The following is a 105,183-nucleotide window of genomic DNA, read 5'->3' as shown; positions in this document are numbered from 1 at the left end:
TAGGGGGGGGGGGGGGGGGCTTAGCCCCCCACTTTTTTTTGCAAAGTTATACCTAACTATTAGAAACATAGCATGATAGAGGGTTCAGCCCCCACTTTTTCTCGCAGGAAAGATTATTGTTCCTAAATTTACCTTGAACCCCCCCCCCCCCCCCCCATACGGATTAGGAATTTCATGATTTTGGGAATTACTTTTTTCTCAATATTTCTGAGGATTAGTCTAGCCCCCCCCCCCCCCCCCCCCCCACTTTCAATTTGCTTCCGACGCCAGTGTTCACGGTATATAGCGACTATCTAACCTACTGATGCCTGAATTCTTTATACATGTATATGTGTAGGTACTCCCTATCCACAGGCGCGCCTGACGTTAAAAATATTTCTTTTGGTATAATAAGATTATCTCTTGTACTATAATATTATATCAGTTTAGTAGAGGGATCACATGCGCCTGGCGTTTAAACTATTTCTTTAAATAGTAAGATTACCCCCTATACTATAACAACATTAATAGTTCAGGGGGTAATCTATTTATTAAAAGAAATATTTTTTATCCTCAGGCGCCTGTGTCTCTATCTGTAAAGAAAAGTTTAACGGAGCGTATAAAAACATCCCTATTAGGCCTATATTATAAATCAAGTCAAGGAATAAGGATTGAAGTGAGGAGGCCTATTTACAACTCTAAGTTTCAGTGCCCTCACCAAATACATTTATACGCAATTTCAGAAGCAAGCTTTCAGTCATCTGGCTATCTGCTACAAGGCTCACTTTATCTTAAAAGTTTTTAAACGATATTAAATTAACCTTGATTGTTTAGACGAAGCGCTAAAGCAACACACTAAAGTGTTTTAATTACATGGTAGCAAAACTTAGAGTATGATATCAATCCTTTGATGTTAAAAGAAATCAGCTCCAAATTTTATCATATTATCAGTTTCAAAAATATATTTAACATATTAGACACAGAAAGAGTAAATCAATACTTTTCTCATTTGCGAAAGCAAAACAGATACCCGTCTATCACGTATTGCAAGCATTTTGTCGGGGGGGGGGGGGGGTACCAAACCTTATGTTTTTAAAGTAGATTTTAACATAAACTTTCTTGGACGTAGATGTAATAGATATAAATGAAACTTCATTCTACAATAGTTAGTTTTATACAAAGATGAATGAAAAGGTATTTGATGTTAGTTTGTATATAAATATATTCGTCGTGATTTTGAAGTAAACGGCAATTTATTCACATAATTGTTGTCATTTGATTGAATAATGCAGATTTTAAAACACTTCCATAACTACATGTATATATATGTACTTCCTATTTCTCAATTGAATATATAATTCTTTTTGTCGAAGGGTATAGCACGATCCATGAAGCATAAACATGGGTTTCATATGACAAAAATCAGAACCTATATCCTCGTTGTCATACCGGTATCAGTGAAATCGGTAGGTACAGGTATCACGCAACTACTCTAGTTGGTAGACATTATATAGATCACACAAATTTAATTTTAATACAACGTCAGACAATTATAAATAGAATGGATGGAATTTCCCGATCTATTATTAAATTTGCATGACTTAATTGCATTAATAGAATTCAAAGATGTACAGAATACGTAAAAATATTAAATTAAAGCTAAATATCACTTTAAATTGAAGTTACTTATATCTAAAATCAGCCCAAGTTTCATGACTATTAATTCATCAAGTCACTCTTTTCTAAGATAGATAACTCTAATTTCAAATTAAGATGCACTACTCTATAATATGTCCATAGAATTTGATTTCGAACTCTTCCTCATCCATGCAATTAAGTAAAAAGCAGGCACTTCCACTCAAAACGGAACAAGGATGTCGAGTTGGGCTGAATCTAAAAATATTACCAAAAAAAGGAAATTGATTCTAAACTTTCAAGATTAGATCATTGTTTCTTGTATAAATATATATATGTATTTCTAAAAGTAAAGAGGGGGGGGGGGGGTGTGCAAAATATTTTGTATAGTTTTTTTCTATAATGACACCAGAGGAGTTTGGAGTTTTTGATAACATAAAACTCTTCTAATAGCTCTTCTAATTAGTATTAAAAACTCCAGGAAAGAAAAAATGAGATGGAAATATACATAAGACTGATACTTGACAAGGTTTTAAAACACTTACATAGAAATAATAAAAAAAACTTCAGAATTAAAATTTTAAATATGTGGCTTAAATTTGAATGGGACCAATGATTAAGCTCTTACAACCAATGACTTAAATCAAAAGAGAAATTAAAAACAGGTGATTAAACCACTTGTGCTCCTGGGCTTTGAATTCAAAACGTAAATATATCCTTAATATACTCCCGTATATCTTATGTATCGAGTTACACTCAGCAGAGTTTTTTTTTCTTTACGCATCGATTTCTTAAAGAATACGAAAATAAAACCAAGTAAGTATATGAATGTTACATAGGATCTATGAAAATCGTCGTACAAAAATATAACATACTCATTTGTATTTTATTTAAAATCAAAACTTACAAGGAAAACGAATTCCACACATGCCATTTCATGAACAATTGCTGTGCTTTACTTGCGCATGTGTTCGCAATGTAACAGTATAACATACAAGTTCAGACAGGACACAAAACTTAAGTGTTGTGGGTAGACATTAACTGAGCAAAGATAATAATTCAACCCTTAAAAACACGGATTTCAACGGGGAATTGCCTTTGTGGATGAAATTGAATTCTCAAAGACGAGGAAAATACAAGAAAGGAGGAAAAAATCGAATTTTCATCTGACGACGTCATTGTGTAGACGTGGCGTGTTAGCAATCTGGACTTATTTTGAAAAATATATTTGTAACCATGAAAGTTGATGGACTCAACAATAAAGATGTGGACAGCCTCCACCCGACGGTAAGTCTGGTTGTTTTTGACCTGTAAAATCGCTTTTATATCGATAAAAAAAAATGGACAAAAGACGTATGGTTATATTATAATATTGTAATAAGCAGGTGCAAAGTTCATGATTCGTCAGACGAGATCTAGACCCAGCCCCCTTTGCTACCTCTGGGTTTTTTTCTCCTAATTTTATTTTTGACTACAGCTCATACCAGAAACCACTGTATATAAAGGTCTATTTTCTGAAAACGGGTACCTCCACCCTTATGACACGATTTCTAGATATCGCCTGTATTCTATTGCTTGGAAGCGAGCCATACATCGCCATCTTGAATGTAATTTAAAAAAGTACATATTCATTCTTATATGAAAAACAAGGTTACACTCATCATTAATTATCACCGTAGTATGAGTTCAATATAAATGTAATAGTTAATGAAATAAATGTATAAATGATATAGTATATACATGTACTTCCTAAAAAAGATGGACTGTATGCGGTTCATTGATTCAAAAGTTTCGATTTTCCCGTGATCGATATCAAACTATTTGTCCCCTCGTGTATATGAATTAGATAGGGTTTGAGTGGTTTTTTTTGTCTGTTATGTTGACTTCAAAGAAAATTACATTAGATTTTCACTTTGTTGTATTGTTACAAAATGAATAGTACATCTTTTTACAAACAACAATACTGTACTTCTTTTACTGTTATATTATGCTAACCAACTACATAGAGTTTTAAAGCATTTTATCAAATATAGCGACTAACAAGGAAATCATTACAGTTTTGATTGGTGTGTTTTCGACATTTTGTGTATGTTGGTGTTTTAGCACTTTTCCGTCTTCATAATAATGTTAATAATATTATGTATGGTTGTATGTATTTCCTTTTTGCACATGCAGCGTATATCACACTGAATATAACATATATATGCACACCATCCTCGGAACTTATCATTAGACATGTCATTGCCTATATATTTATACTTGTACATGTGTTTTGTGCTAGTTATGTGTCAAATTAATCGTGCCATAATAATTTGTATACTAAACATGACATTTACGACTAGCTATGCTAGTGTATCTACATGCAAATTTTAAATTGAGCGATGAAAATAGCATTGACTTGTGGAAAGCGGGGAGGGGGGATCGGGGATGCAGATAATCATGTTGTACTGAAGATTCGTTTAACGAGATCATTCTCCTATAGTGTAATTGTACCCGACCTGTTAGTGCATTAAGGAATGGATCTTAAGATTCGCAATTGACTACGAAAAAAGAAATGAAATTTTCTACTGCAGAAAATTTTACACTATTTTCGTTAAACCTCAAATCCCAAGATTTCTAAATTACCCCAATAGCAATGCCAATGGCGCATGAAGTCTTTCCATTGACCTATTTTAAATTACGCAAAATGCGTGTATCTACCTGTCTGATAACAAATTGCATACTTGAATAGAACAATAATTTTATTATGGTTGTATGAAACAATATATATATGTATACGCATCTTCGGAATTTTAAATATGTCAGGTAATAGCTTTAGAGGGCATATGCATCTTTGGTATTTTAAACATGTTTTATACCCCTCAAATTTTTGGTTTTCCAAATTCATTGCTGGAAAATAAGGCAGACAAGTCATTTTTATTTTGCCTTTTGTGTTCAGCCTTACAATTCAGCTTGACAACTTTAACTACATGTACAGAGTTTTTTGGGTTTTTTTAATTTTTCCTTATAATGATGTGTAGTTACAATTTCACGGTCAACATGCATTCAGGATATCATTTACAGTGTTTTTATACATTGTATTTATGTATACACGTAAAACTATTAAGCAACGCATTAAGGACACACCGTTTTGTCGAAAGGGTTACACAAAGAATCCTACATGAATTTAAAAACAGCTCGATCGGAATCGTATACAGTAACTGAAACGTCAAAAACAGGCACCATGCAGGCCCCGTACATGAAACATTGGTACCCACCCCCACACAGACACAGACACACACTAATACACAACATTTGGCAAAATAATTTTTAAAGTCTCTGCATGAATACGGAATTGAAAATATCTCTAGACTCGGGGCATGAAAAGTTCGTGACCTCATTACTGGCGGTTACTTATTAAAATCCATCTACATTTTTTGGCACCTTTAACGATCGTCTCAGGAGTCATTTGGTCTACGCCAACAAGCAAAAAGACCAGTCTGTATTTATGAATGAATATTTGTAAATCATTTAATTTAGAAATCAGTAAACTTTTATTTATGTTTCAAATAATTAGTATAATTGATCAACTAAAAATTATTTCATCTAATGGGTAATAGCACACAATTGCATCCGGCTTGTTCAACAAAAAACTTTACGATTCGGTTAATTCTGTAAGTTTAATCAACGGTGATAGCAATTCCTTTCGTTGCGTGAGGAAAGACGTATACAACTTGAGTCATTGCATTATTGCGAGGGACTTAGAAAGCTTTAGTTTTAAAAGGAAAGCGAATCGCTCTAATTTTCTAGAAAAAGAAATTTTCAGGGAATAACTTCATATCACATTAGATTGTATAAAACTTTTTTCATTTTTCGAAAATGGATACTTTTATTTATACGTTCAACGTTGAACTTTTATCGATCATATTTGCGCTGTTCATAATATGTCCGTTTTCAAATTTACATTTCTCGATTTATCGGTGAACACATTGTCAAGTGCCAAAATCAATACGATGAAATTCCAAACTATCTGTCAGTCAATTTCGTCCATTTAATATTACAATTTAAGAGGACCGGAATGCCCTTTTTACAATTATAAAGTAGAAATAAATTCCTCAACATTGAAGATCAGCTATGATTATATAGTCTATATAAGGCTCTTACACATATCGGTTATCCATTTTGTGACGCTATATATATGGCCTTATCGCAAACATTAATCATTTAATCCAGATTTATACGTTCATTTGCTGCTGTGTAAAAATTAACTGCTTCAGAAAATAAAATCGGCAAAATTGAAGTTCATATATACATTGTTAAATATAAGAATATTTCAATTTAAGAGTCAGAGGTTGGAAAACATTTGGTTAATTTATAAATGTTGGTGGCGAGAAAACAAATCATTAGGCTCTGCGCACTTGACTTAGATTTATATCGCGTGGAAATCTCTAAACCTCTACTTATTCCACCTGACGTCCTATATATACCCGGGTCCCCTACTCTGCTACATGTACATACCATGATAACCATTCTTCTGTAAAGTTTACATAACTGTTCAAAACTTTATCATGTCATCCAACTTATCAGTTGACACAATGCATTAATCAAATCAATTTGGACCTTGTCGACGCCTCTCTCTCTCTCTCTGTTCAAAGGGATCTAACTCGTCTTTAAAATACACACTATCAGCAAAGTACAACTAAGTACAATCGTTACTGATCGGCCATGTAGGTGTCCACTAATCGCAAAACCTCGGGCTTTTCCGACAATGCTCGGTTTTTTTTCCGCTTGCGATTGGGTGTCCATGACAACCGCCTCCCCCTAATCTGAACCATTTGAATATGGATTTTTTTCATCTTCTGTCTGATTGAGCCAAAAGTAAATGTTATGATGAGTTTGTTATAAAACTTTGAATATTTTACAAGATGACAACGTCAAATTTAACTGACAATCGCAACCTCTTAGCTCTTGGAGCTCGGAAAAACGTTTTTCAGAGTTCTACGGAAAGACCAGAGAGTTGCGATCGCCGCAATGCAAGATCACATGCATAAAGTTGCGTGGACGCAATGCACATTAATGGTAACTTAACAAAGGTAGCCTGTGTGTAGATCGCGTTCATGCGTTCTTGTATCGCATCTTATGGTACTGTTACTGTCATTAGCAATTCAATTAAATGTTTTATTTTAATATCGTTTGTCATTAGCAGAATCTACATGTCCACAAACATATGTAAGACAAAAAAGCGCGGTGGCGTTATGTGGTATCAATACGCTATTCGCGCAATTAAATTGCGAATAGCATATTGAGCAGTCCAAAGGCACGATATGAAAAAAAATACGATTGCAAATTGTCACATTCATTACAATCGATTTTTGTATAGATTTTTTCTTTTAAGCGCAAAATAAAGCATACCCCGTTTTAAATAAGCGGGTAGTTCTTACTACGATTGATAATTCAATAGCCCATAATTTTATTTTTATCTGTAGCGAACTGTGATAAAATTCTATGCTTCTCAAATATCGCACCCAAGCAATTATTGATCGCGCTGTATTAAAAACTATCTTTTTGATCTTGATTTCTGTGCGAGACGCCCAACCTTTCATACAATGACGTACACATACAAAGGGGCAATCCTGTGTCTTTCAAACCACGTTAAGTTGCTAAGCAAACGACAAAACACTCGCAAAATAGTTAATCGATATGAAGTTTCCGTCAGGAAAAACCAAGTTGTCACGACTGATGTTTTATGGATTTTTGTCATGAAATAAGGTTGCTTGCGAAAAATGTGAAACCGAAACCAAAAAGTAGTACATTGTATCGCTCTCTAATGCGTTGTTCTTTCTTTGATATGATGTTAATTTTTCATAATTCAGAAAAGACACTTAGCATGATAAAATAACATTGGAAGCACCGAAATACTTTAAATCATTTTTAAAGCAATTCCTTGTTATGTAGACGTTAATCAAAAAGCATTTGTTCAAGTTTACGTTGAAGACAACGTTCCTGTAATGGAGGCGAATACATGTATGTTCTGTCGTCAAAAAATAATTGCTTTGTTATAGATTTGGCTAACTACGTAAAAAATTGTTAAACTGAAATAAGACGGAAGTGATGTTATCAAATCAACCATATGTTTATCCAATGCTTTGTTTTAATATTAGATTTTACGTTATCATTCATTCTTAAACAAAACAATTAACGAGTACCCAAGTCCATCATTTTTGGAGCCTTTTTGTCAGTGTTTAACCAATTATTGTCGACTTTAAGTGAGTAAAATAAAGTTTTAAAAAAGTCTAGTTCCTGTTTTTGTCACGTATGTTTAATTAGACATAAGAGTGTGTCTATGTAAAACGTGATACAGGCTAGTATATTCAACCTCTTATTTGTTAAAATTTCCAGTTGAATCAAAATTTTAATTTCAAGTAGTAGAAGTACATGCTGTTCAAATTGCTCAGAGCTATTTTAACAAATTGATGGGTACGCTATACTATAATTATACTTACATGTAGTACATGAACTGTTTTTGTATTGCAATAAAGAAGCGAACGTGTTGATTGAATTATACTGATGCTCTGAATGATGCCAAAGTGTTAAAAATGCCATATTAAAAAGTACGACAAATAAACGCAATATCAGTGACACATGGCACGTCAGGTCCGGTCATGGTTTCGCAATTGGAGATCATGAACCAAGTTCCGTTGGTGTTCACATTTTCTATTTACTGTAAAATTTTAAACATTAAGTTAACACAATGTTAGGGTTTGTTTTAGGGACTATTTCGTAATATTTATCAATTATAGTCTCATTCTATGCATGGAGATTCAAAATTCTGTATATTCAGTAGAAATAAAAAAAAATAAGTCAAGATTATAGCCCTGTCTCATTGAACCATGAGAAAACCAAAGAAACTGTTGTAATTAAAGTACCTTTCCACAAAGTTAGTGTCATAAGTGAATGCACACAAATTATTTTTCAACTTACTTATGATATTATTTAATATAAGAAGTCAGATGATCATAAAAATATCAAACATGTAGTTATGAGAATGCCTAATATACAATTTCTTGTAATTTTAAAGTAATAAAACAAACACTTTCATTAGTACATGTATACTAACGAAGTCTACACAATTTGATTACAATGATATTTCTAGACAAAATGTGTCTATATATATATGGATATGTAAATTTATTGGAAATACTTCGGTTGCGTCTAAAATTTTTTTGTATAATACTAGTATTTTAGTAACAAATTTTATTCTATGATCAAATAATGTTCTATTTCCGATCAGTTCTTACATATTTGTTTAATTTACTATGAAACCTGTTTCATTATATATAGATTGCAATTTCCTTTGAAAAGACGCATTAAAGAATTTTGTTTCTCGTGTATTTCGTCTAAAATTTGATGCCAAAGGGTCTTTAATGTACCTGACGATGAAAATAGGTTTCAACTTCTTACGCATTGTAATATTTCCCCTCCTTTTTCTAGTATACTACTTGTTTTTCTGCAGACAAGGTCAGAATACAATGAAAAATATCTCGACATGTTTGAAAAAGAAACGTAATCGAATACTTAGTTGTATACAAGTGATAATAATGTTTTGCGTAATATATATATATTTAAGGCATGTTAAATTACAAGGTGTCTATGCTATTACGTGCGTTATATATAATGATATGCAATTTGGCGATGGTTTTCTTTGGAATTTTTGTTTGTTTGAATTTTTAAATTAGTGTACGTTGCAAGTGCAAGTTGAAGGTCACATAAATAAAGTACTCTACTTGTAACTGTTAGTAATATAATCATAAATATATAAAATGCCAGCATTTTATATGATTTATATTTTTTTTTTTTAAATTTGGGATAGAAAAAAAAACTATATTCTCAACCTTCTTTTGCTATGTTTGGTAATATTTTCTTAATACTGCGGATGACAATGACATTTTGTTCATGTAATTTTCCCAGGAACCTAATTTGTTCATGATAATGGATTCCAGTATGTGTCAATTAATTCACACTTTATATATGTAGTGCCTGTTTGGGAGGGTAACAGTTGAAATTGACACCCTGAGAAAACCGTTGTAAACCAACGCGAAGCGGAGGTTGACAATGGTTTTCGAGGGGTGTCAATTTCAACTGTTATTCTCCCTAACAGGCACTGTTTATTTTATTATACTGAATGAATACTGAGGGTAATAGAACGGAATATAAACTGCGTCTTAACCAATCAAATTTCAGTATTTGACACGAAAGTATAATAATATACATTGGTGATTGTAATAAAAAACCTAACATATTAAAGCTACCGGTATGTAGATTGATCAGCTCACAGATTGTTCTAACGGTTAGAAATCGTGGTTTGTTTGCTTGTTTGTTTTTAATTTATCACAATTAAAAACAAACAAGCAAACAATCAACATCCTCTGAAAATCGCATTTTTTTTTTACACATGTGGTCGAGTAAAGTAAACAGATATAAACAGCAAATCAGCTAATGCAGTTAACGCTAAGGTTAACGTCCAGTGTACAGTCTAGATAAAGATTTTGCTTCACTTATGTTATCATATAGGCCTCTATGCTTGAGTCGTGTCAAATGTCAATCAACTTCAGCAACCTTATAGAGTTATTATTCTATCTTATTTTTAAGAACAATCACACCTCAAGTACCTCAAACAAATGAGTACAGACGTTTTGATTTAAACTAAATGATTTTAGCCAAACAAAATATCTCTGTTATGTGGATTAGTGTTTATCATTACACATACTGTATTTTTCTAAATATTGGTCAAATGCCAAACAAATAAAAAAAAATGTATTTCAAGGATAAAAAGGTAAAAAAAATAATATATAACAAAATGAGTAGAGCTGTTAATAGCTTGTAATAGAGCCTGTTCCTTGACGTTAAGAATGTCCGTTTTCTGCAAACACTTTACATCCGATGTTTCCCCCTAGTTTTTCATTACACGAATGATGATTGATATGTAATGTTTAGCTTTCTCGCTTTTATTTTTTTTTTATTATCATATTATATCTGAAACTGAAAGGAAAACTTTAATATGAAACTTGATATAGACAAACTAATTACAAAAATGTATAGCCCACCTGCTGTCAGTCGTCCGACCGTCCGTCTGTTTGTCTATAACTACTGGGTTCAAATTAACTAAGCGTAGCACAAAACATTTTTGGGAAAAAGGAATTTGAATTGTAAATCTAAAGGAAAAAAACTTTTTTTTAAAGGAAAATAATTAAGAAATAGGGTAAAAAGGGGGATGTATCTTCTCAATAACAAATGCAACAGAAATGAAACTAATAACATCCAATTTTGCATATATAGTTAAGTATCTAATTCGTTAAATCGTGATCCATGGACTTACTGGGGTCCTAAGATGGCTTCAAAGTTCAAACAAGCATTTTAAGGTAGTGTAGATTATAATTTTTTAAAAACTTGAAACCCAGGTAAAGACTGGGACCTTATGATGGATATAAGGATATAGAAGTATATAAGGATTTTTAAATAGAACTATATATGTACATTATAATTCGTGAGATTTATATGCAACCACCCTACGACAGTGTAGACTCAAAATCAATTATAATTATAACCCTTGACTATTAATGGGGCCTCAAGAGGGATTCAAGGTTTATCATAAAAACCTTTAGAAAAAATATTTTTAAAATCTTCTTCTAAAAAAATACAATGCTACAATTTATGATATTACTATACACTCGTGCACTCATCCTTATCTAGTGTAGATTCTCAATTGCTCAAACTTTGACCTCCAAGCAAATACTGGACATCAGTAGTGTTTCAAAGTTTAACATAAAAACGTCTAAGAAAATATTTTAAAGTCTTCATTTTACGGAACTGCAATGCTACAATTTGTAAAATTACTGTACAATCGTCATCAGAAAGTGAATAATATAATTTTTTTAAACTTGAAACCCGCACTAATACTGGGACCACAGGTGGGATTTATATTTTAAAATTAAAAAAATAATTGGGAGCATTAGAAAATTCAATTATTTATAACTTTTTTTTATTATCATTTTATACATCTTTTTATACATAATTTGTTGAGGCATAATGTGATTAAATAGATAATCTAATGCATCTTAGTTTTAAGGATATGATGCCCAAAAGGTAGGGTTTTTATGGTTTGTTTAATGTATGGTAAAGTCTTTGTATATGCTAGTATCATAGTTTATAATTTTTTTTTCTAAATAGGTTCTTATAATAGAATGATACAAAAACTGTTGTTTGGGTGAGTGATGAACCCTATAGTCCTATTGTGTAATATATACCGGGAAAAATATCTTAAATTAATGAACATCATTTGATATTTCCTTTTGATTTATATGACGAGTTAGATTGTATTACCACTTAGTTGTTGCTCGTAGCAGCAAACCTCAAAAAGCAAATTGACCTACAAAAGAATATATTTTTAAAATTTAAAATATTTTTCATAGTTTTCTTCGAAAGAGAGTATGCCATAATCCCATCTCTTTGATTTTATTTAACATGTAGTTTTTTGTTGTTTGTTAAAAGGGGACAAACCTGTATGAAATTAAACATTGTTGGTTTTTATTTTCGAACAATTGTCAGTATTTAGGCTATTAGTGACTATTATCACATTGGAGTTGCTTTATTTTAATTTGTGATGTTAAAATTGCATACATGCAAACACAAAGTGATAACGTTGCAAGTTCATAGTAATAATTAACGCAAACTTATAATTAATAACATCAAGAAAATAATATTTTTGTAATGAAGATATTATATCTGTTTTACTGCAATATATCCCTTTTTGCAAAATACATAGCATTAGATGTTTAGGAACAAACTGCATCAAATTAAACAAATCTTGACTTGTGGTATGAAAAAATAATGCACACTTTGAAATGACAATATATATCACAGCATTATTAATTTACTATAGCAGGAAAATATTATAGTCGCTGTCATTGGCTTATATAGTAATTAAATGCTAATTTTATGTACTCTTTATAAAGTTTTAATCCTGTGATCATAACTTTTTACAAGAACTTGAATGTTAATTACATTCCAAGAGACCAAAATCTGCAATAAATATATAATAAAACTTTGAAAAAGAAGTAAACATATATATTTCGGGGGAAAGGTATTTGTGGCAAAATAACAAAAGGTCATTATGAAACACTTTTGAAAAATCGGGTTTTGTGAAAAAGGTGTATTTTATGCTTTACGTCTAACACTTGTCAGATCACATCTAAATATTACATGTAGATGATTTAAAATACGGTAAACACATTAAACAAGTAATACTCTTTGATCCACTGCAAGAAGGCAAAAGCCAATCAAAGTACTGAGGTACTGACGGGAGTTGATTTTATCGATTATCATTTATTTTAAAATCAACTTTTCTCTCTTTTTTTTGCATTTTATTATTTTATTTTGAATGGCAATTAGTTTCTAGTCTGTATTTGAATTGCGCACTTTTTCATAATATAAATTTTTAGACTATACAAACAAGAATTTCGAAAAACCCCATATGAATCATGTTGTGTAATATTTAAAGATTGATTTCATACTATGTATTAGTAATCAAAACAATTTTAATCAAAGTACTGACGTACTGAAAGCCGGACTCTTTTGGTGTGTTGTGTAGTAAAGATGAAAATAAATCTCTATCTCTCTCTCATGCTTTTAATGTCGGCAAAGCGTCAGAGAGCGACCAAATTTTGTAAGCGGCTATAAACAAAAATATGTCTGTCTAGTAGAAAGAAGTTTAACATTTGCTGCCTTGAATTTTGCAACAAGCGTTATATATTCAATCCCCATTTCTTCAACGCGCAGTAAAGTAGTTCATGGAAATTCATGCGCATTGTATATGTCCAAAATGCATAATCTTGTTTTTAAAACACGTTATTAATACGAAAACTAAAAAAGATTTACAATTTTCTCGAAATAAAAAAAAAAGAAACAAAATGCCAACACCTTTGACAAAACGTGGCTCTTTGTGTGACTATTTGGTATAGCGGAAGCTTTTACTTTGACGCTGTTTGGTTTTTTGTTTACTTTTGAAGTTGTGCTATTTATAGTAACATTGGCGATTTGCCTGCCTACAGCCAGGACTCTGCTTTCAGCAGAGCCCGGCTAAAAAGTGTATGGATCCAAGCACTATTGATATCGAACTCTAGCCTCGTTAAACAAGACGCTCGGCTGTCTCCGTTAATCTCCGAAAAGTAAGAGAGCCACTCTGCTTGTCGGATATTTACGGAGACAGTCGAGCGTTTGGTTGAACGAGACTATATTTAACTCTCGCGTAGGAATACATGAGACTACAAAAATATGTAAATTGTATTGTATAAAATCTGATTATTTTCAAAGTGTTTATAGATAAGTTTTCTTGAAAAACAATGCTTCAGCATTCATTACATCGAATTTTTCTATTATTTTCGAGAACTAAGTCTTGTCAGCGGTGATGATTTGTGCTTAGGTCCAAACACTGTTTCACTTTCGGTTTGCCAGAGTAACTGCATAGGAGAGTTGACTAAAATCAACCCCCAAAAGTCTGAATGTACTATGAAATTTATTTGTAGCTTTGACATAAGTTGATATTTTGTTGTTTTAAAGTATAAAACTCCATGGTAAAAGCAAAAACAAGGACAATACAAACAATATGAAATTTTACAAATCCACTTGGAGAATACTCATACTTAAAACAAAAAAAATCGTTAGAATTACTTTTTAGAAACGATATTAATTTGTATATCACATAAAACATATGTATTCTTTCAAACAGTCTTTGTTTTTATTTACTGCTAACTAGAAGATAAATAATTAGACATTAAAGAGACAGTTATCTATGCGAGATGAATTACAAGTTCTAATTTGGAAATCCATGATAAAAGTCTTTTTTTGCACGTATTCCATTGATTGCACGAAAACATTAAAAAATACTAACAAATATAGATACACACATTCATTTATCAAATATTGAAAAAGAAAGTTTGAATAAAGGCTTTGACTGATTGAGATTTCCTCCAGAATGGTTGGCCCTTTCTATCTATAACCTACAAAAAAAAAACAAATTGAGCATCAGAAAGAACAAACAAATTATTTTAAAAGAAAAAAACAATAATATGTAATAAACGTACACACACGCGTGCGCGCGTGTGTGTGTGTGTGTGTGTGTGTGTGTGTGTGTGTATTTTTTGATACTGCAGATTATCCTTTGACATTTGCATTGTCACAGTTTTCATAATCAGAAATAATGATTGTTATTCGATATTTGATTTTGTTATGCTCACTGCTAACTATTATTGGTTAACCATGTGAATTAATATTGTTAGCTAAAACGATCCGAAGATTTAGTAAGCTTTGGAATCTCCTTTGTCCGTCATCTGTCCGTAAAACCCTTTACCTCTTCTCTTCTAAAAAGCACTCTGAAAATTTGTTAGTCCGAGATTTGGGTCATCAGTTTCTTGTTTTTGCATGGTTGACTGTTCTTGTTTGTGTTCCTTTACAAGATACAGTATTTCATTTTATTGCCTAATCAAAGTGATTTTGTTTTTTATTACAAATTAAATATTTTCGTCTGTTTTGTATGTGTATTAAGGTTTGAAATCGATCTATTGAACCGCCGGTCAATAGACTGTGATCTATTGGACCGCTCGTCAATAGACTGCGATTTATTGGACCGGCAACGTATTTTAGAAAAAGTGAATTTGCTATGAGATTAAAAGATAACGTTATTATGTTTATTTTGATATTGTTCTTAAAATTTATCTTCAGTTCATCTTGGTTTTGATTAACAATGACCTGGATGCATAATGGTAGAGAACCTTCTGTAATTTATAATTGTGAACACACAATAATGAAAACGAAATTAGATAATAAAACAATTATTTAATGCCCGAACAGTTAATAGACCCGATTTTTCCCTTGGTGCAGGGAACAGATCAGTGTGATCTGTTGCCCTCGGCCGTTGGCAATAGATCATACGTAGCTGTTCCCTGCACCCCGTGAAAAATATTCGGATCTATTTACTGCTCAAGCATCAAATAAATGTATAATAAATATCATAACAATATCCTTTACATGAGGAAGCATTTACATCTTCAAAATTTTCACAACTATTGTTCTAAGAATCAGATTTTTTTGTTTTCTCCATTTGCACAGCCAAATCACGTTAAAACATTGAACCCTGACTGATTAATGTGGTATGAGACACCTGTCATAATAAACTTATATAAAGATATATTATAATCAAAATACTTTTACCCTTTTTTTTTAAAGATAAGTGCTAGCAAAATTCGAACTCATGTAGTAAACGCTCTAACCCATTGCACTACGCTGTTATATAACAACTCGATCTGATAAAACTATATTGATTTTATGTTGATTTCAATATTTAGCATGTCAAAATATAAAAGTTTCTCGCATTATCACCGGTTTGTCCAGTGTGAGACAGCAGTGTGAAATTTTTCTGTCTTACACTGTGTATTACTACGCCGTTTTAAAACGTAAACAAACGTTTTCTGCTGTAAGGAAATGCAAAATGATTGAGATTATTCATTAAGTAATTGTTTTGCTTAGTTAATTACAATTTAGCCTATTTTTATTGATTAAACTGTCGTGTGCTCTCATTATGACTTGCACTATTTGAAGCACGTGGAGGGAAAATTTGAACGTCATAACAGAAAGTTGTCATACATGGTTTTTTAATGTAAAATAATGCGAGAAAAATAATCATTTATTATATACTCGGCACAGCCTCGTCCTAGACCGTGAATCTTGTCCCCTCGGTGGAATTTCACTATCCCAAACTCGTTATAATGAATGATTCTATTAGTCCCATATTACCTTAAAAGCTTTCTGGGTATTCAATGCCTTACTTAGCAGTTTTAAGTTTATTAACCTACAACGATTTTTCTAATATCTAATAATATGCACATGGTTACTTTATACATGCATTGTATGATGGTGAGGGAGATTTAATACAGTCGTATATGTTCATATTGACCTTTTTTATACATACTAATGGAATGAGTTGAATATAATATTTTCCCGCGAGAGACAGTACTATTGCTGACTGGCTAGAGCAATCAAATGATGGCGCGTAACAGAGAATTATTAGGAGGTATAATAGAGAGGTGTCTATGTTAATAATATCGAGGCTAATTGGGAGTGATTTTTTAAAATGATTTTTTAATAATTCGAAACGCAGCTACAATATAAGCTGCATTATAACCACGAACTTCAGAGACTGCCGTAAGACTTCAAAGTCATTGTAGTACATGTACACCATTTAATACCGTACTGTATATGAAAGTTCACATTGTGTGCTAATTTCAATAACGATAATCTACTCCAAATAGATACTTGGAGAGAGATTTAGAGATCGGTGTAAAAATAAACAGTATAATCATTTTCCTACAATGATCGCTACTTTTTGTCTGCATAAAGGTATACATGTACATGTACCTTTATTCAGAATGAAAAAAAAATTCCAATGATAATGACAAACCATCTTTTGTGTGTTAAAAACTGTTCATGGTAGTGTTATATTTCACCTTCTAAAAAGAAGGTCACTGACCTTCTTTTTGAGTTAATGGTCATAGTATATTTTTTGAAAAATTAGGAAAAATCCCTATTATTAAGATTTTCTTAATTGTGAAAATAATACATATCGCTAAACTCTTTTATAAATGAAATACAGTGTATGAACGGCAAATGCACTAAACAGATACAAAGCATTAAATTTTTAATTAAAAAGGAAAAAAGTGTAGAAAACTGAAGTGGGACAGACAGACGGACGAACGGACAGGCGGACGCAGAGGAAAGCTATAGTCCCCGCCGGTGAAACCGGTAGGGGACTAAAAAACGTTAACCGGGATATGACTTTTTGTTACCTGATCAAATCTTGTGAAGCCGAAATTTAGATTTTTACTATACGGAAACTGATGCAAATGAATGAACCCCCGGAAGTATATTCGATGTAAAAAAAAAAAAACAAAAAAAAAACTCCACATTTTTTCTATCACAAATTGATGCTTTGCTTTGACGGCAGCATTTTGTTCGTGGATGCCATTGTTCGTTGTTAGTCAAAACGTTACAGTTTCGTGGGGATATAATTAAGGGGGCTGTGCGGCCATCTTTTACATTTGAGGATAAGAATGTAAACAATTCTTGAACTGGCTTGTTTCTGCCCGAAACTGACCAAAATTGTTGCCAAAAGATATAAAAGCATTGAATATGAGATTCTAAATGTTGTTTTGTATGCAAATTATGAATTCAAGTACGAGACAATGCCTTTTTAATCACTAAAAAGAGCTGTCGAACTGCGCAGCAACAGGGTTATTTTAAAAATTTAAAATCTGTAAAAATATGAAGGGGGTTCATTGGGGTCATTTCTACAACCAATTGTTCAGAAAAACGTTGAATTCTGCACATAAATGTAGAAACTTTGCCTCAAAAAAGGGCACCCTATTTTTATCAGTCGGGATGGGATCTTATTTTAAAAAAAGACAATTCCAGGGTAAACTTCGAACTCCCGTGTCTATGGAGGCACACTGACGTTAAATTTTCATCGGTAAGAATAAATGTCAATTCAAAACAATCAGGCCCCGGGGCCATAAAACTTAGACAAGCTTACTTTTGTTCTAAGTCTCAATTTTACAAAAGAAACATATAGTGGAAAAGTGAGACTGAGATCAAAAGTGAGCTCGTCTAAGTTTTATGGCCCCGGGGCCTGGACTAAATGTGACAGCCATTTCTATTCCAGTTCCAATTGTATTGCTTTAGGTCCATGAGTAAGAATTTTAAAGATAAGTTTAATTACTTTTAGAAGTAGGATAGGGGTCTAAAAAAAATTAATTGCCTTAATGAAAAAATATACATATATTTTTTTGCAATGAAAATATAACTCTGATGTTCCTCCATAGACACTGACAAAAATATCTCGTGCAAATTTATGGCTTTTGAGACTCATTTTAAGAATAGGGTACCCTCTTTTGAGACAAAGTAACAACTTAAATAAGCAAGCATTGATCTTATGGTTGTAGAGTTGACACTGATGACTTCCTTTCATTTTTTTTCATATTTTTAAATATTAAATTACTTCAGTAGCTGTGCAGTTCAAAGTTATCTAAAATGCATTGTTTTGCCCTTTTAAACGTAATTTGCATACAAAACAACATCTTGAACGTGTATATTGAACGTCATGTTTACGTCATCATTGAACGTCATATATATTGCTTTTGTGTCTTTTGACAACAGTTTTAGCAAGGTCTGGACAGAAACAAACCAGTTTTAGAAATGTTTACATTTATCTTCTCAAATGTAAAAGATGGCTGCACATTCCCCTTAAGAGTAGATCTATTTCGTCAAGAAAATTGATTTCTGTGTACGGTAATGTTTAAGCACGTACACACATAAGTCATAGTAAAAATCAGCTAAATCGTGGTTGGACAGTATAGGCATTGAGCCACCACAAATAATACTGTTTCTTGGTAAATGCTTCGGTCCCTGTTGGATACTGCTGCTCAGTTGAGGAATGTGGCCCATTGGCCCCTATTAATCAAACTGTCAACACCTTGTGTCTGAACATTTTTCAAAACATTTAAAGAAATTCTTAAGTATGTCCCAAATTATTCATATTTGCTACATATCATTACTCGCAAAACAGTTACTAGAACCCATATATTACAGAGTGGATGCTGATTTATAAATATTTGATTGTTGGTTTGAAGTATAAAGATGATATTTATAATTGAAGCTTTTGAAAACCATGAGTTTTTTTTATCCAAAACATTTTTGGCTATTTAACATATACTTTTTTATTTTCGTGTCACCTTTTATAATCAAGTAATTTTCTGCTGATTTGAGAAAGCATTTTCAAAGTGTAGAGAGACAACTTTATTAATTATTTATATATGTACGAACACATGTTCCGATTGGCCAAGTGATTTTTCAATTTTATCCAAATGAAAATTTTTTTCTCATAAAGACAAGTTAATATTATGATTAGATTTAGACATATTTTTATAAGCTTAGAATTAAACGCGCCAAATCTTGGTCAATTCAGAAAACACACATTTTAATTTGTAGTTTTCATTCCTATAAAATATTGTTATGTTTAATTTTAAAGAAAGCAGGTTGGGCAAGACTCTTGATTATAAAAATGCTTTTTTTTTCTTACTAGTTTTTCATTAAAAAATCGACAAAAGTGTGCAATAAATATAGTATTTAATGAATACTGACGCTTTCATAAAACATACCTTCTGATTGCTGATCAATGCGAGCAATGGCAAGTTATTTCCAAAACATAAACATTACATCCTTCACCTGGACTCCATTTTTTAACCATTTTATATGAACATTCGGGACGTGAATGTATACGTGTTTTTTCTGGATATTGTTTAGCACATTTACATTTTCGTTTCCATCTATAACCCTCAGGTTTCCTGCGCCTCTTCCATTTACATTTTTTATTAAGATGGATTTCTTCATCTCCCTGATTATCAGGCAATGGCGCGTTGGTAAACATGACCCTCGTTTAACACATATGACAACTCTTGTGATAATTGTTCTTGATGGTTTCTACTGAATTTCAGCAAGTTAAAATTTTATACCACAATCTATGACTGATTGATAGAGCACTCTCCAATCAGAATGAAGAATATTAAAGGGGTTTACCGAATGCAACTCGTATTGTTATATGAGATCTAATGACACGCCAGAGCTATTCGAGGCCTGGTTAACAAAAGGAGTTTTGGCCATAATAGTATTTATCTCTGTTGCATACCTTTTTAGCATTTACGTTGTAAAGGTAGATATATTTTATCCTTACATCTTAATCTCCTACGAGCATGAATTGAATTAAATATCTACTTGCATTTGTTCATATCTAATTATCCTAGAAAAATCTGATATTTGTTTTGTTTATTTATTCATTTTGTAGCCCAATGTCAGGACAAAATTTTCAATAACGAAGATACTCTGTAGTTTTTATTCCCTTTTGCAGTAAACCACTCAATGCCACATGATTGTTATATGTCCATGGATTTGTTAACACTTACATACATTCTTTTAATTTTAAATGGAGCTATTATGCTATAATGCACTATAAACAAAACGTTCTTTCTCTATTTGATGTGTCGAATAATGTATCTTATTGGAATTTTTTTTTTCAATTTGGTGTTTATGAGTATGCAGTTTTAATACAACCATATACTTCCATGCTAGTTTGAGTCAGCGTTATCCACTAGTTTACATATATATCTTATTTTCGATATATCCAAACGACTTTACGTACAGATAATCGTTAGTTGTTTTTAATTTAAATTATGTATGAATTTTAAATACAGCCCTATATTTTACAAACGAAATATAGGGTAATATAAATAAACAGTAATACACTGTTGTTGACTATGCATAAAAAATTTCAGTAAATGTTTTAATGCCTTTCTACAACTTTAATGTCTGCGTACTCAATGTCTTAACGTATCATTTTAGGGTTTTTTTTCCATTTCAAATTTATTTTTGTTGCTCATTTACGAAATCTATAAATCACTTTATCAAGGTGACCAAACGGAAAAAATAAAACAAAAAAGAGTTATAAGACATTTTTATTTCTGATATTTATACATGGTATCATCAGTAGTTCTTTTTATCCACAAGATTTATAAATGGTAAAGTCACTCTTTTCTTTTGGTTTAATTACCTCCTGTTAGAATAAATTAAGAAAAGTTTTTTTTTAATGCTGTAGATTATTCATGGAGTTTTACAATGTACTCAAGTCTAATTCTTTTTTGCATTTACCTACCCTGCCAAATTTGAAAAATTCGGTCCGTCATACTTAATCCATGATAATTCGTACCAAGGCCCTCCACGACCATGCTTCGTTTCTCTTCTTATATCTGTATTAAGATAGTGTGTTACTTCTTTTTCGGACAATTTTCTACGACATGCACACTTTCTAATCCAGTATTTTATTGAGCTGGTTTCTCTAACCCTTTCATATGTACAGTTTTCATTATAATGACATTCTACGCTATGCCACCAGTCATAGAGTCTGTCTATTATGCCCATAATGACATAATGTTTCATGCTGAGCACATACGTTTTATATTTGATTGCAATATATTGTGATTGGATAAGTCTAAAGCCACGTGACTTTTTGTATTCATTTTATTTTTACGCCAAATCTCCTTGGGTTGTCAGTTTTGGAATAATTCCGAAAAACGATTCTTCATTCTACAGGCAGAGATACGTATTTATTTAAAAAGATCGCACATTTGCAATATTTGGTGAATGTCATTGTGAATGTTTTTATATTAGAAGACCCATACTACCAAATTCACAAGGGGATTATAACCTTTATGTTAATGAATTTTTGTTTATCGTTTATTGAAAACTCTTGTTTGTTTTTGTTGCAAGTTCTTTTTAAACATTGCTTTTTGCATTTAAATTTAAAAAGCGATGTTGTTAAGTTTTCAAAGGAATATGTGTAAGTAGAATTTCGGGTAGTAAGGAATAAACTTTGATGCAATGATATTTAAAGTCCTGTAACTTTTCGTTTGACGTTTTACTTAATATTTCCTATTTGTTTAACAGTTGCTTCGCAACCTAACACATTGGGCTTTGTTGTTTTGTCTTGGTTTGTATATTTAAATTTCACTATCATTAGATATCGGTTTAAAATTTGAGCCTTATTGCGATTTATTTTCGAAGATTAAGATTTAAATCAGAATGTTGATCTTGCAATAGAAACATAGAAAAAAAATATATGTTTATTGAACGCTTCCTAATTCGACCTGTGAACTATTCATTAGGTTTCTAAAATATTTATTTTTTTGCAAGAACCATATTGATTACTTTGTTAGTTTCTATTTATATACACCAGTCATCGGTATTTGAAACGTTTTTACTTGATTTTCCAAAAGGAAGTGTAATATAACTCTGCGTAACCTTTTTCTCTTGTATATGTTTAAAGTATCCATTACAAAACGGAAAATCTAATGGGCAAAGCAAGACACTTTTAAGATGTAGTGTATAATTGCCTTCTAATTTTCTACATTTTGTAAAAACAAAATGTCAGCTGGTTTAACGCTCTTAATTCCATGAATTTTTTAATCCTGCATATAAATTAACCCATTGCGTTTTTATTATCAGGGTAAATGTCAACAAGTAGACGTTAAACAAAACAATTGTTTCTCTACCGTTAATAAATTTGCTTTCTTATAATTGGGTATGTTTTATCAGCATATAACCAATATGTGGTACGTGAACGATCAGTAAACTGTTCCTGTTATAGTTTTCAATATATAAAACACATAGTATGCATATGAATAAACTTAATCACATACGCAAAGTGTAAAAAAATCATTTTAATATCTTTATCTTATAGAATTTAATCTCAGTCAAAGTTGACGGTAAATAAAATAAATTGTAATTGAAACAATATTCTACAACAAATTATTAAATACTACTTTAAAGATAAGCAGGAGTATTGTCATATACATGTGTATATCAAATAGTGTGAAACTTACTCATGCAATCTACACAACTGAAATATTTTGATGAAGCATGAGCTTGTGTATTTCCATGCAAAGCTAAAAAAAATCAAAATACAAGCGTCCAAAAAATACTTTAATGCCAAATTAAACTAATGTCATCATGCGTTTGCATAATTAATTACATGTATTTCTATATATTAAGAAATGTTTCATTTTACAGTACAAATTGCCGTCTAGGACTTGATGCCGTGTTTCGTGAAGTATGTTTTTCAAACACCAGCATAAAATAGGTTTTCCGTTTTTATTCAAGCCAAATAGATACTCAAATTATTTATTTTTTCACAATAAAGAAGTACAGATATTAAGAAGATAAAAATATACGGTTTATTTAGACACACATAAAAGCACTTGCATAAAACATTCTGTTCTGTCTAGTTCAGTCTGTCAATCTTTCACTGCACCGTTTCCATATTTCTTTCTGGTTCATCTTCTGTTAGGAAAGGAATATATAGATATAAATCTAGGTGTTTAAAATTATGTCAAATAATACTGACAGAGTTAAGATGTCATATTTACTGCCCCTATCAAATTCCTATCATATGTGGTTGAAGACATGTTTGCCCATCGGGTCATGAATATGCTAAATTAATCTTTTCGCCGGCTGATCATTATAAATTAAAATTAATGCACAAGTAATATTATGATTAACCCTAAAAAATATTTTTTACATTATATTCTAAATTACACAACTATGGAAAATTCAAGTTTGAATTTTGATTTTAAAAAAAACCAAATTTAACCATGGCACTTGACAAATGCCCATGTTTAAAAACATGTAAGATATAAAATTTATAAAGGTTTACATAAATTTATCAACTTGCAAAAATATGACAATGTGTTGTTTAAATTACAATGACCATTGATGTTATTCGCTGTAGTATCTTACCTAACGAAAGGCGTACGATTTTGGTTATCATAGTGGATCCAGTATAATTCAAACCAACGTTTTCCATTGCCCCACTTAGGTACACTTCTCAAAGTAGCAGTAGCACTTTTTTGAATTGTTATTGGTGGCAGGTTTCTTTTGCAAACACACCTTCTTGTCCAGTATTTTATTCCATTATTTACTGTGCTATTATTTGTGCAATATGTACAATTTCTATCATAGTGACATTCCACACTGTTCAGCCACTCATACAAACTAACTGTTATACCCATGATAGTACTGTCTCTGTCAAATTTAATGGTCTTATTATGTTTCCAGTTCGTCATTACTCGATTGGCCAAAGTAAAACCCATGTGACCGCATATTATCTAGTTCATTTATCAGTAGCAGTATCACCTCAGTTCGTTTGTCTATAGATATTCAAACATTGAACAATATGCAGTTATTTAATTTAAATAATTTTTAGCAAATTTAAAACATAATTCAACGTACATGTATCATCATTTTTATACATGATTTTGTAATGTCATAAAAACGGATAATATAGATTTTAATTCATGATACCTCCTATCATGTTAAACTACTTTGATTTGATAGACTGGGCGATTATGACAAGCGCATCTTAAACTACTAAATGTAGTTTATAAAGATCTTGCTACAATTTCGGTTTGATTCTTAATAACTCTAAGAATAAGATTTTTAGTTGATTGTTTTCATAGTCAGTTTAAATTTCTATATCTAGATAAAGCCCATTAAAATACTTAAGCATCATAATTAAAAATGCTGAATTCTTAAGTAGATGGGTTTTTACATTTCTTACAGCAACTGAGTTTTTATCTTAAAAATCCCCATTAAATTCAATACAGACTACCCACGAGTCATGATAGTAGATTTGAGATAAAGATGTTCATAGTCCAGGTGACAAAAAGAATGCTCTGTGGCTTTAAAATTAATACCTTTTTGTGATTTATCAATCTGTGGCCATAGCATGATACTGCTGCATGATTGGTTTTTCTTTTCTTCTTTTTTGTTTTTGAGGCTTATTTGTTGTTGGTTGGTTTTGGTCATTTTAACACTATAATTTGTTTTATGGTCTATATCCTTTTATTTTGATTAAAATCTACACATGTAACAACCTCTGCGGTATTCTTTTGTCATGAAAACGGAATTTTTAACTTGCTTCTGTTGAATTGTCATTGAAATCATCATTTTAATTAATGGCTGCTAAATTTTGGGGGATACATCTTATCCAAGTCTACATATCAGAGCCTTAAGGAATAGGCATTAACGGTAGAATTGATTATATTTCTTACTGTGACATTAGTCCACAAAATTACATCCTCTCTTAATACCCACATACACGACGATGAAAATTGAATCAACAGTAACTTTTTACTTTTAAAACGTAAGAAATTTTTATTATAAAACTTGTTTTCCTGTTGTTCTTCTCATATTTCCCTTCAAAGAAAAGTTCGTAAAATCATTGTTCAAGACCCGATGTTATGTGGCCTTGCACAATTTTAATAACCTCTTATATTAGTTTCCAGCACACAAGGTGTCAATGTAAATAAATGAATAACTCCTATACTTTCTGTCATTTTTATTTTAGATAATCACATTTCATGTCATACGGTATTCCAGTTGGTATTAGCAAAATGATAAAATTTGCTCTATTAGCTTGCATATATACATATATTAAAATGTGTAAATTTACAGTTTATGAATATGATTACTAAACAAAGTCATATGTCAACATAATACACTCTGGATGAAACGGAAAATCTTAACACTATAGAGCACTAATACAACCTTTAAAACATTAAAAAACATTGACAAATCTTCATTTGTTTTTATTTAATTGTTTGAAATAAATATTTTTTTTTAAATAAATAATTGTTCACACATTATGTACACATGCTTTCATTTCAAGTACACAACACTTTTCGTTTGTTCACGTTTCATTCTTCCTTTTGGTACTAGTGTTTATCTTGCCTAACATTGTACGTTGTTTAACCTGCATTTTAATGTTCAGTTCCTGGTCGATCTGTCATCCTCGGTTGGGCAGCCATTTTGTGTAATTTAATTGTTCGCTGTCATGTGATGGCTCTTCAGGCTGTATAAAAAAAAACCAGTCAGGCGGTCATAGTGTTGTTAGATTTGCTGAATTATTTTCATAATCAAAGTCAGTTGTGTTAATTTGAGGAAAAAACTTGGATTCTATTCTAAATTACTCTGGTAAGTTCCTAAACATACCTTTATCTAGTTGTAATCTAAAACTCTCTTCATGCCCTTTTTAGAGTTACAGCGGTGTGTCAGTTTAAATCGATAGAGATGTTGGCCAAGCTTTGGATCAAAATATTTTATCGAGATATATTCCCATTCCTCATTTCCGTGTACATCCAATCCGTCCTGGGGGACATTCAATCGTTGCTTAGCCTCAAAAACTTTCTCTTTGCTTTCATGTTTGCCACAATGGCATATTCTAATGAGCACGACTACTATTCTGCCGTGTTCGTTGAGCTCTCCATATCTCGCAACGACCTCACAGTCGTCGCTCTCATGGACTTCTCCGTCCATGCGGTTGCTGATTGAGCTATAGAAGGCCTCTTCAGGGATACCACTTATGTCGTTATTCATGTTGAGTTTATTAAGAGTCTGAACCTTTTCTAGGATTATGCTCAAAACACCTGTCAGAAATACTCTTAGCATGGCCTTTTATAGTAGTTTTATTTATAAAAATAACGATTTTTCCTACTTATGACATATTTCTGTCTTGCGCAGTCATTAACCAAGAATGTCTCGATTGTTCTTCTGTGCATTCATTGGCTAAGAAAACGCATGCTTATGAACAAAAATATACTCACAAATTCCCTATAGTATTTATAGCAACACAGGCGTCTAAAATAGACTTTAAAAAACCCTGGTCTAATTTAATCTGTTAGCTACTGGATAGTTTGAGATTTTCCTGAAAATATTTGTTTTATACATATGTAGTGCCTAGTTCTCATGTGGATCCTTTTCAAACATCTACTTAATTATGTCGTTCAGTTTGTAGTGGTTGAATTGGTTAAGCGATAGGTTCTCAAATATTAAGTCATAATGGATCGGGTACAATTTTCGAATGCTTCTATACGGAATTAATTATATTGTCGACGTTTATTGTACAGAAAAAAATCAGTTTGCTTAGATCTTAATTTTGAGATGTGCAGAATTTGGCGTCAGTCTTCCAAAACATGTCGGTATATCTTAAATGAAAGATTTTAGGTAACGTTGCGAAACATTTTTGGATATACTCAAAAAAGAATAGTTTATTTCTTTAAGGAAAGTCTTTGAAGCTTTAATTTTTTTTTTTAAAGATTTTGAACATAAAACCGTAAATTTATCAGTTTGTTTTTGGTAAATGTATTTTAAATGGACTTTAGGACATGATTATTCACACGGCTTGTATTGGCACGTTTACTGTGAAAAAATGTTGTCTTTGAAAATATGTTATTGTGAAAAGTGGAGCCTTGTAACTGCAGGTGTTTGGAATCGTGAACTGGTCTAAATCAAATTATACTGTTATCTGATTTAACTGCTTTTGTGAAATTAATTTTAAAATTTAAATGTTTAGAAAATAAGTACTGAATAATTTACATATTATACATTAATCGGGCGAAAGATTATTATTTTTATAATCCTTTCAGACCATTTCTCTAAATTCATCTTGGAGCAAAATAATCTTTCGTCTAACACCATGATTTTAAAGGGTAGCAGGTTTTATTTAATTATGATTAATTGTTAATTTGGACTTAACACAAGAAGGATGTGTTGTTCAAACCCTTAGCTTGAAGGAGTGGAAACTTTGCTACCAATATACGTTTTCACACACATACCACATATTTTGCCCCCATAATAACCTTTTTTACAACCCTATAAAACATGAAACTGGTAAGATCCAAATAAAGTAATCATATAAAAATCAGATATGGTTCAAAAGTGATTTTATTTCGTCCACAAAAAGGCACAATTCATAACGATATAAATCTGATAATTACACGATAAATCATTGAAAAGAAAGTCAACAATTTTCATAAATAGTTTGCGTCATTTATTTGGCGCTGTTGTCGCCTGAATTGCTTTTTGCTTTGCGTCTGTTGCTGCTCGGAAACTTTTGCTATGGTTCCAATCTGCAACACAAAAAGTGGCATGAGTGTGTGGTAGATTGATATGAATTTTACATCTTTATCGGTCTTTTTCTATTACCATACATACCGTTAGATTCTTTTGCTAACGCAAATACAAGGATGTCCTTGAAGCATGTTTACACACACAGTGAAGGGAATAAACGTAGACCGTCTTTCCTTTAGAACGAATGGGTTTGGGGTCTGCGTAATAACAACGGCTGTCTCGATGAATATCTAATCCATCGGTGGGTACATTTATCCCGCCGTTGTTCAGTTGCGCCAGATTGTTGTCACATGTTTGTTTATTATATTTTCCACATCGACAGTATCGAAAAAAGACAACAACATCTCCCTTAACAAAGCTCCCTCTGGAATATTTGCAGGTTTTCATAACTGGGGCACATTCAGTGCCTTCGTGTTCTTCTCCTTCAACACCTTCGCTTATTTGTTCTAAGTCAGTGACTGTGATATCTTGTGAGGTCATTTTGATTAAAAAAAAAAAGAAACCTTGTTATTTGCTTATGAAGTCTCAGGTGTGGTTATTCCTGGCATGTGATACAGGTAGCGTTTTATTTCCTTTTATAGTCTAGTTAGCTAACATTACGTAATGCGTTAGTGTAACGATTTTCATGATTTTGGCTCATGGGAATTTTGTAGCGGTTATTTTTATCTGCTAAATATAGATTACACATATTTGCACACTCGCAGTTTTTTTTAGTATTGCTTGATACTATATTATGCTATATTGCTTTACTAGCTTTCTATTGTCATTTGTGGTAAATAAACAAGTGATTCTAAAATTCGTTTAAAGAAATTGTATAACATGTTTGGTAAAAAATTAAAAAAAAAATACTCTGCCCATAAACTCCTGGTTGACGGTTTTAAAATTTATTTCTTCAAATAACTGATAGGTAAATTTTCATGTACGGTAGATTTTTGTCAATGCATGTCCAACGTTTATTTTTAAACTACAAATAATTCTTTTTGAAGGTCGGTTCTTTAACTTTGCGTCTAAAAGATTTTTAAATCATTGCCTATCATTAAATGGGCTTAATAGAATATCTTACTCTAACATTGAAGCGCAACACTCTTTAACCATGTGACTTAAACTATGAATAAGAAATAAAACTATGAATTTTAATGTGGATATAAAATGAATGACATAGTTTTTAGCAGCGGTTTTTTGTTCCTCCCGTTGTTTTGACGTAGCAGCATACTTGTACATCGACCAATTGCAAATTGTCTATTTTATTAAAATTCCATCTTGATCCCTCATAAATGCTTATTATTTTTGTTTATAAAGCATTGCTTTGAAAGTTTAGGATTTTTTGATAAAGTCTTACATTGTGGTTTGCTATCATCAATCAATACTAAAATAACGTACAGGTATATCATAGTAATTAGATCCAGGAAACAATTTCTAATAAAGATGAATATTTTATGCCAAAGACTGAAATATTACCAAACAAATGTGGTTGTAAGCATGAGGCTATACAAGAAAATGAAATACACTCTCTTGTAGTAAATAAAAATTATTTTTAACGAAGTAAAGTTGTGAACGAATTTATTTCAGTTTATCAATGATTTTTTCGGTTCAAACATAGTAAGATACATAAAAAACGTTGCAGATGACGAAAAATGATATTGACGGATAATACAATGATAGATAGAAGTGAAAAGTATTTCAAGTCACAAAAATATATAAAGTTATATAAAGAAAGTGTATATGATGGTGTTGGATTCAATGATTAAAAGTTGGCTCCGATTATTTTCTTTTTTCGAATGCCTAAAAGTAAGATACAAATCATTATTCAGTGGGGGGTTTTTAATTGATTATATAAGAGAATTCATTCCGATTATATAATTACTTTATTCTAGCTCTTTTAAAGTGTTTGAATATTTTCTTATAGTGTGATAAATTTAACTAAACTTACAATCAATGTCTTATATTTCTTTGACTTTACTTGTCGCAGTAACAAATCAGTCGAAAAATTATTTTTCCCGAAGGTTGAGATTCCGGATATTCATAATGACACTGTGCGTCTGCGTGAATATCAACTCCATCAATATTGATGTGACCAGTGGGCAATCGGCGATTCTCGGCTGTATGTTCAAATGCGGCAAGCCTGTTGCGATATTTCCCGCAAACACATTTTCTGTAGTAAACGTAAACAAATTCCGAAACATGGTACAAACGACGACGTTTGCACCTGCAGCCTCTAGAGTGGACTTCGTTATCCAAAACTGCTGAGGAGCGAACAATATCTTCTGGAATTATGTTGAAATCTCGCATCCTTCGTTTTATACACCAAACTGTTAGCTGTTGCAGGTAGAATTTCTTATAAATTCTTCTATTTTTTAGTTGCGCATGCGCGATGCGTTTAAGTATACGTGTCAGTTTTCTTTGTTCAGTCTTGAATTAGTCTTCCTTCTTGGTGTTCTTACTCATTTTAAACAAATATAGTAGCTAAGTACTGTAACTTTGTAGACTCAAAATTAATTTTAAGAACTGTGTGCTAATTAGTGGTCTTTCCGACATGTAGTGAGAACATCAGGTAAATGCTTCAAACATATTAAATCAAAAAGGGTTTCAAAACCTACCGTTTTCAGAGGCACATTGGCATGTCAGTATAAATCGATATAAATGTTTGCGGAGCAAGGAATAAGGTGTCTCACCGAGACATACCGGGTATTCACATGGTCTATTGTGTGTACATCTACTCCGTCGAGGGGTAGAATCAATCGTCATAACTTTTGTTTTTGTAATTGACGCGATTGATCTCGAGATATTCTAATAAACACGATTACTATTCCCCTTGTTCTTTCAGTTGTCCCTATCTATCACTGTTTCACATAAATTGCTTTCGTGGACTTCTTCATTCATGCGCTTGCTGAAGGATTATAAAAGATCTCTCAAAAATTCCACTTACATGTATATCATTATGCATGCTTATTTTTTTTTTCTTAGAAATTTTGTGACTTTTTCTGAGATTGTAAAAGACTTCCATATAAGCGCCACCCCCTATATTTTGTTTTAATTTGCGTAATATTATCGAATGTAATTTATGACATTATTATTATGTCTTGCGAAGTCAGTAACCAATGATCATCTTCGTTTTCACTGGCTTAGAATACACAAGGCAATTTAAAAAAAAAAAAAAACACTCAAAAATTCCATGGCTTAATAATGGATGCATTTTGCAATGCCCTCTGTCGCCAGTCTCGAGTGATCTTCTGTGCTTTCATTGGTCTAAACTCGAACAAAATTATGCTCACAGAATTCCCTGTCTTATTTGTAAATCTAAAATCGCTTTCAGTCCATTTTGTGGCTGTAACAGTTCTTAAATACGCTTTACGTCATATCAACAAAAACACAACAGTACATTTTTTATGATATTGAATTTTATGTATTTCTCTACAATTTAAAAGAAACTTTGACTTTGACTTCACGGACACTTTAATGCTTTATCAGAGACAGAGAGCGCCCTGTCTACTATATATAGATCTGACAATGATAAAAAAAAACACTTGTGGGTCCAGGATCATTTACACATGGGCTTTTATAAAACGTCACAACATTGGTTTTTTTTTTCTTCTTTCAAAACCGGTGTTTTTCTTGTTTCCAAAGTAACACAGTTATTCTCTGTTGATCTTTTAGAGTATGAATGTCAATAAGTCAACTAAATGTACGATATGTTTTTCATTTTCACTTAAATTTTTCTACAGTGGCAATGAAGCACAAATTTCTTTTGCCATCCCCTTACTGTTGAGTACTCGTAACGACAATTTTCGTCCCCGTGTATGTCAATTCCTTCCATTTGAATGTGACCGGCGGGCAATTCAGACCCTTCGTTTGGAGCAAACCTGTTGTTATATGTTCCGCAGAGACATCGTCTGTAGAAGATATAATAACAATAACCATTATATTTCAAACGACGGCGTTCGCACGTACATGCGCTGTTTTTGTGGATTTCGTTGTCTAAAACTTTCGAGGAAACAAGCTAATATATCCTCCCATATCTTACTGTATGGCTGAATGATCGCTGAAACAATTACTCATTTTTAGACTGTTTTCTAATTTATTTGCTCATGCGCAAATCGCCAAAACATACCTATTAGTTCCTTAGTGTGCAGGACGGAAGGACGGAAAACCCCTTTAATAACTGATGGAATTCCAGTTATTTCTTTCCCATACATATTTTTAGTGTACCGGAACTGAAACTTAGTATAACTGGATACGACGTATTTTTGTTAGTAAAACCTTAATTATTTAAAGCAATATGAGCTGCATTTTTCATGTTGAATTTTTTTTTTTACTAAAATGTTCTTTTTTACTAAAATGACAAAAATATCATTGTTTTTAAATTTCTGTAAGCCATATTTTTCTAGAAAAAGCCGTAAAGAAGCCATATTTGGAGCAAAATTGAATTATTGTCGTCCTGTACCAAAATTGATTTGCTATTTACTTCTTAGAAGAGAAATATTTCCTTTGACAAAAATTAATGATTTTTTCAAATCTTATTTATCATAAAAGTTTAAGTTATATGCAGACTTATCATTCTAGCATGTTTTTGCAGCAAAATAAAATTCTAAAAAATACAGCTCATATTGCTTTAAGCTTTAGATACGATTTATTTTGTTGTTAAACCTTTATAATTTATTTAATAGATTTTAAAAAGTTCGGAATTTACTTAAATACTTGTATATAATTGCTCGTCAGATATGAACAACACTATCTGCTGATTTCTTTAGCAGGCAAAGTAGTATATATGATAAGACTAGTTCTTCTCATTTTATTTCCTTTAATGCATGCTTTAGTGAAACATTTCTAACATGAATGCATTTGTACTGTTAATAATCACACACAACAAAACTAAAACTTTTTTCATGAAAGATCTGTCCCAGTCGGTGATGTTCGTCATCGCTGCTCATATTTATAAAAGGTTCTTCATAATCAGTTTTTTTAATCAAATGCGATACCACGTGAATGCCAAATCTTCTTAACTCTTATTCAGCTGAAAATAGAATTGTTTAATTAATCAGTAATATACGAGGGTCAATCAAAAAATACGAAGACAATGTGGCTGTCTATCATATATTTTTAATGAGAGTCATACATAACAGATTAATCTGTGCACCAACACTTATGTTATTGATATGCGAAGTTTTAGTCCATTTGATGAAACGGTATTTTTGTTACCCCTTTTTAAAAACAACATGTGTTGTCACCACGGCGCACGGTACCGTTCAAAACACGACGTCAAGATTAAACACGCACAGTTTATAGATATACCCCATCTTTTTATCACGCTTAGTCTCTTGTGCCTTTCTCCTTACAATTTAAAATGGCACTGAACCACTTAACATCTTACCTGCACACATCTGTTCGAGAATCATAAGTTAGTTCTTCGAAGTTTTCATTTTCTAACCGTGTATCTCTTAGTTTACAGCAAGGATAACCCTAGAGGTCGGTTGACGTTACTTATTTTTTTTACCAAATATTTACAGATATTCTACTCTCTTTCGGACTGTTTTATATGCAAAATATAATTATCACCACCCGAACAAAATTTATTACAGTTAAACACAAACTTGCAAATAATTGTTAACTTATTTTTTGCACCATTGAGCATTTTCACAGCTTGTGTCGGCTTTTTCCTGGGTTAAATCCATTTTGTTTGTACCTCTCGTTGCGCCGTGACGTCCGGCGACGTCGATTTTTTAGTAAATTTTAAAGAGGACTATCTGTCTTTAGTTAATAATATCTGTTCGACAAAACAATCTATCCTGTCATTGTTTGGAACTTAGAATACCAAGACAAAACTTAATTTGAGGTTTCAATATCATTTTTTTTTTAAGCCCAATTTATAGAGATATTACTTTCAACATTATATGGATTATTGTTGACATTACACAAATTTTGACCGTGCGCCGTGACCTCATTTTTGCAGGATTAGATTCTAAATAATTCTTAGAAATAAAGGAATCTATTAACTTTTTTCCTTGGAAATTGTTTGAAACTGTTGCTAAATTATGTCTACAAAATTTAGTAATGATATGACGTTAAATAACATAGCTATGACAAAAGTCTTCGTATTTTTTGATTGACCCTCGTATATTTATATATAAATATATGTATAATCCTATTTTTCTAGTATACAGGACAAATTTGTTGTTTAGTAAAGCTTCTGCAATTCAGCAGCATAAAACTGCATTGAAAGCAATTTTAAGAGTTGAGTAAACACGTCTAGACTAATTTCACTGTTTACACTGAGCAGATCACATTTGGTGTGAGAATAGTTGTGCTAGGATTTATATCACACACGCTGCTATTGTGAGTATTACTTTGAAACTTACCAAATCTTTCTTTATCTTCTGTATTTTGGTTTTCCGAGACAATAACATTGTACCTTGATTTCGTAATAGTTTACCCAGCACATTATGTGAACGGGATTGGTTTCATAGGTGCAGCTCTCCTCGTAGTGGGCATCTACGCCATCTTTAGTTACAGTAGTTTTATTCTCGTATTCCTGACCTCTGTTTGCATATTTTTCGCAAACGCAGATTCTGTACCACATATAAATAGTGGTGCCATCTTTAGTCAGTTTTCTTCTTTTGTACTTACATCTTCTATCGTCATGTTCCTCTTTCGTGTAAGTTTTTGATTTAATGTCATCGAAGTTCCCAACAAAATCTCCGGTCGCCATTTTGGATAAATTCGATTTCTACTAAATGCACAAAACTATACCCTATTTTTGTAGGGTAAGTTATATGCATACGTGGCATAAGCATGCGCATTAACATTGCTTTGTTTCAATGATTTTGACTTTGTTTTCAGTCGAACGACCCAATTTCCAAGAATATAGAGAACTCAGTGACATTTTATGTAATTAAGTATGCTATAAGATCATTGTATTGAACCACACGTTTTCATTAAATGCCAGTTATACTGGCGTGCGACCAGTTCTCACCGAGTACCATTTCTCGCCAGTACATTATAACGTCATTTTATCAACACATGAAATTATAGACGAAAAATGACGTCACAATGTACTAGCGAGAAATGGTACTCGGCAACAACTGAGGCGTGTTCAACAGAGCGAGCGCTCGCGATCGCTCGCCAAAATTTGTGTTGCGGGTATAGGGAATTTTGGCGAGCGCTCGCGAGCGCTCGCGAGCGCTTGCTCTGTTGAACTCGCCTCTGGTCGCACGCCAGTATAGATTCTAAAAAGGACATTGGTTGATTTGTTTAAAAAAAAATATTGTAAAAGAAACCCTTCAGTGTACTTTTCTAAATTGTACGGTACTTTACATTATAGATCGCAAGTTATATAGACAAATATAATGACAGTTAGACTGTTATAGTCGTTATAGTTAAAAAGTATTAGTGTTATTTGCGTGTTTTATTCATTTCATATATATATATATATATATATATTTATTTTGGCTTTAAATATTTTCTACATTCCATTCCCACTTCGCTAACCATTGAAAGTATTGATTATTAAACGGCTGGTAGAATATTCTCGTACACTGTGATAAGGTTTTCCAGAAAACAATATCAATGCCTAGTTTTCATTTTCTGAAAACCGTACGCTACGATTTAAATTCATTCAAAGCACTTTGAAATAGATCTTTAAATTCCAGGCCTTGTTTTTTTTTTATCTAAAAGCTGTACCTTGTTTGTCATTCTTAAGATAATTGATCTGAATCATGTATAAACCTATACGCTTTCCTATAATACACTGCGGTGTGTAAAATTGTTCACCTGTTTAACTTTGCTTTATAATTCATCATTGCTATCGGTCTACTTGGAAGCTGTCCAATTTCTTTTGTAAGGAGTGTGCGTAATTAAATGAGACGTGTAGTATGGTTTTTCCTGAATTGAATGATGGTGTTTTATATTTACCATGTTATTCATCGGAAAGTTTGATATATTTATAGCATATATCCACTGAAAATCCCTTCTTATTGGTTCTTCTTTTTCTGTGCGATTAGATTACGGGCGAAAACACAAGTAAAACGTAACAAGCATAAAAAATACTCTATGGCTGATACAACAATGACATTTATAAAACAAATTTCAAGCTCTCTTGAGCATTATAGGTTACAATTTTCTTTTCAATTCTTCCCATGATATGTTGGTTTTTCCTTTTCAATGTAATGCAAAGTTGGCTATATTCATTTTCTTGTTCGACTGCCTGGAATTAAAATACACCTCTAAAGTCAAAAAATAAAGATTTCCGGGATTGTACACACTGTCAATAGTTTTTCTTTAACACCCCCCCCCCCCCTCTCTGAAAAAATATATATTCTAGTAACATGCTAGCTTATCCTTCCGGTTTGAAAATGGCTTTCTATTTGTTGAGTTAATTGCTCTGAAGCTATTGTTTAAATGTAACTAAAATTGCAATCGATATTTACATATATTGAATTTCTTTCTCTTTACTTCCTGTTCTTGTTACAGTGACATTCAAGTTGAAATATTTTTGCTCCAAAAGGTTTCTCTGTCAGGTAAACATAGGTGGCACTGTGCGTTTGCGTGAATATCAACTCCATCAATATTGATATGACCAGTGGGCAATGGGCGATTCTCGGCTGTATGTTCAAATGCGTTAAGCATGTTGCGATATTCCCTGCAAACACATTTTCTGTAGTAGACGAACATGGTACAAACGACGACGTTCGCACCTGCAGTCTCTACTATAATGGACTTCGTTATCCAAAACTTTTGAGGAGCGAATAATATCCTTTGGAAATGAACTAAAATCTCGCATCCTTCGTTATGTATACAACACTAGCAGCTGTGGCATAAAAATTTATATTAAGGTCTTCAATTATTGGCCCATGTGCAATGCTTTTAAATATACGTATACCTTTCTTTTATTCAGTCTTTATCTTTTTTTACTCATTCAATACAGGTTGTTACCAAGAAATGAAACCTTGTACACTCAAATTTATTTTTCTGGCATTTAAAAAATTGGTCTTTGTTTGATACTTGTATTCCTTTATTCATTGATTTGTTTGTTTATTTTTCCTTAAAACTTCACATCATTAGTGTCCGTTTCAGGCAAAAGACATACTACTAATAAACGTATAAATATTGTAAAACAAAGTAATCTTTGTATTTGACACTTTATAAATTAGTTACATATCACTTTATTCAAAAGTTATAGAAAAAATCGTAGAGTTAGTCTCTTTTTTAAACCTCGATCTCTATAGATGCATATAATTACAAAGACGAATCAATTTAGTTTCCGAGGTTATTTTGTTACATTTACAGTGTGAATCATACACAAGAATAATAAGAGTAAAATTCTTTTATTTCGTAATGTCAGAACACTTAAATATACTTTTGTTCTTTTCGCAGGCTGAAAAAAAAAATAAAAAACAGTCAGTTGACAAGTATTCCTTGGAACTTTTTAAAACGAAAATGAGTATGGATTTGTTGATCTGTTTCTGAAAGTTTAAACGACGCCATTATATAAATAGTGCCTGTTTGGGAGGGTAACAGTTGAAATTGACACCCCGAAAAAACCATTGTCAACCGACGCGAAGCGGAGGTTGACAATGGTTTTCTCGGGGTGTCAATTTCAACTGTTATCCTCCCAAACAGGCACTATTTATTTTGTTATACTGAATGTCTTAATTTTTAAGAAAATTTTACTGCTTTTATATAGGAATAACGTGAATTCTTCAGCGAACCGTACGCGCATAATTTTCGCGCATGTAACATTTTTTAATGTTACCCGTTGCTAAGTGCGTTGCTAACGCTGAGGGTAATAGAAAATATTATTAACTGCGTCTTAACCAATCAGATTTCAGTATTTAACATGAAAGTATAACAATTTCTAATGTATGTACTCGTGTGCGTTATGGTCATTCAGTCAGTTGTAGTTGTGTTTGGATCCATCTTAAAAATATATGAAACTTACCAGTTTTTTATCATTTCCCCTTTTTACGGTCTTCACTGACAATGACACACTTCTTCGATTTTGTAACGTCCACTCCAACCAAGCCAAGTTACACGCTGATGCTGACATTCTTTCCTTGAGTGGACATAAATTCCATTTATCGAATAGCTCCATGGTGAGCTGTCACCATCTGCGATCTTTTTGTAATCTTCTGATCTATCTGGGAATTCTTCACAAGAGCAGAATCTGAACCAAACATAAACTTCGACACCATTTTTTTTCAACTTTTTCATGCGGAAAGTGCATTGACGACTGCTATGTTCTTCAATTTTCTTAGTTGTTGATTTATTGCTATCTAAAGGCGTACCATAATCCTGGGTAGTCATTTTGGGGTGATTATCAATAAAGTACTGAAATATGTCTGTCATTTGGGACTTTTGTAGGATACAAATAGCTCAAGCATGCGCATAAGCAATGTAATATTATATTTTAAATCAGTTAAATCAGTTACTTTTTCAACCCCGGCATAATTTCAACTAGAAACATCGGATAATCTATCTTGATAAATTTAATATTTCTTTATTTGGTTACATCGTCCGGTATAGGAGAGAGAGAGAGAGAGAGAGAGAGAGAGAGAGAGAGAGAGAGAGAGAGAGAGAGAGAGAGAGAGAGAGAGAGAACATAATTATACTTGAATACTTGAGTTCTATCGACATTCCGCCATTTTTAACTACGGCAGAAGCTGCAAGGGTTATTGATGGAGTATTGATTTTTTTAAGTCCTTGCCAGTAAACATAGATATAGGTAGGGCAAGATCTTTTATCTGAAATGGCCGCATGCTGTGTCATTTGAATTTAGATTAACCTTGACGTGTTTTAAATATATTTGCAATGCAGGCATTGTCGTTTTTCTCTATGTCGGCACGAGTTTGGATGACAATACAGATATTTGTTCATTTAGTCAAGTCTAAATATATTACACAGACTTTCTTTGTGATGTCGCGATGTGTTAAATTACCCACGTGTTTTAAATGGTTTCACAAGCATGTTGTCAGATTACTTGGAAGCAGTCCAAGTTTCTGTTGTAAGGGTGAAACCTGTGTTTGTGCGTAGTTTCCTTACTACCTCTAGTATTTTGACACGTTTCTTTTTGGTTTTTGCCAGTAAACATAGATATAGGTAGGGCAAGATCTTTTATCTGAAATGGCCGCATGCTGTGTCATTTGAATTTAGGTTTACCTTGACGTGTTTAAAATATACATGCAATATTCAATCGAGCATTGCCGTTTTTCTTTATGTCGTGCCTTGGATGACAGTACAAATACTAGTATTTGTTCTTTTAGTCAAGTCTAAATATATTATACAGACTTCCTTTTTGAGGTCGCGATGTGTTAAATTACCCACTTGTTTTAAATGATTTCACAAGCATGTTGTCAGATTACTTGGAAGCAGTCCAAGTTTCTGTTACCTGTGTTTGTGCGTAGTTTACTTCCTACCTGTAGTATTTTGACACGTGTCATTTTGGTTTTTCCAGACTTGGATGATGTTTTTTTTAAATATTTTTACCGTGATATTCATCGGAAAGTTTGATATATTTATAGCATATATGCAACTGAAAATCCGCTCTTATTGATTTTTTTCTTTCTGTTTGCTTAGAGTATGGCCGAGAACACAGGACAAGGGGAAAGCCCACCAGTAAAACCAAATGACGACAAGACAAAAATGGCGGGGAAAGAGAAAGCAATCAAAGGAACTCGTCCTGATCCAACAAAGAAAATTTTATTAATGGAATGGAACAAACGCCTTGACCCTAATGCCCCTGACACGTATAGCGAAATAGATATAGATATGGAGGATGATATTGATGGTATGTAAATAAAACATTTATGTTGAACTTTTTGCATCATGCGTTTTGTCATTTGTGGTAAAATATTAATTTCAAAAGATGTGGTTTTTAAAAAACTATTTTTAAACTTTTAAACTAGTATGTTTACTTTCGTCAAATGATGGCTCTTTAATACTTTGTTAAGCTAAATCTTGTAAAACTGTTAGTTTGCATTTTCTTTATCTAATGGATCCAAAATGCATGTCTTTTACATATAGATAAAAAGCTTGTTTTAAAGGTAATTTAACTTGGAGTTTTATTATTTTTCTACTACAGAAGACGACCTTCCTGTAATTCCTAAGGATGTCGCCGATAGAGCGATTGAAGCGAATAAAAAGCCTTCATGACTTTAAGGATAATAAATTGGTGACATTAAAATGGTCCGAAAACCATGCTACAAACCAGGATCTGAACTCTTCAGTGCACACAGTATACGCAAATGTAATTACTGAACATTACCGGTATACCGTTCAATTATATGACAATATGTTTATATGTTTATCTATGAATGTTTATTAATAAAAGAATCTATTGCTGATTTTATGTGTTTATCATAAATTTGCAGTATAGAATTAACTCCCGTTAACAGTTGACTTGTAAAATCTAATTTTCAGAGTTACCGCCCCATGGTTTAAACGTAGAAAAGACCCGGTGTACAGCAACGTCATAACGTCACATGGCGGGAACGACAAAACATTTGTAATCGCTAATTTTTAGGTGGTTTGATTCATGAGATGTGTAATTTATTCAAATTATATTAGGAGTTTTTATCTTGCTGTGTCTCTAATTCAAAAGAAGGGGCACTATCTTCTCGGCGTGTTTTGGGGGACTTATGAAACTGTCGGGTTTGTTGGGGTTGATTGTCGTTGAATATCATCAGGGAACTATATATCCTGATTTTAATTCATGTTTATTGCTCATCTGTATGAAAATCTTCCATATATGCAGATTTATTTTTCATTGAAAACACCGAACTCGAATTTCCTCGGCCTTTTTGCGTTTATTTTGAGCGTCATGTTACATTCCTTATGTGTTTAAGTTTCAATCTCTCTCTCTCTCTCTCTCTCTCTCTCTCTCTCTCTCTCTCTCTCTCTCTCTCTCTCTCTCTCTCTCTCTCCACGCAACAAAAAAAAATACCAGGACAAATGCAAAACTCTCAACTAACTGGTCAAGGCAGAATATGAATCAGAGCTCCTGATTATGCTTCGCCATGTCATCTGGTCATAGATGATTTCATAGCTTAAAAAAATCACTGGTCGTAGTTGGCCTAATTAACACTTCAATTGTATAGGTAAATTTAGCTGCCTATTTTGGATTACCTACATATATATGTTTATTTGCCTACCTCAAGTAGGTTTATTTGGCTATGATTTTAATGCAAGTTTCCTTTTTACAACACAGACAAAATTTCGCAATTATATGACAATAGTTTTTTTAAACAACCTAGAGCAATCTATGTAGATAATTCAAGCTACCTGCTTAAATTTTCTATCGACCAATATATTTATTAACTTAACTTTGTTGTTATAATGGCTCTTGATTGGTGAATAACCATTTCACATAAAACATATATAGGTCTTTTATCTGGATACTGGTCAGAGCTTGTTCTAGAGAATTATATGGATGTGACTGACAAAATTTCTCCAAGTACTGACGAGTTTAAAACAGATATTATTTTTTTAGGGCTCAGCACATTGCAAACACTGTCTATAATAAGAAGAAACCTCCCTCCTGAAGGAAAACTTTACACCGACTAGCTTTAACCAACATGCGTGTAATTTGAACCTCAATATCTAATCTGCTGTAAGCTATCTGACTTCGCAGGTCAGACACAGTTTGATGGAGGGTTGAACTTTACTCTGTTGTCCTGTCCTTCATCTTATTTTAGGTTTATCTCTTTACTTAAATGTACGTCTTTAAGAAGAAAAGATCTGATGTAGGCTAACCAAGAATGCGTTTTTTGTTTCATAAAAAAATAATTTTTCTAAGCATATTTTATATAATTTTATATTTTAGATAATTTTACTATATGACTTCCACAAGTTTGATATTTCTGGGGGTCTTAAAAGTCAGTAATTTAAATTCATCGTCTCACTTCTCTTTTAAAGGTAAAAGGAAAGGATATAATAAATGGAAATTATTTTTTAAAGGAAAAACAAACAAAATGTTGTAAGGCATTTTCATGTTGCTTTATTGTAATACTGTGTCTCGTACATCAGTATCATAACCACATTCATTCATACAATAATCAGATTACACAATACATACAAACACTCTCACAAGTAAATATCATTACACATGTATTATGTTCACAAGAGTCAAAATCACATAACAATTCAATAATAACAATATACTTGTGAAACTTGCATGTATATTTCTATATTAGAAATAAAAGCATTTCAAGTTTGCAAAATAAAAATATGTAAATATACAATTACTTCTGTATTCAGTGTACACTTTCCCAATATGTTTTTATGCCAGATCTTCTGTACTATTCATATATGCCCATGCAAACGCATGAAATCTTTCTACACAATTGCAATTATATATTACATGAACTTTTAAAAAAATATATAAGTTCAATGGTCAAATCTTACATAAAGACTACTGCTCTATCTACAAAAGTACATGTAGAGGGATCTGAAATAGTACACATAAAAAATTGATCGATTGTTTATGTGATTTGGTACCAGTTGACCAATATCTTGACTAACCCTACATCCAACATAAACATGCAAACCCCAGAGAATGAACAAAATACAATTTGATCATTTGGACCCATATTGCAAGATGATTATTTCAAAGTCATTTCATCATATGATACTTTACAGCACTTAAATGATGTTTGTAAATCCCGATGAATAGCACAAGGTAAAAAGTAAAGGCAAGATATTTGTGATGATTTGAGAAACTTTTTCTAAAACAGTAGCAGTGTTATTGAGCAAGTTTGTAATTGCCAAAATTCACTGTAGAAATAAACCTTCACTGGAATGTAGCAGAAGCATATCACATGATAAATGAGTCTTTGCCAACACCTAGATATGTTCTTCCTTTGATATATTTGATGTTTTTAATAGACAATGGTGAGATAACTCTCTTAAGGGAAAAAATAACACAATCTTCAAATAGCAGCGTAATAAAATTTCAAGCTCTAAATTAATAAATTTTTCATTTATAAATGAATTTTCTGTTTAAAAATCTTATTTGGCATAATCATAAACATCTCTTACACAAATAAGAGTACAGGAGTCATGATTAACTTTACTTCATATTGTAGTTGACTAATTTCATTTGAATTTAAAGTACAGTCATAATTTCTACATAACTATTTTGGAACATTCATATACATAACTTATCAGGTTATTATTGTTTAAATAAAACATTTTTAACTCTTTTTTTTCTGGGTTATAGGTTAATGCTTCAATCTAGTAAGTATATAGGCCAATGTAGCCACTTAAGTAAACAAAACAAACTGAAAAAGGTAGACTCTAAATAATAGGTAAATATTACTGGATTCCTGTGTTTACTAACAATCTCTAATTGAAATAAAGAATAGCAATAATTACCATTGGTTAAATCACTTCAAACACTACAAAGTTGATTTTGATATTAACCCCTTTTATAAAATTCAATACAATGAATTAATGAACATATATGCTAGAAAAGAAACTTAAACATATTTATTTTCATAACCATCCAGAAAAAATGCTAATGCCAATCAAAGGAATTTTTTCTCAAAAATAATTATAAAGCCAATTTGTAAACCTGAATTATTTGAAAAAAAAAGTATCAACATTACCGGTATTACGACCAAACTTCTTTAAAGGAAAGCCAAGATTAGACTATTTCTTAAATAAACACTGAAGGGTTTGAAATCAAACTGTTAATTATAGTAATGCATACAGTATATACATGTATATTTATAGATTAAAAATAATAAATAGCGTTCATTTAAATCCAATTTAACAGATTTTAATTTCTGACATCAGATTATTTATAATCTACATGTGGTTTTTGTTTTAACATCATGATCACAACCCAAACAAATAAATTGAACATACATTTCTCAACAGCTATTCTACTCTTGGATTTTAATAAATATCTATTGCAGAGGCATGGAGAAGATTACATGCAGTATTGGCCCTCAATGTAACAGTAGTAACTGCTAGCTAAATTCTTGCTACTGTAAGTCTTCATTGTATGTAAATAGTATTTGACCCAAAATCATACAGAATACAAAAAAAAAAAGAATTATGTATTGCACAATTAAAAAAAATATAGTAAGTATAGTAAATATTGTACATTTTCACATATTTCTTTTTTATCACATCAGTATTCCATTCCATGAAATATTAAACACAACATCCATGTCATAAAAACTTTCTACATCAATGTATCGAGATATATCACCTCATTGATGGGAAGATTCCAAGGTGAATCAGTTTTATCGTTCTCTCCAGCATGGTAATGCTGATGTTCTACGAATGGAGATTCCTGACCTTTTCCATACATTGTAGATCCTGTATTCATTAAAATCAAACACTTAAAACATATGCACTTTCGATCACTTTTTTCCAAAATTGCCAAAAGCACTGAATGCTGCATCGGTTTTCTGCTGGAACTGACTTTGACCCATCATTTTGCTCTGCATTCCCATTGACCCGACAGGCATATTACCCATCATGCCTGCCTGCATTCCCATATTTCCCTGCATGCCAACAGACATTCCTGAAATTTGATTAATAGAAATTCAATACATGTATGATCTAAGCAATTTGTCTTTCTTCTGCAAGCCTGCAGACTTTAATACATGTACATATCAATTCAAGTAACAACTGATCATAATTCAAATATTTATCAGAGTTTAGGATTTCATTCTACATCTGGAATGAATAACCTATCAACTGTTTCACTTACGCTGTCCTATCACTGAGGCAGGCTGACCCATCATACCTCCAGGGTTTATTGTCTTACCTACCCATCTGATGCCCCATCATTGGTGCAGGCTGACCCATCATACCACCAGGGTTTATTGTCTTACTTACCCATCTGATGCCCCATCATAGGTGCGGGCTGACCCATCATACCACCAGGGTTTATTGTCTTACTTACCCATCTGATGCCCCATCATTGGTGTGGGCTGACCCATCATACTGCCAGGGTTTATTGTCTTTCTTACCCATCTGATGCCCCATCATTGGTGTGGGCTGACCCATCATACCCCCAGGGTTTATTGTCTTACTTACCCATCTGATGCCCCATCATTGGTGCAGGCTGACCCATCATACCACCAGGGTTTATTGCTATGTTCTGTATTCCCTGCTGTAGACCACTCATTCCTGGCTGGTTCCCCATCATCATTCCTGTCAATGCATACAAAAGTGTGAACTCATCTCTCTTACATATAGAAATAAAATTAAACGAAAATGCACCTTCAAATAGGTGTTAGTACTGTAACCAGTTGTTCATCATGTATACATCAATAATTTTATCAAGTTTGGGAACTTTTATTTACCGGTAATGAAATAATTTCATAAATTAATGCACCTCTTTTTGTTATTCTATTACTTTAAAAGATTAAAAGCTTATATAAGATTATTCAAAACATTTCATTTTTCATTTAAAATTCATTTGAATGGCAACAATATTATCTTACATTATTTCCTTTATTGCACACTTTGTGAAAATAATATATTTCATTATTGATAAATAGAAAACTAAAGGGTTTAACAGAGTATTGCTCGAGAATTATTTCATATTCACAAAACAGAAACATAAATCAATGCATCCAAGTTCAGCTTGGTGTGGTCTTGAGTTTTTCTAGAGAAAAGCTACAGAACCTTATTAATACCAAAGACTTCACATCCACCATTTCAGCATAACCAAACAAAATCTTGACTGTAATTTTATTCATATCAAATAAACACATTGATGGGCCTGACATTACAAATATTTCTATTAATAATACATGTATAGTTATCCCCTGTACTATAATAATAAAAGATATATTTTTAACGTCAGGCGCCTTTGGTTTACACATATTGGTATATAAATGAAGTGCATGTACTTTGATAATTATATTACACTGTACATGCTAAATACCAAACTCCAAAATTTGTAGTTGCTGAGTTATTCAGGCAGCATCACAAATTGATGAAAGAGAACAAATGTGGATTAAACAGAGCCAATCAAGAGAAAACTACCAGGCATAATGCACAGCAATCAACGATAAAATGCCTCTGCCAATCTTACAACATCACTTAACAAAACTATAATAATTTATACGTAAGGGGAGAAAAAGAATGAAATTAAAGGAAGTGAACATGAAAAAATTAATATTGTTGCTTAATAAATTTTAAAAGCCCTTTGAAACTTAAAAATGAGGTCTGTAACCTTTTTGTTTATTTCTATCATGAGATGTTATCAATTAAACACTCTCAGTGAAAGGTTTATGGAGGTAATCCATTTTTCCCCAGCATGCATCTGTTCTCTGACGTAGATAAGCCACATTGCTGCTAGTGACTGGGTCAATGTTAGAACTGGGCCAGTGTTGAGTTCATAAAAGTTACAAAGAAAAATTAGGCCTGGATGGGAAGCAAAATTTTTTACTGTCATGGGCATAAGTGGACAAGGATTTAGTACATTTCTATAAATGAACCTTAGGTAACTATATATGATTTGTGCAAAAAATGAATAGATAATATGTGAAATATGAGACCATCGCATTCCAGATGTTTGTATGGAGATGTAGCAGTCAGTGTTTAGATAAATAAAATGCTGTTTGTAGATTTAAAAAAAAAATATAAAAATGTAATTTCATTTTCTTTGTGGGGTTTTTTACCATTACTTTTTATTTAATGCTATAGAAATCTTTCTGCTTTGTTTTTATAAAAATATAAATATTAGATTAGATCTTGATGATACGTATGCCGAATCGGTTTATGCTGTCAGAAGAATAACAGAACTAAGACACTTTTTAAAAATAAGGATGCTGAGCAGTGCTAATTTAAGTAGCACACATAATGTTCAAACTCATAACAACACATCAGTGCAAGAAAAACTAGGTCACAATAACACTGATCCAGGCATATTCCATTCTATAGTGACATGTCACATTAACTGCTGGTGGGAATGCATCATTCTGAGATCCGAAATCTTCCTCCATAAACCCTGTTTCAAAATGACAACTCTTTAGATCCATTTCAAGTTTCAATTCACATTTTGATGATTGCATTTTATCTCTGTTACTAAACGTGTGTAAAAATGCAATGTGTCTCACTGACGTCAGCATCGGTGATGCATGCCCTCTCTTTGATGCTTAGAGATAACCTAGCAGGGAGGTAATGATTTTAACAATATGGCAGCGCTCATGGATTGCAATAATTAGTTATTCTAAGTGGTATATCTTCTTACTGAGGAAAGCTGTGTCTATATGATTTTCAGGTATCATTATACATATCAAACAGACAAATTTAAGCCCTTGATAATTTTTTCATGTTCATGTCCTTTAAGCTAGTGATACAAACCCCAAATCAAAAGAAACTTTTAACAATGCAAAACATTATTAAGAACATGCACATCAAGAATACAGTGTTAACTTGAAACAGATACCATATTCAGGCGGGTAGCCCATCTGATACAACTCTGGGTTCCAAGAGTTGACTGGTACACCTTAAACACATGCAAAATCTAGTGGTTTAGTAACTATAATCTTTCAGTAAAGCATTTAGTAAAAACTGATACATGTAGGACTTTGCATCCCTCATGTGACGGTCATTCGTGATAATTAAATTCATGCAAAGAATTCACAAGGGAAAAGCATGAAAGTTTGTGAAAATATATCTCAAACAGTTTTACTTTATATATTTGTATTAATATTTCACTTTGAATGGTCAAGGGCTTTGGATAAAAAGAGAATTAATAGGAAAAGGAGAGATTGTAAAGACATTAATTTAAGAAATGTTCGACAATATTCAATAAGGATAAAGATTATTGGAGGAGAAACAAGACTACAGAGATCTGTCAAAAGATATTTAAGAAATAAGTATTTAGCTTTTACTACGTGAGAGGAGGGGTGGGTGGGGGGTAGAGAAGGATGCTCACCTGGACTAGACTGCTGCTGTAGCTGATTCATGGATGGCTGTGAATGCTTCTGGAACTTGTTGGTGGAGCCCAGCCCATCCAGATCGATGTTGACTTTACCGGTATCTGTCCATGTGTTGGCACTCTTTTGCTGCAACAGAAGACATAGGTTACGAACCTTACCTTACCAAATCCAACACACTGTATCTATTACCGTACTTACCTGAACACAAACAATTTCTTTTTTCTCTGGTTTGTATAGCAGTTTTATAGCACATACCTTATAGTGTGCAAATACTTCTATACATTTAGTAAATAAAATCCTCCATGATTTTTTATTGTATTATAGAACCTTGGCAAAGGAATAAAATAGCTAATAGGATAAATTGGAGCTTTTCTTTATAATGTATTTAAAATCTTTTTTAAATTACCAATATAATCCTTTTTGGTAGAAATACAGCATTTTTGCAGTAATACATGTACAAAAAATTCGTCCCGATGTCATCTGTGTACAGGTACATTTATACTACCAGAATTGGTTACAAGGATGATATTTGATAATCAGGTATATAGGATAAGTATAGGCAGATAGATAAAAGACATACTAAAGTAAATGTGGTTTCAAGTATGTATTAAAATGACATTATACATTAAAGTATATTATATATTATAGTATATATACATGTATTCCCACCACCTCCCCCCCCCCCTAATACATGTTTCTGTATTATGCAAAAAAAATATAATTTTTAAAAAGTTTTTCTTGGTCTACATTTCTTTTTTATACATGTATGTCCATGTTTTTGAAAATTGATAATATTTATCAAACATATCTCAAGCCATTCAACCATTAATTGTTTTTTCTTCAAGATTTTAACTCCTTCCTAGAATACAAAATCTCAGTACACAGGTTGTCTGCATTAACACAATGTAATATCGCACATCTCGTTCTTGTTCAATTAAACACACCTTTAACAACTTGTAAATCTAGCATATACATGAAAGCAATATAACAATGAACAAGAGAACACACACACACCACATACAAAGAATCACTGAGTTTCTCTGTTAAATTACCATACATGAAGCAAATTATGAAATATTCTGAGCCAAATTTTTTCTTGACACTTAATGAAAAAATCCAGTAACCATTTTGCCAATGAAATTGGCATAATAATTACGCTCCAATCTTGATTTTGACCTCGCCTGGGTCTTTGTATGTGATGTGTAACATTGTTGGTACCATTGTTTTTTACTCTCCAGCTATATATGAAGCTGAAAGGAGGGTGAAAAAAGAACCAACCTTGGTTTCAGATGTGGATGTAGTAGTAATGCTAGTTATTTCCGTTTTTTCTGCAACCTAAAGTTACATGGTATTAGAATGTTTTGGTACATGGTTATCATGATTAAGGAACTCTATGATAGTGTAAGAATGCTTTTGATAAAAAAGAAGTACTTCTTTTGAATTAAATTACTGAGAACGGGGAAAAGATTATATCATTTCTTAACCTTGACACAATATGGTATAATTCAAATTTAAACAAATATTGAAAATTGTACAAAGTGTTAATTTGAGCCAAACCCAATTTACATACACACAGCTGTAGCATGCTGGTTAGGGAAACAATGTTTAATTCATAAGTTTAATAACATTACATATGTATAACTTTAGATATCACAGATTCAATGATAAATATATCAATCTCCTAGCATATAATGTGTCAGGAAATTGATTGGTTTTAGGGTTTCACATGATTGTGCTAAAATATATACTCATGTACATGTGTGCGTGACTGAAGCAAGGGAGATTATCCAATTTGCAGATAACACTATTAAAATAAGCTTTTTTTCTCATCAGATGCAGCTTTCAGCTGAACTTCAACGTATTTGATGGCATTCATCAAACTGAGACCCATTCCATTACCAGTGTTCATACAACCATTTTACACAGGACACCTTATCATGCATTTACATGGTGAACATGATTAACCCATGATCATATACCCATTAGGTTGACAAATCTAGTATCATGCAATGTGTTACCTTCTACTCATTAAAGAAAGTGGCAGTCATCTTCTCGAAAACTTAATTTCATGTTTTCAAACCATTTAATTGGATACATGTGTCATTTAGACTACCATTTTCTTTTTAGCCAGGATCAACTTACCATTCCTGTGGTTTGCATTGGAAAACTGGCTGCAAATCCCATGTTTTGAGGCATTCCTGGCTGCATCATCATTGGCTGGAAAACAGAATCAAAATATGTAAAGACAAAGTTTCCAATTTACTGACAACAAGCTGAATATTCTGATTTCCATCTGTCGCATGTAACAACTCAAGTGATGAATTTATTGCTCTGATAAACAGAAACATGCAGTATCACATAAATATAACAAACCATCCAAGTTTTAAAAAGAAATCTTTTTCTCGATGTTCTACATATTAAACTATGAATTATGTCATATTTTCAAATCAAACCTGTTGCATTCCCATAGGTGCCATCATGCCTTGGGACATTCCCGGTGCCATGTTCATTCCAGTCATCTGAGGTTGTGACGTCATACCCATCATCTGAGGATTCATTCCCATCTGTATATAGAAGAAATATCTGAGATTTAGAAAATGTAGCAAACAATTTAGATCTCTGGTAATTAATTTTTAAAGAACATCATAAAGCTTGGACAGTGTCATAATGTTCAAACATATATTTTCAATACCTTTATTTTATTTTATCTACTATTAAATAAGGAGTCTACTGGGGATGTTAAAAGAAAAAAAGTATGAAATCGCATTTTTAGAAGACAAAATAAATACATGTGTAAACTTGCAAAGATGGATAAGCATTTTATCACTTGTATAGAAATTATGAAACTAACCTGATTTGGCACTCCACTCATTCCCATATTCATATTTACGCCCATCATGGGCTGGTTCATCCCAGACATATTCATGTTGCCCATAGCTGGAATACCCATATTACCACTGCTGGAAACAGAGGCAGGGGTGTTTCCAAACACGTCCAATAAATCATTGCTTGCTGTCTCTGAACTTGAAGAGCTAGCAGCAGCTGGGTTGAATTGAGAGAAGTCTGCAAAGCTATCACTTCTGGAATCACAAAAAACAAACACTTAAAGTCAAACAATCTAAAACTGGAGATTTGAAATATAACAAGCACCCGCAAAAATATTGCTGAATTGTTGCTCAAGTTCCACAGATACATGTACATGTAAGAAAGGAACAGTGATTAAGCAATTTACTGTAACAGCTAGGATCATTCAAATAAATTGTTCAATAATCTAAAACAAAAATTTTTAAGCTTCACTGATGCAGTAAAATACTATCAACAATTCTACATTTACACAGTTTCTTCAGTTCATACCCTGTTGGTTTGGCAACACTGGAACCATTATTGTCAAAGGCCGCGAAATCCCCAAACTCTTTGTTTGGAGAAACTGCAATATAAAACAATGAACAATTAAGAGCACCTCACAAGGGAGTGTACATCATCCAACAAAGATTTATTTGTGATAATTATAAAAATGATAAAGACTTACCAGCTGTCATATCTCCTCTTGGATTAAAATCACCATTCGCTGTTGCTGATTTGAAATCAGCAAAGCCGTCATCCACTGACTTGGTATTTCCCATGTCGAGTAAGCTTGGTCCAAAGTCATCTCTCACACCGGTGCTACTGGTCTGTGACTAAAAAATCATATACAAAGTAATTTGAAATTCATAGCTACAAACATTTAGGAATTTTCTTTTGATAAAACAACAGATTTTCAAGAAAAAATCTTGCAATGACAAGCAATATCTACTTCAAGATACACAATCTAATAAAACTACATTTCAAGCATAAATGCTCTTAAAACAACCATGATTAAGACTATCTGAAATTTATTACCGTTGTGTCAGATTTATCTTTTCCTAAACTAGAAGATGCCCCTAGGTCGAGTTTTTTCCCTACAGATCGTGTGCGGCGGTTCGTTGTGATTTTCTCTGTTCTAGTGGTGTGTGTACGTTCTACAGATGTAAACTCTTCATCATCGTCTTTGTAGGAATACTTAGAACTTGGAGTATCATCAAAATCATCACATTTGTTTTCTGGTTCATCACTGTAAAATACAAAGAAACTACAATTAATATATTTCATAGTTTTCTCCACCTTTCCTCCACATGATAAACAGGTGCAGTACTCGTCTACAATCAATCACTCATTGAAATTACAGGTATAGGCATTTCTGTAATTTCAAAGGTCAGTGGGGAAAAAGAATGTGTGCATAACAGAATAATTTGACATTAGAATAGATACTGTAAAATCCTTATAAAACGCGAGGAATTAAAATCTGCGTAAAATCGCAAGAAGCATCCTTCACGGATTTCAAAAATCTCGCAATTATTTTCTGAGAGTTGAAAACTATAAGAAATAAGATATAAGGAGAAAAGTTCAACATTTACGATTTTATATTTTCGCGATTTGATATAAACCAGCGGGATCGCGGAATTAAGTACTCGCGTAATATAAGGAATTTACAGTATTGCATGCTGACTCAGTCTGAAAAATCAAGTTTCAATTTTATTTTGAGCTCTCTTGCTAGGAGAAGCCTGGCTTTGCTGTGCCCTTGTTTGAATCTGTTCAATCTTTACTTTTTATTTGGAGGAAGGGGTGTAGTCACTGTCCAATATTATTTTCATAAATGATGAATATGGATGGGACAAAATCTTTTCCAGAATTTAAATGTAAAATAGTACTTAGTTTAGTACCTACTAAAAACTACATATATTCAATGACATGCAATTTCTATAGATTATAGATTATAACAACAAAGCTACAAGTTCATAGATATCTATTTCTGAATCAGTCAAAATATTAGTGATTATTAGTAATCAGTTTAGTTTTTACACTGAGGATGAGGCCCCTGTAATTCAAATACATGTATAACCAGTACATGCTTTCAATCAATTTTTACAAGACCTCATCTTTACAACAATCTAAAACTTCATTTGCTACAAGAAACAAACTAGGAATCAACAGTTACTTCTTTCTACTTATCTAAATAATCAAGTTTAGGTGTTTGAAAAGACACCTAATTTCCAGCCTAATATCCTTCCAATCTATTTTATTTATTGATTTATTATGAAGTAAATCTAAATACACAACAATCATGTAACACTTCCCTTAAACTGACATCTTTTCATTAAAAAATATTTCTTTACTGCATTTAGAAATTCGAGAACATAACACTTTGAAAAATACAAATAAACCATAAACCTGTTTATCTCTTCGACATTTATTCTTAGTTTATCATTAAATGCAATGTTAATTCAAAATCTCTTTGATCAGATTTTACTTTAATGTGCAATGACACAGGGAACTAGAACATTTCTTCATTCACATCTTCTTTTTATGAAATGAACACCTACATGTACGTGACATTTATGATAAATTCAAAGTTAGAGTAAACAGGTCTAAAACCAAAATGATTTTACAATAAAGAAGCTGTAAAGTCATGCATGAATACAATAGAGATACCATAATATATGTATTAGTATGTTTTGTATAAGTTTTAAAACATTTCTGCATCACATACTAAAATATTTCCCTTGGTCAAGGGAGAAAACTAGGGTTAGTGTCACCATTGTGTACAGTGTAGTACACCACTACGAGAAAAGATTGCTACCAAACATCACAAAATATCTACTCCATTCAGAGGTACAGGTTTGAAAGATTGTAGAAATCTCAAAACAGCAGCATGTTCTCCAAACAGAAGACATACTCCAGCTTTAAAATGAAAGTGAAAATAGTAAACTGCATGTCAGAGGTTATATTTTACAACAAAAATATTGAAATTTAACATACCAATGTTCTGTTAAGCTAGAGAATAGATTGAGGAAAATACAGTTGGAAATTGCAGTATGGATGATGGGAAAATGGAAAAGAATTAATATCAAATGCATATTTGTATCATACTTTTGACACACCAGTAAATATAAGATTTATTTGAAAGATAAATTTTGATATGGTGATGAAATTCTGAGCGTGTTCATTCTTTTAAACAACAAGCTATAAAACGGTAGGCTAAATGAAACCAAGTGCTTATATAAAGTATTAAAGCAAACACAATACATGCAAAGTCAATTTTACAAGACTTTCCATCCATACAACCCCAGAAGTTTGATTTTATACAGCAATACAGAAAAGTATTAAAATGAGTATAACAAACTAATCATTCTCTGTACTATACCTTGAGGGTTTATAATACCTAAATTACAAGTCTAAAATTTATATTTAACTTTAACGGATGCCATTTCTAAAAAAAAAATTCTCAGTTAAAAGGAAAATAAATGAACATGAATTTTAAATGATATATCATGTTTTTATAATAGAATATGTGTCCTGAATTATAAATATGTGAAGATAACTTTACCAGTATACATGTTTATAAAAGAAATAAACTTGAAATATCGTAAACAGTCATTAGCCAGTAGATGTTTACAAGTATATTATGCATCAATATGGATTTTTCAGGTCTCTCTGGATATTTGTAACAAGATTCCTATATTTTGGGTAAAAAAGGACTAGGTGCAAACTGAAATAAACACTTAGTTGTGCTTAACATGCTGGATTTGAAAGAGTTAAAGTTATATATGCTTGAATCTAATCCATCACAATGACTCTATATCGACTCCTTTGATGTACGCATTCATAAATGAACAATGCCCACAACAACAACATCAAACACAAAAACTAGACTTAAAGACATTAGGACATATGGACTTGTAAGAAAAAAAAGTTTTCCTAGTGAGATAATAGTCATGTAGCATGGATGTCTTTTTTCAAACCTAAAAGAACCTTTCCTGTGTAACACAGATGAATTTTGTGCAAAGTTTTCATAGGCAAGTATTGCTTCAACATATGGGCTTAATATTTATGACGGTATAATCTTTTTTCGGGATCAATTAAAAAGCAAATATGCAGAAAAATCCTTCTGGTTATGTATTTTCAAACTCAAAAAGTTAAATTAGAAGCAAGTTTCTTTTTGTTTCAAATATCATATTTTTTATTTATAATATCATAACAGTAGCAGTCTGACACTAGCCCCTAAAAAAATCAATAGAAAACTTAACGGAAGCTAACAAACTCTATGAAAACTCAAAATGCAGGCAAGCCAGCAATACAAGGATGCTAAATTCATTCATAATACAACAAGGGTTTGAAACATTAGCTGTCATCTTTACAACATTCTCCAGACTGTTAGTATAGAAAGAATTCTCTCCTTCTTCTTATAAACTTTTGGTTAGTATAAGTTCTCACCTAAAGTCAGTCAAACTGTTCTTTCTGCCACCAGGGGCGCGGTTTGAGCTACAAAAGTGACATGCTGGCTGATTTACCACATCAATCAAACAAAACAGACGCAATATCCCCCACACAGACTGATTATAGCCAACAACAAGGACTTCAAATCACAAAAATATATCTACTATGGAACTGATCAAGTCAGACCACTAATATGGACAAAAGAATACATATGAGTTTTCAAGTTACATTACCTCATAATAGATTTATCACTATGTTATAAGGGTACCTAGTATTTTGTATATATCCATTTTCGCCATTGAGCCTGCTTGATGTTAAAAGTGAGAAAAAACTTCTGAGAAGCACAACTTCTTCTTACTTTAGTATTGAATGAAAGCAAATTCATATAGTAGTAATATGAAACTTGGGTAAGCATCTATATATAATGTTGATGACAGTTTTCTTATGAAATGTTTAGACTAATGGACCAAACAATAAGCAGATTAATACCACAATGATTGAAAACATCAAAGCTTCAAACTTCATCACTGATGTCAATAAATTTTTAATTCATTTTAGAATAAACTCAATTTCCATTATTAAAAAAAAAGCACTATCATGCAGAATAAGCATTGAAGCTTTCATATTTTTCTGCCAATATATTATCTGCGTAGCCCTAAACTCCTTTCCAAATCATACATCCTGAGATTGTTTTATCACTTTTCACAATTTTTGATCCTCACCTGTAGTCTACTATATCATCAGGACCTCTTCGACCTTGAACTTTGTTCCACAGACCTTTGACCTTGTCTACAGCCTCTGTGGCTATAGATTTATTGCCAGTCTCCCAGTCGTCAATTTCGTCTAGTCTGTACTTTGACCGGCCACTATTACTGCTGACACTACCACCTCCCCCACCCCCACCGGTCGATGCAGGCTCTTCATCATATCTGTCACCTACAAAATACAGCAATCGTATTATCAACCCAGTTCTACTGCCATTGAAGAACATTATCTTAACTATTTAATTTTCCATATCATTTTTTTAACAAGTTCTCCAACTTATTTAAAAGGTTTAATCTCCCAGAATTTCTTACCAATAATTTTCAGTGAAATCTGGTCTTGATGTTGTTTTTTTTCACTTATTGTAAAATAGTGCCATATACTAGCTGAACTACTGTACAGTAGATGTCTTACTGTATCTGCTTGAGGATGAGTAACTATCACCGGACATTCCAATGTATTTATCACGATTCTTTTTGGCTTTTTTACGTTCTTCTCGTAACCTCTCATCGTCCTGAATAAAGTCTACCAGTTCCTTTGCTTTGGTTCTCACTAAAATACATGAAAATGTATAACCATTTACGAAAAATAAATTCAGATAACTGAAAAAGTATTTATACAATCAGATCTCAACAAGTCCTTTTCGGAATGCGCAAGTTTTTGGAGCCAAAGAAATTAAGATCATAGGATCGATATGGAAAATAAATATAGGGTGGTTACCGAGACTGAGATAAAAAATCTTTACAAGGAATCACAACACATACCACAGCCTTCAGTAAACAATACTCTACCATTTAATCCTTGGTCCTTTCCCAATTCATCAGTAAATGTGTAACTCTCTAGTCCACGGAGGTCATAAAGGTGTTCTCTACAACTTGTGACACTCTTTTCTGATCCATTTCTCACTAAGTATGCCAACAATAGCAAGGACTGCAAGGAATTGAAAATCATAATTAAAAGCTTTAAATCTTAGATAAAATTCTCTGAATATGTCAACTTTTTTAAAAATATAAACAGTTATACATTTTACTGCCTTTTAACAGTTTTATGGCCGAAATGAACGAGGTGAAAATAATTAATTTACCTCTAAAAATTCTTGACCTCAATATTCTTTTTAAATATTAATTACTGTCTTAGTTTATAATTTAGCTATAAAATATTCTGTGAATTCTGTGAAGAATATTGCATGATATAAGATGTTTTGTCTAAAATTCCAGAACTGTTTTATTTTTTAATCTGACATCTTTACCTTGTAAGTTCGTCTCCAGTTTTTCTTGTTGTCATGCAACATTCGTTTCCACAGCATTCCCATAACCTCTGGGAAATGTTCGTAGGTAAATGTGTAGCGAGCAATCTCCTGCATAATCTGACCATGTGGTCCCCAAGCATCATCATTTGTGGCTTCTCTGACTTTGGTCTCCACTTCTGTATAGTTCATTACCACATTTGTGCTGCAAAATGAAAATTTAAAATAAAACCTGATGCAATAATCATTTTTTGACTACGTCTGTAACACTGTGTGTAAGCTACAGTGTATTAAATTTTGCCAACAAAACAAAGAGATTATATAATAATTTCATTCTTTTAAATTTACTTTTATAAATCCATTTAGCTTAATAGCAAAGAAAAAGTTTAATGGCAAATGGAGTAGATGGAACCAGCTACTTTTTTTGTCTCTCTTAGTATATCAATCAATTCTATCTTAATCTATAACATTTTTAAATCACCAGCCATCATAATTAAAACAGTGCTAATTTTATATTTTCAATACATAATTCATGATTCAATGTAATTCCAAAATTATAATATATCATACTAGGGGTATCTTAATACCAACTCAAAATGTTGTAGATCATATTCTGAAGGCTTGATCAAAATTCTTCTTGATATATGTAAAGACTTGTAATAAATTTTACACAATGTACATGCACTGAACACTATAGTGAAATAAATTTATCTTTATTTTATTTAAATTTTGTGTTATTCCTACAATATATCTACCGACTATTTTTAGGTTTTTTAAAATTTCTCTTTTAAATACTGGCGTGCAACCAGTTCTGGCCAAGTACCATTTCTCTGCATTGTTACATCATTTTATCAACACATAAAATTATATACAACAAATACCAGCACAGTGCATTAGTGAGAAATGGTCTTTGGCAAGAATTGGTTGCATGCTAGTATGGCATATTAAATATAACATGTACTATTTGATTTACTGAGTTATTAACACATACAACTACAGCAGTGCTCCTAAATGTATCGATCTGACATCAGAGACATAAATTATTATATATTGGTTATTTATGTCTCAGACTCTCTGCTGTTCTTATGAAAGTAAAATGAATATACACCATCAAATCATTCCACACAAATGCTACACAATACAGAACTTAAAAAACATATGGAACTAAAACTTGGACAGCAGCCTCAGGCTAGATTACATGTTCAAACATTTACTGCAGATACCAGTACTTGTTTTGCAGAACAAATTGATACTAGCTTCAGAACGATTCCTGCCAAGAACCTATTCTTAGCACCATACTCATAGTTTTGCGTTTAAAATTCTAACACTTCATAACAATGGCAACATATATAGACCACTCAGTATAGATTTGTGAAAAGCAATACTTATTACTGTACTAAAACTCATCACATTATCTCCAATATAAACTTTGTCATTTAATGTTAATTTTCATTGCGAACGTTATAATGAAAGGTATAAGAGGTTCAGTTTGAAACCATCTGTCGCAGAATCAAGTATTCGGTAAAACTAAGTGTAGAGAAAATTCGAGCTACTACGTTTTCATCATTGTAGAGATATTGTTCAACATCTCAGTGCTTTTTCAGCTTTGACAGAATATACTTGGTATAAAAATTGAGGCTGTATGTAAATGAATCACTGCATTTCCCAATACATGTTTTACTGACATGAAAATTGAGAATATGAGGTGTTTTGACAGCCAACACCCCCCAAAAACGAAAACAATGTTTTAGAATCAAAAACAAAATTTCTGGAAGCACGTCTACTATAATGGACATAAGTTTAATTGGGAAAAGTCATGGTTGCCAATATTATCTCAAAAATTGTCTTCTGACATTACTATCAACAACATAAACCGGAAGACCGATACGTGTAACATATATCTAAGGTCAAGGTAATATATCATAAAACGATAGAATAATCCACTTACACTTTATCTGTTATTTCCCTTAATTTCCACATCTTTAGAAATTAGATAGTTTTATCCAGATAACCAATAATAATCCGGATTAGCTATCCAGCAACGCCGATGATAAAAGATTGCCCTCCTTCGTAAAATCCGTCTGTTGACAAATCGTAATGGCGCCGGGATCACGTGACCTCAAATAGGAGCGGACCATAAAACTTTACACTTTATGCTGCTACAAGTAAATGCACTCGAATTTTAACTGCTTAAATTCACATTTTCAACAGAGTCTTTGTCCAATAATCAAATTAGAGTTTCACTACCTGTACGAATGTAGCAGTAGTATTTTCGACTGGAACAGATTTTTTTAGCAAGAATTAAGGTGCCAAAAGTTCTGTTCACTATATATATACATTGTATTCATGTAATTGAACCACGTTTTTCAAAGAATCGTTAAAAAGTAACCCCTTATGCGCGGATCCAGAATATTTTCCCCGGGGGGGGGGGGGGGGGGGTCCGAAGCAGTGGCATCGGAAGCAAACTGAAGGTGCCCGGGGGGGGGGGGGGCTTCACTATAATAAGAAATCTAGACAAGCCAAAAAAAACCTTTTAAAATCTCAAAATCATGAATTTCCTAATCCGGTGTAGGGGGGGGGGGGGGGTGAAACGTAGTATACACATAGCTCAAAAAAAAAATTCGTACCTTGGAAAATAAAAACATTCCCAAAATCATGAAATTCTTTATCCCGGGGGGGGGGGGGGGTGGTATGTAGTTTACATAAAACTTCAGAAAAATCATACCTTAAAAAATCATCAAGAAGGTGTTAATATATATACAAATACAATATATATGGTAATTTAATAATTTTCATCGTCCCCCCCCCCCCCCCCCTCTAGTTCCGCGCATGCCCCTCGACCGATTTTGAAAGAATTGGATTGATAAATTCAGAATTTCTCTAGCTTTTGTTGGCATCATATTTGAATATTTTTCCAACCTCCAGTTTCTGAGATATGATATACTGATTTACAATCAAAAGTAAGATTTTTCGTCTCGAATATTGCAAAAGTTATATAGTAGATCATTTAAGAAATATCTTCGAGTTGAGTTCAAATTTTACAAATGAGTTGTCAAAAAACTATTTCAATGAATGTCAAAAAGTGCAAATTGAGTCTACTTTAATCAATATAATTTACATTTCTTTAAAATCCGACGAAAATAAACAATTAACAGAGAAAAAAAAACTTTTAAAAAATAATTCTTGTTTTCAATGAAATATTTAGAGGAAAAAAGAGAAAAAAAAATTGACATACTTTTGGCACTCAAGTGTATAAACATCCAAATACTCTAAAGTTCGGTAATTTATTGTCGAATACCCAACTGTATTTTTTTTTTAATTTTGTATTTTCATAACTATTATAAGATTGTCCACGAACATAATGATCCTTCTCTGCTCACATGCATATGTAGGCTCCTTGTATATATACATGTAGGCTTCATGTACATGTTTATGACATCATGTATCTCTTGTACCATATATAATGGTTTTGAGAGAATAAATAAATTGAATTTTTTTAATTTGTTAATACAGTTATAATATATTTGTTTGAAAATAATAAAATTGATAAATATATAACGATGAAATAACATGTTTAGTACAAATGTATAAGGAGAAGTTAAGCGTATATGTATCGTTGTTCCTACGTCAGAGAGGAATATGTTATATTAAAAGTTTAAAATCGAATATTTCTAAACTTTATCTATAATATTGTTATAGATAAGTTTAGAAATATTCGATTTCAAACTTTTAATGTAACAAATATACCGATGCACACTCTACAGCATAGGGGCCAAGTCCGTTTTAACATTAATTTCAATGTAATATGGTTACATTGAAATTAATGTTAAAACGGGCAGGGTCCCTGTGCTGTACAGATTTCTTCATAAAGCATTTGTATTTTTTTTTACATTTACTGTAGAATGCGGGGAATTGACAGGACTTGTATGCTCTTGCCCTTTTTACGCGAATCCTTCGTAATATAAACAATATCGACCAAAGATGACGAACAATTTTAAAAGCATATGTATAAAAACCGAATTCAGTGCATATCATTTTATCGATTATACTGTATTTGAAATCATCGATCCCCGAAAAAAAAACCGACGGTTTTTCCTGTATGGACAGAGGTCCTTATGAACAATTAATGCCAATGCCAGACATATTTATTTACGAATACATAACTCTGTTACATTTCTAAGAAAATACCATTTCTTACAAGATATTAAAAACAGTCACTAAACATATTAAACGTTAAATATTTAATGTTTTAATGGTACATGTATACGCAATAGCAATGTATCCAAAAGATCCACGACAAATGGAGGAACAACATAAAGGTAATATATATTCCTTTAAGTTAAAATCTTTCATTTGCTTTGGTCGTTGTTCTAAACAATGGGAGTGAAAGTTGTAAACCACGAAATCGGGTCCGTCGTTCGTCCCGTACAGTGGATGGTCTTTGGAGAATCCTGGCAAGGATGGACAGATCAGTCAACTCGGAATGCCTCTGGACAGTTCGTTTGACGTCCCGACTCACGGGGAGTTTATTGTCTGTATCTACATTTATTTGTGAAAGACGATCGCTCTGGACCAAATAGATGAACACAAAGGTGACATATGCCCCCAGCACTGAGAAAAACACGCAGTCACGTCCGGTCAAGGCATTCCTTTTCCGCCTCCTTATCCAGGCCTGTCAATGAGAGATACGAACAACAGATGAAAACATAATCAACACAGGAAAGTAGCATCATTTTTTTTTTCAAAATAGACAAGTTTCTCATATTCACTTATCACTTATAGAAAAATGATTTTTGAACTATCTGTTCCCTTTGCTTGGATAGGGATCAAACTCTCCCGCCTCGGATCAGAATTTTGGAAGATTGCTTGTTAAGCTTAGGGCTAAATCTGCGACCCTCCCCCCCCCCCCCCCCCCCCCCCAAACTTTCAGAAAAGATGCTTCGTTCCCGCAACAAGTCGCCATACAATTATTTTCTACAAATTAACCGGTATTGACGTCTGTTGACATATAATGAGATATCATTGGAACATGCATTGTAAGACACAATTTCTATAGACCCCCGCCTACTATGATAAATGAGTTCACTGGTCATATTATTGATTGAATACATGTGAATTATCTTTGACAAGAATTCTCTCTAGCTCTCTCTCTCTCTCTCTCTCTCTCTCTCTCTCTCTCTCTCTCTCTCTCTCTCTCATAAAGTATAAAATTACCCCTTTCGTTATATTGATTAAATCCATTCCCGTGAAGCATTTTCTATGTCAGACACATATAAACCAGGTAGATCCGTCTCGTTGCTGTTGATATTACACAATTACACATTTGCTGTCGCTGTTACACATCCAAACAGGTGCCCCCAGGTATCTAGTGAAGTAACCCTCCGTTCTTCCGGGTAGTCCAAATACTCCTCAATCAATTCATCTACACTTATGATGGCTATATAAATTTTCACAAACGAAACATAAATCATTTCAATTCTTTGTATTGATTAAAATGATGAAAGAAAATATATCGTATGTATGTTACGGCAAAATACATGTAGCTCCTAAAATTAGCCTCGCCTCTTTTTAAAATTAAAAACATGTTTTTCTCTGCAAACACATTATTGAACATAATGACAAACTAGAAAGTTACCTGTACCTATTTTCACTAGAACATCCCTTCACTCATGATCAGATCTATGTCCTTCGCCATACTTATATGTACAGTACGCCTGCCTTTCAATAACATTATATAGATGTAAATAAAAAAAGGGACAACATCGCATTATATACATGTAGTGTTGACATCATAAGCAGGACGTGGTGTAATGGTATTGGTTATCATTGAAAAATGTATTAAATTTTGGGTGCATGTACTAAGCATGCATATACATGTACATGTGTTGCATAATATGTTCATTTGAAATCGTTACTTCCTTTAATTCATCTGATCTTTGCAATGATGAAAATGACGTTCGAGTTCTAAAGAAAAGTTTAACATCAGAAATTTGGGGGTTATTTTCTTGACTGAAGTATTTAAAATTACAAACAAACCAGGTGTGAACGTTTTGAAAAAAGGTGTAATTTGCCTATAAAAGTGTGGTCGTGTCTACATATAAGCGCTATGCACAAAGACACATCCGGAAAGAATACAAATTGATTTGAAATAGAGTGTATCTTTTTTAATTCTATTAAATCAACTGATTGTTGATGAAATGATCAGCAAAGGAATTGCATATATTTAACATTTTGCAAAGATATAAGCACCAAGCTCGATGCTTTGTTGTGCATGCACTACCTGAAATTAATGCACGCAGGCCTATGGTATACATTGATTGTACATTTTTGTATGAGGGTGTAATGCTTCGTTTAACAATGCAAGTTTTATTTTTAAAAAAAATAGAAAAAAAAAAAAAAAAAAAAAAACCTAGAACGCGGCTTCCAGTTGAAGGCAATGGATTTCCAGTTTTCGTAATGGCACATCTTCTGACGTTTTCCTGGCATGTAAAATATCAAAACCGATAAAAAAGCCAGGAAAACGTCAAATATTTCGGACTAAAAAAAACCAACGGAAACATTTGTAAGAATTGAAAACTCTTGTGTTTAGTTAAAAATTGTTATTTTTTAAGATGAGGGAACAAGATAGCGCAAACACCCATTTGCTTTATTGTAAAATTCAATTTTTTTTCTCATTTATATTAAATCTATTTGATAATTTTATGTTAAAAGTTTAAAGAAAAAAATTCCAACTAAAATTTTGCAATTGCAAACGATAAGACCTAAAGTGTTCGTGGTATCGAACCCACATTCTAAAAAACCTAGTTCTGTGAGGCACCATCTTCCCATGCAATTCATCATAAGTTTCTGATCCACTCCGCTCCACATAAACCGTATTATCTCCCAACCCCCAATCAAGATTTGTTGATGACCGGGGGGGGGGGGGGGGGGGAGAGAAATATTACAGATGACAAAAACCTACATCTTGAGTATTGATATAAATATATTTTAGAGTGCTTAATCAGTATACTATATATAAGGATGAAGAAAATGAAAAACTGTCATAAAATCATTAAATCTTAGTTGATCTTAATGACAAGTGAAAAGCTGTCAATGTGACAGCAAACTTGGTTTCCTTTTATGTGAACTGTATCCATAATCCATGTCAACCCGTATCCAGTGAAATGGTGTACCCTATATGCAATATTTTGCCAAAAAATTACTGATTTCAAAAGCTGGTATTTTTTTCATAAGTAATCGAAAATCAAAATCCTAGCAATATGCACACCTCTGATATATGTACAATCAATCTGCAAAAGAACAATTTCCTATCTTGAAAACTGTAGGAGGAGTTATCCGTACAATGAGGGTACCCTTTTGGCAGCCGCCCGCCATTTTCACCGTTTTAATAACCGGATTTTTCCGTTGGAAAACCCGGTTAAAAATTGCAGGTGCACATCCTCAGATGGTGTTCAACATATGTGTATATTTTCAGACTGTTCCAAGCAGTAGTAAAAAATTCCATGGGTGAGGGGACAAAATTGCGTCTTCATATTGACGGACAGACCGGGTGGAAACCAATATACCCCCCCCCCCCCAACGAAGTTTTTTTTTTTTGGGGGGGGGGGGGGTATAAATATTTTCTTAAGTCTGCTTGTTCTTACAGGTAGGGAGAAGGGTGATGTTGGTATTTATTTTTCAGATTCCGTAATTATGTTTTATTTTATAACACACTTTTATATTTGGAAATATAGCTTAAATGGAATATATCCTCTATAACAACTTCATTCATAAGCAATCAATTACTTCTTGCATGCTATAATATGGAAAATCCTAAGTATTCTAAATCCAAAAATAGCCTGGTAATGTACCCTGAATTTTTTTGCATAAATAAGCTTAGAAGCTTATAAATATGGAAAATTATCTAAAATCGTACGTGAAACATCTCTGTGTCCTGAAACATCCTAACTGATGTACACTCTCATTGACAAATACAAATCCTTTGTTTTTGTGTGTATTTTATTTTTGCATGATACACATACTTACAGATGGTAAAAATATATTCAACAATGGTAAATTTCCCCCAAAACTGGAAGAAACAGTGGAAGACACCAATTTTTTTTGTAGAAAAATATACCTTTAAACACTGACTTAACAACTGAAGCTTTTTCTCTGCTTCGGCAAGCCATGAAAGCAAGATGTCATAGTTCATTCACAACATATAGCCAGATTTAAAACTGGCATAAATTAATTGAAGGAAAATTAAAATACTTTGAAATAAAATGCAGAATAAAAATGAATATGAAAAAAAATGAAAAAAAAACCCTGTTGTAAATGCTTATGAATGGGCAAATCTCATTCCAAGACTCATTAGGCTAAATTACATGTAAGCAAATATACCAAAATAAAATGAAAAGTGTTAAATTTGGATTCAACACAATCAAATTACACATCAATATAAAGATTTTTTGTTTTATTTTACAGGGTCTCTTCGAATTAATTAATTACCTGGTATTCAAATTAAGTCTACTTTCTATATTTTATTCAATTAAAGTTAAATTAAAATCATCAAATGGTGTACCGGTACATGATTGTTAATTATTAAATCAAATCAGTATCTCCGAGAAATGCCCGATTCTACTATGTCATCGTAATCATCCTCTTGTTCGCTGGTTTGGTCTTTCTGTAAAAACATAAGCAAAGAGAATATTTTTTTTTACAGCAAAACAAATTTACACATATAATGAAAGAATAATTTTTCAGATATAACCCTTATGATTGACAGTGTTCAAGATGTAAAATCGCCAAAGTTTAATATAATCTACATGTATTAATCTAACCAATAATGAATATAAAAAATTATTATGTACAATGTACTTTACTTAACCTTATTTTATAAATGATATACTGTGTACAGGGAAATATTCGCCCCTGTGTTATTTTCGCCTCTTTTATCCTCATTGTCAGAGGACGAATTTAAGACTGGTCAAATTCTATATTGCAAACAAATATCTTTGTTAACATTACTGCATGTGGAGAATTCAAGACAAGGTTAAACCGTTTGCAGTTGTAACAGGGCGAAAATGACATGGGGCAAAAATAACCCTGTATGCAGTACTCATTAGCATTACAACGGTTAAATTAATCATTATCTATGATCTGTGTAAGCATTATAAATAAAACATCATTCATAAAAAGTCGCATCTTATACACAAACATGTAAATCAGTCAAAATAGTGGCAGCTTTTTCAAGGTTCATTTTCACACGTAACAGTACAATACTTGATCACGATGAAAAGTGACCTCACAACCTTTAACTCATAAAGAGACATTTGATTCAAAATTTCTTCATATTCTCATCCATTTATCAAAAGATTCCAGCATATACTTAATAATAATATATACAATCTATATCACAATGAGCAAACAATGATATGTATAGTCATGCATAGATTAACAAATATGTCATGCAATCATTTACAGTCAAATTTGTAGAAAATATTTCATACAATATGCATAGACATAGCTGGCGAGTTTGAGTATAAGCCATTTCTTATCTTCCAATATAAATGCATGTGACATTATATATATAGTAAAGAAAATACTTATCAAAAACGTGGATATTCTGTCTCTGACTTGAGGTAAACAACATTTAAATACATGCATTCAGCACTAAGGTTTGTACCACAGTCAAACAGTCATCAATTAAATTGTAATTAATGTAATTACTGTACATTTAGCATAGATTTTATATATGAAGTCAAGTCAATGGTCATAAAAAAGGCATTAATATTAGCACCATCTCTCTCTCTCTCTCTCTCTCTCTCTCTCTCTCTCTCTCATAAATACTACAATGAATAAAATCAGCTCTTTTTTACTCCCACACACACAGTAAATGTTACATATGATATAAACTTGATTAGATCCAATCCAATGGAAGATTATTTATAACAGTCTCAAAATTTGAACACAGTATTACTTAAATACTGCAGCAATTTATATTGCACATGAATGATACTGAAGGAATGGTTATAGATGTTCAAGAGCATACATCTTCCTTTCACACCTCCTCCAGATACTCAGCAGGTACCCATCCTTCCTTCCCATCAACCCTTGCATACCACCAGTCATCTTCAGATGCGTCCAGCACTTCCACCACCAAGCCCTCTTTAAAGCCAAGCTCTGTCTCGCTCTCGGGTACAAACTCCGCACAAGTTCTATATTTCACAGACGTCACAGAGTTGCTTCCCTCTTCAGGGGAGGTAAATCCAGAGTCACACACAGGAGAGGGTGGTCTGTCTCCCACCCCACAGGGTGCAATGTATGTTACTGGTGCCCAGCCTTCACTGGTTCCCACCCTCACTAACCACCATCCGTCTGTTTTATCCAACACTTCCAGTATAACTCCTTCTTCAAATGAGATTTCTCCATTTCCTTCTGCTTCATATTTTGCCATGGATTTGTAAGCTTGAACAGAAGATTTCATAGATGTCACTTCTTTCACATTGTTTTCAACCTTTGAACTATAAACTTTTTGAACAATTGGTGATTTTTTAGGAATTGGAGGTTTAACTTCAGCATTTGTGTCTTGTTTCCCACCAATGTTGGAAGAAAGTTTTGAAGCCAATTCTTTTGCAAAACCAGATTTAACTGGAGGCTCATTATTATTCTCCCCAGGAACCACAGTTTTTGTTTCTTCTTTAGGTAAGGTTGGTTTTTTAGGTTTAGCCAGAACTGGTGGTTTTGATTTCGGTTTAGTGGATTCTTTCTTCCAACCTCCCTTTGATCCTGGTTCAAACCTTGACTTTGGCACTGCTGCCACAGAATTCTCTTTTCCTTCAGTCTTTTTCACCATTATCTTAGGAGGAACCATTGGCTTTTTATCCTCACTAACAGTCTTTTCTGGAATCAAAGGCTTCGTTGGAAATGATTTCTTTGGTTTTTCCACGGCACTATAGTGTTGTGATGTAGTCACTTCTACATTTGATTGTCTCCTTAACCTAGCTTGTAAAGCATTAGTCAACTCTGAGCTTTCTTCCTGCATACTGAATCTTTTCTGGGCCCCTTCATTCTTATTGGGTGGTTTAAGATGATTCCTTAGTCTATCACCTTTGGGCAGTACAGCTGGCTTTCCTGTCAAAGATTTATCTGTAAATTCTGGATTTGATTTTGTTTGTGAAATTGGCAGCTGGGAAATTTGTACACCTGACTTTTTAGGGTAAGTGTTAAAATTTGCATCCTCTGTATTACCACTTTCATCTACCATTGTCTTTCGAGATTCAAACTTTGCCTTCAGAAGTTCAGCTAAATTATTCCCTCCATCACTGTGTATTCTCTCCCTTGGCACTTGTTTTGTCAATGGACTTGGGGATTTTCTTCCAGCACTGCTGGGTACAACTGCTAGCTTTGGAGGAAGAATGGGCTTCTTGTCTGAGTCAGAACTGGAATTGGACGACTGAGCCTCAAGCCCAGGCTTTGAGACCTCCTCTGATGGTTTGGAACCATTCCTAGTTTTCAATGCAGCTGCAAGTGAAGATCGATCAATGGGTGGTGGGCCTGTTTTGCTATCATTACTGGTCGCCATGGCAACCGGTGGAGGTGGTGGTTTAGAAGTGGGTCGCTTAATGGCAGCATTCTGGTTCTTCATCAATCTCCTATCTACTTGTTTTGGTGGAGCAGAGGATGGTCTATCATTGACAAATCCTGGTTTGAGTTTATTCTGCAGTTCAGAGATAGAAAATCTGGGTTTTTCTCCCTCCCCTGGACTTTTCACTGGGACCTCATAATCGACCTCCTCGTATGCATTTGTATGGGCGGGAGTGGCTTCAGGATGTTCATAATCTTCGTCATCGCTACTTTCTATTGCCACTTCTGAATAGGCATCATTGCTTACATTAGATACATGATTATCCTGAGAAAGAAGAGAGACAGAAAATAGAACAGTGATTACACAAGATTTCACAATTCAGGGTTTTTCATCCATGTAAAGAAAATATCCAATTCTTTTAACTTCAAGTTTACTACAAAAAGCTGATTTTTTCCCCTTTTATAACCAAGTAGGAATAAAAACCCTGAATTATAGTTCATGCAAAACACTCTATAATATATACATTATAGGAATTTGAAAAATTAGAGTTTAACATATTTTCATACGAAAATTTATTCAATTTTGAGAACAATTTACTAGTAAGATGTTATAATATAATATTTAAGTTAATGTTTCAAATGCTTTGTTAATTTTATATGTTTCAAATGCTTTGTTAATTTTATAACAAAATATAGAAACGTAATATATTTCAGATTATATTTCATATTGTAAAAATACATGCCAGGAATAGTAAAAATAGAGTTTCCAATTTTAGAGACACTGTAATATATAGCATGCATAGAATATTTTTTAAGTTTCTATCTAACTCTTTGATTCTCTTCATTCTAGAGTCTTACAGCTATCACGTCATCCAACCCTAAATTATCATTATGTACTGTAAAACTATCTTTAAAGAACCTGGGTAATTTGACTGTATTTTGTGTTTGAAACATTTTATAGTACTTTTTTAAGTAAATGATCCCTGAATGTTATTCTCCTATCTACCTCTGGTATAGCATCCATTTCCTTGCTCTCTATGAAGGTGGAGGGGGCCCATCCTTCCTTACCCCCAATACTAACAAACCACCATCCATCAGCCGTCTTCTCTTTAACCTGAGAACAAGCATTACCTATGTTAGAATATTATTGAATTATAAACACCATGCATATCAAATCAAAATGATACCACTTAACAGTTAAAAATAAAAGAAAGTTGGGAAATACTTCATTGATCTTCTGTTATTTTACTCTACATCTGTGACACACATTGTATACTGTTATCATAATTCTGAACATTACTTTTTTCTTCAGAAAAAAAATCCAACCTCCACACTTTCGCCTCTAGAGAAGCTGATGCCATCCCCCACAGTGTCTGTGAAATCAGCGATAGTTACATACTGAGACTTGGTCACCTTGGGAGGTTTAATGTCCACTTTTATCTACAATTAAAATGTATTTTTGAATAGAGCAAGATGGTTTATATAGGTTACCTCCCTTACCATAATTGCCTCTAGCTAAAATATGACACCTTCAAAAAGTACTTGGTATGCATTGTCCAATAATTCAAATTGTTTATATTGGTAACCTCCTCTACTCCTTTTTACAGGTGTTATGTGGATTAAATTTTAATTTGAAGTATCAGTAATCATATATTGTGTCAACTTTAACGAATATGTATTCTTCAACAATGCAATTAATGTTTTAAATCTGTTATTCTTTCCTACCATTTAATATCAATTACTAGATCTGTTATTTACTTACATTTTTAATAGAGTTCTGTCTAGGGGGTGGTCGAAGGGACCCTCCCCTCTCCAGGGACCGTGATTTTTGGGACAGGTAATTTCTGATGGGTCGGGGTGGGGGGTCTGGCTCATCGTCCCAGGAATCATCTCCGTCCTCGTCCTGCATCAGGTCGCTGATGTCCTCCAGCTTGCCCACTATCTGTACACCAGAGGCCCGGGCAACCCGCTCCATGTGGGCTTTCTCTGCCTTCATCATGTACGTGGCAGGTGCCCATCCTTCTTTTCCATTTTGCCTACAAAAGTGTTACATACTAAATGTACTGTCAGGGTTTTTAAAAAAATTATGTTTCCAAACAGAAAATTTACCTATTATTACAATTATGGTATGTTTATTTGTCCCATTACAGTTGGTCAAAATTTCTACTGACTAAACTGTCTTTATATTAGACTAATTTGTCTCCAAATATGGGCAAAAGCTTTTGAAATTTGTCTCTATTGAAATGTCTTCTGCATGGCTAAATGGATCTTATATGTGATTTTTCATAAAATTTTGTTACAGAGAATAAAAAGCATTTACTTGAATAGTATAACACACCATGGGCTTTTGGCACCAGTTTCTTTGACCTTGACCTTACCTGACCCACCACCAGCCATCCAGGTTTTTCTGAATGACCTCCACCACTGTTCCTCTGTCTAGAGAGACCTCGTCCGGGTTGGAGGGGAAGTAATCCTCAGTGCAGATATACTGCTCCTCTGTAGAGTATACATCACATGAGCATAATGTTACAGATTTTAAAAATTTAAAATACTGTGCTCTAATATATTTCTCATGGAAAACTCCAGGTAAGTTCCAAACATTTATACCCGGGTACCGGTAATTGAATTTACAATGAACATTAATATATATATGCTTAGGACACTGCCAGTAAGATTTAATATAAAAGTGATCTCCAGCTCTTCCCTATTTAGGGTAACTTTACATCTTATAATCTAAATATACTGTTAATTTCTGTCAGCATAAATCATACCAGTATATGTATATAATTTTTTGTTTAAATCTTTAATCTTTAATACATGTATTTTTAAGTTCGTTTTTTAGCATCTTCTTTTTATGATAAATAATATCATAAATATCAATTCAAGTTCCACATTTAAAAGTTAACCAGGGATTGTTTCATCATGCAGTTAGTTGATTACTCTAAAAATCAAAAAGAACCATCATCTTCATAAAGGTATTAATCTTGATTAGCCAGTCACCTTCCCCCGGCCTTGCCCTCTCCCCGAGCTCCTCTTTGCCACCGTCGGCCCGTTTGAGGTAGGTACTGGGCACCCATCCTTGCTGATCCTGAACATGGACAAACCACCAGCCTGAAAATGTCACCACAACCATTCTACAGAGCCTGCTGACAATAGCTTCATCAAAGGAGTTCAAGGTCTGTATCTCTAAATTATTCGACCTATACCCTTGCTAAGCTGTAATCTAATCCTCATCTTTTGTAAGTCTTAACTCAAATGCCACTCCCTGATGTACTAAATCAACTCGCATATCTTTTTTGAATGTTATATAAACCAAACCCCACCCCAAAACTGTATAATGTGGAATCATTTAATTTTGTGGGGGTCAATTTTCGTGGATTGTGGGTTTTTTGCTTATTCGTGGGGATGTAATTTCGTGGATGCGTCGGTTTTCAGTTTCAGTAAGAAAGATAACTCTTTATAAATTTGTTTTCGTTGAGGATGTAAATTCGTGGGGGAGGGATACCAATGAATACCACGAAAATTGAGCCACCACGAATTTTATTGATTCCACAGTAACTCAAGTTCATCTCTCTAAAAAGTACAAGTAATTATCATATTTACATAACTTCCTGTTCCTGTTAAGTTACAATTGAACCCCCTCTAACAACTTTCTTACAATAAGTTTGGTGTATCTGGTAACTTTATTTATTCAAAAACATGTATTAACCCACATTTCCATCATATCTAAATTAAGTTTCTGTTAATCAAATCAATAGTGCTAAATATATATTACAGCATATCCTGATTTAATAAGCTATAAGCTGGTTTCATCTGATATAAACAATGCCTATGTTATACAATATGTGACACAAAGTAAAGAGTCTAGAGATGTCAGATGTCAACATGATTCATCTTGTCAGCAAACTTCTGAAGTTTTTTGTACAACATGACAACACCACCAGGGAGGTTTGATTCATAAAAAAAATTCATAAATACACTACCATCATTAAAATCATCACATGTAGGACATTGTTCACTCGAGTCATTTTCATACAGAAAGACACTATCTCCGTCCGTGGATGCAGTGTCATTCTCATAGAAAACAATGTCAACATGTCGGACAAATACCCCACTCTCTTCTACAGGGTCATTGGTAACTAGAAGTTTTCAAGAAAAAAATAATTGGGTAAATACATGAAGAATGAAAAAAATGAAAAGAAAATCCTTAAAATCACGCACCTTTAATTGATGATTTCAAAACATACACAAAGAAACATTTAGTGATGATTATTCAAAATTATTTCAGTTGTTATTTAGAAGAAAACACCACACCAAAAAAAAAATATATATAGAAACAAAATCTTTTTATGTGTTTTAAAAAAGGCCAACGTTTAAACAAATACAATCTGATTTAGATATTTCATCTCAGCTTGTACATTGTATTGAAATTAGTTTATGCATAGACATAAAGCAAACAACTTGCTTTTTTTGCATTTTCATTTTTCTTCTTAAACATGTGACACATTAGTTTCTAACTTGCTACAGATATATGAAGGAGGGATCTAACCTGAGTAAACTTCTAACATTTTATGTTAATATGCTGATGTTAGACTTCTTACAAACGAATAGACTTCATGATCAAATGTTCACACAGAATCAAGCATCCTGTGTTCACATGGGATCAAGCATCCAATGTTTACAAAGGATCAAACATCCCTAATTTCCACAGGATCACAAGCACTCATGTTCACACAGGTTTAAGCCTTCACTGTTCTAGAAATTATTCTAAGCTACTAACACGCTTCTTATGTTGCAAGTACTCTGTGACATGTACCATGTACTGTATTCAGTACACCGTTCCCTCTAATTGTGTATAACTCCACTACACACATCAGATTCAGTGACCTTCATGACCTGCATGACCTCCTTTATCAGATACCTACCACTCTCAGTTTTCTCAATGACCTCGACCTCTGTCCCAGCCTTAAGGTTAAGGTCCCACTTGTCCTCCTTCGTGTAGTCAGCAATGGCTCTGTACTGCTCCCCAAGTCTGGGCTCTGATATCTTACTGGCTGTGTCAAAGGTGGCCTTCTTTTTCCTCCTGAAATATAGTAACACAAATGAAAGAATCTCGATATCTGCTTGGAATTAATATCATCAGGTAAATATTCAATGTATAGAATGACAGCCAAGAAATAAGAGGAAAATGAAAGTCCATGTAAATAATTTTGATTTACTTCAGATATTAAAGAAAATATTTCCATCATTGTCTACTAGAAATTTTGTGTGAAAATCTCTAAATTTAAAACTACTGTATAATCATATTTCATTTCATTTCAATCATACAGTTTTAAGGCGCACATGGTGAAAGTCAACTCTATTTCTATCATTCTCTATAAACACATTTATAACAATCATATAAATGTGTCAGATAAAATAAATGCTTTAATATGTTATCTTTACATGAGAAAAATAATATTTACATGTTTTTCTGTACTGAATATGGGTTAACTAAATTTACAAGAGGATATACAGAGCATAGCTTCAAGTGCCTTCATACAGGTTCTGATCATGCACACTGTTACACAGGTAAGTTGTCCTGTTACCTATCACCTGTATGTGGACACTCCAGGTGATGTTTAGTATCAGGAAGCAGATACAGTTGTTATGTAAGGACTTAACAAGACATGGAACAAGAAATAACTTTATCATGTTAATCCATTTTTTTTCTTTTATATCCAGCATATGTACATATGTACCAATTATAAGAAGCATATACATGAATGTTGACAAATATTTACAGTAAGGTGTGTCAAATAATGTAACAATACATCCTTGGTAACAATTAACAATGGAATAGGGTTGGTAAGCTAGCCTTGCTATAATAAATCCTTTCTATGATCTCAGTACACCAGATAATAATATTTCCTGTTCCTCTCAAAAAGCAACGAACAATATAGAGGCGGACGACAGCCAATCACCCCCATTAACAAGCAGTAGGGAGAGAGCTATCCTATATGTGTGTTGCGTCGATGTTTCCTAATTTGGCATTCCTATCCCACATAAACACCACACGTCAGCCGTCCTGTACCTAGCTCATGTCACGTCGTATCAGAACAAAGCTTCTTACATAGCCCATTTACCAATATTAAGGGGGTTTCATTAATCAATTAATTACAGTATACCGGTATATTTTGAACATCGCTACTAACATGGGGGCAGTTGGTACAGGGATTTGTTCACCGAACAAGGATCTGTCAAATCAATGTTCAGCCGTGTTCAATCATTGTTTAATTGAGCTTCACACTACCGAATGTTATTGCAAAGGATAATTAACAAACATTAGAAAAAAAACTTGATCTTGCAACCAGTGTTCTGATTTGTAGGGTTCGAACAAGCTATTGATTAAGGTACCTGTCATATTGCATTGAAATAACAATTACTAGTCTTTTTTATGTTTGCATCTTACAAATCAAATAAAAGGAATATTAAATATGAACTGATTTAAGAAATATACTGCCTTAATAAAATAAACTTTAATATCGGTACTCTACTAACAAAATAATTCTAATATCTTGTAAGTCCATGTCACAGTTAATTAACCATCAACTTTCAATCATCTAGAGGGATATAACTATACCAGATGTTTTCTTTAATAAAACTGGTAAATGCGCTAGTTTTCAAATTCATTACCTGCATAAAGCACACAAAAATGTCCAGATTAACTCCATGAGCAAATTAAACAGAGATGGAGAATCTTCAGGATCCAACACAGGGGGTTCACGGCTCACATTGGACATGATAATATAATCCGAGTCAGAGTTTTCTGACAGAGTATCTAACTTATCCAAATTCTCCATGGCTCTTTCCAAATCGACGCAAAGGGCAACAGAAAATTTTCACCACACAGAAAGGATCATTGTTAAACTTCCCTTCAAAAGAATGCACGTAAGAAAAGAAATGTCCTTTTGTCCAAACACCCACCTACCCAACAATCTAAAGTCCATGATCACATATTGTCAAATTAAGTCAATAGTAATGAAAACAAATAAAATCAAAGTGTTATTTAGATTTCAACTCAGTAACAACGAATCTAGATCTCTATTCTTTGAAGCTAGAAAATGTAAATGAGGCACAATGTGAATGTATTTGTCCCCAGACAACTGGCCGTTTAATTAAGGAAGAACTTTCTCTCTCTCACATCCCTGTCTATCGTGATCAGTGCTGAATGATCTGTCTTCCTGACTGACAGGTGGATCTACCCCGGGGGCCCCCACCGTCCAATACATTAACAGCCCATTGTGTAGGGTTGGGTAACTTAAGTGTTGTTTTACAAGGGGTGATCATTGATCCTTTATATGTAATAAACATACATATATATGTAAAGTACCAGTATGTACTGTTATTTGGAAACCTTCATTTCTTTGACAAAATCTTGAATATTAGATAATACAATTCTCTCTCTCTCTCTCTCTCTCTCTCTCTCTCTCTCTCTCTCTCTCTCTCTTGTTAAAGGAGATAATAAAACTATATCTTGTAAAAGGGTTATCATTTTGATTAAGCTTCAAAATATTTTTTGTTATCTGACATGCATTTAAGGCCTCATACCCTCATGAGTATTGTCCGATCAATCAATAAATTTTCATTTGATTTATAGATTAAAAAAAAACCAAACAGCTTGGCACATGACAGTTAATATATGTAATGTTTTCCTCTGAAATGATGATTAACTTGTGCTTGTGCTTAAACTTGTGCTAAATGACTTGAAGTCCATGCAATAACACATCTATTTAAATATTTACAATGTCTTCTGTCGAAGATCCAGACAATAAAATCAAACAGATAATCTAATTTTCGGGAGAATTTAAGCATATGTCATCACATGAAGGTCTTATGTTTACATACATATGTAATCACACGTAACTAGACAGGGAAATTACAGGTTGAATGTGTTGTAAAGATAAACATTCACTTTCTATCAGGTGTAAATACCTGTGAAGTCTAAGCCTACAGACTTTTATCATTGTTAACCCCTTGCTAATAAAATTTTGGGGTCCATTCTTTGGATTAGAGCATACTGTACATGTAAATAAATGTACCCTTGTGACCCTTCATTTGGCAAAAAGATGACCACAATATAACATTCATATGTGCATGTACATGTATATAAGCTGCATGTATCCATCACGTTTATTTATTGTGATGGATCAAGTCTTTTTCTCTTAACTTAAGGAAACTTGAATGTTCACAAATTAAGCTTTGATGATTGCATGAATCAAAAGAACAAAATGGTCAAACATGCATTACAAATTGATCCAAGTGCAACTTGCAATTTTACCTGTGTAGTATAATATGTTCACAGTAATGTACCTTTCTAAACGATTGTATGTTTCGAGAAAATTCTTTCACTAAATAAAACTTTAAAAGTTTAAAACATTACAGACTCTCAAAGTATGTTAATTTATTTTAGCATTGTGACAAGGGCAACAACTCTAGTTTTGATATATTATCATGTCAAACACTAATTTTCATTATCTCAGAATAGAATAATTTTAAGATGAGATATCACAATTTCAGAACTCTTTTAAAGATATATAAATAAATAATGTCAATTTTTCGAGTTGTTTATGATGAGTTTATTAATTCCTGCTTTTTTAATCAATCAAATAGGTATGACAACTTTTACATTCATAAGTCTTTAAATTTCCTTGATGGGTGACTAACACTGCAGAATGACGACAGAATTTGATAACACAATACATGTACATTTAAGTAAACACAGGATACAAAAACACACAACCTCCTAAAATTAGTTAAAATCTCGATCACAACAACAGAAATTGTATGTCTGTGTGTTACAGGATTTCTTTATTTTGTACATACTCTCTCTCTCTCTCTCTCTCTCTCTCTCTCTCTCTCTCTCTCTCTCCACCCACCCATGATGCTATTAGTCATTACAGAAATAAATATTATGTTTTATCCATTCCCTCATAGTTCTTTTATCCTCCTGATGATAGAACAACAGAAACTTAACCTTGTGATTAACATGCCACATTGTAACGATTCAATCGACATGTCCAGAGTCTATGCAGTGTGTTGACAAGTGACTGACCGATCGCTTCCAGTCGTTGTGCAGACATACAGGGAGACTTTTATTTCTAGTTTATTGCAGACCCAATACAGTCCCAAATAAAGTCTCAGACTGCTCACCATATTGATCATTACTGATTCAAAACATTTGACATTGATTGTACATTAAAAGTGTACCAGCTGTATTGTTAAAAAACCTACGATTTCATAACACCTACGATTTCATAACTACTTTCACACTTAAAAAGTATTTTCTTATTAATTTTAGTTTCAGATAATTAATTACTTTTATTTAGACTTTGCACATTATTTTACATCATATAAAATGTCACTGATGACATAAGATACACATTTCAGTCATGGTCAAGGATGTTACTAGATGAGTAGGATGTAAGGGAAATTGTGTAATCCTATAAAAAATCCTTTTTTTGCACATTTAAACTCAAGTACATGTATTGTATTTAGTTTAGTACACGGTATAATCTGAATAATAACAAGGAGATAAAATAAGAAGAGAATGAAGTTTAATGGTACATGTACCAGAAGGGGAATGAGGGAAGTGAATTTGGTGGGTGTTGATTTGTTTTGGGACCCCTTCCCCAACCCCAAATTTTTGAAAGACGGTGGGTGGTTGGGGGGAAGAGGGAGTGCAACCTTAGAGAACCACTGCATCTTTATATTGAAAAAAAAAATCTGAAGATTTCTGTATGTTTACTCTTTGTTTGCTTGTATTAAGTATTTACATGGATGTCGAAGTACACTATAAACATAATCTAAAGGCACTCAGATGGGGAATGTTAAAATTAATACAGCACACTGTACATGGAAATTATCTTTAAGAAGAATTGAGGAATGACTTGTATATATATTGATTAATAAGCATGTATGAGTATACCAATACACTGATTAAATGTTGCTTTTAAAATTACATGTGCAAATATTTTTCCAGGAGAAAAAGAAAATTGTCAGAATTGTCACGGTGTGACCTGAGGTGATCATTCAAAGAAATCGGCCATAACAGGATGAACATTAGGGTAATTCCTAAATATGGCACACAGTCGTAAATACAGGAAAGGAATAGCTATAGAAATTTAAGAGCTCAATTCATATTGTCAAATGGATGATCCAATAGACAATTTAACATCACTTTTCAATTTTTTCTGCAAATATTACTTTTACTGACAAATATTTTTTTCCTTCAACCTCAGATTTCAATATTTTTTGTGATAAATACAGGGAGGTGTCAAGGTGTCTTCCGTTTAAACAAAATTGAAAAGTACACATTTATTGATCTCATAGAAAATGTCTTTTTTTCCTGGTGAAATCACCTTGCAATACAAGTGAAAATAAAAAATTAACTTACGAATCAGAAGTTTTACTAAACGAACTTTTAATCCGAGCAAAAATACTTCCAAACGAAAGTTGTGATGAATCTGCAGACTTCATTGTTTACAACACACAGACAGTGTCTCTGATCAAACCCACAACACTAAGTAAATAAATTGATCCTCCCAACACATTCACACATTGACACATAACATCACAAGTGAATTAAAAGTGGCCTAAATTTTCAGGATATGAACGGTCACTCAAGCTGGTTTGAGTCACCTAATATTAGGTAAGGGATATGATGAGAGTTTTATGATGGACAGGGATCAAATTCAGCTTAATTCTGAGTCCCATGTTTGTGGTGATTTTACATATAGGGACATATTCCGATTGCCTTGTCAGTGCAAACCACAGCTGGAAAATAGGGAGACCCCCTAACCACAACGCAAGAAATGCAGGTACCAAAGTGCTTCTATATCTTTCTGTGCAGTGCTTACTTAATGCATGATCGATGCCTTACATATCTTGGTGTTTCTTGTTGGGAGTTCTTAATTTGATGAGACATTTAAAGTACAGATTTTGTTAATAATGATTAAAATTTTTGCCAAAAACATGTAAAGCAAAATGATTTGATATGGTGTTTATATCTACATTATACCAGTAACAGGATTTATATCTAAAATTAATCCAACTAATGTACTACTCTGACACATTCAAGAGTGACAAAAAGACTGAAACACTTGCGATAAACGAATTCAGAAAAAGAGGACCTGCAGAGATAAGAACTGTAGTACAAATCTGTTATTCTTGTCAGGTTAACTTGTCTGTAAGCTTTCACAGATACAAGGGAGACAGTTTATCACAACAATAGGACAAGATTTTAAGGTTATTTAAAGATATCGTTAAATTCACTGAATCATTCGGTCACAAGGATGTCATGTGATGTTGTTTTACTCAGATCATTTAAAAATCTCTACGCGATTGACGGCTAACTGTACAGCAATGAAATTCTGTTCAACTTAATACAAAATATTGGTAGATAAATTTTAAAACATCTTGAATCGCCCACTTGACACACTTTTTTCTACTAGAGATAAAACACATTAGGGATCTGGAATGTTATTTACGGCCATCCCTACTTTATGTTTATAAATTTAGCTAACCAAAATTCAAAACATGTACGTAACTTTTAATTGAATGTCATATTTTTAACATAGTTGACTCAATACTTAAAATAAAGGAAGTAAAGTTCACCACAAACTTTAAACTGTAAAAGAAATTAAAGTAAGATGATTTGAATTCATATGCAAGCTGAAAAGGAATTTTAAAATCAATAACTTTGAATAGCAGAAATGTTAACTCATATAAAGTAACTATACACAAACACAAATTTTGTTTACGGTACTTATTTTGTTTATGACTATTAAGGATCCTCCACACACTTGGAAGAAATTATGCATACATGTCCGTTCTTCTTAATACTTAAAATATGGATTTCTAGCATGTGTTCAACTTGAAAATGACAGAATTTTTTTTTAATTTTTTGGATAAAAATCAACTTTTTGAATTTTACCACTATTCATGAAAATAAATTTAAAGTACCTGCAGTGTTCAAACTCAGGACCTGAGGGTCGGTAGATCGACGCTACACCCATTGTGCTATATACAGAGATAGACACCTATAATTGGCAATGTAAACTGTTTTATAATGGGTTAAAATTGTCATGTTGGGAAGTACTGTCATTAAAGGCAGAAGTCGATCACAGGGTGTCAAGGATCCTTAAATATTTAGGGTGAAGATATTAATTAAGGAAAAAATATCCAAATTTTCTTTCAAAATCTTCTCACAATGCTATATCTGGAATGAAGTCTTCCTTATGTTCTTCCTGCTATTGTTTGCGCTATTCTACCTGGAAGTTATTTTAAAACAGTTTTTCCTGCGTCCATCAATATACATCCTGGGTTATAGGCAGTATAATTAGAGATTCTCAAATAAACAAGAAAGTATGAATAGTGGAACTAGAAATACTGTAGAACACTATAAATCAGAACTTAAAAGTAGATAATAATACTCAATTATAAGTGTATTATACTGTTAAATACTTACTGTGCAAAATGACTAGGACTATCCACAGCCCAAGAGCTGCGAATTTTTGTGACAGTATCAGAAAAGCTATCCTTAATCCGATAAACTGCTGTCAGCATGGTTGTAACTCTAATCTATATGTCTTACAAACTGGCCTCACGTCTCTACCAAGTCAACGTAAATCAGCGCTCCCTCACAAATTGCTCATCATCAGCAGAGATCAAAGCAAGAAACAATTGTCATGTGAACCTCACCAAAATTTGCTTTTTAGTCAAACTTCTATCATAGAAGGAAGCTTTAGGGGCTGTATAATTTTTATGAGTTCCATTCTCTCATGTTCACCTGAGATAATTGAGAAGATGGCCTCAAGTTGTTTACACCAGGTGGAAATGCCTAATGTGGCGGGGAGAATTCAAATTTTTAAATGGTATCAATTGTACCATATCGTTTTCAAATGTGATGTCACCTTTATGTTTGAAAGTGAAGTTTACACAGATGATTAAATCTAGAAGAAAATCAAGAGCATTGGTAAACAGTTGTGACAATTAGCTTATTCATTCAAATATAGAATATACAAATTGTTCTATTATATATGAATATATTTTCTAATGTGATTTAAAACAATCAAATTACCAGCAATATATAAGGAAGAAAGAAAGGATATTATTCACAAACACACTAAAACAAAGACGTGGAAAAAGTCATCTACTGCCTGAGCACAATACCCTCATTATAAAAAAAAAAATATTACTGAAATTAATCAGGTGACACTGACGCTTTAATATACATGTTTACAGGTCAATCTCAGGGAAATACATTGCAACATGATAAGTTCATTAGCTGACTCACGGGGGTCGGTGTTTTGATAGAAATGGGTAAATACCAATTCAGTAAGGTCACAGTCTGTCCGAATGTTTCACATGCTTGGGGGACGCGGAAAAAGTCAACATTTGGCCGTGTCCATCACCTGCCCACTCTCTTTAATTACATATTCACACCAATTTCTCATTAGGGCTATAGAGAGGTGTCTCATGTGCAAGCAATCATCTGATGAAATTAAGCCTAAAGGCTACAGATACATGTACCGTAAAAGGACAAAATTCAAAATATATATCTACTGTGTATACATGTACAAAAGTTTAGTAGCTTGCATTTGTCTGATATTTGTCTCCATTCACCTTTTTTTCATAAAGGTGAATTTACTAGATAATTGCTATACAGGTGCAAATGGTTCACTTTTGATTTCATCCTTCTATATGTATGTAGCATATTATTCTTTCATATATTCAGTAGTAAATGTATATAATTATATACTAGTACTTACTACATGACTCTTTAAGAAAAGATCACAAAGAGTCAATAATTGAAATTCTAGCTTGTCGAAAAATACTGGCAGGTCAACCATAACAGAAATTTCTCTCACCCTGGGAGGAAGACTGAATGGGTAAAAACTACAGCAAAACTATATATAATGCAACATTTAAATTGTGTCCAAAAAATAAGAACCAGAAGAAACATTCAATGGAAGTTTGAATTACATTTTCTGTTTATAATTTCAAGTGAAAATTGTGCTTTTTCCAAAAAAAAAAAAATGTATTTCCTGCCATTACTTATCAATTTAAATTAAGTTAATTCAGAAGTTAAAACTCTCTCTGATACCAAAGTATCAAAAAAAAAATTGGATTTGCTTTAAATTGAAATTAAGTTTCATTTAATGTTTACCCTGGTACTAGGCACACATACAGGTATATCTGATTCACTTGATATAATTTATCATTATTTATTCTTATTAGAAATAAAATTCTTTATATAACTTTATATATTGATACTATTATGGATAATACAGGTACAAGTATATTGATCATTAAGAAAGATACAAATATACTTTTATCTCTTGGAAGAGGCTAATCAAATCCTATGTACGGTATAATGCAGGAATATGTGTCATTATGACAGTTTTAACTTACAAAAAACAGGAAAAAATTGATTTTTTTCTACCAGAATAGAAGACATATTTACATCAATTGAAATAAATCAACCAGAGATCAACTCATCAATTCATTGCCCAATTAATTCAGAGTCAATGTCCCATGTACAGAACATTGCAATATGCATAAATATGCTGTGCTCAAAACACTGACAGAAGTTACTTTTCTGGTGGACTATGTAAAAAATCTATTATGCTCCCCAACCTCCAAATCAAAAACCCAGAGTTGATCAATCTGTATATGTTATATGAACATCACTCAATGCAAAGAATACATATTAGTTCATGATGGGAATTGGAACTATACTTTCAATTAGGTTTCTGGTTAATTAGAATGGTATTTGCTATCAATTACCGGTTACAATCAACAACTCAATTATTTTAAAATTATTACATTTCCTGATGATAAAAACTTGCAGGTTTTGTGGATAAACCTTCCCAGCACATTTATGTTTATAAAACGTTACAAACTCCATTGTTACGTAATAATTTTATCAAGCAACTCTCTGATGTAACATTTTCGATTGATCTAGCCTACTCTGCCATTAGATTTTTTTTTTGCTATTTATGAAAATGAAAAGGATATGATTGAATTTCAAATAAATTGATATAGTGTTGAAGTACTGGAGTAGTACTTACTCATTGTCTGAGGGTGGGTTGATGTCGTCTTCTTCCACACTAAAGAAGTCCCGCACCTCTTCACACTGCGATATCCTCTCGTCTAGATTAATCAGGGCCTTCAATACAATATAGCATAGTCAGCAAAATATCTATAATTTAGAAACGCTTTTTGTTTACACATCTACTTTAATGTCAAAAATAAAATGTAACTTGAATTTAATCAAATATTGTTGTCTTAACTAGTTGAAGCATTTAAAGAAATAAAATCTTTTTATACAATAATCTGTTTTTTAAACTTTTTTCTAAAGTAATTTTTGCTGTACATCCAATCATTTTGTAATATCTTTATGATAAAATGATAAGGAGTATAATATGTACCCTTTCCCATCCCCAAAAGTTACTACATAATCATACTTCTGTCATACTTTTACATAGTCAAAATCAACGGAAACAGGTTGAGTATATACATTGTATTGAACATTCATTGTAAATAGTTAGTTCACATAATATCATATGTGTAATATATATACATGTATTGGGACTAAAGGGTTTTTCCTAAAAAAAATATAGTGTATAATATAAAGCTATTCATACACTAGCAGCACTGGTTATATATATGCATGCATGTACATTGAAAGGATTATATAATCCTACAGTGCTGGTCAATATATATACATGTACATAACAAAAAGACTACATCCTAAAGTTTACTTATGATCTATTTAAAGTTCATATATCATGTCAGAGTGTGCCAGAGTTAGCCAATTAGTACCAGTGCATGTATTAGTATGCACTTTTGAAATACATGAAATATTTGCCCCATTTTATTTTTTGCCCTTACAATTTTGGCAAGCAATCAAATTATTCAAGACTGCGCAAATTCAAAATTTGGTTTTTTTTTTTACAGAGTTGTGTTGTTTAGAAAGAGTGTCAATTATAGATTCTAATGTCTGGGTGAATTTAACACATGGTAGAACCGTTTTCAAGACTTGGCGTAAAATGGCGAAAAAAAACAGGGGCAAAAAATAACACTGTAGACGGTAGCTTAATGAAACACGGCAACTTTCAATATAGTAAACATGCAAATTTTTTGGTGGGGAATACCAGTACATTTTCTATTCATAGATTTGGACAAGTGGAATTCTTCATTTAATAAATGAAGAGGAAGGGATTACTTCTAAGAAGCTCAACTTAATCAGTTACGAGAATAACTTATAATTGCATGATCAAAAAAATTCCTGCTCCTGAATTGTTATTTTCCTGATCTGTAGTTTTGATATTGATTCATTCATTAAGTTGGAGGTTTTTTTTTTTTTACTTCCTTGATTCAAAGATTGGTAGGGGTATTCAGTTACATAGAATTTGATACGACTGGGGTTGATGTACATGATTCATAAGGAAGATAAATACCTTGCAGTAATCATCAATATGACTGAGTCTCTTCACTGCTACATCCCGCACTTGACTGCGGCCAAAATATATTTTTCCTGTAATTGAAAACTTTACTTGTATACTCGTTCACCAAATACATTAAAATAAATTGAAAAAAAAAAACACGCAAAATTTCTTTATTAAAGATTTAAAATTTCAGGGTAGGGATCGTGGTTTTGATTGCATGGGAAGGGCAATACTTGTCTGCATGTGAGAAAGCTTACAGTATTATGCAGTGTTGTAAAAATGAGACAATGATATCAATACACCTTAGATAAGGTTATTTCACTCTTCTTTTGAATGAACAATGAACAGGTTATCGGATCGCTGGGAAAGAAACAGTCTACTGATTACACAACAAAAGGCTCTCATGGTTATACCTGGAAGAAATGGAATTACTCGCTGATTGGGATCTAGCTGTCCTGATTCTACAGGAAATTTCTCCAGCAAGGAATGCTTAAAAAATACAAGGGACAATCATTATCAATTGAATATGCTATATGTTCTGTGTACCATTCTTTCCCATTATATTATAGTTGCTAAACCACATTCTATAATAAATTCATATTTTGTAATAATTATCAATTATGATTTATTATTGAAAAAGAAAAACTCTTTAATAATTTTATTTGTAACACGAAAAGTTCATTATATCTCAAGTTTCTTTAGAATTCTATGAAATCAATTAAAAAATAAGGACACTTTTTCAGCTCAGTTTCTTTAATCATTCCTGTATATAACTTACTTGAAAATCAAAAAATCTGCTATATCGTCTGTAAATTACTTTGACTTTCTTATTTGACCAGGTCACTTTGATGATATACACCTTAAGTAAAATGAAACCAGAAATGATAAATAATACAATGTACATGAATATGTTAACAAATCTTACAGATAATCTTTGTAATAAAAATCATTTGTTCATACAAGTGTAATGTTATCTATAAGTGCATGGTCAAGAAACCTATGTCAAGTGTTTAATTCATGGGCGTAAGCTTGTCATTAAATAAAATTCTGTTAGGGTTTTAAGTTGACAGCAGTATCAGCAGTTATATCATAATAAAGGAACCCGGGAAATATATTTTCAAGTCATATTAGCAAGTTCTCATTTCATTAACATTATGACAGACAAGTAATAAACAGATAAACTGCTGATAAACTAAGTAAACAGTGAACTCACATAATGTTTACTAGGTTTTCTCCGTTTCTGTACGTCGTAAACATCCACATTTATGATCTTCAGCTCACCTCCCCGAGTTCCCATTTCGCCTTTACTCTGTTTTTTAACTTATATCATTTCCAAACAACTTGCCCCGCGTGTTGTATCAATCACCCGTGAGTCAACTTTGTAAAAACATAACAAAACAAAACTGTAGGCTACGTCACTACCGGAAATAAGCTCTTCAGATTATGCAGCTTCGTACTTATATAGGCGAATACTGACACGGGTAAACTTGGCAGTTTATATAATGGACAGTCGTAACTAACCTAATTCACCTGAAATACAATCCTGCATTCACCTGTGTCAAATCACATTGATCTCATTTCATGCCAAACCACTGTAAAGCGAGATAACTTGCGTGTCCGATAATACCGCGCAAACAACGGAGTACAATATACATCTGGACGGATTACTAATTTGGTGGCTTTATATCATCTAACTTCAGTTATATATATCGTAATTTTTCAACATTGTCATACAATTAATTCAATTTAAGATTATTTGATTAGCATTTGATTTTCACAAATTTATGTTTCAATTTTTATAATCTAATGAATAAAATAAAAATATTAAATTAAAATAAAAATGAAATTTAAATTAAAAAAATATGTATGCCGATCACTTTATTTAAAATGCGACTTAAGTTATACATGTTGGTGACACTTGGTTTCCTTTTGAAAGTAAGACTTCAACTTTGGTGTCAATATGATATATGGTGGTACATGTACATAGGCGTCGGACCTGGTAAGAAATTTTTTTTCGAACTATAGATGTACCCCCCTCCCCCACGGATTAGGATTTTCATGATTTTGGGAATTAGGTTTTTTACTCTCAATATTTCTGAGGATTAGTCTAGCCCCCCCCCCCCACTTTCAATTTGCTTCCGACGCCAGTGCATGTAGGAGCAAAAGAGATTGCGAGTTTGGGGGTGGGGGTGGTCGTAACGTGGCTCGTCCATTCCTCCTTTCTTGTTTTAAACGGGGGGGGGGGGGGGTTCAAAAGTTCTGTTATTTAATTCAAATGCGGTAAATCTTGTGACTGATGGATTTACTTATAATAGAAATTTACTTCAAACTGTGTCAAAATTGTGATCTCGGTTTAACTTTAACTTTAAAATGAAAGTTTTAACTTAGCTTCTACACTTCCCATGAAAAAGGCCAGCAAAGCTTACTTTAAAATCAAGAAGGCAATTGGACTGGATAACCCGTGTCATCTGTTGTAACTTTGAGAACAACTTTTTGACTCTATAGTAACTCCGGTTCTTCTCTACTATATTATAAGGTAGGGAGTTTATATTTACTAACATTGATGAAAATTCTATTATAGAAAATTTCCCATGGAATTTTAGGTGTAAACAGTAGAACTTCTAATTCTCCTTGCAGGGCAGAACTAGGTATATAGACATCCTTTATGGACAAAAATACATTTTTTGAAATCAATTACTAGTACCTCTGAAAATACATTTGGTGTTTAAAATCTTTATAGCAACAGTTCATACAAATTCATGGACAAAATACATGTTTTCAGCTATTAATAATTTAGAGTTTACATTTAATTATTAACGACAAAGGAAGTTTAATAAACCCTTTTTAAAGGGAGGAGTCTTTTCTGGTTTTCGACTTGTCAAAAGTAAATTTCATTAAACATTCATTAAATAACGATGAAAGGAAATTAAAACATCATATTTTTCTTTCCTTTTTTTACTTTCATACAACTTGGCACATAAATAGTAATCAAAGTTTAGAATCTAACAAGGACTATATTTTTGGCGGAACATTGGCGTATAGGAAAATATCACAATTTCAATTTCAATATCTTTATTAACCAATTAAGGGCCCTCAAGGGGCAACATGAAGACTGTTGACATACAACATCCAATGAACATAAAACATTCATATCACATGTTTTTGCAGTTCAGAGTTGCAGTAGATTCATGCATGAGTCTATTTAGCATTAAATATTTTTAAAAATTTCACATCAATGTTGGATTTTTTCAACTAAAAAGAATCAATGATAATTAAGATACTTGGGTTTCAGAATATGTTTTTAAAATACGATTTGTCTATAAAATTACATTTTTATTGGCTTTTTTAAGCGCTCATTTTATAAATAGATTTCTTTTAAAAGAATCACTATAAGCTGATTTTTCTCTTAATAAATGGTCAATATCATAGCTTTTCTGTTAATTTATATCTTTATATAAAGTCTTCATAATATGTAAAAATCATCAGTCAGAAATATTATAATATTGGAAGCATAAAAAAGTAATCAAATTATCTTCAAAATCTAAGAAAATTATAGAAAATACGGGTTTAGCAATTTCGATTTTAGATTAAATATTTATTCCAGTTTTGTTTTATAAAGTGATAGGCATTCTGATATTCTATCATCTCATTGAAGAATGCGAATAATTCCACGTACGAATACCAGGCATGCGCACACAAGCAAGAAGCAGACGTACGTTGTAAACAAGAAGAGAAGAACTGGAATAAATTCACATTATTATGACACAAAATAAACCAATTAAAGTCGGTAAAGGTGTTGAAAAAAGGAAAGATGCAGGAGCTTTACCTACGAAGGTTTATAATTTAAGCAATTTTGAAGTAGATTTCCATGTTATAATGCACTGTCACTGTCTTCATGTGGTGTATGTAATTTTTTTATTGGATATATTTAAATCTTTCTTTGCGTGTAGCCTGCCTTTCTTACGGTTAAACAGAGTGTTTCAGACTGAGCGGCATGTTGAATATCAGGGTTCTCGTAGATAAATATTTTTCTATGTTCATTATTCATTGTTATTAGTGATTACTTGTTTTTGTCCACATATCGAAACTGTTTATCAGTAGTTTTATAATTTTAAGTTTTATTTTATACAGGTTGTGATGAGAAGGTTACCACCTAGTCTTACCCCGGAGTCTTTAATTGAACAGATATCACCACTGCCCGAACATGACTTCTTTTATTTTGTTAAAGCTGACATGAGGTATATTGAGAGGGCCAGAGAATTTATTTTTGCCGCATATTTTCTTAAATTATTCTATATTCATAAACTTGAGGTAATTCTTTATAAATACCTCTTGGTTCAGACATTGTTCATTAAGATTTCCACTTTGAAACGCCCCCTCTAGCTTGTCAGTTTTCAATACATGGCTAAAAATAAAAAAATCTAAGGGGATTTTCCATTGCTAAGGAGATGAAGCAGCCAGGATGATAATGTTGAAAAATTGTGCAGGGTATTCCGAGTGAATTCATGGACTTCCGGATGGAGAAAAGACGTCAACATTCCCAATTATAAATCTCTATAGTAAATCTGTTATCATTCCTGTGAATTTTTACAAGGGGATAAAATGATAATGTGTGAATGAAATTATCTTGGAAAATTTCCCCTTATCGAATTCAATTGTACTTCTTTCACGAGTAATTGTACTTCTTTCACGAGTATGTGTATTTTTATTATCTTCCAAATGTGCATTACTATACAAGTTTATCAGTTCTATTTTTATTATCCAAATACTGCTGCGAATTTAAACAAGATTTTCAATTTCGACAAGTTTGGAATCTACTTCTTTATAAAATAATGTTAATTACAATATTGAAAAAAAACTTGCTATATATTTGTTGAATTTAATATTGCCTTATATGATTGCAATGTAATCTCAATGTATTGCAGTCTTGGAATCAATGCATTCACTAGAGCATATATCAACTTTATGAATCCAGCAGAGATATTTAACTTCAGAGACAAGTTCGATGGATATGTTTTCATCGATGGTAAAGGTATGATAATGAGTATTCAATACTGTATACTACTTCAGCCTCCCCCCCCCCCCCAAAAAAAGTTAATTTGTAGTTTCTCTGGCCTATAAAGCAGTAGGCAGGCATTTTATTTTTTATTGCAAAATTTAAAAAAAGAGAAGAGGCTGTCCAAAATTAATTCTACATTTAAAGCCACCTTTAAAATACCAAACCTACAAGAGAGGGCAATAAAATTAACAAACAAAAATTTAAAACAAAGCCACTGGCAGAATATTTATGAAAAATTGTAGTCATATCTCTGTGAACCCTCATATCATTTCAATTGTCCTCAGTATGGTATAGTCTATACATGTATATAGTTATCCACCTGCATAATCTCTCTCTCTCTCTCTCTCTCTCTCTCTCTCTCTCTCTCTCTCTCTCTCTCTCTCTCTCTCAAAATCAGCTTCACTTCATATGAAATATACAAAATTGTACTATTAAGTAGAAATAGCTTAAAAATTGTGTAATATGTATCTACAAATGCACTAATCACCTTTTATGTCATATATGTATATATGTTGTGAAATGAAAAACCCAATAAAAAAAAATTAAAACAAACATTTTTTATTTCATTAAAACAAGTGGGGTTTTTTCTATCCTTTTACTTTTAATCAAATACATTAATTATTCAAGCTACATGTAGACTAGCTGTTTAATTCTATTTTTAATCAGTCAGAAAGACAATCCGATTGAGTATTCAATGTATAATCCATGATGCATGTGCCCATAACATTTTGTATGTGTAATTGACAGATTGCAGTATTTTAGTTGAAAAAGGTAAAATCAAAGTGAAAAAGATAAATGATGAATTTAGGGGTTTGTTTGATTTTCTAAAATGAAAATTTCTACAAACCTACGTGAGCGGGTGAATTTAAACAGTGAATTAACTTTGGAAAGCCATAACTAAATTTTCTCTACCAAAAATAAATTGAGTTATTCCCCATTTGAATATGCTTGTAAAGATTCTAATATGAAATTAATGGCTATGCAGCAACATTTTTTTTATTTTTTTTGACCTTGATTTTATTGGATTTATTCTTCTTATTCATTCTTCTATTTCAGCAAGAAAATCCTCTTATTGGATTTTATGCAATACATGTATATGTATTTGTGTATAAAATGTTGTGACTTGCAAGTCATTTTACAGGAAATGAATATCCTGCAATTGTGGAGTTTGCCCCATTCCAGAAAGTTCCAAAAAGGAAAACAAAGAAACCTGATTCTAAGAAAGGAACATTGGAACAAGGTACAATTAGTATGAAAGAGGCTGCAATAAAAAAAATAGTGAATTTCTGGTCTCCTGATTGATCTTAAATCATACCTGCTATAATTCTTATTTTTTTTAACTACATGTTTCCGTCATAATAATATACCAGTTATTGATACAGCGTTGATGTATTTTGCTTTAGAGTACCAACTACAAGCAAATACCGGTACATTGTGAATGTATACATGTACCTATAAAAAAAACCTTTTATTTTTACAATTAATTTATATAGAATATGTTACAATGTACTACCAGTGTAATCTTGCATATACATTTGTGTATGTATGGGTACATTAATAATATCCTGTATCTTTAAACATCTTTAAAGTGTGTGATTGTGTGTGTCACACATGGAATTTCAAAAACCTAAGTTTTCTGCAATAAAGTTATAGGTATAGCAGTAATGGATAGACATGCATTTCACTCATTTATCCTGAAGTTACCTATTTTTTGAAAAGCTACACCCACTTAACTTTTAAATTAATTAGGGCACATAATTGGATTTATAGAATATGTGAAGATAAATATAAAATATATGGCATTATGTATTGATAATCTCTGTTGTAAATGAGCTAAAATGCTTTGTATTGATCATATTGTAGACGCAGATTACCTAAAATTCAAGGAGATGTTGGAATCTCCAGGAAACGATGATCCCAAGACAATAGATGAGTACCTAGAGGAACTAGAGGCCAAAGAGAAGGAAATGAAATGTAAGATCTTTAGGATGTACATTTTGCTATGTAACCTCTCTGTTCTAGCGGTATAATTATAAGAATCTTCAAAAAGACACGATGAGCAAAGAATTCTGCAACTGTAAATTTGAGAGAAAATTAAGGATAGAAATGAAGAAAAACATGATTATGGATTTGCCATTATAACACACTGAATAATTTCTAATAAATTTCATCTAAATAACCACTAGAACACATACCAGTATACCAGATATATACTCCTCACACTTCTGGGGGGGGGGCTGTCAGATTTATTATATTTTATTACGTTAGAAGAATTTAGCAGTAAACTAGGCTGTAGGGTCTTTTAACCTTTTACTGTGTGTTTAAAATCAATGTACAATGTTTTTTTTTTATTTAGCAAACCATGGCTGTGTAAAAACATCAACTCCTTTGATTGAGTATCTAAAGAAGCGCAGAGAAGAGAAAAGGGCAAATATTTTGGTAAAATTTGAATTGGATACTTTTACATGAACTCTGATGCATTGTATGCTGTTCATTAGTTTGTCAGTAGGGTTTAGTGTATAAATATTAATTGTAATAATATTTCTGTTTCTGCATTTTTCAAAATCATTGTTCAGAGTTTTCTATAAACATATCCAGAGAAAAGTTCTTTAAAATTGTATCAGAGATTTGAAGTTAATAAACAGTATCAGTTATAATTTAGGGAATTTCAAAATTTATGATTTGAATTGCCTAAATAAATTTTTATACATAAACATGTACAATGTATGGTGAAATCTTTGCAGAAAATACAGGAAGAACGCAAAAGAAGGGAACAAGAAAAACGAAGACTAAGAGAGGAAGAAAGGAGAAGAAGGAGAGAAAGGGAAAGAGATAAAGAAAGAGATAGAGGAAAGGACAAAGACAAGGATAAGGCATCTAGCAGTGACTCATCTGTGAAGGTACTAGTATTCAAAATTTTGAAAAAAATTACCATGGTTTCATCAATACTCTTTAAATACAACTTTTTGTGGATTTCCTTGTTATGTTAATCCAGGAAATTAAATGTTTATTGAAATGGAATTTCTACTAACATTTTGTATTGATATGATTATTGGCCACAAACTTATGTATCCTTGAAACTGTGATTTCCACTTTATTCTCCAAAATTGATGCCCACAAATATTAATGAAACCCATCAACTTTTTTTTTTTTACTAAAAATTTGATTTTCAAATGATTCAAGAAATATGAAAAAAAAATTGCATATATTGCAAAGGAGTTTAAAATGTCAATTGTTTTTAGCTATTAAAAAATCCTGACAGAGATGAGAAACAAGACAAACCATCTTCTGCAAGGGGAGAGTCAAAATCTGTCAGAGATGATGACGCCAAGCGAAAAGAGAGGGAAAAGCTTCGTTTCTCAAAAGAAAACAGAGAGAAGATGAAAAATGAAAAATCTATCGCAAATCAGGACCGTCCAAAATCTGGAAGAGGATTTAACAAGGAAGTAGGAGAAAGCAGAAGAGACAGGCAGGAGTCTGACAGACGCCCAGATACTGGAAGACGACAGGAGAAAAGTGGAAGGGAGGAGAAGAAGTATGGAAGAGATCGTAACTGGGAGAGTGAGAGAGATAGACAGAAAGAAAAAAGGAATACAGAGAGAGGGTAGGAAATGCATGTGTAAATGTATTTAAAACTGTTTTTAGAAATTTAATTTTTTATTTGCAATTTATAATTTTTCACATAGACATTCATACACACACTCATACAATCTCAACAGGAACATGCAATAAATAGCTTGAGGAATACAACCAGACACTTGATAAAAAACCTTTAAGAAAGAAATAATTGTAGAGAATAGTTTATATCTCATAAAAAATCACTTTACCAGTATTCAGTATTTTGTAATTCAAACATTGTAGAAGCAGTACAAAAAAGGATGCTGAGAAGAAATGTTCAGGAAAAGGAGAGGTAATATTTTTAATGGCAGATGTTTAAAAATTAACTGGATGAAGAGAAGAATGAAATTTAAAAGATATGATATATTTGTAAGGTTAGGGGTTTTGTACACTGAAAGTATTTACAACCATGCACAATTGATAGAGCCACTGTGGAAAATAATCAAAGAATCATCAAAAATCACTTCTTGGAGTCAACATGAAAATACATATCATTATATAAAGAGTTTTGAATTCCTTAGGACATAAGCTCAAAAGACAAGGAACCTGAACCCTCGAAATCTTCCTCCACAACAAAAGAAACCGGGGACAAAGACAATGTGCCGGAGAGAAAGATTTCAGCAGCTAGTCGTGAGGGGGAGGAGGTGGTTGATTCCACCGATGACGCGGAGAGTTCCAAGAACTCCTCTAGTAGGCGTGGTAGCCGTGACACAGACAAACAGCTGGCGGGCGTAGACATTGACTCTAGTGACACCAAGTCAGAAATTTCCGTAGATTCTGCTGGAGAGGACGGCAAACTGAAAAGCAGAAAGTTGGAGAAATCACGCAGCAAAGATGATCTTGATGACAAGAAAAAGAAAAGAAGGGTACTTTTTCCTAAGTTTCTCTTTTGTTCAAAGCTCCTCATGTATTTGATTTTGCATTTGTACTTATATACTGTATGCATTAACATCACATGGTCAAGATTTTTAATGTATCGTTTTTCTGTCAGTTATTTGACAGGGATATTAACAGTATTTAACAACACAATATAAATTTTTAGGACAGACCTGAGCGTGAAATATATGACCCACGAAAGGCAGCAGAGAGAAGAAGAGCAGCAGGGGAACCCAGGCAAAGAGGTGAGATATTGTGGATGAAAGTGTGTGGGATAACATATCTAATGAATTAAAAGTTACACAATTTTGATGTTTGTCACATTATCTATGATTGATTTCATTTGAGGTCATTAAAGAGGAAAAAATAGCTTTATTTGCAATTTTGATAAATATTTACATAATTACTTGATGTTAAACATAAATTAGATATACTTTCAATTCTTTAAATGATTGTTGCAAACTAGCTCTTTTAAATTTTTCAGATGAAAAGGAGAAACCAAAAAAGTATAATTCAGATGAAAGACAAGGGGAGGAAACTCCACGTGGGGAATCTCAGGATTCGCCCAGAGATTCTGAGGAGAGAGTTGACTCTCGGCCAAGCTCTAGTGAAGGCAGTAGGAGGAGAGACAAAGACAAAAGGGAAAAGGAAACAAGACCCTCTCCAGAAGTCAGTGAATCCAGAGTGAGTGAACTGGAGGAGGAGAGTAATGCTAATAACAATGCTGCTACAAGTGAGAGCGCCGAGAAAGTGAAGGAGGAGGAAGATGTTGGATCGTCAGTGGATCCGATCAATGTCGGGGAGAATACCGGGGGAGGGGCTGAAGAGCCAGAAAAACAGAAGGCACCAGGGACAGAAACGTCCGTGTCTGAAGAAAACGTGGTGGAAGACGAACTTTCTGTTGATTAACTGATTCATGCTCATGTGATTGCAAGAATTTTCATGTACAAGTATATAAACTGTACATGTATATATACTTTAATAATGAAAAGGGTGTGTGAAATATCCATGATGCCTATGTGTTTTGATACAAGAGTTGCTTGTGATGTGAAATATGTAGTCAGTCGAATTGTATTGACTTTAAAGTACATGTGTTATGTTTTCAACAAAAAATGTTAAAACAGAAGGGCAACTACGGTATTAATATTGAAAAAAATGGGGAAAAAGATATTGATACATTTGTAAATGTACAACATGTACCGGTATACAGAATAATGACTGCAGAATAAAAATGGAATTTTAGTATTTGATTTATTTGATTCTTTACTATAGTGAAGATACAATTGCAATTTGTTTTAACCAATGAATTACCTAACAATTTATTCAGTGAATATTACTGAAATTGTTTTGAAACATTTAATAGTCGTATTTTATTGTTGAAACTGCATGGTCATGCAATGTCTTGAGAATCATACGCAATCAATTATTTTTAGTACAGACACTTTAACAGGTTTTAAGTTGCTGTTTATATTGATTGTAAATTTTTACATAAATGTAATTTTTTATATACATAAAAAAACTAAACCCAAATATAATTATTTTTTCCCCAGCATTTCATTTACTCATCATTACCATTACTTAATTTTCTTGAAGTAATGCATTACAGTACTATTACATCAGTAAAGTAATGCAATACAATTATTATTACTTTGTGTAAAGTCATTAAGTTTTAAAAAGTAAAGCTTCCAAAGATGGTGGTTGGACATTGCATGAATTTTGTTTTAAAATGTGCACATCTGTCCTCTTTTCCTTTAGGAAGGATGAAATGGTCTAATGGACATTGTCCTACAGCTCCATGCTAGCCAGTTCAGTGAATGGTTCATGAACACAGCCAAGAGAAGGGGATTTGGGCATTTAGCAGTTCTGAAAACAATAGATTGTCTGATACTTAGATTATCCTGAAGGCATTTTGTGTTGTTGACACATTCTTCACAAAAAAGAATTTATTGAATGCACTTCTTATTGAAGTAACCTTTTTTTTTTTTTTTTTTTTTTATAATAAATGGTTTCAAACTCTTAAAAACAACATTCTAAAAGGTTTATTCAATTGTGTTGTTATAGCTAGTGTTATTTACAATTTTATAAATGGATTTTTATTTCCATAGGTTTTGAATGCTGGATGAGGTTGAGGATTTTGGAGCTGGTTAAAGTTTTTGAAGCAGGAGTTCTTTGATAAACAAATCTTAGTTATTATTGTTTTAATCTTTACCAGATTCGGATATATATGATGCATCTTGTGATACTGATACACTTCACAGGCTTGGATGCTGAATGAGTTTCGGATGCTGGAGGAGGTTAAGGTATCCCATCCATAATAGTCCCTGACTCCCAGATTCAATGAATCTGAATGCATAACATACCGGTATATGCATGGGCTTAATACTCAGTATATTTGAACACAATTTTCATGTTTAAACATCAGTATGTAGGAGTGAAATGTGTCCTAATAAATAACCTTTTCCTGTTCTTGAAGAGTTGGCCGCCCCCTTTTTTTTAACCTATAACAATCAACTTAAAAAATTATATACGGTATAAAATTAATTTTCAATAGTTTTTGTACTACTAAGGTTTTGATTCATCTTTTCACTAAAGCATTTATTGATATTCTTAGTATTTACTTTTTTATTTTAAAAAATGTGTTTGTCCCCTTAGACCTTAATGCAATCTTCATTAATTAATTACTGCTTAGTTAAGGTCTTCCGTTTCCAACGGAAGACCTTATAGTTAAGGTCTTCCGTTTCCAACGGAAGACCTTATAGTTTTCGTACGATTTCTTATTATTATTATTATTATTATTTTTTTCCACAAATTTTGTGCACGAGATTTCTCGAAAACTATTCGACCGATTTCGACCATTTTTTTCAGAGAAGATGAGTCTTGATGTAAACTTCATACGTTTTTGAGATTTTTCCTGTCGGCACTTCCGGTACCGATTTATCGGCCATTTTGTACATTTTTACGACCTATTTTGTGCAGAGCTGATCTCAGAAACTATCAGAGATATGACTATGAAATTTTCAGGATAGGTAGTCTATAGTCTGAAGTTGTGCACTATTATTTTGTTTAACGCCAGTGGCGCCATTTTTTGGAGCTCGCCTAGGCACGAAAATTGGGTACGAATTTTCATTCAAATTCTTCAAACGTTTTCATCTGTATCTTTTTATCAGTTGATATTTTGTTTAGACATATATAACAAAAATAGTAGATAATTAAACGTTCTTTATAACAAAATCAAGAAAAAGGGGCTGGCCCCTTAAATTAGGGGCCAAGACACTCGTAAACTCTATTGCAAATAACTTAAAAACGATCAAAATTTTGTAATGCAATATAGAAGCAAAGTTGTTGATTGTAGCAATATTTATCAGGTAAAATCATTTTCACACCCATTTATGACGTAATTAGGGATTTTAAGGGGCCAAAGTACTTAAACTTTGATGCAATATATCTAGAGAAGGAGACATATTTTGTTAGGCAATGTAGAAAAGAAAATGTTTGCATTGATGATTCTAATCAATTCCACTAATCAAAACTCCAAAGTCTGTCCCCATTAAGGATCTATAGGGCTGGCCCCTAAAATATTCAATCATTTGTATCTCAAAAATGAACAACAATTTTAGATGGGTGTAAGAACAAAAAATGTTGGTATTCGTGAGAACTTTCGATTGAACTCAAGAAAAAGGGGCTGGCCCCTTAAATGAGGAGCCAAGACACTCGTAAACTATATTACAGATAACTTGAAAACAAGCAAGATTTCAAATATCTTTGGTACTTAGCCTTTTTTACAAAATTGATACCAGCGAGATTTTAGTCACTGTAAGTGATTGAGACACAAACTTTTATAAATGATAGACAATCGATTGAAGATATATTTAACGGGTTTTCTTTTGTCAACCGTCACTTCCGGTACTCACCAGAAGAGTTCTTTCACAAGTTTAACTGATTATCTTTGGTGTTTCATCTTCCATGATTAACAGTGGTGTACACTAAACAAATGTATAAAAAAAACCTAGCTTTTATTTTCATAAACCTCTTTTGTTCGTCCGTTTTCGGTCTCGAGACAAAAAACCTAGATTCACCAAGATCGCAGATTTGGCAGAGAATATCGATATTTCATCGTATCATATGAAAACAAAATCGGGCGGAAGACCTAATCGTTACTCGTAACGAGATCTAGTTTTCGTACTGTTTCTTATTATTTTTTTTCTCCAAATTTTGTGCACGAGATTTCTCGAAAACTGTTCAACCGATTTCAACTATTTTTTCACAGAAGATGGGACTTGATGTAAACTTAATACATTTTTGAGATTTTTCCTGTCGTCACTTCCGGTACCGATTTATCGGCCATTTTGTACATGTTTACGACCTATTTTGTGCAGAGCTGATCTCATAAACTATATGAGATATGATTATGAAATTTTATGAAATTTTCAGAATAGGTAGTCTATAGTTTGAAGTTGTGCACTATTATGTTGTTTTACGCCAGTGGTGCTATTTCTTGGAGCTCGCCTGGGCACGAAAATTGGGTACGAATTTTTATTCTAAATTTTCATGCGTTTTGATCTGTATCTTTTTATCAGTTGATATTTTGTTAAGACATATATAACAAAAGTGGTAGAGAATCAAAAAATCAAGAAAAAGGGGCTGGTCCCTTTTTTTTTGGGGGGGGGGGGGGGCAAGACACTCGTAAACTCTATTACAAATAACTTAAAAACGATAAAGATTTTTTAATGCATTACAGAAGCAAAGTTGTTGATCGTACCAAAATCTATTAGAAAAAATTATTGCCACGCCCATTAATTACGTAATTAGTGATTTTTAGGGGCCAAAGTACTTCAACTTTCACACAATATATCTAGAAAAGGAGACATATTTCGTTAAGCATTGTAGAAGAGAAAATGTTTGCATTGATGATTCTAATCGATTCCATTAATCAAAACACCAATGTCTGCCCCTATTAGGGATCTAAAAGGCTGGCCCCTAAAATATCCAATCATTTGTATCTAAAACATTAATAACAATTCTAGATAAGTGTTAGAACACAAAATGATAGTATTCGTGAGACCTTTCGAATGAACTCAAGAAAAAAGGGCTGGCCCCTATATTTAGGGACCAAGACACTTGTAAACTCTATTACACATACCTTAAAAACGATAAAAATTTTGTAATGCATTATAGAAACAAAGTTGTTGATCGTAACATTATTAGTTTGTAAAACTCATTTCAAAACCCATTGATGACGTAATTAGGGATTTTAGGGGACTAAAATCTTAAATCTTTAATGTGCTGTATGTGAAAAAGCAAAACTCTTTGTTAAGCACTTTAAAGGATATTGACGATGGTATATAATATCTGAAATGGAGTGGTTATCTCAAATTTCATTGATATTTTTATCGCATCGTTTAAAAATTGAACGGAAGACCTACTCGTTACTCGTAACGAGATCGTATCTAGTTAGTATTATTTTTGAAATTTCTCTCAGTAAATCCTTTTCTACTCTAAAAAGCATTGAATTAATATCAAAGTATTTAATACATAATAGATATTCAGGGTTAGAAAAATTAGGTCCTAATATGGGTCAGATACCTTAAGGTTTTTGGGGCAGGTCACATGTAAATGATAGTACTTGCTTTTTAAAACTTGAATAGTTGATTAACTATGTAAATGAATCACATAGGTAGCTACAGATACGGAGAGTGGTCTTGATTTTCTAGATGCTTAGGCAGGTTTAAGATTTGAAAACAACTCAAACTGTGTTAGGGTCTTTGAGCTATTTACAAAATGAAGTAAATTCTGTTTATAATTAACTAGTCAGACTTAAACAGTAAATATAACTATGGATGTGTAAATAGCGGTAGCTTCAGATACAGAGCTTGTTCTCAATTATCTTGATGCTGGAGCAAGTGTAAGTTTTTTGATTAGTTAAATACAGGTTTGAATGTTGGGGAAAATGCTCTCCTGACTAACTTCCATGGTTCATGTAACTTAAATATGGATTTGAAACATAAGACTAGCGCCAGATTCAGAGCCTGATCTCCATTATCAAGGATGCTAAGTAAACCTTGTCCTACCTCATTCAAATTGCTTTATAGATGTGATTGTTGATAGATAATATTCCATAATTCCTATTCCTATGATATTTAATCATTTGATTAATATTTTTAAAATAATATGATATTGTATCATATAATATGATATAGTATTATATTATATGATAACAAGGTGATAATTTTTCTCCTTGTTCATGAAATTAATAATCTAGATGTAGGAATAGAACTTGTAAATCGTAAATTATCCATGTTATTATACGCAGACGATATTGCTTTGATAGCCAAATCTACAGAAGATTTACAAATTGCATGAGTGGTGCAGACGTTGGAGAGTACTTATAAACACCAACAAGTCAAAATGTATGAATTTTAGAAAAAGTAGGACAAGGCAACGAATTTTGAATTTACCATTGGGTCTAATAAGCTACATGTAGAAACAGTTGATAATCATAAGTATCTGGGAATAACATTCACTTACCCAGGAAAATTTATGGAGGATGGGGAAAGGCTAGCTAAAGCAGGGGGGGGGGGCGTGCTCTTGGGAAAATTATTTCCTCAATACATCATAATGAAGACTAGGTTTAACTCATACGAGAAACTATTCTACTCTTGTGTCATTCCAGTTTTGGAATATGCATCCAGTGTCTGGGGGTTCAAAAAATATCAATCTTATTTTATATTATCCTCGGCAGGTTGCCAAACACTTATATATCATTCTTTTACACGTAGACAATCTTTATTGTTCAGAAAATAAACATTTACCGTATTATATAAACTGTGCAAACTCAAGGGTTCTAAAGGAAGCTTTATACTTTATACCGACGGGCCGGGTGTTAAATCTATGCTGACTGTTAATATTACACTTTGAAATGTATACACATGTCACTATAAATAAATAAATTATTTACTTACTTACTTATAAATGTCCTTGTTGCAAAGACATAACAATGATTGAAAAATCCCCATATTGAGTTACCAAGACAACGTTCTTTAAATTCTTTTTGTTGTATTGTTTTTCTTTTATTTGAAAAATGACATTGTTGCCTTATGTATTCCATCATGGACGGACCAAACTGAAGCAATTGCCGCCTACAGTTTCATTTATCTACAATATATATGCTATAATCGTTATCATTTATGTGAGGTCCCTTAGGGCGTAAAAGATGTCCACCGCTTTCCAGACAATATTTTTTCTCTTTTCTCAAGGTGGTTTACATGATCAGTCTTATAACTCATAATTCCTGAAATGTCAACATTAACAATTGTATTAAACTCCATATACATGTATATGCAATGTCGCCACAGCATGTGTATCTGTAAAAACGTCAAAATAACAACAACAACAAAAACACCAGAAGAGTACATTCGTCATATTTTAAAACATTAGGCTTGACCCTTACTAATACCCGCACCTATGTGGATGATGAACTTACAAGTATGGCTGGTTCAATATATGAAAAATAAAAAAAAATGGGTTATATGAACTGGAGGATGCAGACCATTAGAATTTTTAAAAATGCTCTTCTGTAAGATCCTACTGCAGAAATTCCATATCCGTTACGTTTCACGGCCTTCGTGTATAATTAAAGGTCCACCCCGTAAAGGGTCCGGCCGGACCTTTAATGTTAACATTTTTAAAAGGCCCAGCTTTGCTCTAAAAGGGCCCGGCCCGTATAATAAGAGGTCCGCCTAACATAAAAGGTCTGGGGTATACATTTCATTTCTATCTTTTTAATTTTGAAAGTTTTAATTTCAATTCAATTTTAAGTCCCAAGGTGAAGGATACCATGAATCAATTTATCTTTTGAATTATCCATGTATACATGTATTTTTGTAATTTCTGTTACTTTGATTAACATATTAGAATCTGCACCCATAATCAACCTAGGCTTACCACCCAGCCCGAACCATTACATCTCTCTCTCTCTCTCTCTCTCTCTCTCTCTCTCTCTCTCTCTCTCTCTCTCTCTCTCTCTCTCTCTCTCTCTCTCTCTTCTGGTGTTCCCATGTTTTCTCGTGATGTGTCTCTTTGATTAATTTGAGCACTAAAAAGCAACTTTTCGGGATAAATATGGCTTACTCTATCTTCTTAATATTCATTTAAAAAAAGTTTCTAATATTTAAAACATTCATTTTAGGTCTTCGACATTAAAAATGTAAACAAAATGTTTGTTTACATAGCAAAGAATTGTAAGCTCAGTAAATCGCTTATAACTTAACGAATGACAGTCGAATTTTGGCTGCCTATCAAAAATGCCTTACTGAAGTATCGTATGCATTAAAATCGGAAAATCTAATACAAACATTTAGGAAATTTTGGAGTAGGTATCTATCTTTTTTGTATGTAGCATATACTATTTGATTAATTAGTCAATAAGTTAATTTAACATATATAATGCTCTTAACAAGGAGAGTAACATCTTAGTTTAAGAAATCGTGTTTATTCCTTTTAACTTTTTACAATGAAATAAAATGAATTTAACATATGACGAAAGATGAATAATCAACTCTTGTACTATCCAGGTTAACATAGATATACTCTATACCTGTGTCCCTTGGAGGACCCCTTAATTTTCTAAATGTCTAATCTTCTACACTCACATATATACTGTATCATTAATTTTGTTCCCCACAAATATCATGGCATGCATTTCTTGCTCCCTCCCTTATAAAAAAAAAAATAAGAAGATCATTAGATGAAAATCAAAACCGTCAAACAAATTTACTTTATTTTAAGATTATTTCAAGGAGACGGACAATCGTTTGAAAATTAATTGCAGGGGTTTGTCACAATTTAAAAAAAACGTCGGATGAAACTTAGTTACAAATATGTTTTACTACTTCTTTTTTTTAAATATTAAATTACACTATTATTACTGTATTTTTGGGAATACATTTTATTGATATTTAAAAGAAACAATTACAATAAAGTGTTGATATAGCATCCCAACCATTTTGTTGTAAGCACAGAAGTATGAATTTAAAACAAAACGTCAAGAATACATAAATAAAGTCGCAGGCGTGCGGCGACTGTCCTTACCTAACGCTCTATATATGTTGTCTTCAGAAGTAAATATCGTTTTGCATTAAAATTTTCAGATCTAAATAAATATATGAAAATATTATACAGTTCGAAATTTTGTCATTACGGCGAGTTTTCATGATTTTATTGAAACTGTGACACTACTTTTGGACCAACCCTCGTATCAATCCTACAGTGTTGTGTATTTGTTGATCTGCAAAGTGCAAATTTTTCACACCCGAATGCTATTCATGTGGAAGTCTCATTTAACGTCAAGCTCGAATTATGTAGAGACTATTTGAATGAGAATTTTTTTTTACTATTTCTCACTAGCTCCGATTAAAGAATGTCATAATTTTTCTCCACTTTTCTCTTTAAACCAAATCATTAATTTTTTATGTAAAGAAATGTATCTAATTTTGTGAGGTTTTGAAATGTGAAGTAGTAAAACAAATTAAAATGGTGCCTCAAAGGCGCTCAGATAGCAACCTGAAGATAACTGCTAGGCAGTTTACAAATATATTTCTGCATTAAAACGCTTTGTATCATAGCAATTTTATCACAAATTACATACCTTGTATCTTTTTTGAAACCTTAAGAGAGAGAGAGAGAGAGAGAGAGAGAGAGAGAGAGAGAGAGAGAGAGAGAGAGAGAGAGAGAGATTATAACTTAAAAAATTATCAGACTTTTAATCCTTTTTAAACACTTTACCTGCAGTGAGTCAAAGGATGCTTTTTAATTATAAGTACACTGTACATGTATCATCTAATTAATTTCTTCTCTCTTTTCACGTCCTTATAGTTACCACAGTTATGTATACACTATATTATGAATGTATACCCTCTGTCCAGGTAATGCACATCTGCGACCTATTATCTTTTGAGAAGTGAACAGGCATAGCCTACATCCACTTCTCAAAAGAGAATAATCTGCGACCTTTTGTTAATTATCTTAAAATAATGATGGACTCTACCTAAAGACGTATGAATTGTTAGTATATTATCATATGTTCCTGATCTACTGAAAATTAAACAAAACACGAGGTAAAAAGACAATTTTGGTTGTGTAAAACACTACAGTGGAGACATT

The 105,183-nt window shown here is 32.5% G+C and overlaps 5 protein-coding genes and 3 long non-coding RNA genes across 23 annotated transcripts; 2 read left to right on the top strand and 6 right to left on the bottom strand.

The window, feature by feature from the left end:
- The first annotated feature begins 2,623 nt into the window (after positions 1–2,623).
- On the top strand, positions 2,624–40,545 carry LOC128180530 (uncharacterized). Of its 2 annotated transcripts, none has more exons than XM_052848653.1 (3): positions 2,624–2,901; positions 39,778–39,988; positions 40,283–40,545. In XM_052848653.1, the coding sequence occupies exons 1-3, from the start codon at positions 2,851–2,853 to the stop codon at positions 40,351–40,353; spliced, it is 333 nt and encodes a 110-aa protein (XP_052704613.1). In that variant the 5' UTR covers positions 2,624–2,850; the 3' UTR covers positions 40,354–40,545. The 2 variants fall into 2 exon arrangements, with proteins under 2 accessions (XP_052704613.1, XP_052704611.1); XM_052848651.1 differs by lacking the exon at positions 2,624–2,901 and adding an exon at positions 39,439–39,597.
- Positions 21,190–21,767, bottom strand: LOC128180532 (uncharacterized). The gene is made up of 2 exons (XR_008243240.1): positions 21,404–21,767; positions 21,190–21,304 (listed from the first exon to the last, which is right to left on the bottom strand). It is a non-coding gene; the product is annotated as an uncharacterized LOC128180532 (long non-coding RNA).
- Positions 25,628–35,135, bottom strand: LOC128180531 (uncharacterized). Its single transcript, XR_008243239.1, has 6 exons — positions 34,566–35,135; positions 32,321–33,223; positions 30,143–32,102; positions 28,297–29,994; positions 26,296–28,211; positions 25,628–26,155 (listed from the first exon to the last, which is right to left on the bottom strand). It is a non-coding gene; the product is annotated as an uncharacterized LOC128180531 (long non-coding RNA).
- LOC128180533 (uncharacterized) lies at positions 36,257–38,617 on the bottom strand. Its single transcript, XR_008243241.1, has 2 exons — positions 38,144–38,617; positions 36,257–37,579 (listed from the first exon to the last, which is right to left on the bottom strand). It is a non-coding gene; the product is annotated as an uncharacterized LOC128180533 (long non-coding RNA).
- Positions 40,546–42,173: 1,628 nt separating the features above from the next.
- On the bottom strand, positions 42,174–59,551 carry LOC128180130 (clathrin interactor 1-like). 9 transcript variants are annotated; one of them, XM_052847996.1, is made up of 18 exons: positions 59,363–59,551; positions 57,418–57,619; positions 56,960–57,098; positions 56,583–56,720; positions 56,129–56,342; positions 55,404–55,451; positions 54,334–54,351; positions 51,993–52,203; positions 51,643–51,790; positions 51,468–51,540; positions 50,965–51,193; positions 50,567–50,677; positions 50,256–50,330; positions 49,392–49,448; positions 48,110–48,239; positions 47,618–47,677; positions 45,253–45,369; positions 42,174–44,734 (listed from the first exon to the last, which is right to left on the bottom strand). In XM_052847996.1, the coding sequence occupies exons 1-18, from the start codon at positions 59,392–59,394 to the stop codon at positions 44,571–44,573; spliced, it is 2,166 nt and encodes a 721-aa protein (XP_052703956.1). In that variant the 5' UTR covers positions 59,395–59,551; the 3' UTR covers positions 42,174–44,570. The 9 variants fall into 9 exon arrangements, with proteins under 9 accessions (XP_052703956.1, XP_052703957.1, XP_052703959.1 ...); XM_052847997.1 differs by lacking the exon at positions 54,334–54,351 and adding an exon at positions 53,949–53,963; XM_052847999.1 differs by lacking the exon at positions 55,404–55,451.
- Positions 59,552–61,523: 1,972 nt separating this feature from the next.
- Positions 61,524–63,386, bottom strand: LOC128181532 (uncharacterized). Of its 3 annotated transcripts, none has more exons than XR_008243332.1 (3): positions 63,050–63,386; positions 62,629–62,851; positions 61,524–62,086 (listed from the first exon to the last, which is right to left on the bottom strand). XR_008243332.1 is itself a non-coding variant. In XM_052849966.1 (2 exons), the coding sequence occupies exons 1-2, from the start codon at positions 62,653–62,655 to the stop codon at positions 61,754–61,756; spliced, it is 360 nt and encodes a 119-aa protein (XP_052705926.1). In that variant the 5' UTR covers positions 62,656–62,879; the 3' UTR covers positions 61,525–61,753. The 3 variants fall into 3 exon arrangements, 1 of the variants encoding a protein (XP_052705926.1); XR_008243331.1 differs by having other exon boundaries at positions 63,056–63,385; XM_052849966.1 differs by lacking the exon at positions 63,050–63,386 and having other exon boundaries at positions 61,525–62,086; positions 62,629–62,879.
- A 2,008-nt stretch (positions 63,387–65,394) lies between these two features.
- Positions 65,395–87,090, bottom strand: LOC128180217 (SH3 and PX domain-containing protein 2A-like). Of its 5 annotated transcripts, XM_052848140.1 has the most exons (12): positions 86,686–87,090; positions 86,251–86,331; positions 85,886–85,961; positions 85,485–85,561; positions 84,093–84,190; positions 73,905–74,062; positions 71,980–72,090; positions 71,358–71,475; positions 70,742–71,015; positions 70,306–70,419; positions 69,986–70,093; positions 65,395–69,304 (listed from the first exon to the last, which is right to left on the bottom strand). In XM_052848140.1, the coding sequence occupies exons 1-12, from the start codon at positions 86,767–86,769 to the stop codon at positions 67,454–67,456; spliced, it is 3,150 nt and encodes a 1,049-aa protein (XP_052704100.1). In that variant the 5' UTR covers positions 86,770–87,090; the 3' UTR covers positions 65,395–67,453. The 5 variants fall into 5 exon arrangements, with proteins under 5 accessions (XP_052704100.1, XP_052704102.1, XP_052704104.1 ...); XM_052848142.1 differs by lacking the exons at positions 84,093–84,190; positions 85,485–85,561; positions 85,886–85,961; positions 86,251–86,331; positions 86,686–87,090 and adding an exon at positions 81,488–82,026; XM_052848144.1 differs by lacking the exons at positions 84,093–84,190; positions 85,485–85,561; positions 85,886–85,961; positions 86,251–86,331; positions 86,686–87,090 and adding an exon at positions 80,983–81,417.
- A 2,080-nt stretch (positions 87,091–89,170) lies between these two features.
- LOC128181804 (regulator of nonsense transcripts 3B-like) lies at positions 89,171–96,267 on the top strand. The gene is made up of 12 exons (XM_052850340.1): positions 89,171–89,306; positions 89,604–89,710; positions 90,398–90,504; positions 91,673–91,771; positions 92,395–92,505; positions 92,888–92,970; positions 93,276–93,431; positions 93,774–94,135; positions 94,393–94,441; positions 94,671–95,015; positions 95,192–95,270; positions 95,510–96,267. The coding sequence occupies exons 1-12, from the start codon at positions 89,232–89,234 to the stop codon at positions 95,932–95,934; spliced, it is 1,998 nt and encodes a 665-aa protein (XP_052706300.1). The 5' UTR covers positions 89,171–89,231; the 3' UTR covers positions 95,935–96,267.
- The last annotated feature ends 8,916 nt before the right edge of the window (positions 96,268–105,183 follow it).

This window comes from Crassostrea angulata, chromosome 4 (assembly GCF_025612915.1).
Source record: "Crassostrea angulata isolate pt1a10 chromosome 4, ASM2561291v2, whole genome shotgun sequence".
Classification (NCBI taxonomy): domain Eukaryota; kingdom Metazoa; phylum Mollusca; class Bivalvia; order Ostreida; family Ostreidae; genus Magallana; species Magallana angulata.
The sequence above is the reverse complement of the archived record's forward strand: the minus strand, read 5'-3'. Positions and strand labels throughout refer to the sequence as shown.

Excerpts from the sequence above, each read along its gene's own strand:
- LOC128180130 (XM_052847996.1), bottom strand. The coding sequence starts at position 59,394 with ATGTGGAAATTAAGGGAAATAACAGATAAAGT. Across the intron at positions 57,620-59,362 it reads AGGGAAATAACAGATAAAGT|CACAAATGTGGTAATGAACT; the intron begins GTAAGTGGATTA and ends TTCATTTTGCAG. Across the intron at positions 56,721-56,959 it reads AAAGGACCAAGGATTAAATG|TGAGAACCAAAGCAAAGGAA; the intron begins GTAGAGTATTGT and ends CATGTATTTTAG.
- LOC128180217 (XM_052848140.1), bottom strand. The coding sequence starts at position 86,769 with ATGGGAACTCGGGGAGGTGAGCTGAAGATCATAAATGTGGATGTTTAC. Across the intron at positions 85,962-86,250 it reads GCAGATTTTTTGATTTTCAA|CATTCCTTGCTGGAGAAATT; the intron begins GTAAGTTATATA and ends GTATTTTTTAAG. Across the intron at positions 70,094-70,305 it reads CTAGAGGCGAAAGTGTGGAG|GTTAAAGAGAAGACGGCTGA; the intron begins GTTGGATTTTTT and ends GCTTGTTCTCAG.
- LOC128180530 (XM_052848651.1), top strand. The coding sequence starts at position 39,535 with ATGATTTCACAAGCATGTTGTCAGATTACTTGGAAGCAGTCCAAGTTT. Across the intron at positions 39,598-39,777 it reads AGTTTCTGTTACCTGTGTTT|AGTATGGCCGAGAACACAGG; the intron begins GTGCGTAGTTTA and ends CTGTTTGCTTAG. Across the intron at positions 39,989-40,282 it reads TATGGAGGATGATATTGATG|AAGACGACCTTCCTGTAATT; the intron begins GTATGTAAATAA and ends TTTCTACTACAG.
- LOC128181804 (XM_052850340.1), top strand. The coding sequence starts at position 89,232 with ATGACACAAAATAAACCAATTAAAGTCGGTAAAGGTGTTGAAAAAAGG. Across the intron at positions 93,432-93,773 it reads GCAGTGACTCATCTGTGAAG|CTATTAAAAAATCCTGACAG; the intron begins GTACTAGTATTC and ends AATTGTTTTTAG. Across the intron at positions 94,136-94,392 it reads AAAAGGAATACAGAGAGAGG|AAGCAGTACAAAAAAGGATG; the intron begins GTAGGAAATGCA and ends CAAACATTGTAG.
- LOC128181532 (XM_052849966.1), bottom strand. The coding sequence starts at position 62,655 with ATGGATTTAATCAATATAACGAAAGGG. Across the intron at positions 62,087-62,628 it reads TAATCAATATAACGAAAGGG|GCCTGGATAAGGAGGCGGAA; the intron begins GTAATTTTATAC and ends TCTCATTGACAG.